At 36.8% G+C, this 144,179-nt stretch overlaps 1 protein-coding gene across 3 annotated transcripts; it reads left to right on the top strand.

Moving 5' to 3' along the window:
- Positions 1-38,815: 38,815 nt before the first annotated feature.
- Positions 38,816-112,737, top strand: YTHDC2 (YTH N6-methyladenosine RNA binding protein C2). Of its 3 annotated transcripts, XM_082837279.1 has the most exons (30): positions 38,816-39,148; positions 40,682-40,772; positions 47,434-47,630; positions 48,961-49,160; positions 54,223-54,389; positions 55,157-55,259; positions 56,487-56,643; positions 59,592-59,699; positions 60,818-60,966; positions 62,721-62,856; positions 66,638-66,764; positions 66,975-67,040; positions 72,047-72,225; positions 72,480-72,576; positions 72,655-72,742; positions 72,829-72,909; positions 81,528-81,610; positions 87,082-87,187; positions 88,647-88,766; positions 89,075-89,347; positions 91,838-91,964; positions 93,030-93,235; positions 93,590-93,785; positions 95,818-95,927; positions 97,295-97,587; positions 101,685-101,859; positions 107,579-107,782; positions 108,536-108,718; positions 109,941-110,028; positions 110,139-112,737. In XM_082837279.1, the coding sequence occupies exons 1-29, from the start codon at positions 38,962-38,964 to the stop codon at positions 110,019-110,021; spliced, it is 4,290 nt and encodes a 1,429-aa protein (XP_082693405.1). In that variant the 5' UTR covers positions 38,816-38,961; the 3' UTR covers positions 110,022-110,028; positions 110,139-112,737. The 3 variants fall into 3 exon arrangements, with proteins under 3 accessions (XP_082693405.1, XP_082693406.1, XP_082693404.1); XM_082837280.1 differs by having other exon boundaries at positions 95,821-95,927; positions 109,941-112,737; XM_082837278.1 differs by having other exon boundaries at positions 109,941-112,737.
- Positions 112,738-144,179: the final 31,442 nt, after the last annotated feature.

The raw sequence follows: 144,179 nt of genomic DNA, 5'->3' as shown, positions 1-144,179 counted from the left end.
CTATGTATAGTATCATGTCATCTGCAAACAGTGACAGTTTTACTTCTTCTTTTCCAATTTGTATTCCTTTTATTTCTTTTTCTTTTCTGATTGCCGTGGCTAGGACTTCCAAAACTTTGTTGAATGATAGTGGTGAGAGTGGACATCCTTGTCTTGTTCCTGATTTTAGAGGAAATGCTTTCAGGTTTTCACCATTGAGAATGATGTTTGCTGTGGGTTTGTTGTATATGGCCTTTATTATGTTGAGGTAGGTTCCCTCTATGCCCACTTTCTGGAGAGTTTTTATCATAAATGGGTGTTGAATTTTGTCCAAAGCTTTTTCTGCATCTATTGAGATGATCATATGTTTTTTTCTTCTTCAGTTTCTTAATATGGTGTATCACATTGATTGATTTGCATAAATTGAAGAATCCTTGCATCCCTGGGATAAATCCCAGTTGATCATGGTGTATGATCCTTTTACTGTGCTGTTGGATTCTGTTTGCTAGTATTTTGTTGAGGGTTTTTGCATCTATATTCATCAGTGATATTGGTCTGTAATTTTCTTTTTTTGTAGTATCTTTGTCTGCTTTTGGTATCAGGGTGATGGTGGCCTCATAGAATGAGTTTGGGAGTGTTCCTTCCTGTGCAATTTTTTGAAGAGTTTGAGAAGGATGGGTATTAGCTCTTCTCTAAATGTTTGATAGAATTCACCTGTGAAGCCTTTTGGTCCTGGAATTTTGCTTGTTGGAAGATTTTTAATCACAGTTTCAATCTCATCGCTTGTGATTGGTCTGTTTACATTTTCTACTTCTTGCTGGTTCAGTCTTGAAGGTTATACCTTTCTAAGAATTTGTCCATTTCTTCCAGGTTGTCCATTTTATTGGCATTGAGTTACTTGTCGTAGTCTCTTAGGATGTTTTGTATTTCTGTGGTGTCTGTTGTAACTTCTTCTTTTTCATTTCTAATTTTATTGATTTGAGTCTTCTTCCTTTTTTTCTTGATGAGTCTGGCTAACGGTTTATCAACTTTGTTTATCTTCTCAAAGAACCAGCTTTTAGTTTTATTGATCTTTGCTATCATTTCCTTCATGTCTTTTCATTTATTTCTGATCTGATCTTTATGATTTCTTTCCTTCTGCTAACTTTGGGGGTTTTTTTGGTTCTTCTTTCTCTAATTGCTTTAGGTGTGAGGTTAGGTTGTTTACTTCAGATTTTTCTTGTTTCTTGAGGTAGGATTGTATTGCTATAAACTTCCCTCTTAGAACTGCTTTTGCTGCATCCCATAGGTTTTGGATCGTCATGTTTTCATTGTCATTTGTCTCTAAGTATTTTTTGATTTCCTCTTTGATTTCTTCAGTCATCTCTTGGTTATTTAGTAATGTATTCTTTAACCTCCAATGTGTTTGTGTTTTTTTTCTTTTTCCCTGTAACTGATTTCTAATCTCATAGCATTGTGGTCAGAAGAGATGCTTGATATGATTTCAATTTTCTTAAATTTACTGAGGCTTGATTTGTGACCCAAGATGTGATCTATCCTGGAGAATATTCGATGTGCACTTGAGTAGAAAGTGTAATGTGCTGTTTTTGGTTGGAATGTCCTATAAATATCAATTAAATCTATCCGGTCTATTGTGTCATTTAAAGCTTGTGTTTTCTTATTAATTTTCTGTTTGGATGACCTGTCCATTGGTTTAAGTGAGGTGTTAATGTCCCCCACTATTATTGTGTTACTGTTGATTTCCTCTTTTATAGCTGTTACCTTATGTATTGAGGTGCTCCTATGTTGGGTGCATATATGTTTATAATTGTTATGTATTTTTCTTGGATTGATCCCTTGATTATTATGTAGTGTCCTTCCTTGTCTCTTGTAACATTCTTTATTTTAAAGTCTATTTTATCTGATATGAGTATTGCTACTCCAGCTTTCTTTTGATTTCTATTGACATGGGATATCTTTTTCCATCCCCTCACTTTCACTCTGTATGTGTCCCTAGGTCTGAATTGGGTCTCTTGTAGACAGCATATATATGGGTCTTGTCTTTTATCCATTCAGTGAGCCTGTATCTTTTGGCTGGAGCACTTAATCCATTCACGTTTAAGGTAATCATCGATATGTATGTTCCTATTACCATTTTCTTCATTGTTATGAGTTTGTTTTTGTAGGTCCTTTTCTTCTTTTGTGTTTCCCACTTAGAGAAAGTTCCTTTAGCTTTTGTTGTAGAGCTGGTTTGGTGGTGCTGAATTCTCTTAGCTTTTGCTTGTCTGTAAAGCTTTTGATTTCTCTGTCGAATCTGAATGAGATCTTTGCTGGGTAGAGTAATCTTGGTTGTAGGCTCTTCCTTTTCATTACTTTAAATATATCGTGCCACTCCATTCTGGCTTGTAGAGTTTCTGCTGAGAAATCAGCTGTTAACCTTATGGGAGTTCCCTTGTATGTTATTTGTCATTTTTCCCTTGTTGCTTTTAATAATTTTTCTTTGTCTTTAATTTTTGTCAATTTGATTACTATGTGTCTTGGCGTGTTTCTCCTTGGGTTTACCCTGTGTGGGACTCTCTGCACTTCCTGGACTTGGGTGGCTATTTCCTTTCCCATGTTAGGGAAGTTTTCGACTACAATCTCTTCAAATATTTTCTTGGGTCCTTTCTCTCTCTCTTCTCCTTCTGGGACCCCTATAATGCAAATGTTGTTGCGTTTAATGTTGTCCCAGAGGTCTCTTAGACTGTCTTCATTTCTTTTCATTCTTTTTTCTTCATTCTGTTCCATGGCAGTGAATTCCACCATTCTGTCTTCCAGGTCACTTATCCTTTCTTCTGCCTCAGTTATTGTGCTATTGATTCCTTCTAGTGTATTTTTCATTTCAGTTATTGTATTGTTCATCTCTGTTTTTTTGTTCTTTAATTCTTCTAGGTCTTTGTTAAACATTTGCTGCATCTTCTCGAACTTTGCCTCCATTCTTTTTCCGAGGTCCTGGATCATCTTCACTATCATTCTGAATTCTTTTTTTGGAAGGTTGCCTATCTTTATTTAGTTGTTTTTCTAGGGTTTAATCTTGTTCCTTCATCTGATACATAGCCCTCTGCCTTTTCATCTTGTCTATATTTCTGTGTATGTGACTTTTGTTCCACAGACTGCAGGATTGTGGTTCTTGCTTCTGCTGTCTTCCCTCTGGTGGATGAGGCTATCTAAGAGGCGTGTGCAAGTTCCTGATGGGAGGGACTGGTGGTGGGTAGACATGCATGTTACTCTGGTGTGCCGAGCTCAGTGAAACTTTAATCTGCTTGTCTGCTGGTGGTGGGGCGTGGTTCCCTCCCTCTTGGTTATTTGGCCTGAGGTAACCCAACACTGGAGCCTATCTGGCTCTTTGACGGGGCTAATGGCAGAATACAGGAGGGCTCACACCAAGGAGTACTTCCCAGAACTTCTGGTGCCAGTGTCCTTGTCCTCACAGTGAGCCACAGCCACCCCCTGCCTCTGCAGGAGACCCTCCAACACTAGAGGTAGGTCTGGTTCAGTCTTTTATGGGGTCACTGCTCCTTCCCCTGGGTCCCAATGTGCACAGTACTTTGTGTGTGCTCTCCAAGAGTGCAGTCTCTGTTTCCCCCAGTCCTGTCAAAGTCCTGCAACCAAATTGTGCTAGCCTTCAAAGTCTGATTCTCTAGGAATTCCTCCTGCCATTGCCAGATCCCCAGGTTGGGAAGCCTGACATAGGGCTCAGAACCTTCCCTCCAGTGAGTGGGCTTCTGTAGTATAAGTGTTCTTCAGTTTGTGAGTCACCCACCCAGGAGTTATGGGATTTGATTTGTGATTTCACCCCTCCTACCATCTCATTGTGGCGTCTCCTTTGTTTTTGGATGTGGGGTATCTTTTTTGGTGAGTTCCAGTGTCTTCTTGTCGATGATTGTTCAGCAGTTAGTTGTGACTCTGGTGCTCTCGCAAGAGGGAGTGAGTGCATGTCCTTCTACTCTGCCATCTTGAACCAATCTCTGCTTCTTATACTCTTTACTACTTATTCCCCGGGGTCCTTGGCAGTCAAATCAAGAAGGCAGTATTACTCATCCAGTCAGAACTCTACCCTATAGCATTCTCCCAAAGCCTTCTAATCTCTAAGCTACATCTCAGAAGGACACTCAGGGGTACACATGTCTCACTTTAGGGGTGCACTTGTTCTAGACCTTACATAGCACTTAATGCAATAGAACAGGATATACACTGATAGAATGTTTATATCTCACTCCCAGAATCGGGTCCAGCATTTAAAAATTTTACCCAGTGAACTTCATGTTCATTGATCACAGGATAATGCTGCTTCTTCTGTGAAAATAAGGGTACCAGAAATGTCCCAATAATTCAGCTGCTGTCACTTTTAGGAGTATTTGCTAACACAGCCAAGGGACAAATTATACCCAATGGGACTTGTCTTGCTTATGAGAGGCAAAACTGCTCACTTGTCGGCCACAATTTCTGGCTCTTGTACATCCTCCAAATCCTGCTCCACTGTGCACACTCTCTACAAATGAGTTCCAAACACCTTGCTATAAACCCTCCTCTGTTTTTGGAAACAGCCCCACTGGGCATGTTGAAGCTATAGCATCCTTATTAACATAATTCCTCTTTCTTTTCCCTGTGGCCATGACTGGATGTTAGCCTTCTAACATCCAAAGTTGTGTGAGATAAAGATTTGGTTGTAACTGGGAGCCATCTGGCACAGGTCAGAACATGTTTTATGGGTAGGCTGTCCAAGTGCAAAGGCTTGGGTGTATTCTCTGCAGGCCATCAACTTCCCTATGACTAACTGGGCCATCACTTGCAGTTCTGATTAAGCACATCACTACCCATATGAAGCATTCTCTGGTTCCAAATGTTCACATTGTTTCCATCATGGCTATCTTTTCTGGTACTTGTCTTCAACAGTGAAGTGACATCAACCCCTTGACAGTTCCCTGAGGGAGTCAACAGAACCAGCCTGTTTCTGGCCTCAGTGTCTCCTGAGGCTGCTGGTATACCTCCTTTGGATGTCAGTTATTGGCTGTTAATTGTTTCTTAGTTTGAAATAGAATAAATAATAGAAGGACATTGAGACTTTCTGAAACCCAAGATGGATATGAATTACATATTCATAAATATTTGTAAATATTGACAAATAGGAACTTATCTGACTTGACCATTCATAAGGCAAGAGAAGCAAATGTTATATGAAAGTGGTATGTCAAGGACTGCACGAAGCCTGGGGTGGAAATGGATCTGATCCCAAATAGACAATATTCAGCATAATAGCATAAAATTGTTGGCTGAAAGAAAATGATGATATTGAAGAAGCATATGGTGTTTTGGCCAAAGTTTATGAGAACTGGGAGTGTCATCCTTAAACCCAAAGGGCAGATGTAAGTAAATACCTAGGGATTATCTGAATCTGTATCAAATAGAAATCAAATTCCTTATCTTGCATCATATAAAAAGGTAATACAAGATAATGAGACAAAATGATAAATCAACCCAATCTGGTCTGTTGTCCTATGCTTTACTTAGTTCACTATTTCTATCTATCTGAATAAATTCAGATAATTTTTCTTGCATTAAAGCCTTTAGTATCCATCCACCATTCAATTTCTACCCATCCTACAAAGCCTACTATAAATCTATTTCTACTCGGAAGCATCCACTGCTCTCCCTTCAGGCTCCATCTTTACAGAACTTGTCTGCCACTCACGTGAATACCTTCATGACACACAGCCTTGTGTTACTCAGTGTTCCCTTTCATGAATTATTTTTATTATCTCACCTCTTGAGATCGGAAGCCTTCACCAAAGCAGTTAGCTTAGCACAGCTATGTGGCAGCTACTCACACTTTTTGATGGGTGGGGTTTTAAACATTGTAGAAGTGAAGAAAAACTAAAATAACAAACACTGTGACACAACGGACATGAACGACGTGAAAGCCAATTTGTATGGGAGCTGAGACCTCCCAAGGAGTTTCAGGGCTTCTTTCTCAAGAAGTTCCCAGATGCCAGGCCTGAGGCAGAGTTCCCAGGGCAGGAGCTCCCTGGCTGCTCCCTTCCCCGAATTCGGAAGTCCAGTATAAAGTCCTAGTCAAAGGCCCCAAACTTGCTGTCCAGAAAGAAAACTCAGGTTTGTACTGTTTGACAGGTCACCTTGCAGGACAGACCCCAGACTTCAGCAGTTGTCTGCAGTGACCCAAGCATGGGCAGGACATTCCGCAGGAGTTCTTGGATCCCAGCACGAGGCCATGTAGGGTGAGTCATGTGGGGCCTGAGAAAAACCAGATGCTTGGGAAAGAAGTAACAGGAGATACTGGAAATACTGTATGGTCTAGACTGAATGCTTCAGTGGTTTCAAGATAAATAAAGTAGGCCAAGGGTGAAATGTGTGAGCTCAGTCAGCTTTACCCAGGAGACTTCCAGCTCCTATCTTCAGGAAACAGCTAAGGCTCGCTTATGTGACCGCAGGCAAACTTGGCATGCACTTTCCTTGCTTTCTTTCAGCCTGATCTGTGTACTTGAATTTATAGGATGGCACATTCCCATTACAAGCATTTCTCCAGATTCTAGGGCCTGATCTTGGGGCATATGGAAAGGCAGTCTCTACAGTCGTTTCATTCCTGCAGGAGGTGCTAACTGAGGTACCTTCCCCTGCCGAGGAAGGATGGGTGTTCTGGGGCTCTGCTCCGGCTATTTGCTCTCCTCAGATGTTACCTTCAAGTGGATCAGTGCTGATGATTGGCATGTTCACCAGAGACAGATTTGCAAAGGCTGAGGGAGGACTGGCTGGTTGCAGGAGGGGCCTGAGCCTAACGGTGCTTTAGCCAGATGGCATCAGAGAACATTGTCATTCACAGGGACATGAGAGATGGTCAGTGCAAATCTTTCGTTCAACAGGCTAGGGAAACAATGCTCCAAAACTAGTGCTTGCAGAATTGTCTCTCAACATTGTTTTCTTCCCATCAGGTTCGGAGGTTCCATCCAGGCTCTGGTACTGTCATAACACAGGTCCTGTCCAGCTGGGCTCACCCATCTGTGCCTACGATATGCCAGAGCATTGTCTCAGCTTTCCCAGGGTGAGTTCCTGAATTGGCTTTGTTTCCAGTCATCCTGTTTCTGACCCTCACTTTGATCCTTTGGCTCATGTCCCACTCAGCTCCTCTAGCCTGATGACCTTTTTGATTTATTATTCTTTTGACTTGACTTAACTGGACTTTTAATCAGCTTTCTTCCTCCTGCTAGTCCTATGCAAGCCCCTGTTGGCACCCTTCCAGGCCCCCTCCCACCCTTGCAGACTTTTCTCCAGGATAGCCTGATTGGGGATGAACTAACTCCACCATCCCTCCCGCATATGACTTTGCCTGAGAAGGCTGTAGGAAGCAGCTCTGCAGAAACAGATGTGTAATCAAGTTATATGAGAAAGCCAGAGTCATTATACTTAACAGACCCAAATTCTCCATCAACAGATAGACTATCATAATATTTAGTCTATCGACTAATCAAATTAATGTTGAAACCACCAAGCCCTTAGAGGACCACAGGTGGCAAGTGTCAAAGAACTGACCTTGATGGGCAAGTAAACTTTTAAGTCTTTGAAGAAAATCCAGGCTTGAGATCCTAGGCTTCCAAATGGAATTCACAACCAGGCTTGTGATTACAGTGGCAGTATATAGTGGTAATAAAAAAATGAAGAGATACAAGTCTTCTGAAGAAAATTGAAATTGTATCCACACGAACATAATTTAAGTAAATACTCTGAGCACTAACGCAATGCCTTTCAGTTTGTCAGCTTTCCAGGCAGACACATTCAAATACCGGAGTCTGCATTCCCAAGATAAATTCAGTTTTTCACGCCTCTCAGACCTAATATGTGAAGTTAAGGACTGTAAGTGAGCAGTAATGTTTTTCTTCATTTTGTGTTACTATTTATTTAGCCCAGCATTGCCTCTGTGATGTTTCAGTCTGCACGATGGAGAATAAAGCATCTTATCATTTCTTCCTTTGGACTTGTGGTTCCACTGTGCCTTCTACCCAAGAAATTTCCCCTCTCATCTCTGTTTTTCCAAATCCAACCATCCTTGAAGGACAGTGAAAGTCCTGCCTCTTCCTTGAAGCCTTCTGTGATGTTACCAGCCAAGCATGATTTGTTTGGTCTTATCTTTTGAGCTTTTGTACTGATCATTGAACTTCCCATTCTTCTAGCATTGCTTGATTATACGAACCAAATACTAAAGCTCATGAATATTTACCCGGGGATACAGATCAACATACGACCTCATCTAGCGTGCTTTCTATCAAAATACAGTTACTTAGTTAGGAATTTGGATTTTTATTTTAATGATATCTTAGTTCTAGGATTAAGTGTGGCTTCCTTTTAAAATGGGTTGCAAACTGGCAGCTTGTGGACAATATTCAACACAAGAAATGGGTTTTTTTTGCCCTACACAGTGTTGGGTGGCCCAATGTTTTAATCAAGTCAAATTATTATATGCTCAATATTTTAAAATTTGGAACTATCCTCAAAAATATATATTTCTAACTTTGCTTCAGCTCTCTGAAGATTTGGCAGCACTGGGCCCTCCTGATTACCTGTAGGAGGGACGCTCACTCCGGATAGAGTCAGCACTCCGATCGCTCCAGTCCTTATGTCACTCGTGTTTCTACAGCACGGAAACTGAGGGCCCTTTGCCTTCCATCATCTTCCAAGCATCTCACTTCATCCATTTGCCTTATCTGTCTTGTCTCCATAAGCATCTGAGTTTGCAAGGTCCCTTTTCTCTAAATTGTTTTTACCTACAGTTTAGCCTAACTCTTTTTGCTTTCTTCAGATTTTAGTAGCAGTTTTAAACTTCCTCTTGTCTTCACTTTAGGTGTCAACATTCTCTGACCTAGCTCACTGGCTTGCTGAGAGTCTTCAGAACTTCAAAGCAACTTAATTTCAAAAGCTCTTAAGGACATACCTTGAAATAATCTGCCTTCTTAACTCTTAATTATTGAAACACTTCTCATTCACTCTCTGCTCCCTAACTCTTTTTTGAAGAGAAACTGACTTCTGATCAGTATTGCCTGCTCCATTCTGTTCGGTGAAAGTTAGAAAGAGCAAGATGGTAGCATCATCCCCCCTGCCCGTGTCCCTAGACAGTGGAGAGCAGCCTATTTTGCAATACAGGTGAGAGAAGTCTTCCACCAGCTTGAGGGTCATGCTGGCATCCACATTATTGTAAGTCACCTCCAGGAAGCAAGAACTGATACCTGCAAGGACCACACAATTGTGATGATCTTCCCTGTGGACGAGACCCAGGGAACCAACCTGGCACTTATGGAAACTAAGCCTGGAGAAGGGCTGTGCAGTTCAGCCTGTTCTCTTCCTGATCCAGTCTGTAAATATGCAGTCAAATCTCGTGACACTCTGAGCTAATGGCGTTCAGCAACTGGAAGGTCTTTGGAGGGCAATCAGGTGCTAATAAAAATATGCTAATGGCAGCTTGTGATCTAGCAGCAGGACCCCAGGATTTGGGGTTGGCATGGCAACTGCAAGCAGATAGTTCACGCAGAACAGGAACAACGGAAAGAATTAGAATGAGCTGCTTAAATGCAAGTGTTAATGAAAAATGTGAAACACAAGTGAGGATCAGAGAGAAGGTTTGGTGCCCTCAGCGGCAAAAACAAAACATACAAACACACAAACCAGAAAACCTGAAAGCAAAATGAAGCCCTTCCTTTCTGCTATGGCCATAGAAGGCAAGCCAGTCACTGGGAAGAATTTAGTATTTAGCCTGATGGTTTTATAGAAGACCTATGACCCTGTAGAAATCTGTGTCTCATATGTGGATGAGAGAAGTGTCATATGTGTATGTGTCTCCCTGCCAAGGCTGAAAGAAGAGGTCTGACAGGGAACAGCTTTTAGCAATCTACTGTATCAAAGGCAGTACAGATGGCCGTTTTTGCTTTTAGTTTAACTGAATGTCAAAGAAAGAAAAGGGGGGCTCCCTCACAAGAGCATATCCAATATGTAGAAAGAGCTTGAAACTGGGGCTTGTACCCATGTGCATATCGATCACTGTGAAAACCTAAGGCATGTTTCAATGTGTGTGCACATGTGGGCATTCCTATAGTTTACACGTGCCCTGCACTCTTTCCCCTCTTTGCCTGAAGCTGGAAGTTTCATAGTAAGTCAGCCTCTGCCACTGTGGGCTTGAGACCACAAAGAACAAGATTCTTTCCTGCTTTTCCACTGCAAAGAGTCAATGCCGTTGGAAATGATTTCCCATGGCGGGGATGGACAAGAAGGCTAAGTTCACTGTCTCCGTTAGCTTTGCTAGCTTATGTGGCTGAGGGGAATGACACAGAATAAAATCATTGGAAGGGAGCTGTCTGAGACAGGCAGGGATGGGAATGACTCCAGGAAAACAGAAGTAATTTATCTGCAGCCATCACAGACACTCTCACATGCCAAAGATGGAAATGAAGCCAGCTATGCAGAAAATGAGGCATGCGTATCTCTGGGGGCGCAGAGGAAAAAGGAAACAGAGAGGTAGATGGACCACGAATTCAGTGAGTTTGGGAATGTAGGGGATCCTGGGAAAAATCTGTAAAAGCTCAAAGGACAATCCATAGGCAGAAGAGTAGGAATTCAACTCCTAAGATTCGTGCTTCAGTTCATGCTGTCCTTAGCCTCACCTGAAACTTCTACTTTGGGAAAAGGTTGTGTCATTTGACAAATACACTTTTCCAATGACTTAGGCATAGCTTCCTTTTCTTAGTCACTTCCTTCCTTCTCTTTGATACAATAGGCCCTTAAAGAAAGACCAGGGGAGAAAAGCTGGTGGAAATGCGTGAGACTTGAAACAATTGCTATTGTCCTAGACATGGTCGATCTAGCAGTGACTGACAGGTGTTCTGCTGCTGAAAGGATGGTCCTAGGTATGGCTTCATGTAAATAATATCTGGGGAAATCAAGATTTTGTGGGGACAGCCTGAAGTTTATATAATTGGGGAAGCCCCATTTAAGAAAAAAAAAACAGAATTACAGTACAAAATTGCTAAGACCCTCCTAGAGCCTTGGAAAGGGTCTGGGCAAGCGAGGAGCATGTCAGATGATATTCACTACCTGCCGTATATTATTGTCAACACCTGCAGGGGCAGGGGAGTGCCTTTCCATTGAGGGGTCCTTAGGCAAGAAAAAATAGGGTCCATTTATTCTTTTTAATTTAAGCAGTCAGCCAAGATGTAGCCTGGGCTTAAAACACCCACACTGTTGTCTGCTCATTAGACTAAATGCTGCATCCTGTACTGTTAATAGCACTTCCTGAGGAAATGGGCTGAAATTCCAAGATAATATCATTAAGAAACCAAGAGACGTTAAGGTGACGGGCATATTTCTAGAGACATCTACATGACTATAGTATGTCACCTCAAATAAGACACAATCTCTTGGTCTTGTAGCAGAGCTGATGGTGATGTGTATGGTGTAAAACTGAAAGAAGCCAAAAGGTTCACTTTGAATCCTTCTAGACGCCAAAGGCAGGCAGCTCATTGCTTAGAGGATAAGTACAAATTTAACTGGAGCTATTGTAAATAGTATGAGACTCCTAAAGAGTGATGTGACTTAAGAAAATAGAGCCCTGAGGTGATAATAGGAGTCTTTTGTTTTGGACTCACAGGAACACCTTTGCTTCAGCTCCACAGGAATTTAAGGGAGCTACGGAATTTCTGTCTTCATCAGGGGATGTCTTCCTGCTGGGCTCCTCTGAGGGGCCGTTTCTTCTGAGGTTGCTGGCGTCAGGCACAAAGGATGTGAATGGATGAATGAGGACTTTCTTCTGCAAGGGCGCCCTCTTGTGGGAAACTCATTAATTATCTTGCAAGGGAAGGGGCCGTCCACCTACCCTGTCATCTTACACAAGGCACAGTTGTGAAGATTCCCAAAGTTTCCTATAAAGCCTCAAAGACCAAGTCTCATCCAGCACTGATCTCTCCTCTCTCTTCTCACTGTGGCTGAACTGGTGTATTTCTCAATTCTATGAGATCCTTCTAAACCGGTAACCCAGTTCCCTGTCAAAGTGAGCGTCCTGAACACAAACTGCTTGCACCCTCCTCATTCATTCTCCTAAATGCACAAAACCCTGGTTAATCTGTCCCTTACTTGCCTCTTCCCTGGCCTTCACCCTTCATTCCTGCAGTCTTTCAACTCGCTTTTGCCTCCAGGCTCCCTCACAGGCTATTTTCCTTATCTGAAACATGCTTCCTCTTAACCTTCTCCAAATCTTAGTGATCCTTCAGGTCTCAGCCTAAAAATCTGGGGAGACCTGTTCTCCTCCTCCAAGCCTGGAGTTGGGGCATGTCCTACAAGCACCCACAGTGCTCTTTGCTTCCCAGACATAGCTCTTATTGGGTTCAGTTTTCATTACCTTTTTATGTATCAGCATCTCCCACTAGACCAGGCTCCCCAAAGGCAAAAATTCTGTTTCTACCTATTTTGTTCCTGGTGGTGACACCAGTGCCCAGCCTGTTGTCTGTCACTCAATAGGTGTTAAATAGGTGTTGGGTGATGAATAAATGAGTGGCACACAACAAGACATCATTCTCTAACACTGCACACACTCCTTAAACGCTAATGCACACACATTCAGTACAACTCCTGGGCAGTATTTGATCACCACCAGTTTAGTAAACAACTACCCAGCACCTACTATGTGTCAAACACAGAAATTGATGCAGTGTAAAAGGAATCAACAGAGAAATTAAAGAGAAGTAGAATACAGCTGGGGCTACAGTGCCACAGGGGGAAAGGGGATCACGCAGGAGAGGTATGATCCGCTGAAACTTCACCTGCTGAGAAGGCAAAAATCTCAAAGGCTTTACCACTTAGGTGGTCTTTGTTAGAAACATCATCACGAGCAATTTCAGTTGAGTGGTGAAAATGACTGGCTTGTTACTTTTAATCACATTTGGAGGCTTCTAGGAAGAAGAAGGAAGGAGTAGGCACTTTTGTGTCTATTGCAAGAAAGATCCCTGAGCAGGTTTTAGTTTTGATTAATTCTTGGCCTTCATGTGGCTCCAGTAAAATGATCTGATTTGGCTGGCCCTCTAGTCAGGACCACCACCGTGGAACTTCACATCCCCCATATCTCCCTGCCTTCTTTGAATATTTAGCCTCCTTGTCTTCTCATAGGGCTCAAGGAACAATCTAAGATTGTGAGAGTAGGGTAATTGCTGTGACTCACTAAGGAAGGCCTCCCAGCACCAAAGTGTTACCATGAGCTCTAAAACCTGCAAATCATATGATAATTATTCCTGAAGTTCCTTGGCAGCCCTTAAGTATAATTATCATGTAATCTGCAAGGCATGTAATGTTTTCAAAACAAGCATGAATGGAAAAGAAAGCTAATGAGCCTCTCCCTTTTTTATTAGCACAGCCCTGCTCTGAGGTCAAAGGGACCAAGATGTAGGTAGCCACAGGTCATGTCCGAAAGCGCCTCCCCCTGGTGGGAGGTCTGTTACTTTGTAATCTATTGCGACAGCCTAGTTTGCCCATTGGCTCAGAACGGTGACTCTGTGCCATCGTGCTTTGTTTCCTCTCTCTGACACTGCGGGTGGCTCTAGCAGTTCCTATCTGAAATATTCAAGTGGGTCCTAAGGATTTTAAGAGGAACTCAGAACAAATTACCTTTGTCAGGCCTGGTGGATGGAGGCTTTTCAGTTTGCTTAGATTGCCATGTGGAAAGGGGGGGATTGGGATAAATAGGCCCAGAAAGCCTGTCAGTTCTACTCCTGATCCACGAGGATTGGGGATTTCCTCCTGGAGAAGAGTATGGTGATCACTTATCTCCTCTGGAGCCATCAATGCCCTGGTGTGAAATGGGGCAACTATGTTTAAGAAACAAAGTGCAGCACAATTTTACAGCTCAGGGCAGGACACCAAGAAAGGCGAATTGTGTGCCATCTTGAGGAGATGTTAAGTGAAAGGTAATTTTGAAAACTGCAGCCCATGTCCAGCAGAGGAGAGCTTATTTAGCTGCAGCAGTGACAAGGAGCTTGCCTGTGTAGCATGGCAGTTGGAATCACTGGATGCTGAGGTCCTACAGGGTGGAGGCTGTGCCTCCGTCCTCTTGGTGTTCCAGGACACAGGTTCTGACACACAGAGGGACCTCGATAGTGGCTGAATCGCTATGATCCACACAAAAATGGAGACTCTTTCCAGAGCCCTTGGAATGTAGTAAATTGAGACAGTGGACTGGAGAGAGAAAAGAGAATGGAGTTTGCTAGTGTGGAGGCTACAACCTCTGTCTCCATGTGTTATCAGGTGTACTCCTGCTCTTGCCCAACCCCCACGTTCCCTGCCCCAACTCTGGGGAAACTCTCCTCTAGCCAGGGCAGGAAGATCTTTCTTTTCAAACATCTATCCCTTGGCCAGCTGGTCAACCCTCAAGGACAGAGCAGTCAGATTCAATATAGGACAGTGCTTGGTCTCACAGCAGAGACAAAATGTCAAAAATGGATTTTTAAACATAAAATTTTATTTGATTTATTTCATAAACCTATTTTTAAAAAAAATAAGTAAATATAGAAAAGACCTGGAATCACTGTAGCCTTTGATAATATTTTGAGCAGTATTATCTCTTATCTCTTATCTCTTTTTCTTATCTCTTTTTCTAAGCAGTATTTAGTTTTTTCTGTAATTGTGGCATATGGCACAAAGCGTTTGTATCTTACTTTAACTTAAGCCATAATTGTTTCCCTGTGATGTTATTATATACTCTCTGTAAATATTTTTCATGGCCCTATGATGATAGGGGAATAGTTTATGTACCCATTGCTCTATGGTGGCAACATGATATTATTCCACTTTTTCACTGTTCACTAATAGTGCCATAAAGAATGTCCTTAGGCATATAACATTTTCTTTCTTTAAAATTATTTTCTTAGGGAAATCTTTTATGACCTAGGGTTAAGCAAAGAGTTCCTAAGAATGACACCAAAATAGGATCTGTAAAGAAAACAATTAATAATTTGAACCTCAGCAATTTAAAAACTTTTGCTCTGCTTAGGATATCACCAAGAGAATAAAGAGACAAGTTATAGATGGGGAGAAAATATTTGCAAATCACCTTTCTGACAAAGGCCATGTATTCAGAATGTATTTTTAAAAGGTCAAAACTCAACGATAAGATAGCAAACAACCCAATTAAAAAATGGGCAAAGGACTTGAACAGAATCTTTACCAAAGAGGATACAGGGATAGTGAACATAAACACACGAAAAATGCTCAACATCATTAGCCGTTAGATAAATGCAAATACAAAACCACAATTAGATATCACTACACCCCTATCAGAATGGCTAAAAGAAAAAATGCTGACAATACCAAGTGCTGACAAGGAACTGGAACTCTCATACATTGCTGGTAGGAATGCAAAATAGTACAGCCACTCTGGAAAACAGTTTTGTGGTTTTGTATGAAGTTAAACAGACTCTAACCACTGACCCCGCAACCCCACCCTGGGTATTTACCATAGAAAAATGAAAACTTATGTTCTCACAAAAGCCTGCACACAGATATTCATAATATTGATAGATTTGTTTGTAATAGCTAATAGCTAGAAATACCCCATGTCCTTCAATGAGTGAAGGCATAAACAAACTGGTATATCCATACAATGGAACACGACTAAGTAGTTAAAAGGAACAAACTATTGATGTACTAAACAACTTGGAAAAATTTTGAAAGCATTATGCTGATTAAGAGAAGCTGGTCTCTAAAAGTTACATACTGTTGTATGATTTTACTTATTTGACATTCTCAAAAAGACAAAGATAGAAACCAGATTAGTGGTTGTCAGGGGCTAGGGGATGAGGGTGTGACTATAAAGGGAGTTTTCTGGGTGATGGGACAGTACAGTTTCCTGATTGTGGTGGTACAAGAATCTATCCATGTGTTAAATCTCATAGAATTCTACTCCAAAACAAAAAAAGTCAAATTTACTGCATGATCATTTGGGGAAATTAAATTAAATTTTAAAATAGAGTTAGTTTTTAGGGAAAATCACCAGAGGTTGAATAAATGGGATAAACAGTCAGTCACAGGATGAAAGAGCTACGAGGAGCTTCATTAACTATTCAGCTCCGACTGTGGAAACTAAGATGAGACTTTCCCAAGGTCGGTGGCAAGCCTGGGACAGGAAGGAAAATCTACACCCACCTGCTTTGGTGCTGTTTCCTTAACTGCTCAAGTCTCTTCAAATGAAAGATGTGCTGTACCGTTATGGAATAATTTTCTTCTCACAAATCCAGTCCAGAGAGGGTATGGTGCAGATAGGGAGCAGAGGGGAATTGCATCACTGCACTTTGGAAAATCAGCCCCATTCTGTAGAAAATCTCGTTTTAATCGGTTTGTGACCATATGTTCTCCTGACCAGTAAGCAAATGGGTGTAACTACAGGATTTCAGGTCCCAGCGCTGTGTCAGAAGGAAAAGAAGTTCAGAAAGCTGGTTCTTGGTTGGCTGGTGAAAGCTCCCAGTTACAGAGGGAAAATCTGTTACAACTAACAAACTGTAACACAAGAGTAAGACCTGAAAACTGCAGAGAACTATATAATCATTCATCAAAATGATGATAACAGGAGCAATTCAGGGGCTTCCCTGGTGGCGCAGTTGTTAAGAATCTGGGGGACACGGGTTCGAGCCCTGGTCTGGGAAGATCCCACATGCCGTGGAGTAACTAAGCCCGTGAGCCACAACTAGTGAGCCCGTGTGCCACAACTACTGAAGCCCGTGCGCCTAGAGCCCATGCTCTGCAACAAGAGGAGCCACTGCAATGAGAAGCCTGTGCACCACAATGAAAAGTAGCCCCACTCACTGCAACTAGAGAAAGCCCGTGTGCAGCAACTAAGATACAACACAACCAAAAATAAATAAATAAAATAAATTTAAAAAAACCAGGAACAATTCAGTCTTTCCTATCAGTGAGTTATTTATTGGTTACATGAAAATCTATGCATTTAAATATGGATATTCTTAAGGGAAATATTTTTTTACTCATTGATATTCTATTTCATGATTGTTAAATGTTCCATTCAAAACTGAAGGGAGGGATTCCCTGGTGGCGCAGTGGTTGAGAGTCCGCCTGCCGATGCAGGGGACACGGGTTCGTGCCCCGGTCCGGGAAGATCCCACATGCCGCGGAGCGGCGGGGCCCGGGAGCCATGGCCGCTGAGCCTGCGCGTCTGGAGCCTGTGCTCCGCAACGCGAGAGGCTACAACAGTGAGAGGCCCGCGTACCGCAAAAACAAATAAACAAGGGAATGATTGAAGGGAATGATTCATATATTTTCCTATCTGTTTTTTTAGGATGCTATATAATATGATGGAAAGTTTTAATTCAACTATCATGTATATTCACAAATGTTTGTCTCATCTTCCCTTATTTTCTCTAGCTTTTCTTACAAGCTAAAAGTCACTGAAAACCTCAGGGTAATAAGACAGCATAGATCTGCTAATAAATAAAACAATCACAATTCCAACTAAATCAGTTGAGAAATAAATTTGTAAATGTGTTCTTGTATGTTGTAATAATGGATCATATGCATGATAAAAATCACATGCACGAAATCTTATTAAGAACAATGTTATATATCTATTGGTTTGTAAACTGGCCCCCATGCATGGAGGACAAGGAGAAACTGAAGAAAGAGGAAGACCACTCCAGATTGGCAGGCAGCAGTTTTCATAAGCAAGAAAACTTACGTAGGAGGCTTGTCTTGGGTGGCTGCAAGACCAGTAGATCTCTGAACCTGATAGCCAGAATATGAGCTTATATGGGGTCTTAACTGGGTTCAGTCACGTATACCATCCACATGGTCTCAACAACACATTACTGTCTCAAGGCTGCATCCCTGAAAATGGCTCCAGCTGTGGGAACCGTGGGCGGAATGTATATTCCAAGGAAGGGAAGAGCGTGGGGAGCCTCCAATTGCCTGGGTTCAGCTTACAGGTCACCAGGCAGTCACATCCACTCGATGACCTCCTCCAATAATATCTAGTTTGAATGTGTGTCAAGAAATCTGTTCTAAGATATTAACAAGCTGAAAAGTCCTTAATAAGCTTGCCATACGTCGGAATGTTGAAAACGCATTTTTTCCAAATTTCTTTGATTTTATTCAAATAAAAATTGAAATTGTAGATTTTTTAAACTGTAAGGTGCTTTAAAGATTCCTTATTACCACCCTTACAGATGAGGAGATTGAGGCAGGAAGAATCCCACAGCTAGTTTGTGCAGAACTGACGTCTGCTGTGAGTCCTGCCTCCTTCCTCTTCCCTCTGCTCTTGAGAAGTTCTCCTCCCTTGGCCCCTAAAAGTGTAGAATTTTTCCTGACTGGTTGTGTGAACTTCCGATTGGCCAGATAGCCTTCTGATAACATGGCCTGAGAACAAACAGAAGATATGCTTGCTGAAGTTTCAGAGCACTGTGTTCTGAGGAGCAAGTAAAATGATCACAGGTTTATCCATTTTACTCTTTATTTTACAAAGAGCTAGAGAAAATCTAGAAGGGAAAAGGATAGAAATTGTTTTGTTTGCCTGCTACACTCTGGATATCCCTATTTTACCTCAATATTTGGTTTGGGGAAGAACAGGAAAATGTGATAATGACTAAATTGCAAAATCAACTGAGAGAAGTATTTTAGGAGAGGCAATTAGATCTGTTGTAGGGAAAGAGATTTTCCAATGAGGCTGGGGTTTGGTGTTGGACAAAATCAATTACAATTGAGTTACACCTATCTCCAACTTGACTGCACCTTGGCTTGTGAGTGGGTCTACTTGTATGAATGCCAGCTGGTAACGGGCAGTTAATGTTCAATGAATGAATGAATGAATGATTTTCTTGCCCCATAAAATGTCGTCAGAAAGCTTTAAAAGTATTAAGATGATATCTCAGTTCAATATAAAGAAGAATTTTCTTAATTTTGTTTAAAAATGGAAGAGAAAAACTGTTAAAAAAAAAAAGAATGAGATACCTTGTAGAATATTTACTCTTTTATTCTCTGTGCAAGCAGAGGCCAGAAAACCACTGATAAGGAATTTAGTGGATGGTGTGTATATACAAAATCTAGGATTCCTTCCAACTCTAAGATTCAAAGATTCTGTGGTAAAAATGTTGCTTCATATTCAAAATTATTCAAAATGCTATTCTCTTGTTCACATCTTTATTTTTTCCTTCAATCTCTTAAAAGATTTGGTAAAAATGTTGATGAAAATTGAGGGAGTTATGCTATATGAATATAATATCTTATATCTATCATCTATTTCCAAGCCAGGATAAACATTCATATATAGATCACATATATTCATGTAATTCTACATATGAGATGATTTTAAAAATCCTAAGATCTCAGTTATGTAATTGATTTATTTAGGTATCAATTAATTTCTTATATCTGTCATGAATGTCAAGTGCCAAAGAGTGATATCTGGTCATTAAGATCAGCAAAATGCCCCAAGTGGCTATTTCTATCCCACTTACTACCAAAAGGGATTGGTTATTTGGTGATTCTCTCTACAACTTGGCAATGATTCTATACACCATTTAAACTTATGTAGTATGCATCTATAAGCCTCAAATGGGGGTTTATATTTGAACATTTTTTTCACATTAACCTTTCTCTCAAGGAAATGGTAATGATAATATGATAAATATTTGTATAGGAATTTATAGTTTGTAGAGCAGTTCTACACATTTATTTAATATAATGAATTTTACACCTTGTTATAGCCTCAATGCAATTCTACTGTGACTACCATTTTATAGATTAAAAACTCTCGGATTCAGTGCAGTTGGGTGTCTTGCCCAAAGTTACCCAAGTAGTAAGTGATTGAGTTGAGACTGAAAACCCAGTTTCCCAATTCCTGATTCCACATTCCTTCCCCTTTACATAATATTGATAAATGTTCTTGGCAGTTTCTTCAGAGGTAATTGAGTCAATAATGGGGCTCTTTGATTTCTGTTTGAATGCTCTTCAGTGTAAAATGTAGGAATGTGATAAATCTAAGTACTGGAGAAATAGGCCCTACAGAAACAGACTGTTTGACTTATAAAAATTTTTCAAAGTCCCTTAACAAAATTGTAATAACGACATATGACTTTTAAAAAATTTATTTATTTATTTATTTATTTATGGGTGTGTTGGGTCTTCGTTACTGTGCGAGGGCTTTCTCTAGTTGCGGCGAGCGGGCGCCACTCTTCATCGCGGTGCGCGGGCCTCTCACTGTCGTGGCCTCTTTTGTTCCAGAGCACAAGCTCCAGACGCGCAGGCTCAGTAGTTGTGGCTCAAGGGCCTAGTTGCTCCGTGGCATGTGGGATCTTCCCAGACCAGGGCTCGAACCCGTGTCCCCTGCATTGGCAGGCAGATTCTCAACCACTGCACCACCAGGGAAGCCCTGACATATGACTTTTTAATAAACGTAATTTGGAAGCATTTAAATGTTGGGAAGATCTGCTACTATATAATGAAATGACCAATCAAACTGTGGTATAATCCCAAATAGGAATATATCATGACTGTATCTATATGGCTCCAAACTAACTGCTTTTTTAAAGAAAATTGATAGTGCAGAGTCTAATTTTTAAATTAATCTTTCCATTCGTTGGTCATATTTTTGACATAACAGAGGCAAAGCCTTTATCTAAAAAATAAATACTCAAATGAAAATTGAAGAATTCAGTCCAATAGATCTGGTTTTTCTTACACGCAGTCATTTTTATATTTGACTTCAGGGTCTGCTCTTAGACCTTAAGCTTCTCGAGCACAAACTGTATCTAGATCATACTTTTCTCCAAGACACCGTTAGGCATAGGGGAGTGGTCTAATACATGTGTACTGAGTTGAATAAAACATCAAACAGATGGGCTTCCACAGTATTCTACTCTATGATCTGTGGTAATTTTCCACAGCTGTTTAAATTTCTCACCAAAATGAGAACCATTCCTTTCAACATGGACAGCCACACCTTCTTTCTTAAAATCATTTCATCCCACAGCTTGAGAACATTTCTCTCCTGGTTTCCAGCTCTCCTTCTTGCTTTGCCTTTCTCTTTAATGTTGGCACTTCCCAGGATCCTCTTTTCTACTTTTTCTGATGCGTTTACCCATTATCCCTGGGTATCTTCATATATTAATAACCCCCAAATATATATCAGCAACTCATAACTTTCAGTTGAGTTCTAGATCTGTATATCTAGGTTCCCACTGGGTAGGTTCACATCTTCACTTGAATATTGCACACATCAAACTAAACTTATTTGCTTTCTCCACAGCTGGTTCCTCTTATTATGTCCATCATCTACTCAGTCTTCCAAGCCAGAAACCCCAGAGTCCTTGCCTCCCTCTGCCCCTCACTTCCCACCTTCTATGAGCCCCCTTGCCATGCACATAACATATTCATAGGTTCTAGGGATTAGGATGTAGATATCTTGAGGGGCATCATTCTGCTTACCACATGGTCCATCAGATTGTCCTATACTAAAATGAAATGGCTGCACCTTTCTGCCTCTGCCTCTGCCTCAATTAGTTATTGGATGGAGAGCCACATCCCACTGGATCTAAACCCCAGGAAGGTTGTGACCTTGGTGAGGTCTACTGCGGCAGAGTTGGTTCCTGATGGGCTGACAGCTGAATGTTGTCTACTGACAGCGCTCTTAGAAGCTGGGACAGTAAGCTCCTTTCTTGAAGGAAGAACTGCGTGGTGCATCTCCATGTTCATCACAGTTAACTCTTTGAGCCATCTGGATCCACTTCTTCATAGCTATTTGGGGAACAGCTCCTCTTGGATTCTGGTGTGTCTCTTAATCTGGGGGAGTCTTAGAGGAAGTGATGGGAAAAAGTACAATTCTGACCACTGCTGCAGGTCTTGGGGTCCCAAGTTGTACTCATTGTCCCCCTCCCCCACTAGCAAGTCTAGATTCCCCTAACCCTCAGAGAGCTGGCCTCAGTGGCTTACCTCATGGCACAACCCAGATCCTCATCTCTGATTGTGACACTTGTTCATTTAATTATAACTGAATAAGGGAGTATGAAAGTGGTGCCCAAATGAATAACTGAACAAGGGAGTATGAAAGTGGTGCCCAAATGAATCACACAACATATTCCTCTTTGCCCCTATTGTATAACTATAGCCCTGCCTCTTCTTAACGACTGGGGTCAATGACCTCAGCAAAGATGTTGGCTTTTCTTCTTGTCTGCTGGTATTTGTATCCCTTGGTAGAAGAGTTCTTCCATTGAAGACCAAGATTTCTAACCCTGCAAAGGCAAGAGCTTTGTGGACAGGAGGCACACATTTCACAAAGGGGTCATGGGGAGTCAAGGTAAGTGTGCTCACTTCTGCTTCCACCCCTTGGCTTCTAGACCCATGTAGTCTTCCTAATGGGGATGCAGCACTATATGAAGCCTCATACCTATATGAAGGTATATCCTGTGTCCTGGAGGGGGGTTCACCATCCTCATAAAGTATCACCCTCAAGCTGGTGTTTTAGCTGTACTTCCAGGAAGCTGTTCTACTTCTCTTTCCAGAAGCTTCTTGGTGGTGCAGTATGTGATATGACCAGTGGATCCCAAGATCATGAGCCCCCTCCTGTGCTTCAAGTAATGTGAGTTAAGTGATTTGACATAGTGTTATGTGGGATCTCATGCCCGTAGAGCAAACACTCTGTAAGCCCTTGGATAGTAATGCTGGCTGAAGCCCTGCAGGTAGGAAAGGCGTACCCATACCAAGAATATGTGTCTAGCGTAAGCATGAATCTCAGGCCTTTTCAAACTAATAGTGGCCCAATGTAGTCAACTTGACCAACAGGTGAACTGATGGTCAGTTCATCTCCTCAAGGAATGGTGCCGTATTGGAACTCTAGTATTAGTCTCTGTTAATGCCAGGCTAGACATCTGGCAGCAGTAGCAGCAACATCAGCCTTTGTTAAGTGGGTGCCTATATTGCTGGGCCCAGGCATACCCTCCATTTCTGTCTCCATGGCTGCTTCATTCATATGCCCATTGTGCTGGCACTGGGGTGGCTGATGACAGGGCCTGGCTGGTGTCATCTGGCTGAGTTATTTTGTCTACTTTGTTGCTTAGTGCCTTTTCTGTGGTTGATCCTCTTTGGTGGACTATAAAACATGATAGAAAGGTTTTCACATCTTTTGCCCACTCCCATGTGTCCTTTCATATGTCTCTATCTAGTCCTTCTTGTCTCCCTGTTTTTCCAATTTTCCTGCTTTCATGCTCCTGACCAGCTGGCTTGACCATTTGCCACTACCTATGAGTTGTATATATTCTAACTTGGGCCATTTCTCTCTATACATAGTAGATGACCACTTGAAGCTCTGCCCATTGGGAAGATTTTTTTCCTTGCTACAGTTTTGGTTCTCAGGGAAGATACCTGGAGGTAGAATATGGTGTGCAAGATATCTATTAAGGACTGTCCTTGAAAGGACTGTGGGAAAAAGAGAAAGGAAGCAAGATTAGGTAAAGGGAGAAGTATAGCTTGGTGTGGGCCTAATGTCAATCTGATAGGAAGCTCTGGAGTTAAAGTGATCTTTTAGAGTTGTCCTATGTTGGTCTGTCATGGCTGGGCCTTCATATCCCCACCTCAATCATTCACTGGGTTTCGGCTGCTCTGAGAAAGTCGTGACTCTGGTCAAGGAGTTTCTTTGAGGCTGAGTCAACCCCTGAACAGTTTGACAGCTGCAGGCTGCCACTGATGACACTCCCAGCAGCTGGACAACAAGTCTTCTCTTGAAGGGGGATTAGGTGGCACATCTCTGTGTCCACACAGAATCAGATAGCCTGAGTTCAAGTCCTGTCTGTGCTGATTACTTCCTGGGTGATCTTGGACAAATTACTTAACTTGTTTTGCCTTTCGGTTTCCTCATCTGTAAAATGGGGGCCGTAGTGTTATTTATTTCCTAGGGATATTGTGAAATTCCAGGACGTAATTCATGTAAAGCATGTCATATGGATCACTAGGAAGAGCCCAGTGAAACTTAACTATGATTATTTTTTATTAGAAAACTGGATCAGGCTATGCATCATAGTATTACCAGGACCTTTATTGTTGGATAGCTATCATCAGACCTTCTCCTTTAAAATGTTTTCTATTTTTTTTTGTCTGCGTTTAGGTACAGGAAGTTAGCTATACAGTATTTAGATTCAAATCTCTGGAGAAGCAGTCTGGTATTTTCTTTGCACACAAAGCACCTCTTGTATGTAAGAGGCTTGCATTTCTTCTTGCAGCTAAAGGATATGGCAAACACAACATGGAATCTTGGAGCATGGCTGAGTGTGTGGATGGCTGTGCATCATCATCACTCTCTCCTGACCTCAGATGATGACTGGCTCTCCAGCCACCTCCACCCCAGCTATGGCGAGTCTGGCAGGCTGTGAAGGGGAGCCTTCTACCTGGCAGTTACTCAATGTTGGTTAGTTTTAAATAATTCCTAGCTAAATATCATCTCTTGTAAGGAACCTAGGTATCCTGGATTTAAGCTGAGCCATCAAACTGGCCCCCCGTGAAGGAAACAGTGAGACCAAGAGCCCCAGAGAGAAGCATCCCAACCCAACATCGTAGGCAAAGCCCCTAGGGCGATGGTTTTCAAACTTTAGATTGCAACCCATAAAATGCCAAATCATTTTAGTGGATGGTGATCAGCTTTTTTTTTTTAAATGAGCTAAAGAAATAGAAAACATCTGAATGTATTTAACCTAGTAGTCTTATATATTGTTTCAGAAAACCTTTTCTTTTGTGCATATATTGCTTTTTTGGGGATACAATGTAAAAAGAGTGTGTATCTGGTTGTATATCTGGCCAAAATACATAACCTTAGGGAGAAGATACTTGTAGCAAGAACAATTACCCTGACACTCTGAGCCAGGAAGCCTTACTTTTCTTTCCTTTCTTTTGATGAGGAAAGGCTTGAGACATTTCTCTTAATCCTGTCCATTTCATTCACCTTCTGTTCATCACACTTGGGTTAATCAAGGAAGAATGCTTTTTATTTCTGTTCCTCCTATGCCCCTTCTCAGTTCCAGGTGGTTTCCAGGTGGGTCTAGAAGGCCAGACTGCTCCATTTCTCTCTCCTCTGGGGCAAAGCAGTCAAGAGTGAGCTAGGCTGCTGGGTTCTGGGAGCGGGTTGGAGCAGCTGTCTTATCTGAGATAGGTGACGCCAATGAAGGAATTACAGAAAATCTCATTTAGGTCCTCAAACCTAGGCTGCTAGACAGAAATCTGGAGCCAACGTGCAGAGGCAAACAGTGTTCAAAACAAAAGTGGAGTTGGAAGGGTTGATCTTGCAATGTTGAAATAGGAGGAGGGGAGGCTAAAGGGAAGAATTCCCAAAATGAGGAACATCCACAGCAATGCTTCATGATCTGAAAATGAGAAAAGCTAAAAACCTGTAAGTTGTTTCCTTATCTATACATTTACATATTTTAAATGTGACCAGAAGGAGATAATAGGGGCGTGTGTTATATGGGCGTATCCATTTCCAAATTATATAGCTAATTGTGCATTTAAGTATGTATACATTTTACTTTAAAAAACAATAAGCCCCTCCCACAACGGGAGGATACAGTGAGACTGCTCCAGCTATAAAAACTGGGGAGAAGGTCCTCACCAGAGAAGGAGACCATGATGGTGCCTTGATCTTGAACTTCCAGCCTCCAGAACTGTGAGAAATAAATTTCTGTTGTTATATATAGATATAAAATTGAATAAGAGTGGGAAATGTATGGAGGAACAAATGGGTCAAGAATGGCTGATTTGGGGATTCATTATACTATTCTGTTTACTTTGTGTTTGAAAGTTTCCATAATACCTCAAATGCCTTCAATAGTCTTCCTTGTAATTAATCCATCCAAGGGCTGATATTGCCTTTTTCTCCATAACCTCAAACGAACATGGAAGCAATGAATGGGTTACACTTTTTCTACATTCTTAACTGCTCCCAATAGCAAAGTCCTGAAGTGAAGAGAGATCAAGCTCTCTAGGAGAGGCATATCAACAATAGTCACATTGGGTAATGAGAAGAGATCTAAGAGAGACAGTAGATTTGTGTCTGAAATATTTAGTAAATCCAGCATTTCTCCATGGGCTCCACAAATCTCTTTAATGTTATACCTGTCCAGAAGTCTATGTAGGTAAGAAGAGACTTGTGCTTATTATTTCAGTTGTGCATTGATAATTAAGGAGGCAATAAGACCTATGACTACCTAGAAAGTACCCAATGTTGTGAATTATGACTAGAGAAGGTGGGTGGCAACAGCTGGCAATTCAACACATGTGGTTTGCTCTAACAGGAAGTCACAAACTAATCTTTGAGGCCCAACACAGCATGAAACCTGCAGAATTGCTTGCTCAGGGCTAGGAATATAAAACCTTGCTGGTGAGGAAATGCTCCCCCTCAACTACCTCCTCATTAACAGGTCCTCTGTGCTGCCAGAGGCTGATCTTGATGTCTAATGATATGAGGCAGAACTGGAGCACTGATGTGAAATGATGTAGTAGAAAGGCATTCTAGTCTTGAGTCTTCAAGTAACCATACATATTGGACAGTCCATCCAGCTAAGCTATACTTTCCTTTCCTCATATGTAAAATGATTCGGTTGAATTCTAAAGGTCCCTTTTATTTCTAAAATTCCATGATTCATTTGCCATAGTTAAAGTTTCACTCACCCATACCCATTATATTGGCAAATTATCAATGAGACAGAATTGTTCTCTGCTCATGCATTACCCTAATTCTTTTTTTTTGAATTGAAGTATAGTTGATTTACAATACTGTATTAATTTCAGATAAGAATCAGTCTCACAAGGAGAGTAATAATTACTTCTATGTGATTATTTAGGGCATAATAAGATGGAATCCCAAATTTGCAAACTCTTCACTAGCTATAACATTTCCTGAATTACACAAAAGAGATTTATGTCTTTGCACTTTGGAGATTTCTATTTAAGACTCCCTTATTAAAATGGAAATGTCTCTGGAAGAATATTCAGTCCTTAACACTGATTTAAAACTTTATGGAAGTAGTCCATTAGGTAGATCTTGTGGGCAGGAGGAGAGGAAGGGGCTGAAGAAGAGTCCAAACACCAATGTGAATCTAGTGCACTTCTTGGGCTCCACTACCCTGAGTGATGGATTAGTTGTTATGGGAAAGGTAATATAGAGAGATTAAGGATAGACAATAGTTTGGGGAGGGTTGAATCAGTTGGCGTCAACATGAATTTTAGGCCATGACTCTGAAATTCCTTCCATCTCTGTTATGGACTGAATGTTTGCATCCCCTCAAATTCACATGTTGAAGCTCTAATCCCTAATGCTGTGATATCTGAGGATGGAGCATTTGCGAGGTAATTAGGGTTCAATGAGGCTATGTAGGGTGGGGCCCTCACGGTGGAATTAGTGCCTGCATAAGAGGAGACTTGAAAGAATTTGCTCTCTCTCCACACACACATAACAAGGAAAAGCCATGTAAGCATGTGGTGAGAAGGTGGCTGTCTGCAAGCTAGGAAGAGAGCTCTCACTAGAACAGGATCCTGCTGGATGTTGATTCTAGGTTTTCCAGCCTCCAGCACTATGAGAAAATTAATTTCTAGTTTGAGCCTCAGCCTGTGGTATTTTGTCTCGGCAGCCTGAGCTGACTAATACAATCTCCTTTTACTCATGTAGACCCCTTCCCTTCCGGTGTTAGCCATGAGCCAGTTTGCCAAAGTAAGCATGACAGAAAAATCCTCAAAACATTTGAAAGCATTATTCTTAAACATTATTCCTCAACCAGAGGTTACCAGGTTGGTCTTTCTTCTGGAGCTGTTGCTGAAGTTGACTACTTTTGGATGAAGTTGACTACTTTCAGATGATCTATTCAAACAAAGTGGTTGCATTTCTTAAAGCAATTTTTACTCTCTTAACCTGTCCTACATGTGATGTAGGTTTATTAACTTGATACCTGTTGGAGCTGGAAAGACTTTTTTAAAAATTAGCAGCATTTTCAAACATGTTCCAAAGTAAAGAGAATGGTACAAAGAGAACTCTTATACTCATTACCCAGATTCAGTGATTACCGGAATTTTGCTGGTGAAGATTTTAAAGAAAAATATCAGTGAGAGACAAAGTATTATATTTACAAAGTACTAAGTGTGCCATGGGGAAAATAAAGTCATTATTTTGTGGAGTGTAAATATACTGTTAAGGTAGAGAAAAATGTGTCTAATTCTTCTTTGACTACATGTAAAGGTAAATTTGGCCTAAGCTTTAAAAACTAGATTCTTTAATAAAATGGAAACAGTAAATATTTAGTGATAAATTTTTTTTTCTGTCAGTAGTTTTTTTGATGTTTTCTTCTCTTCAGAATGTCCCAGAAAGTGGTTTCCAGGAGAGGGCTCCACAAATAGACAGGTTCTCCCTCTTCATATCTGAGTTCTTTCGAACATTCTCCTGAGGGAGAAACTTAGGGACATTCATTCTCCTCACCCTACTGCATCTCCTCTCACAGATTCTTATCTGATACTTCTTACAATCACAGCTAAATCCTTGATTTTTACAGCCTACTCTTGACTGGCCTCCTAACAGCTTCATTTCCTTACAGTTCTACAAGGATGTATGCCGGTGGTCATATTTTTATCACTCCTGTCTTCAAGCCACATAGTGGTTCTGCTTCCCTGTAAAATCAATTTCCTCTTCTGCCAGACCATAGACTAGACTTACACGTCTCCCCTCAGGTCACTGCTTTCTTCCTTGCTTCCTTCAGCCTGCCTCGCCTTGTTCCCAGTGGGTAGTCTTCAGGGTTGTGACATGGTACTTTGTCTTCGACACCACCCCTTTGCTTAGAAAGTTCTTAACTGTGAGCTTTTCCATACCTCTTCTCTTTTATTTTTTTACTGTGCATCTCTTTAAAATTACATCTACTTAAAAAAAAAAACCTAGCAAGACTTCACCTGGAAGAGGTGACCTTCCTCCTCTCCTCGGTTATCCTCAGCATGAGATAGCAGGTGCTGTTTTAGTTACACAGTGCATTTGCTGGTCTATTGTGTTCTCATTTTGGCGCTGAGCTTTAGTATTTCGGAGAGGTTTAAGGGTGTCCCAGATATGTTTGAGGCACATCCTGTAAAAATATTCATTTAAAATTTACACTCTGGGATCTAAAACACCATGTGTATTTAAATTTTCCCCTAAGTGCTGAATATATAGTGTTCGATGTTTCAGGTAACAATTGGGATAGTCTATGATGACATGATAGTGGATAAGAAAAAGAGGAAGAATACAAAATAGTTAATAGAAACTTTCATAGAAAGGGTTTATTTTTATGGTTTTTAAATATGCACATTGCCTCACATGAACCCAGTCTCTGCCATCTCAACCTCTACTCTGATTACTGTGATTATAGTTGTTCACAGTTGTATATTAAAACCAGTGATGGTCAAGGAGGACCTAGAGCAAAAGATCATTTTCTAGTACCACCTTGTGGCCAACCTATTAATATACCTTTATGTAGATAGATATACAGAGTATTAGCAAAATATATATTTTTGATGTCTGTGTAATTATACATGTAATAAATGATTGAGCTGGAAGAAATTTCACAATTAACTCAGGTAGTGGGGACAAATTTCACTCCACAGATTCTGATATGTAGGACTTCATTTCTCTGTAATTAACTTAATCTCAGTCAGTTCAGTGGCCCCTAATACACCCCTAGGCTTGCTTCTAAACTCTGGAGGACTTAAGGGGTATCAAGTCATAAGGAAATGTGGGAAGGGTTTCTCTCTTTTGTTGTCAAACAACATTGGTCACTTCTAAGTCTTTCATTCCTTGTTCCCAGCTGCACAAAACCTTCAGGTCTGGTGTATGTCTCTGCCAATTCTGGGCCCCTTTTGGGCACCAGGAATCCCCTGCTGTTCTACACCACACTGAGCCCCACCTGCCTAGACAGACCACACCACCACTTTCCCAGGCTGCCTCCTTGGGGATCCACCTGGGAAAGCTGCACAGGTCAGGCTCTTAGAGGATCTCCCAGACCATCTGGAGTTTCTGTTTTGTTCTCCTCTAGGAGGGCAGGGCTCAGGATCCTTCTTAAAAATTAATTAATTAAAATAAAAAAAAATTTTTTGGCCATGCTGTGCAGCATGCGGGATCTTAGTTCCCCAACGAGGGATTGAATCTGTGTCCCCTGTAGTGGAAGCTTGGAGTCCTAACCACTGGACCGCCAGGGAACTCCCTCAGGATCCTTTTTAGTGACTCACAAGCATGTTAGTACATGACTTCTTCCTCCCCCCGAGTCTCCCCATTTCTTCCACCTCCCAGCCCCTGACAAGCACCTTTCTATTCTCTGTTTTGATGAGTTTGACATTTTTTTCTTTCTTAAAAAAAACAAATCCACATATAAGTGCTTATAATTCCGCATGCAGTGTTTGTCTTTCTCTGTCTGGCTTATTTCACTTAGCATCATGTCCTCCAGGTTCATCCATGTTGCTGCAAATGATAGAATTTCCTTATTTTTTAAAAAAGTATGAATAATATTTTATTGTGTGTGTGTGTGTATATGCCATATTTTCTTAATCCTTTCATCCATTGACAAACACTTTGTTTCCTATCGTGAAGGATGTTACAATGAACATGGGAATAAACATATCTCTTCCAGATAGTGGTTTTGTTTCCTTTGGATTTCTACCCAGAAGGAGGATTGCTGGATCATATGGTAGTTCTACTTTTAATTTCTTGAGAAGTAACAATTCTCTTTTCCACAGTGGCTGTACCAGTTTACATTTCCACCATTCGTGTACCTGTTGGCCATTTGTATGTTTTCATACAAATGAAGAAATACTTATTCAGGTCTTTTGCCCATTTTTACTTGGGTTATTTGTCGTTTTGCTATTGTGTGAGTTCCTTATATATTTTGATTATGAACTCCTTATGGGATATGTGGTTTGCAAATATTTTCTCCCATTTCATAGGTTGCCTTTTCATTTTGTTGATAGTTTCCTTTGCAGAATAGAAGATTTTTAGATTGATGTAGTTCCACTTGTTTATTTGAGCTTTTGTTGCCTAATCCAAAAAAGTCATTGCCAAGGCCAATGTCAAAAAGCTTACTCCCTATGTTTTATTCTAGGAGTTTTATGGTTTCAAGTCTTATGTGCGAATCTTTAGTCCATCTTTAGTTAATTTTTGTGCATGGTGTAAGATAGGGGTTCAGTTTCATTCTTCTGTTTGTGTATGTCCAGTTTTCCCATCACCATTTACAATTAGAATCCTTCTGTAAGGAAGAGCTGTCCTATCCCTCCTTTACTTATACATCCAGTTATGTATTAATATTACCGTGGGCTCATGGATGTTTATTTTATTTTATGGGTTATATTCCAATACTATCACTATTTTATTAGTCAGATTGTGCCAGCATTAGCCCCTAGGAAAGAGCTCCTTGAGGTTGGCTCCTGTGTTCTTTTGATAAGCCTGTATCCTGTTTTGAGCAATTCCTTACCTTCTGACACATAAAAATGTTTCAGGTTCATCTTGTTTCTGTCCTGTTCCAGCCCCGGAGTCAACCATTTCTTTAGGGAGCCTTGGTTCTTTTTATTGGAGAATGGAATTTGGAAACTAGGATCTCAGTGCTAGATGTACACAATAATATTGGGATGTCTGCTTCTAGGCCATCTCAGTGTTTACACTCACACATACATTCTTACATAGTTATTTTTATTTCTTTACCTATCCCTTTGTGTATATATATTAAAAGCCATAATTTCATACTGATACTGCTAATTCCAGTCCAACACCACAGGCCTCATTCTGGCTTTCCCCCTTTCCTTGTTTGTAATTCCTTCTTCCAAAATCTGGCTGCAGACTAGAGAAGAGGGAGGATCACAAGAGGGGTAGGATAAATCACTTCTGTCCACATTCCACTGGCCGGCACTTAGCTATTTAGTGTCACAATTTCACGGCAAAAATAGGGACAGAAACATGGGAGAATATGGAAGAAATGTGGTCTAGTGTGCTTAGAAAGAAGAGGAAAACATGAAAATTTATGAGCACTAGCATCTTTGCCATAGCTACAGTGCCATGAAAATATTGTAATTTTCTATGTGTGCCATGAAGTGAAAAATTTGAGAAGTACTAGAGAGACTCAATAACTTGTCAAAATTAAGGAGCAGCTAGATTTCTTCCAATTAAATCATATTATCTAACTAGGGCTGAGCACAACAATTTTATTATTATTTGGGAATATTTTTGATATGTAAATAATGAAGTCAGTGGGAAAACACCAAAACTTGGGTGTAATAAGGAAACTCAAGGTTTCAATTCAGAACACATTTTCTTCACCTTAATCTCTAAGACAAATAAAAATCTGAGTGTTTATGTATGTAAGTCTCTTTGTTGGGTTAGGTTTTTGGTTTTAGTTTCTAAATTATCATTATTTGTAACTCTGTGACATCCTGTGAGGTACTGTAGGAAAATGACTAACATGGTGGGACAATAATTATTCTTTGACTGATACTGAGTTGCTAATTCAAATTCTATATGGATATATTAGCAGTTGTGTGGTCTTTTCTACTTTAGTGAAGGAGATGGCTGTTCTCTGTGGCTTACTTTCTAATTTCTTATAAAGTCTTAATGTATCTTCTGGGAATTAAAATATTCTGCCTTCCAAGATAGCCGTTCTTCCCCTTTTAGCAAAACCATATCCGAGATATTTTTCTGTGGATAATTAGACATGTTTACTTTAGATAAATTAATTATCTGAGCTAAACAGACCTACAATTTCGTACCTTGTATAAGGGAATATTTAATTAATACAGAATATTTGATCATTCAATTTGGATTGAAATTATATGTCAGTTTAAAACACAAAAGATCACACAACAACTCTTTATCTGGAGGTCCAAGAATGACTTTTATAAAGGAGGGAATATGCCTTCTGATATTGTGTAGGAAAAAATAGTACTAGACTCAGAGTCTTGTAGGTTATTTTTTTTAAAAACAAATTTATTAAGGTATAATTGACATACAATAGCACATATTCACAGTGTATAATTTTAAAAGCTTTGATATATGTATACATAAGTGAAACCATCACCCAAATCAAGGTAATGAATATATCCATCACCCCAAAGAGTTTCCTCATGTCCCTTTGAAATTCCTTCCTCTCCATGTTATCCCTAGGCAACCACTGATCTGCTGTCACTATAGATTAGTTTGCACTTTCTAAGTGTGACATGAATGAAATTATATAGATGTACTCTTTTTGTCTGACTTCCTTCATTTGGCATACTTATTTTGAGCTTCATCCATGTTACTGTGTGTAACAATATATAGTTCATTCTTTTTATAGTTGAGCAGTATTGCATTGTATGCATGTATCACCATTTGTTTATCCATTCACCTGCTGATGAATATTTGGATTCTTTCCTGTGTTTGGGCTATTACAAACAAAGCTACTATGAACATTTGTGTTCTTGTCTATGTACAGATATATGCTTCCGTTTTTCTTGGATAAATACCTAGGAATGGAATGGCTGGATTTTATGGTAACTGTGTGTTTTACTTTTTAAAGAAGCTGCCATACTGTTTCCAAAGTGGTTTCTTTCCCATCACTAGTGTATGAGAATTTCAGTTCCTCAACTAGCTCTCTAATACTTTGTAAAATCAGTTAATTTTAGACATTCTGATAGTTATGTAGTGGCATCCCTTTGTGGATTTAAGTTACATTTTTCTAATGATGAATAATATTTAACATTTTTAATGTGTTTATTTGCCACCCATATATCTTCTTCGGTGAAGTGCCTGTTCAAACTTTGCCCAGTTTAAAACATTGGGTTGTTTGTTTTCTTATTATGATATTTGAGAGTTATTTATATATTCTGGACATGGCTTTTATCAGATATATGATTTGCAAATTCTTCCCCCCAGTCTGTGTTTTATCTTTTCATTCTTTTAACAATGTCTTTCAAAGAGCAAAATTCTTTTGGCCGTGTTGGGTCTTCATGGCTATGTGCAGTCTTTCTCTAGCTACGGCGAGCAGGGGCTACTCTTCGTTGCAGTGCACAGGCTTCCCATTGTCATGGGTTCTCTTGTTGCAGAACATGGGCTCTAGGTGTGTGGGCTTCAGTAGTTGTGGCACATGGGCTCAGTAGTTGTGGCTTGTGGGCTCTAGAGCACAGGCTCAGTAGTTGTGGCGCACAGGCTTAGTTGTTCCACAGCATATGGGATCTTCCTGGGCCAGGGATCGAACCCGTGTCCCCTGCATTGGCAGGCGGACCCTTAACCACTGCGCCACCAGGGAAGCCCCCAAAAAGCAAAATTCTTAACTTTGATGAAATCCAATTTATCAATTCTTTCCTTTAATGGTTTGTATTTTTGGTGTTATATCTAAAAAGATCTTTGTCTCACCTAAGGTCACAAAGATTTTCTCTTATGTTTTCTTCGAGAAGTTCTGTAGTTTTACCTCTTATATTTAGGTAATGCCTATAATCCATTTTGAGTTAACTTTTGTGTATGGGGTGAGGGAAGGTTTGGGATTATTTTTAAAATCTTATTTGCATTTGGCCATTCAGTTCCAGCACAACTTGTTGAAAAGGCCAGCCTTTCTCCAGTGAATTATCTTTTTACCTTTGTCAAAAGTCAGTTGTCCAAATATATGTGGGTCTATTTTTGGACACTCTATTCTGTACCAATGATCTATTTGTTCACCTTTATGTCTGTACCACACTATCTTGTTGAATGCAGCTTTATACTAAGTCTTTAAATCAGGTTGTGTTAGCCCTCAAACTTTTTTTCTGCTTCAAAGTTGTTTGGGCTATTTTAGTGCATTTCCATATAAAGCATCAGCTTGTTACTTTTTTAGAAAAAAATTGTGCTGGGATTTTGATTGGGATTATGTTGAATTCATAGACTAATGAGAGGAGAGTTGATATCTTAACACTACTGAGTCTTCTGATCCCTGAACACAGTATATGTTTTAATTTGTTTGTCTTTAAGTTTTTCTCAGCAATGTTCTTTTGTAGTTTTTAAATAATTTGTAATAAGATAAATTCACTTTTCTTTCTTAGACATGTTTTGTTAGTTGTTTGCAGCTAACTGCAGCGAAAAGTGAGCTCAACATGAAACATAGCACTTCAACTCACTCCTCCTTGCCCAGAACTAATCATATGTTCCCACCTAACTGAAACAGGGCCAGGAAGTATAGTTCTGGGACATCCCTGGGAAGGAAGAAAACCAGAAATATTTGACAAACATCACTGCTGACTACCATAATATCTTTGGTTGCCTACCCAGTAGTCATTCTCCATCCCTTTTTACTTGCTATGAGAAGCCCAATTTTCTCCATTCTCTTCTAGGTGACCACCTCGTTCAAAAAAGACCAGACCTTTCATGGTAATCTCATTTTTCTTTGCTGGTTATTGGGTTAGCCATGTTCTGGCTAGGAGACATAAGGATGTCTATGTCTGGGACTTCTAGGAAAGTTTTTCTTTACCTTAAAAAGAAACATCAGATGGGGGCACTTATCTTGCCTTTATCTGGTTCTGTGTGATGATGTGCTTACTTGGATCTGCAACCAAGAGGGGAGTGTCAAACACTCTTAGGAGGCAGAGTGCTAAGCTGAACAGATTCTGCATGACTGAGGGCATTGATGTACAATGTTGAACTAATCATTCCTGGAACCACCCTATCCTAAGACTTCTTGCTATGTAAGATGATAAATGTCCTTATTTTGGGCCTTTTTTTAATCTTTGGTTTCCTGTTACTTGAAGTCAAAAGCATCTAGTTAGTACTGAATGCTAAGGATGAGCCAGGAATTGTACTAAGTACTTCATCTGCATAAAGGTAATACAGTCTAACTTAATTCCCATAATAATGCTGTGATATAGGTGTTTTTATCACACACATTTTATGGATGGCTAAATTAAAGCATAGGGAGATTAAGTCCTTGCACAAGGCCATAACTATAAAGTGGCAAAAACAAAGATTAAAACTTTAGGTCTGGGGCTTCCCTAGTGGTGCAGTGGTTGAGAGTCCGCCTGCCGATGCAGGGGACACGGGTTCGTGCCCCGGTCGGGGAAGATCCCACACGCCGCGGAGCAGCTGGGCCCATGAGCCATGGCCGCTGAACCTGCAAGTCCGGAGCCTGTGCTCGGCAACGGGAGAGGCCACAACAGTGAGAGGCCCGCGTACAGCAAAAAACAAAAAACAAAAAACTTTAGGTCTATCTGACAGTAAGTTCAACTTGAAATCATTTGTAAATATTCCATATCTTCCTTATTTTTAATTTTTTTCTGAAGCACATGTAAAAAGTAGAATTGCAGTGTTCACCCTAAGCACCAGAAATTTCTAGGAGTATGCAAAAACATTAGATAATGTAGAATCTGATTGACTTTATAATTTACTGCTATGTAACTTAAGTAAATATTCTCTTTTATTTCAATGAACATATTCCATATGTTTACTAGGTACTAGGAATACAAATATTTTGGCATTTATTCCAAAATAAAGGAAAGAAGAAGCACACATTAGATCAATGCCTAATACTTACATATTATGTCAAATTCACAATACTATAAAATGAATATTAAATATATCCATTTTACAGATGGGAAACCAGAAGCTCAGAAGGCAAAGTAAGTAGTCAAGTCACAAAGCTAATAAATGATGGAGCCAATAAAGTGTGGAACAAAGAGGTTATCGAGTGAAATTGAAAGCAATATGTGTCTTACCCCACATAAAATGTTTTCAGTTTTATCACAATATATTTGATGCATCCAGGTATTATCTTCTATTTATGATTTGTCCTGGAATGAAGCTAGGCCTCATGATCAGCTGGGCTTTTTTTCTATTACCTCATTAATTATCACTAGCATGGCCTTGGACCAGTTTTTAACCTCATCCAGCCTGTTTACTCATTTGTATCATGAGGTAATATAACTACTTCATATGGTTTTGTGAGGATTGGAAAAATAAAGACAGTGCCCCTGGGCACTTAATAAATGGCAGGCATTATTACGAACAGCTAAGGAAATTAGGATCAACATAGTAGAAAATATTCACACAGTTCACTGGTAACCATGACAGGACCAGGACACAGGACTTATTTCTGCTTATCCAGAACTCTTTCTAGTAGCAAATCAAATTGATTAGGATCCCAAGGATTATGAAGAAAGTTTTCAGAGGATAGAGATGACAAATCTTAATTCCAGATTCTACAATATGGAAAACCAATAAATTTTTATTGTATGACCATACAGTTCTAGCTACTGTTGAAACAGTGACAAACAAGATAAGGTTCCTGCTCCTAAAAAGCTTATATTATAGTGAAAAGAGCAAATAATAAATATATAAATAAAAAAAATAATTTCAAACAGTGGTAAATGATAATGGGTTGATGTGGGAGAGCCTATCTAGGTAACGGATGGAATCCTGGCTTATATGAGGAGAAAGAGGCATCTATGTGAAGTACTGGGAGGAAGATTGTCATGTGCAGGAGAAAACTGTGCAAGTGGAAAGTTCCCCTGCTGTAATAAGCTTGTTGTGTTCAAGGGACAGAAAGAAATTAGTGCATTTGAGCACTGTGAGGATGAGAATGGTGGGAGGTAGACAGAGGCCAGATTAGGCAGGGTCTTCAGGGTCATGGTAAGGAATTGAGGGTGTTTTATAGTTGCAATGGGGAGCAATTGGAGTGCCTTGTGTAGGGGTGTTAACCTACTTGGCTTGTACAGTTGTCTCTCTATCTGTGGGGATTGGTTCCAGGACTCCTTGAGGATACCAAAATGCAAGGATGTTCAAGTCCCTTGTATAAAATGGCAGTAATATTTGTATATAACCTATACACATCCTCTTATGTACTTAAAATAATCTCTAAATTACTTATAATACCTAATGCGATGTAAATACTATGTAAATAGTTGCAGTGCACAGTAAATTCAAGTTTTGCTTTTTGGAACTTTCTGGAATTAAAAAATTTTTTTTTTGGTTTAGTGGTTGGTTGAAGCAGTGATAAGGAACCCAAAGATACTGAAAGCCAACTGTGTTTTTAAAAAGATCACTCTAGTTGCTTTCTGGAGAATGGATAATAGGAAGACTAGAGTGGAAGCAATTAGGGTGACTGGGTTGAGGTTTATGTTAGTGGAATTGTATACAAGCAAATGGACATTCTCATAATCTTCCTTGACATCCCAAACTAAAGGGTTGCATCTTCCTATTCCATTATCTCACATAGCACTTACAACTACCTTTAATCATTTTTTTGTCTACTGTCTGTTATTCCCATATAGGGTTGCCAGATAAAATAAGGCCACTCAGTTGAATTTGCATTTCAGGTACCGAATAATTCTTTACTCTGTGTGCTCCCAAATATTGCGTGGGAAATACCTATACTGAAATTGTGTTCCTTATCTGAAATTCCAATAAACTGGGCATCCTGTATTTTTGTTTACTAAATCTGGCAACTCTACCCCCACTAGAATGTAAAATCCACGAAGGCAGGAGCCCTTTCTGTCTGGTTCCCCAATGTATATCTAGGGCACATAGTAGAAGCCCACACATGCTTACTGAATGAATTAATGATTTAACCAAATAGCGAGCGACTGAATAAGTGGTTGAACGAGAGGCCCTCGGGACGGTGCGTGGGAACAGGAGACGACAGGGAGAACCAGCTCGACAGGGAGCTGGAGATTTGGACGCTGCGCGCAGGACGCCAGGGACAGTCGGCGTGCTGAGGTCACCGGCGCCGGCCCCGGTGACGTCATCACGCCCGCGCTCTCTGCCCGGCTGGCGCTCTAGCGCCGCCGGCGCCTCATCGGCTGTTGTGGACACCGGGAGCTTTCCGGTGAGCCCGATCCAGCGCAGGTAGCCTGTGGAGCCGTTTGAACCCGCCAAGGCCCCCGAGGCCCACTTTCCCTGTCGTTGGCCGTCAGCCAGCAGGCCTGGCCGCTGTACCGCGAGGAGAACACCTCCTCAGGGCCATGTCCAGGCCGAGTAGCGTCTCCCACCGGCCGTCGGCTCCTGGAGGGGGCGTCGGTAGCGGCCCGGCGCCGTGTGGCCCTGCGGGAGGCGGCCGGGCCAAGGGGCTGAAGGACATTCGTATAGACGAGGAGGTGAAGATCGCGGTCAATATCGCTCTGGAGCGTTTCCGATACGGGGACCAGAGAGGTGAGGTTCCCGACAGGGACCCCGCCGGCTGCCCCACCTCCCGGAAGCCCGGTCCCTCGTGGGAAGGGGTTGCCTCACCGGAGGGAGGGGAGACGGGGGCGGTCCACCGGGCCCGGGCGAAGCGGGCGCGGGGCTGGGGCCAGAGTTGTGAGCCTTGCCCGGAGATGTGAAGAGCCCCGTGGCGTCCAGCGGCTCAGCCGGGTTACGGGGCACTTGTCTGGCGTCCGAAGGCACGAAAATCAGGTTGCTCAACTGCAGGAGGCATTTCTTTCCCCAGGGAGAGGCCTTTCGGTAGCTTTGCCACAACTTTTAGGTATTGTTAAGCCTCTACCTTTTTTTTTTTTTTTTTTAAAAGGAGGTGGTGGTAGCCTTAATCGAGGTACGTTTAGTTTGAGTTTCGGAAGTAGAGGAACAGAAGGAAATTCGACGAATAAATGCAGTGGCAATATGTAGTGCTTTGTTTACATCCTGGAAGTATCACTCTAAACACTTAAAAAAAAAAAACTCGTTCTGTTAGACGAAACGTCTTCCATACCTCTTAAGGTTGGAAAGCTACTTGTCTTGGGTCACACAGTGCAGAACCAGCAGCTGACCTGTGATCAGTACAGTATATTGAGAGCTCATTCCGATTTGCTGCTCTAAGTAGAGGACCCCTTATTCTGGAAGCTTAGAGTCTTTCCCTCTCCCCCCAAAAAAGGACCTGGACAGAGTGATTCTGAACTTTCATTAAACAGGGGTGAAGCCCCAGAAATATACAGCATCATATCCAGTCTGAGACAGTGAAATAGGGATTCTCTGCAGTTTTTGAAGGCAAAGACACTGGAATCTGATACTGAGCATTCATAATACTTGAGCATACCTCATCCTTGAAGGAAATAAACATTTTGTTGGTTAAGCAAGTAAGTTAAGATAGTAAAATATGTTCATCAGGAGCTCAAGATTTCAGCAAAAGAGGACTAATCTTTGGTGAACATCAGGGTCCTTTATCACATTTAGGTTTAAATGTTATTAATATCAGAATTCTGGTAGACATTCAGTGGTTAATTAGTACAGGCATATCTCATTATTGCACTTCACTTTATTGTGCTTTGCAAATACTGTGTTTTTTTACAAATTGAAGGTTTGTGGCAACTCCATGTTGTTAGATGATGGTTAGCATTTTTTATCAATAAAGGATTTTTAAATTAATTGTGTATGTTGTTGTTTAAGACATAATGCTATTGCACACTTAATAGGCTACAGTGTAGTGTAAACATAACATAGGCCCTGGAAACCAACAAACCAACATAGGCCCTGGAAACCAAAAAAATTTGTATGACTTGCTTTATTACGATATTCACTTTATTACAAGGGTCTGGAATCAAACCCACAGTATCTCCTAGGAATGCTTATATCTATTTTTCACATAAAATATGATAATTTGATTATATGTTTATATGATTTTTCATATTTTATAAACATATATGTGTATTGAAGTACCTTGAAGGAAAATTGCCGATCCACAAATGATGCTTTGTGTTTTTTTCCATGTAGAAATGGAATTTCCTTCTTCTTTGACCAGTACGGAAAGAGCCTTTATTCATCGATTGAGTCAGTCTCTTGGTTTGGTTTCTAAAAGTAAAGGGTAAGCTGACAAGTTTTCTTAATTGAAAAAATTATTTACCGAAAAAGAGAAATGTTTTTGACTAAATAGTTATTACTGCTTTAGTTAGATTCACATCCTTAATTATATTGTGTGTAGATGATCTGATTCATGTCTGTACCAAACTCAGCTCTTTGCTTTTCTTACTGTCCCCCTTTTTTGTTTTCCCTGATTGGGGGAGAGTGGGAGAAGAAGGTAAATTTTAAGATGTAAAGAGAATGGTTTAAAAGTTCAAGTTGATTGCATTGAGAAAGGTATTCTCTTCTTGTATGGAAACCAAAACTTTTTTCTTGAAGAATGGATGGACTAAAAATAATAAGTACAATTATTTACAGAACTTATCTCTTTTAATGCTACTGTACTATAATGGTATGCTTTTAGAACACATGCTTGTTGTTTTTTTTCATACCAAGTCACGAATCTGATGATTAGAACTGATTAAATAAAACTGAACAAGAGGAAACTTAAATATTTTTTGAAGATCACTTATCCATAGTGGGGAAAAGTCATTTGAGCCATCCATATTGAAGAACTCTAAAATTCTGTGGAGTTATTTCATTTTGGGAATAAGAGTGATGGGATTGATATAGAGTTCTTAGTATTGGTGCTATTAATGTTTTGGACTGTATAATTCTTTATTGTGGAGGGCTATTTTGTGCATTGTAGGATGTTTAGTAGCATACCTAGCCTTTACCCACTACATGCCAGTAACACTTCCACCCCCAGTTGTGACAACCAAAAATGTCTTTAGACATTTCCAAAATCTTCCCTGGGAGCAATATTGCTCCTGGTTGAGAACCACTGAGATTGGGGGAAAAAAAGATGAAATTTCAGCTTCCAGCTTTTAGGTTAGGAAGAGGGAAAACAAAGCCTTAATTAAGTAAATATATTAATAACTAAATAGAAGGTCCTAAGGTGAAAGTAGCTGAGGTTGCAATGTCTTTCATATGAATGTCCACCATAGTGATGATACAGTTACTGACTGAGACAAGGGATGTAGCTTAGGTGCCTGTGCACTTTGAACATCACTAAAACCAGTGTTGGCATCCTGGGAAGGTTCCACCCATATTATAGTCATCTGGATAGGTAAAATATTGCACTTGAAAATAAAAATAAGGCGCAGGGCCACAATCCTTTGTCCAAAAGGGCCTGGGCCAAATATGTTTTGAGATGCAGATTTTCAGATTTCAGAAAGGCAATAGGGTATATTAGCAGTATGTTATATTTCTTGCTGAAAAATGTATGACTATTGACACTAAGGTGAATAAAGATCATAAATAGCTTCATGTTAATTTAACCAGGCTTTGCTGCCAAATGAAGTTGCTGCAGACTTTCAGAAGTCTGCCACTTTTCAGAGCTGTTTGGATTTAAGGGTAGTAGATAAGAGATTGTGGGCCTGCACTAGAAAATATCTGTTATAAACACACTGCTCTGCAGCTACATCATTTCTGTGGTTTTTAATGGGTTTTTGGGTTTTAATGGGTTTTAATGGGTTTTTAATTCTAAACAGTGAACTTGGAAATTACCTTTAGAAATTACTCTTAGAAAAGGAGTCCATTGGACTAGACTACCTCTACTTTTGTTCAGTAGCATGATCCTTTAAAGGATGGTCCAGAGACGAAGAAAAGTTTGGGGGGGAAGGGGAGAGCAAGTTATCAGGACAAAAAAAGGGGGATGAAGAAACATTGAAGAGACAGAAAGAGGAAACAGGAAAGAGATGCTAAGGGAATCAAGGCAACCCCACCTATTATCTCATCCCTACTCCCTATATCTAGTGCTCCATAAATCCTCTTCTTAGTAAATGTCCTAGCTCTTTCCCAATCCCTTTTTATCTTTGAGCAAACTTAGTACAATGTTTTTCTAGTGGTCCTTGTCATTTTCAAATGCCTTTCCTTCTTTTTACATATATAAAGAACTAAATCACTTTGAATATATTTCTTATATCCTTTCTTTTCATTTATATGAGAATTTGTACCTGACTTGTATGGGTTTTTCTGTTCACTCTTGAGTAAAGATCTTTTATTTTTAACCTCCTAGAATTAACTTTGTTAATTTAGGATAGTTAAGTTAGTTAATAATTGTTAAGTTAGTCTTTCTGTTGTGTGTTTGTTTTTTTTGTGTGTGCCTGGTATTATGATTCCATAATACCTTTTGAGAGGTGTGGAGGAAAGGACAAGAAACCTGGATTCTAATCCCAGTCTGTCACTGCTTTGTTCTTTAGCTTTGGTCATGTCCCTTAACTTCAAAGGCCTGTTTTCTTAAATGTAAAAAATGAAGGAGTTAATCTCTATGTGTTGGTTAAGATTCTGTGATCCCATAGTTTATTTTGAGTTTCTTACAAGGTTTTTAAAAAACAGATTCCAGACTTACTGTGTGATAATTTACAGGTTTTTTTTTCTGATCACTTTTTAATTTTTTTAAATCTCCTTTCTTTCAAAATGAAGGCCACATGTGTTGGATTTTGTTTTTCATCTCCTCTTAGAGAGTTGGGTTTACTTTGAATTGATTATTTTCTTTATAATTGCTCATCTTTTGGTAAAAATACTCTTGTTGGAGTAACACCCCCATTTTGTGTTCTTCACTATATCCTAACGTTTTCTTAGACATTCCAGTCAAGTTTTCCCATACCCAAAATTTCACCTCCTTGTAATTTGTTCTGTTTTTCCTCAACCTATGTCACTGTGTTTTGGTTCTAAGAGCACACTTTTTTGAGTCTTTAATTTGTTCATGAATAAAACAAAATTCTTTCCTATTCTTCTTAGTCCAAGTTAGACAAAAAGAAATTTACAAGATGAACTTTGTTAAAAACTTGTGGAAAGAGAAAATATAAAGTGTATGAAAGTAGGTTTTTCCAAGTACAGGTTTTTTATCCTGTGATTGCTGAAGGTGCTGCTTAATAGGTATCCAGTTATTCTACTCACCCTGACCAGGAGGCTCTACCGTACAACAAGACCCCCTTTCAGATCTGAGTTACTGCCTCCCTTACCTCCTGCCATGGAAGATTGCATACCGCACTCCACCTCTCTTCCCCTAGCTAAAACAGAAAATGGGTTAAAAGTGATGAACCCTGTTAGTGAAGTTTTGGATATCCATTAAATAAACCCCTACAGTGCGCAGTAATAATAGTAACAGTAGCTAACGTTTATTAAGTGCTCTTGTGCAACAGGCATTGTGCTAGGTGCTTTAAGTAGACTATTTGATCCTCACAACAGTCTTGTATGGTAGGTTCTATTTTTTCAATACCTGGTGCCTGTATAACAGATGAGGCAATTCGAGCTTAGAGAATTAAATAGTTTTCCCAAGATCACACAGCTAGCAGGTGGCAGAGCCAGCAATCAGACCTAGTTAATGTTTAGCTAATTAATTTTTGTTTTTCACAGTGAGTTCATAACAGTGTTTTAGGAACTGCGAGGAGTTAAGACAGAGATATTGGATAAAGCTCATCTCTAAGTTGCTTATTGTCCATTAAGTCACAAAAAGAAAAAAATTTACCACAAACATAGCATCACATGAAAATAATTGTGTTTAGTGACAAAAATAACTCGTTTGGTTTATTATTTTCTAGGTAATCGTAATAAAGCACAAATTTGTATGATTCAAACTTTAATAAATTTGTAATTTTGTATTACAGTATTGAGGAGAAAATGGTTTGGAGTTAGATCTTTGCATCTGTCTGCTTAGTGGAAGTATAAATTAAAGGGATATGAAATTAAGTATATACTAGACATCAAACAAATGTGTATTTTTTTAGAGGCATTAGCTCCTTGGCGGCTGTGAGCTTTTTAAGCAGTGATTTCAGATTTTGGCTCTTTAGCAGATTTTTAAACTGTTCTCAGGTTTGTAAAGTGGGGAATAGCAAGGTGTATGGTTGTATTTGAGGTAGATTACTCTGAAACATGCTGTGTAAATGAAACATTTATTAATATTAAAATTGCATCAAATTTGATTAGTTATATCATCATTTTTCTTTAAAAAGAAGAAGCTATTGAAATGTCATAACTTCATTATAACATGCATGATTACTTTTCCCTTTGAAAGTTAGAAGTTGTGATGTTCTTATCTGTATTTGTAGGCCATTTACTTTTATACTTAAATATGGCATATAGGGCTTACATGTTATTATTTAAAAAAATTCTTGTGAAGTTCATTTATCTAGCATCTTTTCCATGTTGTGCAGGTAGTTTCTAGTCAATTTTGCTGTGTAAAGGGAACTACTAGATATTCATCAAATTATAGTGTTGGTTACCTTGGAATGAAAGCATGATGATGAGATTTCAGTGTGTTAGTTTACATAGTAGGACAACTCTACTATATTGAATGTTTTCATCCACACAATAATGAGGTGAATATTTTGCCAAAATTTCACTAATTTTTAAATTATATATCAGTGTCACTGTGGTGCTGAATGGGGTAGGAGTGAGCCCTAATAGCACTAATAGAATTTTTTTACTAAAACATAAAAACTATCAAGTTGATATTCTCTTTCTGTCCCACCATCTGGGTTCAAACTGAATTTAGTAAATTGTAAATGGTAATGACTAAGTACTCACACTTGCTTAGTATGAGTTATTGTTATAGATTAATGCTGAATTATTATTAGGCAACCTATGTTAGGAAAGTTTCAATCTGACCTGTTATTTTAGTTGTGAACTTATTGAGGAAAGAGTATATTTTCCTCAACTTTGTAATCGTAGCTTCTAGCATAGTGCCTGGCATACAGTATGTAATCAATATATGATGAATGATTATGATTGAATGAATGAATAAAATAAAATTAAAGGTGAAATATAGCAAAACTTTCCTGAGATGATTTTTGAGAAAATTAAAGCATCTTGGAGCTGATAGAAATATTAGAGGTTTTAAAATTCTGTGTCAGAGAAGTAAAATGATTTATTTTTGATCACATAGCTAGTTAATTGAAAGATTATTACTAGCTGAACACAAGCCTCCTGACTGTTGCTCTAGTGCTCATTTCAGCACACTTCTGGCCTTCTATAGTTAAAATTTTATGAAGTACATGGAACAGAAGGGGAATGAGTGATTGAGTCTATCATGACTGTACTGAGGTTTCAGAAAAGTCCATGGGAAAAGAACCTACTACAGAGAACATCTCTAGAATCCAATAATTCTGATTTACCATGGAAATGACTAAAATTTCTAGATCAGTTAGATTTTAATATGCTCATCTTTATGCCATCATTTAAGCATCACTAAGCCCTTGTCCAGGAGTAGATGATGGCATAGAAAGGGTATAATTCATTGAGGAGTTTCCAGAAATTAAAAATCTTGGTAAATTGAAAGCCTCACTTAGAACACTTAGATAGCTAAGGCTGTATAGGTTAATCTTCAGTTTCATGTCACTCTATAGTGAAGATATTGTTGAAAATATTTAAATTAGATTTAGGAATTAGGAAAATTCTAAAATTTAATTTAGAATTAGTAAAATTATATATATAATTTTCATTGTATTTGTGGCTTTGTTGCTCATTTCTATAATATGATAGTGGCATTAACAAATGGCAAAACATTTTATGAAATGTTTTGTGTAACTCTTTTTGGTACAAGAAACGATATTTTTTCCTGGCTATAATTATAATAATAGCTTTCATTTATTTAATGTGTACTTTGTAGCAGATACTGCCCTTTACATGCATTATCTTATTTAATCATATGAAGAGTCTTTTGAGGCAGGTATTATTATTATTATTATTATTATTATTATTATCATCATCTTAGGCTCAGAGCTATTAAATAATTTGCTTGTGGTCCCACAGCTAGTAGGTGGTAGAGATAGGATTCAAATCCAAGTCTGTTTGCTTTCATAACCCAAGCTTTTTACAGTACTACATTGTACTAGATTATAGACATGTATTATTAAATCATTCAAAATACATTTGAGGACTTCCTGTGTGTATAACATTGTACTTAGTACTCCTAAAGCTACATAAGTCATCAAAGACATAATTAGGACCATTTAAAGAAGTAAATATACCTACATCAGGTAACTTGAGAACAGTTATAAATCATCATTACCTTATAATTGAAGGCTAGAGTCAGAAGCTTTGAAAAACTTTTTTTTTTTCCCCAGTATACATCTGAAAATACTTATCAGTAGTGCTGATTTATGTTTTTTTGGTCCAACCACTAAACTTGGCTTTCTTAACAGGTTTTCATGGGAGTGTGACATTACCAGCATACTGGAGAAACATTCAGTGGGATATATTAGTCTGGACCACTGTTATAATTGGACCACCATAATGTTTTCATTATCAATTTTAGATTCTATTGTTCAAATTGATTTTCTCCCTCTATATGTTTCCCAGCATGTATTAACTGGTGATGTTTCATCCACCATGAAGCCTGCTAAGACAAACTTTAACACTTAAGGGTAAGTAAGCCTTTTTTTTTTTGCTGATTTAAAATTGGATTTGCAGCATTTTGAAATTTTAATTGAAAATGGTCTTGTGGACAGTTTAGCATTAAATTCCTCTTTACTGAATTTTCTGGGATTTCCAGCATCTTATCCCAGAGCATTTTGATCTTTTTCAGTGTTTTGCTTGAGACATGTTTTCTAAGTAGCCATACATCATATGTGAACAAATTGACTATATATAGTAAATAAATGATTTTTATTAATATTCAGAAAGGGAGCAAGTAGATACCTAACTGTGAAGAAGAAAGATGGATCAGAAACAGCTCATGCAATGATGACCTGTAATTTGACTCATAATACAAAACATGCTGTTAGGAGCCTAATTCAAAGATTTCCTGTCACCAGTAAAGAGCGTACTGAACTTCTGCCTAAAACAGAAAGAGGAAATGTGTTTGCAGTTGAAGCTGGTATGTATTTTCTGGGGAGCTTCCTTGTTTATCCTATTATTTCTTGACTGTTCTTTTTCCACTTAAAATTTATTTTTAAAAACTAACATGAAATATGATTTCTCAATTTGAATAGTTGGTTAGAAATGATTAAGAGTTGTGAAGATTTTGGAATGAATTGCAGTGTTAAGGCATGTCATTAAGTTCGGGTTTTTTGTAAAGTGTTACAGTAATAGCTAAACATTTATTGAGCACTTATTGTGTGCTAGACAGTATACTAAACTCTACATAGAGCCTCATAGCAACCCTTGCAAGGTAAGAATTTCCCCTATTTCACAGGTGAAGAAACTGGGGCTCAGAGCAGTTAAATTTGTTCAAGGCCACTCAACCAGCCAGTAAACCACAAAGCTGGGATGTGACTCCAAAGTCTGAACTTTCCTATATTATGCTGCCGTGACTTACTAATGAGTGGGATTTTGAATTGGGACTTTAGCTTCTGGGAAGAGACAGGACAGAGTCTTCAGTACATTAACTTGCTCAAAGGTAGATAAATAAATATATTTAGGTTATAAAATGAAGTAATTTTACTATTTGGAAAAATAACTTTTCTAATGAGAAAGTTATTTCTTTTATTATCTCCAGTGAAAGAATCTGCATAATTTCTATTGGTGGAGTATGTTTGCAGAATGTAGAAATGGATGGTGCTAGCTATCAAGGAGTTTTAAAAATACATGCACATAAAAATATTTTGAGTTATGTGAAGAGTATAAAACACATCATGCCTTTTGTATTCCTATCTGCTTAAATGTAGATGTTGGCTAAAATGCACAATTAGGAGATTTGTTAAGCATTAGGACCTTATATTTACACATATTATTCTGTTTGATCACATGATCTTACATGCTAACTTTGAACATAGAGGGTTTTTTATTTTTCATATGTGTTTTCATACTGTATGTAACAGAATTTATAAGTATAATATACATTGTTTCCTACTCTAAAATTATAATTTTCTGTGTTATAATTGATAGAAACAGGCTGAAAATTATTTTAGGATATCAAAATTGGGTTTTATTTTTAATGATTTTTGAATGATTGATTTTTGTTCATTTTTAAACATTGTGCACCAGAAATACTTTTGGGAAATTTGCCTTCTGATTGATATAAAAATGTGTAACATTCTCTAAGAATATTGTGTGGCAGTATAACAGCTGAGGCATTGCTTTTTAGCTTTAGACTGAGTAGAGAAGAAGCACTTGAAAGGAATTACATTAGAAATTACTTATTTTTGTTTTTTAACTCTTTTTATTGTTGATCATAAATTTTTTTGTTCTCTTATTCATTTTCAAAGAAAACCGGGAAATGAGCAAGACAAGTGGGCGACTCAACAGTGGCATATCTCAGATTCCAGTGAAAAGAGGAGAATCTGAATTTGATTCTTTCAGGCAGTCTCTGCCAGTGTTTGAGAAACAAGAAGAAATTGTTAAAATAATTAAGGAAAATAAAGTAGTTTTGATTGTAGGAGAAACTGGGTCTGGAAAGACTACACAGGTTTGTTTCTTCTTTGTTGTTTATAGAAGAAAAAATTATTTTATCTCGTGATAGTTTTATATCAAATTTACACTACATGTATTTTAACAAAAAACAAACTTTTGTTTATTTTAATGGTTATTTCAGAAATAAATTATTACTGGAAGTACATTTTGAGAATTTGTAGAAAGGTAATATTTTAAAATATTTATTTTTAAATTAGTACATAAGGGCTTTATTTAAACAGAGGTGAGGTTGTGATTTGGTATCATGAAAGGAAAATGGACTTTGACCTTCAGTTCAGATTCCAGCTTCCACATTTATTGAATGTGAAATTTTAGGCTAGACTTGTAACTCTTGAAGCCAGAGTCCTCATTTATAAAATGGTACTAACAGTTGCTACCATTCGAGGTGGGGTTTAGAGGTAATGTCTGTGAAGTGCCTAGCATAGTGTTTTTACGTAGCTAAATTAAAAGTAATATCGATAACAACAAGAAGTGTTAATATAAAGTTAACATAAAGTGGGATTAATATGACATGTTTGACTTGGATGTTTAGAATCATAGTACTTCATTGTTATGAAGTTTCACTCATAGGCTGACAGGGTTGGAAGTAAGCATGGTACAATGATATGACCTTTTCTTGTTTATATTCTTTAACATGTTAGCACGTTGAAACAGTAAAATTACTTTGCTTTTGATTGAGGTGCAGATAGAATAGTCAGTATAATTTTACATTTTCTTCTTCTCTTTTATGGACAAATAAATTTGCTTTGCTTTTGACAGTTGCTTAAGATTTCCTATGCTTATATTGGTTGGTTTCATAAAGTTAGGTAAATAAGGCAAGGTGGTAGGAGAGGTTGACTATAAACTTCATCAGTTATTTACTTGTGGGACTTAATCATTTGCACAGAAGTGCAACTCGTTATACCTAAAACTTGAGCCTATAAAACTAATTACAAACGTGATGAAATTTTTATATGAAGACAATGTATAAGATTTTTCTTCAACATGATTATGATTAAGTGAAATTCCATGGAGTCATGCCAAAGAATCTGTTCAGATGTCTTAGATTGTTATAATTGTTTTAGTATTAGAAAGTTTTGCCAGTTGATGTTAATTGTAGCCATTTTAATTATATCAAATAGAGATAATGAAAGTTTTGATAAAATATAACAAATATGGTTTTATTTAAATTATTTGAGTGTTCTTCCTAAGGATATTTGTATACTGGAATTATGGATGTCTATTTTCACAATTGTGTGTATCATTTTACTAGGTATGAAAAGATCTGGAGAATTTAGTTAGGAATTAAATATTATTCTCTTTGCTTTTCAAAAGAAACTATTAATCTAAATGGGTTTAAACCTAAGAAATAATTGTATCTTGTTCAAGGAGTTCAAGTAAAATTACTAATGTTCCTGTCCTATGAAATACAAACATGACAGTTTGAAGTTAATATCATTAGCCATTTTCATCTTTCCTTTGGGAGCGTTAGGAAGTTATTTGCCTTTTTTTTTTTCGTTACGCGGGCCTCTACCGTTGCGGAGCACAGGCTCCGGACGCGCAGGCCCAGCGGCCATGGCTCACGGGCCCAGCGGATCTGCGGCATGTGGGATCTTCCTGGACCGGGGCACGAACCCGTGTCCTCTGCATCGGCAGGCGGACTCTCAACCACTGCGCCACCAGGGAAACCCCTATTTGCCTTTTGAATGTTCATTATATAAAATTCAAACATTATAGAAAATATAATGTTTTTATATTTCTCCCTGGTTTATTGTCAGAAACTTGGAGTATATGTTTCTGGGTTTTTCGGGGGATTGTTTGTTTTGTTTTTGTTCTCTTTACAGTATTGATATAGATTATTTTTAAAACAAACATGGGATAATATGTATACGCTTTGCATCTTGCTTTTTTCACTTAATAGATATTGGATATTTTTCTGTGTTAGTACCTAGCGATAGACCTCATTTTTTAAACAGTTGAGTAGCATTCCTGAGCATTTTTGTAATAACAGTGATAAAATAAATGACTGTTTACTGCGTGCTGAAGTTTTACAACAGTTATCTTAATTAAACCTCTTATTAACCCAAGATATGTAGGCTTGTTATTATCTCTTTTTACAGATGTGGAATAAAAACTAAAACTTACAGATGTTAATCTACCCAAATTCACATAACTAGGAAGTGGCAGAGCAGGAATCTTACTCTGTACTTACTTTATTATATTGCATCCTAATATTTCTTTTCTAATTTGTGGGAATGTTTTAATAGGATAAATTCCTAGAAGTGGAAATGCTGGATCAAAAATATTGCATTTAAAATTTTAGTAGCTAGATTAACAGTTACTGTCTGTTAATTCAAAAAAGACTTATCGTATTAAAATAGTATTGAATGTATTGAAAGTTCCCATTTCTCTAAAACTTAGGTAACAATGGATATAATTTATTTTTTACCTTTATCAATCTGATAAGCAAAAAATAATGTTTTAATTTGCATTTCTCTGATTCTTAGTTGAGTATCTTTTCGTTTGCTTATTATCTATTTATATTCTGTGAGTTACTTATTTATATCTTATTTTTCTTTAGGTTTAATCATTTTGGATTTATTTTTAATAATGCTTTGTACATTATGGATACATGGCTGTTATGTGTTATATATCTTAAAAACAATTTCTCACAATTTTTTGGTTGCTTTTTTAGCTTTGCTTATGGTATCTTGATTAGTAGTTTTACATTTTTATTTAGTCAAATCTGTCAGCCTTTTTTTAGGGCTTCATGCCATACTCAGAAAATCACTTTCTACCCCAAGATTAAAAAACATTTTCCTACAAATATTTTATTCTAATACTTTTATATTTGTAGTTTTAAAAATCCATCCGGAGTTTATTTTATTGTGTCATATCAGTTAGGAATCTAACTTTTTTCCTTATGTTAGTATCTAGTGTTCCAATATGTTAGTATCTAGTGTTCCAATATAATTTTCATTTAATAATCCCTTCCCCCGATTTTAAGATACTACTTTTTAAAAATTGAAGTATAGTTGATTTACAATATTGTGTTAGTTTCAGGTGTACAGCAAAGTGATTCAGTTATATATATATATATATATTTTCAGATTATTTTTCATAATAGGTTATTACAAGATATTGAATATTGTTCCCTGTGTTATATAGTAAATCTTTGTTGCTTATCTATTTTATGTAGTGTGTATCTATTGATCCCATACTCCTAACTTATCCCTTCTTCCCTTTTCCCTTTGGTAACCATATGCTTGTTTTCTCTGTCTTTGAGTCTGTTTCTGTTTTGTAAATAGACTCATTTGTATTATATTTTAGATTCCACATATGAGTGATATCATATAATATTTGTCTTTCTCTGTCTGACTTACTTAGTATGATATTCTCTAGGTCCATCCATATTGCTGCAAATGGCAACATTTCAGTCTTTTTTTATGGCTGAGTAATATTCCATTGTGTACCTGTGTGTGTGTGTGTGTGTGTGTATATGTATGTGTGTGTATATACGTATATATATATATATATATATATATATATATACACATATATACACATATATACCCACCGCATCTTTATCCATTCATCTGTTGATGGACACTTAGGTTGCTTTCATGTCTTGGCTATTGTAAATAGTGCTGCTGTGAACATTGGGGTGCATACTACTTTTGATCAAATACTAAATTTCTGTAGTACCTGGGTATATTTCTAGAATTTTTGTTATGTATTTTTAATTATCTGTTCCTCAACCAAGGTCTCACTTTTTGAATTTTGTAGTTTTACAGTATGTAGCATAATATTCCTCTTTATTATTAGCTTCTCTTTTTAGATATTTCTTAGCAGTTTGTTTGCATTTATGCTTCCGAATGAACTGGTCAAATTTTAAAAAATCCTGGAGGGTAAGACGTACATGAAAAGATGTCCTTTTCACTCATAGTTAAAGAAATGAAATCAAAACAATAATTATATTTTTCAACTATTAGATTGGCTGAAATTTAAAAATTGATGAAATCCAGCATTTGCATAGGTGTTGGGAAAACAGCATCTTCTGCTCTGTTGGTAAAAGTATAAATTGTTTTGAAGAGCAGATTGATAATTTTTCTATGAAAATTTAAATTTATATACTCTTTGACTCCACATATATTTGTCTTTGCGTAAGTATGTGAAGATAGATGTTCACTGCAGCATTCTTTTTAATAGTAAGCAACAGCATCAAAAGTAACAAGCCTAAACAAACTGGAAATTACTTAATGTATAGTCATATTTGTTAAGTTATAGCACATCCATAAGATGGAATGTGCAGCTATTAAAATGGATTAGGTAGATCTGATGTGTTATTAAGTGACATCTGCAAATTACAAACATTAAGTATAATAATGACTTTGTGTGAATAAAAACCTGTTTATATACACAAATAATTTAAGTTGTATAAACTTTTTTTTTCCCCAAAAGAGTTTATAAGAAAATTAACAGTAGTTACTTTCATGGAGAGGACTATTGGTAGTAGTATGGGTGGGGAAGACTTTTACTTTTTAAATCTTTCTGACCTGTTTAAATTTAATTATAGAAAAGTGTCTGCAATCCTGGTATTAGGCTATTTCTGGTTTCTTTATATTTTTCACTATTTAAAAAATTCCAATGGAATTTTGATTGTTGTTTCATTGACTTTATAGGATAACTTGGGGAGAATTGACATTTTTGCAATATTGATTATTCCTATCCAGTAATATGTTGTATTTTTCTAGTATATTCCCGTCTTTTATGTTTCTCAGTAGTGTTTTATAATCTTGGTTTTTCAGTAGTGTTTTATAATCTTTTTCATGTAAACCTTAACTATTTCTTTATAATTCTGTTTTTAAGTGTTTTAGTTTCTATTGTGAACAAGATCTTTTTAAATTACATTTTTTAGCTGATTATTAGCAGTTACATGAAAGTTGTTGGTTTTATGATTATTTTATGTTTGGACATGTTACATAACTTTTTTAGTTCTGATGGTTTTTCAGTTGATTGACATGGATTTTCTGAATATACAATTATGTTGTCTTATAGTACTTTAAAATTTGTTTCAGATTCCTCAGTTCCTTTTAGATGATTGCTTTAAAAATGGTATCCCCTGCCGTATATTTTGTACTCAACCAAGACGATTAGCAGCTATTGCTGTGGCTGAAAGAGTTGCTGCAGAGAGAAGAGAAAGGATTGGTCAGACAATTGGGTATCAGATCCGTTTAGAAAGCAGGTAAAGACAATTCACCTGTAGCTTTTTATCATTCTCAGAAAAGACTAAATATTTATATTTCACTAAATATAGAGCATGTGTTAGTTGAAAAGTTAGATGATCATTTTGCTCCAAGTAAGTTTATAATAGGCCATTGAGCTCATGTCTAAACTTAGTGAGGTTTTGAATAAATAAATAGCTTGAAAAAGAGTTTGGGCCGTAGATAGAAATCCTGTTTCATAGTTTCATGATAAAGTGCAAGTTATTTCACCTCTTTGAGTCTTAGTTTCCTCATCTATAAGATGGGGCTAATGAAAGCATCTAGAGCACAGGTTTGATGTGAAGTTTATAGTAAGCACTCAGTAAATGTTAGTGACTGAATTGATTATTATTATTAGTAGTAGTAATGCTAGTAGTACCTTCTTGAGAAGTAGTACCATTTCTTTGCTCACAGTTATTTGGATATAGTGATTCAAAAAGCTAATCTCATTTATGATACACTTTTTTCCCCCAAGTAAAAAATGTTTGAGATCTTTAAAAAAAATCTTTTTAAGTTCTTTAACAAAATAATTACTAAATTAATAAAAGGCTGTTAGTAATAATAAATTTGTGAGATTATCAGGCATAAAATACATATTTCACATAACTTTGCTAATAAAGCATATATACTAGTACACTGTTATATTAGTAACTTATTAAAGTACAAAGGACACTAGCATTTAATATATGACCTTGTTTTAATTACATAAAAGATTTGTAATTGTGAACTTTTTTGATTTTTTAAAAAGGGTTTCTCCAAAGACACTTCTGACATTTTGCACCAATGGGGTACTGCTTCGTACTCTGATGGCAGGAGATAGTTCATTGTCAACTGTGACACATGTTATTGTGGTAAGAATATTTAAATTTAAATATCTAATTAAATTTTTAGAGTAGGATATAAATGAGAACCAATTTTTTTAAAACAGGCTATTCTAATCAAGTTACTTTTTTTTAAACTTTTATTTTTTATTTTTAAAGATTTATTTATTTAATTTATTTTTGGCTGTGTCGGATCTTAGGGTCTTAGTTGCAGTATGCGGGATCTTCGTTGAGACATGCAGGATCTTTCGTTGTGGAGCAGGCTTCTCTCTAGTTGTGGCCTGCAGGTTTTCTCTTCTCTAGTTGTGGTGTGCAGGCTCCAGGGCATGTGGGCTCTGTAGTTGTGGCGTGCGGGTTCCAGAGCATGTGGGCTCTAGTTGAGGCTCAGGAGCTCAGTAGTTGTGGCGTGCGGGCTTAGTTGTCCTGCGGCATGTGGGATCTTAGTTCCCTGACCAGGGAACGAACCCATGTCCCTTGCATTGTAAGGTGGATTCTTTACCACTGGACCACCAGGGAAGTCCCTCAAGTTACTTTTTATTGTCCATAATTGTTAGAAATAAATATTTTATATTAAATAAAGATATTCTTACCATCAGGTTTGATGAGTGAGAATAAAATAAGTAGATAGTTTTTTAAAAAGTGCTTTTTATATATGAAAATGGCACACGTATTTTAAGAGTTCTCCAGAATGGTGAAAGTTTTCTTTTTTCTCTGTGTTTAGTCATCTGATTTCTCTTCCAAATCTTAGAGGCATACTTTAAAGTCATTTAACTTCATGGTTAAGCTGCTAAATTAACTAGCTCCTGATGAAATAAGTAGATGAATTACCACCTTGTTAAAGAATTCTAAGCTTTTATCCAGTTTGTGTCAGAAAACTTAGATTAAGTTTTATAAGCTTGTGATAGAGCAGCTTTTGGAAACTTATTAGTTCTGTGCATTCAAACCACAGGATGCACCTGGTCCTGATGCTAACAGAAGCATATTAAAATAGATTTTGTATTTATTAAAATTACATTAAATTAGACTCCACTAATTCAGCATTTGTTGTAGTTTTTGTGGGAAAAAGGGCAGTGTTTTGTTACCCACAGTAGGTCGTTAATGTCTGATTATTTCTAAATTGTCCATAATACAACATTTTCACTAATTGGCTGTGTCCACATTTAACTTGAATTAGTGTGAAACCCAGCAGCTCCATAATTTTAAAGACTTTATTTTTGTATTTTAACTGTTCCATGGTTTTGTTTTTGTTTATTGCAGGATGAAGTACATGAAAGGGATCGATTTAGTGATTTTCTACTTACAAAGTTAAGAGATTTGTTGCAGAAGTACCCAACTTTGAAACTAGTTCTTTCTAGTGCTGCCTTAGATGTAAATCTTTTTATGAGATATTTCGGGAGTTGTCCAGTGACATACAGTAAGTTAAACTGTCAGATTTCTTCTAGGATTTGTATGAAAGAATACGTTTTTGGCTTGATTTTATTTATTATAATAGAAATTGGGGAATGTTCTGATGTATAGAGCATCTGTTTATGTTTTCTCTGAAATATGCTTAATCAGTCATATCTATATATTTTCATCCTCTCCTTTTCCATCTACAACTCTTTGGTATTGTGTAGTGAGCCTGTTCTCTAGTCTTAAAAGGAGATATGCTTTATTTTGTATTCCCCTTTAAATTCTGTCCTATAGCTTTGCCTTTATTGCTAGACTCTTTCAAAGAGTAGTCTTAATGCCCGTGTTTACCTCCCATGTACTTCTAAATATGTTGCCACTTAAATTTTGTCCTTATCCTTTAATCAAATCTGGTTTTTCCACCAATCTTTAAAAAAATTATTGATTTCCTCCTCAAAAATTGGAAAAGTTGTATGTGTTTACCTCAGTGAAATAGTACAGACATTCAGGGAAAAAGTTCACAATCACCTGTCTTCCTTTCATTTCATATCTTTTCTTCCCTGAGATTACTTGATGTTGAAGCCTAGTGTATATCCTGTCTCACCTTGTCCATGCTCATACAACATATGTAAATATATACATATATATTGGGTTTATAGAAAATGGTTTTTACATAAATGGGCACATGCCATATACAATGTTTTGCAGTTTGCTTTATTCATATGACAGTATATCATGAACAGGTCTCCAGTTTAGAAGCTCTAGATGTAGTTCATTATATTGAAGAACTGCTTTTATATTTCCTAGTATGAATGTACCATGATTTATTTAACCATTTCTTAATATTTGGACATTAGATTGGTCCTGGATTCTCCCTTTCCCCTACTATAAACATCGTTGTTATGAGCATCCTTCTACATATATTCTTATATATTGGTGCTCTTATTTCTAAGGATAGATTCCTGAAAGTGAAATTGTTGAGTAAAAGAATGTATCTATTTTTAATTTTAACAGTAAGATGGTTTTGTCATTTTACTTTTTCAAAAGGCTGAAATGATTCACATTTCTGCAGCTTATGGGGCTATTCATTTGTGCATTCTTACCAGTATTGTTTTGAAATTGATTTAATTTTACATAAAAATCTTACTTATATTTTCCGTAGTATTTCTCATAATCGTTACCCTTTTTTTGTGAAATGCTCGTATCCCATAATTTATTTGCCAGAACTACATCCTAAGTCTCATTCTGTATTACAGCCTGTACTTTCTTGGTCTCCTCTGTGGGCTTCTCTTCTTTTGCATGGTGCTTAAATATTGATATTTTTGAGGATTTTTCCCATGACCCATTTTTTTCCTCTTCCTCCCTTCCCTCCCCTTCCCTTTCGTCCTTCCCCTCCCTTCCCTTCCCTGCCCTTCCCTGCCCTTCCCCGCCCTTCCCCATCCCCTTTCCCTACCTTTGATTTCTTTGCTTTTTCTCTCTTTCCTGCTCTATGCTGTTCTCTACTAGGTACTGGGGGTGCACAGTTAGTTTTCCTGGAAGATCTCATTCTTGACCTTGCCTTCTACTTTCTCTTGCACTGATGACTCCTGAATCTTTATTTCCCAGTTCAAACTGTTCTCCAGAGCTTTGGACTTGGTTGCTTATAAGCAGTTCCCCTCTAATATGCCCAAACTGAATACTTAATCCTTTCTAAAAAATCTGCTTCTCTTGTGTTGCCTGTTTTGGTTAATCATACCATTGACCTAATCACCTAAGTCATAAACCTGTAAGACTTTTTGCTCATAATATTACTGGGTGGTAAGGCACATAAAATTTATGCATCTGCTAATTGAAGGTCATTTTGGCACCTAACATTTGACCAAACCCCGGCTCCCACAAGCCAACCTGTTTTTCTTTTAGCTTTCCTTGTCAGCCTCAGAAAATGACAACATCATCCATTGAGTTTTGTAAGCCAGACTTTCAAGAACTGTGGTTGACACTTCCTTATCATTCTTCCATATCCAATCTAATGCTGAGTTCTGTGGATTTTACTTCCCATCTATCTAGTCTGTCTGTCTCCTTCCATTTTTACTATCACCAATCTTGTTCAGGTTATTGTCCTCTTCATCGTGAACTATTGTAATTGCTCCTACCTGGTCTGTTTCATCCACTCTGGTTTCTTTTAAATCCATTCCCCATGTTGCAGCCAACGTGGAATTTTCAGCCAGATTTCTGAAGTGGAATTTTGATGATGTTAAATACTCTCATGAGCTTGAAACTTTGAACAACCTTTACCTCAGAATAAAGACCTAAACCCTTAATAAGACTTATCTATTTCTTCTGCCTCATCTTGAACTACAATCCCTTCTTCACACCCCTCTTCACATCATGTTCCAACTAGCTTGGCCTTTTCGTTCCTTGAGAACATCATACTCTTTCCCACCATAGGGGCTTTGTACATACTGTTTTTTTCTTCATAGTATACTCTTTCCTCTCTGTGTAGCTTAGCTATTTTGTTTACTCCCTTCTCTTGGTTCTCATTTTTCTCAGTGAAGATGCTTTTCTTGATTCCTTCAAATTCCCCTATTATGTACTGTCATGGTATCTTGTACTTCTCTCTCACAGGACTTTTTACAACTTTATTTTTACATTGATGTTTTGGATTATTGGATTAATGTCAGATTCCCCTGCTAGATTACAAGCTTCAAGCTTCAAGAGAGCAGGAGGAATTCTGTTTCTGCTTACCATTTATATTCCTAGTGCCTAGCATGATGCCAAACAATCAAGTAAATAGTAAACACTGGAAAAAAACATGCAAATGAACAGTTGTCTAAAATATAGATCAGAGTTATATTTAAAGGACAATATGAGGATCACTTGACCTATGGAATTGCCTTTGGATTAATATTCAGATTTATTAATTTGAGAATCTCATGTTTTTATGTGAATTATCTCTAAGATGCAAATTGACTGTTTAAAAAAATTCCTATTTAGTACAGGGAAGACCATTTGAAGTAAAAGAAATGTTTCTGGAAGACATTTTAAGAACTACTGGATACACAAACAAAGAAATGTTAAAATACAAAAAGGAAAAACAACGAGGTAAGCTTTTTATCAAACAAATATAAAAGAAAATTACTATTGATATTGACTTTTTGGAGTACTCCAGTCTTATACTATGCAGATACAAGGACACTTGAAAGTATTTCTCTCTGTGTATAGTTGTAGAATATTATATTAGAATACTGTCCCATATGGAAGTTCTACATTCTGGTTTATGTCTAGAAGTTATAATCTATAGAGAGGAATTGAAAGGGGATGCCAGAGTTGAGGAGGCTGAGTGTGTCTGTATCCAAATATTCAACCACTATTTTAAGGAGGCAGAAGATTTGTGCTGGCTGTCCCCAGCATATGTTATAGAGTGGGAGTGGGGAGTGGGTGAGGAAGTGAAAAGAGTAGCATATGAGTAATAACAGGCTCATCTTTGGTATAATTGTTGAGTTTTTCAAATCTTGATATTGTTATGAATTGCATCAGTACTTTGAATTTAACATTACTTGCCTATTAATACAGCTCTTATGATTTATACTATATCTCAGCTTTTGAATTAAGGTTAAGTTCCTTTTGCTTACTTTTAATTACATTATTCATGATGGAAGACTTGGCTTCAAGCTTTGATTCCTTTGTTTAGTTAGTATAACCTTGGACAAATAATCTTAACTTCTTTGGATTCTTCACTTGAAAAAAGCAATTAGCAATGCCTGTGTCACAGTGCAGTGCTGAATCACTAATATGTAAATTATAAAACTTCTGGTTCTCAAAACTTTTGAAGATGAAAATTGAATATAACTTGTGTCTCAAACAGAATGGTGGTAGAAATTCAATAAATGATTTTCTACAAAGTGCTATATGAATATTAGTCATTGATCTAAACAGTATTTGTTATATGGCTAAAATACTGTTCATTAAATTATGTCCTGATTCAGAAGTAAACTTCTTACTAGTAGATGAATAGATGAGGTTTTATAAAGCAGTTTCATGTCTCCTTTTGGTTCAGCATAACACATTTTATTGAATGTTCCTAATTAATATATTTTTAAAAAGTAACTTTAAAATAAGGCCAACTTTTAGGTATTTTCAGATTCACTTAATTTTTTTAAACAAAGAAATATATTTCAAAAAGCAAAGTATTTACTTATTTTCTTTGGTAATTAATTTAGAAGAAAGACAACAAACCACACTTACAGAATGGTACTCAGCTCAAGAGAATACTTTCAAGCCTGAATCTCAGAGGCAGAGAGCTGTCCCAAATGTAACTGAAGAAAATGATTTATTGGATGATGGTGGTGACGCCGTCTTCAGTCAGTTGGTAAGACCTCAGTGGTTTCACACTGCTACTTTGAGTGAAAATTGTGTAATTTAAAGAACATTTTATGAGATTATATTTTTTACTTCATTATCAAGGCATAATTCCCTTAGTTTATCTTAGACTACAACACATTTTTCAGAATAATTTTCTGCACACTTTTTTTTCAAATAATGCAACATCTTTTATTGTTTCATTCTGAGTTAAAACTATTTCAATATTTTCTATAAATTTTGTGAAGAAAATAGTTGTAGATATTATGTATATATACATACATTATTATTGCTAGATATTTTATCATCTCAGAAGTTTAAGAACCTATGAGCTAAGCAATGCAAGATAAGCTAAGTTAGTAAAAAACTGAGAAAAGCCTCTTGGTATTAGGGCAAGTAATCAAGACTGATGTTTATGCCACAAAGCCATGTGAATCTGTAAAATCAATTACCCACTATAGACCTCAGTTTCTTTTTCTCTCTGCTTTTCTCCCTTCTATTTTGCCACAATATCTTTTACAAATGAAATATTTTGTAGAAATTCTGCCTGCTCATCCATCACTCTCCATCCCCACCCCTAAGCGGGGCTTCTGCTACTTTGGATTCCTTGGAGTCTGTTTGAAAACTGGAACCAGCGAATTTCCTAGGCCCCTTCTGGTCTTTGATTCTGGTTTAGAATTCTTAAAAAGGCATTGGTGATTAGTGAGATGGCTGGGACTATGCACTTTTTAGAAAAAGAATTTAACTCTTTTGAGCATGAGAAGCTACATAATGCAGATATGCTTGCAGTTTTCTCCCAGTGTTTAAAGTTCTGATGCATCCAAATGAACTATAGTTTTAAAGAATGTGTACTTTTAAAGAATGTTTAAAAATTGTTATTTAGTGCAGGGAACATCCATTTGGTTCAGTGAACAGCATTTTGACCATTTAAATTAGTGATTCTTTTTTTTTTAATTATTTGTTTATTTTTGGCTGCATTGGGTCTTCATTGCTGGGTGTGGGCTTTCTCTAGTTGCAACGAGTGGGGGCTACTCTTTGTTTTGTGGTGCGCGGGCTTCTCATTGTGGTGGCTTCTCTTTGTTGTGGAGCACGGGCTCTAGGCATGCGGGCTTCAGTAGTTGTGGCACATGGGCTCAGTTGTTGTGGCTCGCGGGCTCCAGAACACTGGCTCAGTAGTTGTGGTGCACGGGCTTAGTTGCTCCGTGGCATGTGGGATCTTCCCAGACCAGGGCTCGAACCTGTGTCCCCTGTGTTGGCAGGCTGATTCTTAACCACTGTGCCACCAGGGAAGTCCCTAAATTAGTGATTCTTAAGCCTGGCTGCACAGTAACAACCCCTAAGGAACTTTTAAAGTCCTATGGAATCTGTCCTCCATTCCACAGATTCTGAAGTACTTGCTCTGGGGTGGGACGTGGCTTCAGTGTTGAAAAGCTCCAGGTGATGTTTCCTCTGTTGTGCAGTTGGGACATAAGACCACTGATAGACAGGTACATTTAGCAACATTCTGTCAGAAGCACAGTTAATATTGTGACTGTATCATACTCCTTTGTTGACAGGCTCATTCTCAGATAAAAGATGAATGTGAAAACAAGGTACAATATTGTGAGTGATTATGTTTGTGATGAGATGAGAAATTTTTATGTCAAAGCCTTTGCTGTAATACCGAATGGTTAGTAGTTCTTGTGGCCGTTATGGCCATCTCATGTTCTTTGCAAGCAAAGGTTAAGCTGTTAAGTAATTTATAATCTTTGCTTCTTTTTAAAGACAGAAAAAGATGTGAATTGCCTTGAACCATGGTTAATAAAGGAAATGGATGCTTGTCTTTCTGACATATGGCTGCGTAAAGATGTTGATGCCTTTGCTCAGGTCTTTCACCTTATTTTAACTGAAAATGTTAGTGGTAAGTATAATTTATTTAAGTTTTTTGTATTACTCTTGAAGTTATTTATTATGATAGAAGTGTAGCTTAATTCATAAAATTCAAAATTCACTTTTTGTTCACAACCAATATTTTGTTCTTTTGGAGTACTATTTCAAATGTACAAATCAGGATCTTCTTATTAGCATAGTAGAATAGATAAGTATTGTATTAAATCAGGGACTCTTAACTTAATGTCTCCAGAATAGTTTCATGGGGTCTGTGAATATATGACAGTTATATGCAAAAGTATTTTTATGTGTATAAAATTTGTAACATAAATATACTCCCCCCTATGCATCACCTTTACCCCTGGAGTATCTTGGGTTTTCAAAGAGATTTGTTATTTCAAAACAGGGGAAAAATGTTAATAACTTTAACTCTAGATTATTCATTCAATAAATGGAAAATTTTAGTATACCTTTAGTTATATAGGTTCAAGTTCTGATTCACATGTACCTGCGTTATGTCACATGACATATTTTCACTAATGATTTATTCTGATTTCATTAGTTGGTTATAATGGATATTGGCAATCGGGTGAGTTTTAGGACCCTGAAGGCTTTTAGGCAAAAGGTAGAATGATGATAATAAAAGGTCATTACTGGAAGGGATTTAGATGTCAAGTAGTTTATCCCCTCACTTGAACTTCTCAGCATTATTATTACTATACTTGATCACTCCTTTCTTGAAACATGTTCTTCAGTTAACTTCTGATATTCCATACTTGATTTATTTTCTTCTCATCACCCTGGCTGGTATGTCTTGGTTTCCTTGGCAGGATTTTTTTCTTTTTCTTGACCTCTGAATATGGAATGTCCCAGGCCTCAATCCTCAGACCTTCCTTCTATTTACACTTACTCCTTAGATGGATCTCATCTAGTCGAAGCTTTAAATATTTATTTAAAATGACTCCTAATTTTACATCTCCAATCCTGAACTCCCCCCTCACTTCAATACACCTCACCACTTGACATCTCCGGTTGGAAGTCTGTTAGGGGAATAAAACTAGATATTCCCCAAACAACTTGATTCTCTGTTTCGCTACCTCTCTCTCAACCTGTTTTTTCCTTAGTGTTCCCTTAGTGATCATTATCAGTTGTAGACCTCTTTAAAAATGCATGTGCCTGGCCATCCCAGGCACACTGAATCTAACTCTAGGGTACTACCATTCACCTAGTTGCTAAGGCAACAAAATATAAAATCATCTTTGACTTTGCTTTCAGACCCCACATATAATCCATTAGCAAATCTTGTTAGTTTTACCTTCTAAATAAATCCCAAATCTCACATGTTTTACTTCCTCTACTGCTGCCATCCTAGTCAAAGCCAACATTTTTTCCTGGACTATTACAGTGGACTATTAACTGCTTCTATTCTTATGTTACTAGTCTGTTCTCCAGAGAACAATCAGATTGATCCTTTTGACAAGGAAATTGGATCATGCCACTTCTCTTCTCTTAGCTGTCCCATGGCTTTCAATTACACTTTGAATAAAAATCAAAGTTCTTTCCCTGATTTAGTCTCTGACAGTCTTTTTTATCTCATTTTCTACTACTCTTTTCCTTGTTCACTGTGCTTTAGCCACTCTTGTCTTCTTGCTCTTCATATATGCTCTTCATATGGCCCATTCCCGCCTTTGGGCCTTTGCTTTTGTTGTTTTCTGTGCTTGGAACGCGGTCCCCACAGATACTCATATGGCCCAATGCCTACTTCATTTAGGTTTCTATCCATAAGTTAGGAAATTTGAACTCTGAGACATGTTGCTTTAAAATATTTATAAAACATTTTAAAGTATTTTTGTATTATCTTTGACTCTCTTCCTAGATATTTCTTTAGAGAGTACTAGACTATTACTTTGATAATGGTCATCCATTATGACCATCCAGGTCCCTCTCCTTTATAGTTTTATTGGACATTTTCCGGAGCCCAGTATTCTAATGTCTTAGGCCATGTGTATGTAGTAAACTAAAATGTTATGGTATCTCTATGAACAGTAATTTACTTCCCATGTTTTTATTTCTCTTCTAAAATCTCAACTCTTAATTGGCACCAGAGTTGAGAATACTTCATGTGATCCAGGAAGCCTTGGGCTTGGTAGATTTTTTTTTAATCATATCAATTTCCCTCTGTGATCTTGTATAACCAGGTAGTAATTAGCTGGTTTTGTAAGACTAGGCATTCTATGGAACGCTGGATGCTAATCATCTATTGCTGCATAACAAATGATTCCCAAACTTAGCAACCTGAAACATCTATTATTTCACATAGTTTCTGAGAGTCAAGAATCTGGGAGTGGCTTAACTGAGTGGTTCTGGTTCCTAGTCACTCATGGAGTAATAGTTAAGCTGTTGGCAGGGGTTCAGTCATCTTAAGGTTTATTGGGGCTGGAGGATCTGCTTCCAAGAAGGCTCACTCATATGGCTGTTGGCTAGAGGCCTCAGTTTGTCTCTGGCTGTTGGTTGAAGGCCTCAGTTCTTCGCCATCTGGACCTCTCCATAGGATTGCCTTATTCTTCCCAGAATGTGGCAGCTGGCTTCTCCCAGAGTGTGTGATTCAGAAGAGAAGAAGAAAAGGCAAGCAGGAAGCTATAGGTACCTTTCGTGACCTAGTCTCCAAAGTTGCACACCATCTTTTCCACTTTATTCTATTTGCTAGAATGAGTCACTTAGTCCAGCTCACACTCAAGGAGAAGGGAATTAGGCTCCACCCCTTGAAGGGAAGAGTATTAAAGAATTTTTGGATGTTTTCAAACTCCCACACTTATCCATACCCCTAACTGAATATTCTGTTGAACAGTAATTCCCATATATTGAGTACAAATCATAATCTTTGCAGATCTCTGTAATAATGCATGTTCCTGGCCATCCCAGACCTACTGAATCTTAATCTAGGAGTAAGGCATAGCTATCTGTTTTCAGAAATAAAAAGCCTGAAGTAATTCTCTCCATAGGTTCCTCTCCCCACCTTAAGAACCGTTGGCTTATATTAATAACGGATACCATGTTTTAGAGGGTTGTTAAATTATGAGGATAATTGGGTATATATGGAAAATTAAATTTTTCCTTTTGTAATTATCTTAAATTTTACTACAGAGGTTTTTTTTCAGTGGTGATTTCTTTCTGAAATTTTTTAATTTTATAATTTATGAAAATTAGTTCTCAGTAATTATAGTATGTTGCATTGCTTGAAATATATTCTAAGAATGAATTTAAATTCAATAAAAGTTTAATTTTTTTCTCATGGAAGGGTTTTGTGGGAAGTAAACTTCCTGCCAGTGTTATTCTCATTAAGCATCTAAGATAATAAGAACCTGACATGATGGGGTAATAAAAGCAAAACAAAAGGACCTCAGAAAATCATTTTGAACTTTTCATTTGCCCTTTTAAGCATTCATTACCAGATACTGATGAAAATTAACTTTTTAATTCTTTAATTATATCTTGTCATTTGGTCAAGGCATATCTAGGAAGATTACTTAAGGATTCTACAAAGTTAGTAGCTTTCCTTTTCTGTTTTAATTAACAACTATCTTTCCTTCTCCTGCCTTCCAACTGATAGTACCTATTTCATCCTGCTTATACTAAGGACACATCAGTATCAGGTCTTCTTGGATCAACTGAGTTAAAGGTTATACAATGCTGTTATACACTTAGGTAAAGGAGCAAGTCCCAGGTTAATTCTCCTAACATTCAAGAAAATTAAAATGATTTTCCAAAGTAATTTGGAAATGTAACATTTATGTATCTTTTCCTTCTTTTAGTGGATTACAGACATAGTGAAACCAGTGCAACAGCTTTGATGGTTGCTGCAGGACGAGGTTTTTCAAGTCAAGTAGAACAGTTAATTAGTATGGGAGCCAATGTTCATATTAAAGCATCAAATGGCTGGTAATTTTAAATTGCATTCATTCTTTGTATATCTTTGTATAACTACACATCTCTTTTGATTTCTTATATGTCTTTATATTAAAAGCTATTTGTAATAATTGCTCATACATCTCTACTTTAATGGGTGAATGAATAAATATGAGTAACTGGTTTTATAATTTTGAGAATATTATTTCTCTTTCTTAATTCGATATCTTTGAATTTTGGCAGGATGGCTTTAGATTGGGCTAAACACTTTGGACAGACTGAAATTGTGGATCTTCTAGAATCTTACAGGTAACACTTTATACTATTTTTAATTAATCCTGACTCCTTTTTAAAAAACTTAGCCATATAAATCATAGAATGTGACAAATGAAGGCTATTTATAGTCTCTTATCCAGATTTTTTTGTGTGTGTTTCTAAGGAGTTTTTCTAATAACAGCTTTCAGTTATTTTGTAGGTTGTTAGTAAGATCCACTGTATTATAGTATTTACCTTATTTTTTATTTTATCTTAAAAAAGAAGAAGGGGAATCTCCAGTTAAACTTGGTATTTGTCTCTCTGCATTTCCCCAAAACCTCACTAAAATGGTAAGGAAGGAATATAAAATGTGTAAACTAACAAAGTCAAAGAGAATGGAAGAGGATATGCAACTGATGAAAGATGTTAGTAAATTTTTGGATGATATATGGCTAATGGATTACTGATGTTTGACTTAGCAAAGCTAAGAAAGCTGAAGCCTGAGTGCCTAAAGAGGGAAGTGCCAATGAGAAACAACCGCATTTTAGCTTTGAACTTCTTAGAGGCTCATTCAACTACTTCTGAATGAAGCAATGAAAGAAAGGGCTAAAAAAATAACAGAGTTAGTTGAAATTCTCTATGAGGAATATTTGGAATTTCAGATTCCCTTCTCCCCTGCCCTCAGGTGATATCTCTTTCCCACTTTAGCAGGATGTAGGAAGTTTATTGAAAAATTAAACCATTTAGAGTTTGGACTTGGGGTGACCAGGTACAGTGGGAGAGTGGGAGTAAGGTATCAAACAGAAAAGGGGTTTAAGTGAAAGTCTACTTAAAGACTAAAAGTTGAGATACCATCCACTCCCTTCCCCTGATGTCCCTATCTCCTTTTCCTGTTTGAAGCTTATGTTCTTTGGCAGAAAACTTGAGAATTCCTTCCTGGAAAAACAGACCAAGCCTAGAGAAAAGATGTAGAACTTTAAGAGGTTTGGTATTCCTTCAATGAAATGACCATCTTTAAACCAGATAACTCAATTTTCCCCACTTGTACACATGGAGGTTTTTGTGCTTTACTCTTTAAAAATAAACAAACTGCCAAGGATTGATCACCAGACATTTGAGTGGAAAAAGCACTCAAACATCAAACAAACAGTAACAACAAAAAACCCCAAGAAGTTGAATAAAACTGAGCATCAGTGACCAGAAGAAAACTTCAAAAATAGTAATCGAAAATAACATTCATGAACCAGAAAACAGTGTGCTTAAAAAAAAGAAAAAAAGGAACAGACCACAAATCTTTGTTCAAATTTCATCTTCATGAGGGCTACCCAAATTTACCTATCTATTGCAATCTGCCTCCCCCACAGCTGATCCTCTTTAATGTGTTCTACTTTTTCTTTTGTCCATAGGACCTACCATCCTCTAATAAACTATATAATTTACTTATTTACTGTATTTATTGGTTTATTGTCTGTCTCTTCTCTCCAGTGGAATTTAGTAAGCTTCTTGTCTCCTTTGTTCAGGGACAGTGTCTGGATATAGATGTTCAGTAATTATTTTTGAAAGAATGAATAAACAAGAAAGAGCCCTTGAAAATTAAAATATGATAGCAGAAAAATAATTCAGAAGGGTTGCAAGATAAAGTTGAAAAAAATTGCTGACAGAGTAGGAAAAAAAGACAAAAAAATAGAAAATAGTAGAAAAAGGATAGGAAAATTTATTTCCTATGTATTTTTTTATGAGGAAGCTGTTAGAGAATGTGTCCTACAAAAATGAGGAGGTGAAGTAAAACAGAGAAGAACACAGTAGATCCAGCACAGGAGATAGGTGAAAGAAATGCTTAGTATGTTGGTGCACAGGGCTATTCCTATGACAGCTGCCCAGTAGGCCTTGTCTCATAGAAACAGAAGATAGAGAGCTCCAGGAGGAAAGTCCCTCTGGGGTAAAAAGGATTACCTGATGGTTTTGATCATATTAAAAAGATTTTATGAATTTGTTGGACACTTTGGGAAGAATTAGTGCTAAGTACACAGAAAACTAAGCAAATAAAAATTAGACAGTAATTACTCAAGGAAAACCAAAAAGTTACAGAAGAAAGGGAGTGTAATCATAGTTTACTATTTAGCTCAGGGGTAAATAATGTTTATGTAGCAAAGTAAAGCTGAATGCAGATTTAACGAAAATTGTATGGGTTTATGTGTGTGGAAACTATATGAGGGTGGGGGTGGTGACCTCATTTTTCATTAATTGGAGATTCACAGATAATTACTAAATTGTTAAATCAGTAAATAGCAGAAGATGCATGTTGCTTAGAAATACGGCAGTAAATACCAAAAGTAATGGCTAAAAGAATTGAAAAAGGTCCTAGGCAGTGTGACTAGGAGTGGAGAGGGGTTTTTGTTAGAACTTCTATAAAACCCTTGTTTATTAACACTATGTACATGTATTACTTTGATTTAAAAAAAAAAAGGGCAATACTTCCAAAATCCTATGAAACTGTTATAATTCTTCTTTTAGATAATTATTTTAGATAAATTTTGATGTTTATACAGAGTTTAGATTAGACATTTAAAGAAAAAATATATTTAAAAGAAATTTAAAGGAAATGTATTTTATAGTACACTGATAGCTTTTATCTATTTTCAACCGATAAGACTGTCAAAAAAATAATAGAGTATGAAGTTAAAATATATTAAAACATCTATTATTCAAGAACATATAAAATGTTTTATTTGAGTTGGGTTTTTGTATTTAAGTCTGTAGATGAAGTCTCGGGTATTAGATGAAGTAAACATTTGAAATATGAAATTAGTTTTATCATTTTAATTTCATTAAATGATAATGTAGAGTCTCAAAGTCTTGGCAGATCCAAATGCTAATTCTGGTGTGGTGGGTTTTATTATCATTTCATTAATAGCACCAGAACTTGCACCAGAACTTCCTTTTAATGCTAACACTTCGAATGTTCCAGATATTGTTACGGTGTTAGGTGTAGCTCAATATGTACTACAGATTACCATGTAAAACAGTTATCTGGATAATATTTTAATTATCCCAGCTAAGTCAGCTTTCTTTTTATTCCACAGATCATGATGTTATCAACTATAAATTTCAAATATTTAAATTAAATTTATTATGTTTGCTGGATTATTGATACTTGATATCTAAAGTTTATAGCATTAAACAAAGAACATAATACCTCCTTAATTTACCTGGTAAAAATAAGAAAACAAAAAACTTGGAATGTTTTAAATTGCATTTAAAAATTTTAAATACTACAATTATAATGTTGCAGAAGTTTCATATTTTTCCTATTGAAAGCAGTCTTTTTTTAAAAAAAATATTTATTTTTGGCTGTGTTGGGTCTTTGTTGCTGCACATGGGCTTTCTCTAGTTGTGGCGAACGGGGGCTGTTCTTTGTTGCGGTGCACGGGCTTCTCATCGCTGTGGCTTATTTTTATTGCGGAGCACGGGCTATAGGCCTGTGGGCTTCAGTAGTTGTGGCTCGTGTGCTCAGTAGTTGTGGCTCATGGGGTCTAGAGCGCAGGCTCAGTAGTTGTGGCACACAGGCTTAGTTGCTCTGTGGCATGTGGGATCTTCCCGGATCAGGGCTTGAACCCGTGTCCCCTGCATTGGCAGGCGGATTCTTAACCACTGTGCCACCAGGGAAGTCCCTGAAAGCAGTCTTATGTTATTTTTCTGCTAAGCTCTTTAAGAAAGATTGGGCTGAACTGAACTTTCTAGAAATCATATTGATAATTACTAGTGATGGCAGTTTTATATTTTCACTTACAGGATGAAGAAGCAAGGGGGTTATTTCAGTAATTTCTACTGATTTTGGCTTTCGGGAAATAGCATAATCAACCTGCTTTTAGTATAGGATAACTGAATTAGTCATTTTAAGCTGATACCTATAGACTGTTTTTTTTTTATGTATGAACTATTCTCCAGAATATTGTTTATAATAATGAACAATTAGAAACAACCTATTAAGAAAAGGTAAATGACGAGCAAAAGTTTGTGTTTTTTTAAGTTTTATTGGGATAAAATTCACATACCATATAATTCACCTACTTAAGTGTATAATCCAGTGGTTTTTAGTACGTATGTTCAAAGAGTTATGCAGTCATCACCACAGCCAATTCTGAGAACATTTTCATCACCCCAGAAAGAAATCTGTGCTCATTAGAGGTCACTTCTAATTTTCCCCAACTTTAGCAGCCCTAGGCAACCACTCATCTACTTCCCATTTCTATAGATTTATCTGTTCTGGACATTTCCTATAAATGGAATCATATAATATGTGATCTTCTGTGATTGGTTCTTTCACTTAGCATAGTGTTTTCAAGGTTTGTACATGTTGTACCATCTTTCTAATGACTGAGTAATATTCCATTCTATGGATAGACCATAGTTTGTCTATCTGTTCATCAATTGATGAACATTTTGGTTGTTTACACTTTTGGGATGTTATGATAGTACTGGTATAAACATTTGTATACAGATTTTTATGTGGACATATATTTTCATTTCTTCTTGTCTATATACCTAGGAGTCTAACTGCTGGGCCATATGGTAACACTATGTTTAACAGTTTTGAAGATCTGCCACGTTGTTTTCCAAAGTGGTTGCACCATTTTACATTCCCACTAGCAGTGTATTAGGGTTCCAATTTCTTCACACCCTCTCTCACACTTATTATTATCTGTCTTTTTTATTATAGTCATCCTAGTGGGTGTGAAGTGGTATCTCATTGTGGTTTGAATTTCATTTCTCTCATGACTAATGATGTTGAATGTATTTTCATGTGCTTATTGGCTATTTGTATATTTCCTTTGGAGAAATGTCTTCAGATAGAGTTTTTTTAAAAACACATATTGCCCAATTTTACTTTGAGTAATATACTTGAAACCAAAATATGAATTACATTATAGAGTATTAATTGTCACTTACCTTCTTTAGAGTATATTGAAAATTTGAACATGGACATAATGGGAATCATTGGCCTTTAAGCGTTACTCTTTTTAATGAAATTTGACTTGGTCTGTGTTTTTCTTTTCTAGTGCTTCATTGGAATTTGGAAATTTAGATGAAAGTTCTTTGGTTCAAACAAATGGGAGTGATCTCAGTGCAGAAGACAGAGAGCTCCTGAAAGCTTATCATCATAGTTTTGATGATGAAAAAGTAGACTTGGATTTGATCATGCATCTTCTATACAATATCTGCCATAGTTGTGATTCTGGTAAATAAGTATTGTCTAAAAGAACTGAAGCAAAAATATATTCTTTGACTTAAATTTAGTATTTTGTGTGTGTACAAATTTTTATACAATTTTGTTGATAATAATGCACAAATAATCTCTTGTGTCATTTTATAAGTATTAGAATTTATCAGTACTTGAAAACACATGATGTAGTTCATTATAGCTAGTTGTTTTGATTGATTTTGGTTTTACAAAGAGATTTAATGTTTTAAAAAAAGTCATTCTTCTTCAAGGTGCAATATTGATTTTCCTGCCTGGATATGATGAAATTGTTGGTCTGAGGGATCGCATCCTGTTTGATGACAAGCGGTTCGCTGACAATACTCATAGGTAAAAGCTAAAGCTTTATATTTATTGCATTAAATAACAGTTAGGTACCACAGTATAATTTCTCTTAATTGTCGACAGGTACCAAGTCTTTATGCTTCATTCAAATATGCAAACATCCGATCAAAAGAAGATATTAAAAAACCCACCTGCAGGTGTTCGAAAAATAGTAAGCTTCATAAAATCTTCTTTTTTCCATTTTATTAGTCATTGGTTTTGCTTTCATATTAACGATAACATAATATCCAATTGCAGATCCTTTCCACCAATATTGCTGAAACCAGCATCACAGTCAATGACGTTGTCTTTGTTATTGATTCTGGTAAAGTGAAAGAGGTATGTATGGATAAGTTGTATTTTTACCTAAATGACAAAGGTTAAGTTCCATAACAATAAATGCTTTTTTTTTTTTTTTTAAATAAACTATCCTTTATTATATACTATTTGTTTGTATTTTTTTTTTAACATCTTTATTGGAGTATAATTGCTTTACAATGGTATGTTAGTTTCAGCTTCACAACAAAATGAATCAGTTATATATATACATATATTCCCATATCTCTTCCCGCTTGCGTCTCCCTCCCTTCCACCCTCCCTATCCCACCCCTCCAGGCGGTCACAAAGCACCGAGCTGATCTCCCTGTGCTATGCGGCTGCTTCCCACTAGCTATCTACCTTACGTTTGGTAGTGTATATATGTCCATGCCTCTTTATCGCTTTGTCACCGTTTACCTTTCCCCCTCCCCATAGCCTCAAGTCCATTCTCTAGTAAGTCTGTGTCTTTATTCCTGTTTCACCCCTAGGTTTTTCATGACATTTTTTTTTTTTAATTCCATATATATGTGTTAGCATACGGTATTTGTCTCTCTCTTTCTGACTTACTTCACTCTGTATGACAGACTCTAGGTCTATCCACCTCATTACAAATAGCTCAATTTCGTCTCTTTTTATGGCTGAGTAATATTCCATTGTATATATGTGCCACATCTTCTTTATCCATTCATCCGATGATGGACACTTAGGTTGTTTCCATCTCTGGGCTATTGTAAATAGAGCTGCAATGAACATTTTGGTACATGACTCTTTTTGAATTATGGTTTTCTCAGGGTATATGCCCAGTAGTGGGATTGCTGGGTCATATGGTAGTTCTATTTTTAGTTTTTTAAAGAACCTCCATACTGTTCTCCACAGTGGCTGTATCAATTTACATTCCCACCAACAGTGTAAGAGGGTTCCCTTTTCTCCACACCCTCTCCAGCATTTATTGTTTCTAGATTTTTTGATGATGGCCATTCTGACTGGTGTGAGATGATATCTCATTGTAGTTTTGATTTGCATTTCTCTCATGATTAGTGATGTTGAGCATTCTTTCATGTGTTTGTTGGCACTCTGTATATCTTCTTTGGAGAAATGTCTATTTAGGTCTTCTGCCCATTTTTGGATTGGGTTGTTTGTTTTTTTGTTATTAAGCTGCATGAGCTGCTTATAAATTTTGGAGATCAATCCTTTGTCAGTTGCTTCATTTGCAAATATTTTCTCCCATTCTGAGGGTTGTCTTTTGGTCTTCTTTATGGTTTCCTTTGCTGCGCAAAAGCTTTTAAGTTTCATTAGGTCCCATTTGTTTACTCTTGTTTTTATTTCCATTACTCTAGGAGGTGGGTCAAAAAGGACCTTGCTGTGATTTATGTCATAGAATGTTCTGCCTATGTTTTCCTCTAAGAGTTTGATAGTTTCTGGCCTTACATTTAGGTCTTTAATCCATTTTGAGCTTATTTTTGTGTATGGTGTTAGGGAGTGATCTAATTTCATACTTTGACATGTAGCTGTCCAGTTTTCCCAGCACCACTTATTGAATAGGCTGTCCTTTCTCCATTGTACATTTCTGCCTCCTTTGTCAAAGATAAGGTGACCATATGTGCGTGGGTTTATCTCTGGGCTTTCTATCCTGTTCCATTGATCTATCTTTCTGTTTTTGTGCCAGTACCATACCGTCTTGATAACTGTAGCTTTGTAGTATAGTCTGAAGTCTGGGAGCCTGATTCCTCCAGTTCCTTCTTTCGTTCTCAAGATTGCTTTGGCTATTCGGGGTCTTTTGTGTTTCCATACAAATTGCAAAATTTTTTGTTCTAGTTCTGTGAAAAATGCCAGTGGTAGTTTGATAAGGATTGCATTGAATCTATAGATTGCTTTCGGTAGTAGAGTCATTTTCACAATGTTGATTCTTCCAATCCAAGAACATGGTATATCTCTCCATCTATTTGTATCATCTTTAATTTCTTTCATCAGTGTCTTATAATTTTCTGCATACAGATCTTTTGTCTCCTTAGGTAGGTTTATTCCTAGATATTTTATTCTTTTTGTTGCAATGGTAAATGGGAGTGTTTTCTTGATTTCACTTTCAGATTTTTCATCATTAGTATATAGGAATGCCAGAGATTTCTGTGCATTAATTTTGTATCCTGCCACTTTACCAAATTCATTGATTAGCTCTAGTAGTTTTCTGGTAGCATCTTTAGGGTTCTCTATGTATAGTATCATGTCATCTGCAAACAGTGACAGCTTTACTTCTTCTTTTCCGATTTGGATTCCTTTTATTTCCTTTTCTTCTCTGATTGCTGTGGCTAAAACTTCCAAAACTATGTTGAATAAGAGTGGTGAGAGTGGGCAACCTTGTCTTGTTCCTGATCTTAGTGGAAATGCTTTCAGTTTTTCACCATTGAGGATGATGTTTGCTGTGGGCTTGTCATATATGGCCTTTATTATGTTGAGGAAAGTTCCCTCTATGCCTACTTTCTGCAGGGTTTTTATCATAAATGGGTGTTGAATTTTGTCAAAAGCTTTCTCTGCATCTATTGAGATGATCATATGGTTTTTCTCCTTCAATTTGTTAATATGGTTTATCACATTGATAGATTTGCGTATATTGAAGAATCCTTGCATTCCTGGAATAAACCCCACTTGATCATGGTGTATGATCCTTTTAATGTGCTGTTGGATTCTGTTTGCTAGTATTTTGTTGAGGATTTTTGCATCTATGTTCATCAGTGATATTGGCCTGTAGTTTTCTTTCTTTGTGACATCCTTGTCTGGTTTTGGTATCAAGGTGATGGTGGCCTCGTAGAAGGAGTTTGGGAGTGTTCCTCCCTCTGCTATATTTTGGAAGAGTTTGAGAAGGATAGGTGTTAGCTCTTCTCTAAATGTTTGATAGAATTCGCCTGTGAAGCCATCTGGTCCTGGGCTTTTCTTTGTTGGAAGATTTTTAATCACAGTTTCAATTTCAGTGCTTGTGATTGGTCTGTTCATATTTTCTATTTCTTCCTGATTCAGTCTTGGCAGGTTGTGCATTTCTAAGAATTTGTCCATTTCTTCCAGATTGTCCATTTTATTGGCATAGAGTTGCTTGTAGTAATCTCTCATGATCTCTTTTATTTCTGCAGTGTCAGTTGTTACCTCTCCTTTTTCATTTCTAATTCTATTGATTTGAGTCTTCTCCCTTTTTTTCTTGATGAGTCTGGCTAGTGGTTTATCTATTTTGTTTATCTTCTCAAAGAACCAGCTTTTAGTTTTATTGATCTTTGCTATTGTTTCCTTCATTTCTTTTTCATTTATTTCTGATCTGATTTTTATGATTTCTTTCCTTCTGCTAGCTTTGGGGTTTTTTTGTTCTTCTTTCTCCAATTGCTTGAGTTGCAAGGTTAGGTTGTTTATTCGAGATGTTTCCTGCTTCTTAAGGTGGGCTTGTATTGCTATAAACTTCCCCCTTAGAACTGCTTTTGCTGCATCCCACAGGTTTTGGGTCGTTGTGTCTCCATTGTCATTTGTTTCTAGGTATTTTTTGATTTCCTCTTTGATTTCTTCAGTGATCACTTCATTATTAAGTACTGTATTGTTTAGCCTCCATGTGTTTGTATTTTTTACAGATCTTTTCCTGTAATTGATATCTAGTCTCATGGCATTGTGGTCAGAAAAGATACTTGATACAATTTCAATTTTCTTAAATTTACCAAGGCTTGATTTGTGACCCAAGATATGATCTATCCTGGAGAATGTTCCATGAGCACTTGAGAAAAATGTGTATTCTGTTGTTTTTGGATGGAATGTCCTATAAATATCAATTAACTCCGTCTCGTTTAATGTATCATTTAAAGCTTGTGTTTCCTTATTTATTTTCATTTTGGATGATCTGTCCATTGGTGAAAGTGGGGTGTTAAAGTCCCCTACTATGAATGTGTTACTGTCGATTTCCCCTTTTATGGTTGTCAGTATTTGCCTTATGTATTGAGGTGCACCTATGTTGGGTGCATAAATATTTACAATTGTTATATCTTCCTCTTGGATTGATCCCTTGATCATTATGTAGTGTCCTTCTTTGTCTCTTCTAATAGTCTTTGTTTTAAAGTCTATTCTGTCTGATATGAGAATTGCTACTCCAGCTTTCTTTTGGTTTCCATTTGCATGAAATACCTTTTTCCATCCCCTTACTTTCAGTCTGTATGTGTCTCTAGGTCTGAAGTGGGTCTCTTGTAGACAGCAAATATATGGGTCTTGTTTTTGTATCCATTCAGCCAATCTGTGTCTTTTGGTGGGAGCATTTAGTCCATTTACATTTAAGGTAATTATCGATATGTGTGTTCCCATTCACATTTTCTTAATTGTTTTGGGTTCGTTATTGTAGGTCCTTTCCTTCTTTTGTGTTTCTTGCCTAGAGAAGTTCCTTTAGCAGTTGTTGTAGAGCTGGTTTGGTGGTGCTGAACTCTCTCAGCTTTTGCTTGTCTGTAAAGGTTTTAATTTCTCCATCAAATCTGAATGAGATCCTTGCTGGGTAGAGTAATCTTGGTTGCAGGTTTTTCTCCTTCAACACTTTCAATATGTCCTGCCACTCCCTTCTGGCTTGCAGAGTTTCTGCTGAAAGATCAGCTGTTAACCTTATGGGGATTCCCTTGTGTGTTATTTGTTGTTTTTCCCTTGCTGCTTTTAATATGTTTTCTTTGTATTTAATTTTTGACAGTTTGATTAATATGTGTCTTGGCGTATTTCTCCTTGGATTTATCCTGTATGGGACTCTCTGTGCTTCCTGGACTTGATTAACTATTTCCTTTCCCATATTAGGGAAGTTTTCAACTATAATCTCTTCAAATATTTTCTCAGTCCCTTTCTTTTTCTCTTCTTCTTCTGGAACCCCTATAATTCGAATGTTGGTGTGTTTAATGTTGTCCCAGAAGTCTCTGAGACTGTCCTCAGTTCTTTTCATTCTTTTTTCTTTATTCTGCTCTGCAGTAGTTATTTCCACTATTTTATCTTCCAGGTCACTTATCCGTTCTTCTGCCTCAGTTATTCTGCTATTGATCCCATCTAGAGTACTTTTAATTTCATTTATTGTGTTGTTCATCGTTGCTTGTTTCATCTTTAGTTCTTCTAGGTCCTTGTTAACTGATTCTTGCAATTTGTCCATTCTATTGTCCATTCTATCTCCAAGATTTCGGATCAACCTTACTATCATTATTCTGAATTCTTTTTCAGGTAGACTGCCTATTTCCTTTTCATTTGTTAGGTCTGGTGGGTTTTTATCTTGCTCCTTCATCTGCTGTGTGTTTTTCTGTCTTTTCATTTTGCTTATCTTACTGTGTTTGGGGTCTCCTTTTTTTTTTTTGCAGGCTGAAGGTTCGTAGCTCCTGTTGTTTTTTGTGTCTGTCCCCAGTGGCTAAGGTTGGTTCAGTGGGTTGTGTAGGCTTCCTGGTGGAGGGTACTAGTGCCTGTGTTCTGGTGTATGAGGCTGGATCTTGTCTTTCTGGTGGGCAGGTCCACGTCTGGTGGTGTGTTTTGGGGTGTCTGTAGACTTATTATGATTTTGGGCAGCCTCTCTGCTAATGGGTGGGGTTGTGTTCCTGTCTTGCTAGTTGTTTGGCATAGGTTTTCCAGCACTGTAGCTTGCTGGTCGTTGAGTGAAGCTGGGTGCTGGCGTTGAGATGGAGATCTCTGGGAGATTTTTGCCGTTTGATATTATGTGCAGCTGGGAGGCCTCTTGTGGACCAGTGTCCTGAAGTTGGCTCTCCCACCTCAGAGGCACAGCACTGACTCCTGGCTGCAGCACCAAGAGCCTTTCATCCACAGGGCTCCGTAATTTGGGATGATTCCTTGTCTATTCAGGTATTCCACAGATGCAGGGTATATCAAGTTGATTGTGGAGCTTTAATCCGCTGCTTCTGAGGCTTCTGGGAGAGATTTCCCTTTCTCTTCTTTGTTCTCACAGCTCCCAGGGGCTCAGCTTTGGATTTGGCCCCGCCTGTGCGTGTAGGTCACCGGAGGGCGTCTGTTCTTTGCTCAGACAGGACGGGGTTAAAGGAGCCGCTGATTCGGAGGCTCTGGCTCACCCAGGCCGGGGGGTAGGGAGGGTCACGGAGTGCGGGGCGGGCCTGCAGCGGCAGAGGCCGGCGTGACGCTGCAGCCTGAGGCGCGCCGTGCGCTCTCCCGGGGGAGCCGTCCCCGGTTCCCGGGACCCCGGCAGCGGCGGGCTGCACAGGCTCCCCGGAAGGGCGTGTGGCTAGTGACCTGCGCTCGCACACAGGCCTCCTGGCGGCGGCAGCAGCGGCCTTAGCGTCCCATGTCCGTCTCTGGGCTCCGCACTCTTAGCCGCGGCTCGCGCCCGTCCCCGGAGCTCTCCCAAGCAGCGTTCCCAATCCCCCCTCCTCGTGCACCAGGAAACAAAGAGGGACGTAAAAGTCTCTTGCCTCTTCGGCAGGTCCAGACCCCTCCCCAGACTCTCTCCCGGCTAGCCGCGGCGCACCAACGCCCTGCAGGCTGTGTTCACGCCGCCAACCTCAGTCCTCTCCCGGCGCTCCGACAAAAGCCGGAACCTCAGCTCCCCGTCCCGCCCGCCCCGGCGGGCGAGCAGACAAGCCTCTCGGCTGGTGAGTGCCGGTCGGCCCGATCCTCTGCGCTGGAATCTGTCCGCTTTGCCCTCCGCACCCCTGTTGCTGTGCTCTCCTCCGCGGCTCCCAAGCTCCCCCACTCCGCCTCCCGAAGTCTCCACCCGCGAAGGGGCTTCCTAGTGTGTGGACACTTTTCCTCCTTCACAGCTCTCTCCCGCTGGTACAGGACCCGTCCCTATCCTTTTGTCTCTGTTTAGTTTTTTCTTTTGCCCTAACCAGGTACGTGGGGGGTTCCTTGCCTTTTGGGAGGTCTGAGGTCTTCTGCCAGCGTTCAGTAGGTGCTCCGTAGGAGTTGTTCCACGCGTAGATGTATTTCTGGTGTATCTGTGGAGAGGAAGGTGATCTCCGCGTCTTACTCTTCCGCCATCTTCCCGGAAGTCCAATAAATGCTTTTATAAGCAGAATTCATTTTAATGGGAAAATTTCTGGTTCTAAGATGAATTTAACGTAGTAAATGTTGGTTTCACTAAAGTAAATATTCTGCCTTAAACAATTCAGTTTGTAGGATCTGTCTTATTTTAACAAATTATACAAAAAAATTTAGCCTCTGCTCACTAAATATTAGGAATAAAATAAAGGATTTGGCTAGTTACAGTGAAAATTTTGTCAATGTGGGAATTTGATTACATATTTTGTATGTTTTCTTTCTACTCATGGGCATGGACCGTGTCCCTCTTGTTCATTGTTATATCTCCAGTGCTCCACATATAGTAGGTATTCAAAAGATACTTAGTTCAAGAGAACCATGCTGATAGGAAACAAACAAACATAAAACCAGGCTTCAGCAAATGATGGCTAGCAGTAAAATTGGGCCCATCACCTGCTTTTGTAAAAATAAATTTTGTTGGAATACTGCCGTGTCTACTTTTTACCCATCGTCTGTGGCTGCTTTCACACTCCAGTGGCAAATTTGAGTAGTTGCAACAGACCCCCTCTGCAAAGGCTAAAATATTTACTGCCAATTCCTGATATAAATAAAAGGCAGCATTTATTTCCTTTTAGTGTTGGAATGCCCAGCAATTCTCAGCATCCTTAATTTTGGTCGATCCTTTCACTGAAATAATTGAAAGTGATAGAGGTAATTGATTTTTCAAGGAGAGCAATGCTATCCATGTTGGGAAAGCAAATTATATCTGTTCTAGTGGATATGAATGATCATTTTTAATGTGAAAAAATTAATTGCCTTTAGGTGTTATTTATCAAGTAAACTGTGATGGTAGTGCCAAAGTTATTTTATGTACAAAATTGTTAAATGTAACATTTTATTAAAAACAAAATAAGCAGCATCTTTTCTAAAAATCCCATAATTAAACAATTATGAGAACACATTTGTATTTGCTCTATGTAGTAATTTTATGAAAAGGAAGGTGTAAAGTCACTGAATGATTGATGTATATATTCTAGCAATGAATTCTTTTAAAATATTTTTCTACGTAAGTTTCCACTTTAGAAGTGAAAGTATGGGGATAGTAATGGTTCTTTTTTACCTTCTCTTTTGTAACATTCTGGATAGGCTAACTGCATTAGTAGTTCAGCAGGAGGTAAAATGGAAGGGGTTAAAAATTATTCAGTTGGGAATAGGATTACTTTAGTGATTATTGTTATTCTTCCAATCAACTTCCTGGAAAGTATTTCAGAAAACGTCTTTCCCTGGTCACTCCTATTACCCACGGTGATGTAAATCTGATAGAAAATGACCTCAAGGAATAGATCAGTTCTCGCCAATCTTGATGCCTTATGAGAACTGACTGCCATTATCCAAGTGTAGCAGAGAAAAACAGATAGCTTAGCAAGGCACAGAATGAGGAAGTTTTACAGCTCTTCTAAGTTTAGTTTTCATTCTTTTTCCTTAGAATGTTTGTGACCAGAAATCTGGATTTTTTTTTAAAATCAGTATCCTGTTTTAATTAATCAAAGGGGACTTTGAATTAAACTCGATGTGCTAAAATATGTTCATAATGTTTTCTGCTATTTCTTCTTAAATACCTTTTATGTATTAACATGAAGGTGATTTAAATATTACAGAAATCCTTCGATGCACTGAATTTTGTTACAATGTTAAAAATGGTGTGGATTTCCAAAGCTAGTGCCATACAGCGAAAAGGCAGGTAATGTATATTTAATGGACATTGATTCAATTGCCTATAAAATGGAAACATTTTCATATGTATTACATATTTAATATATATTCTACTTTCTCTAAAATGTTAAAACTTTCGTGTTAGTCTTAATTTTTATATTATTTTTGCAAAGCATACCATTTTAATACTTATTTTAAAAGTTGAATTTAGGTTATGTTAAAAATAAAAATTTTTGTCTAGTATGATCTACACTCAGAAGACATAAGAAACTTAAAAAACAAAAATAAAAGCAGTGTAAGATGTAGGACTAATTTCTGTACAATACATAAAAAGCTCCATGAAAATCAATTGAATAAAGACCACTACATTAACCTCACATATACCACATATATCTCATATATACCTAAAGAAATGCGAATTAATAAGGTACTATGTTTTACTTATCAGATGGGCATCAATGAAAATTTTTAACAGCACACACAACAAGAGTTGACAAAAGCATGGGCCAATAGGCTTTCACAGTTTGCTGATGGGAGTTTATATTGATGTGACTTCTTCAGAGGATGATTTGAAACTGTTTATCCAGATCTCCCCTTTAGCAGTGGATTCTACTTCTCATAATTTATCCTGAGCATACTTGTACTCAGGATAAATGTGTGCCAAGTATGTGGCACTCATAGTATGTGTGCCAAGATGTATGTTTAAGAATGTTTTTTGCAGTATTATTTGTAGTAGTGAAAAGTCTAGGAACACTGTAGTATCCATAACTAGTGAAGTGATTAAGCAAATTATATTATTGTCACACAATGTCATACTAAGTAACTGTTAAAAGGAAATATGTAGATGTATGTGTTTTATATGGAATGAGTTTTCAGAAACTCATATTAATTGAAAAAAGTAAGGTATAAAACATGTATCTAGTATTTTCTTGTTCTAAAAAATATCTATGCATGTGTATGTTTGCATGTATATTTAGACACATATGTTGTTGAGGCTGAGATAAACATTACAAAACAATGATTGTTGACTGAGAAGGAGGATTTGTGGGGCTCTTGGAGGAAGGAGACAATTTTTATTTTTGTATTTTTTGTATTTCAGTTATTTAGCACATACTTGCATTACTTTTTCATTTTTAAAAAGGCAAGATTAAAAAGAGTCATATTTTTCAGTAATTATTTGACTAATTTTTCTTGCATTTTAACTAACAAGAAAACATCAGATACTGACTTTAAGAGTGCTGCCTACTGCAGACGGTGGATACATTGATTTCTGTACTTTATAACTTCATAGAATGCTCTTTGTTGTTGTTATTTGTTGTTGTTATTGTGTCAGTTGTCTTCTTATGACAAGTGTGGCTTGGCACATTGAGCTGGACTTATACCGTGTTAATAGTATATTATCAGGGATAAAAATCAGAAATTATAGAAATTTTCTTTGTCATCTTTTTCAACAGATGTTTTTTGGCAGCCTTCACTGTGCAAGTGTTAGGGGTGCAATGATGAATAAACTATGGTCTGATGGGTAAAGTTTGAGATGGGGAAATGTTGCAGTCCATCTTGGAATCCAATAAATTAAGCAATTTTAATATTATGTGATCTGCACTGTAACTAGATAATGCTTCTAGAGGAGTTAAGATAGAATCTGAGACAAATATGATTAAATAGTTATTTTGGGAAGGCATTGCAGAGGGAAAACATTCACAGAGGCCTAAAGGCAAGAGTGACAAAGAAAGTTGTTTGGATGGAGTTTAGTTTAGAGGAGAATAATGAAAAATGAGTGGAAAGAGGTAAGTTGCAGACTGGTCCTTTAGGACCATTTTGTATTTTCTCTCTCTCCTTTTTCTTTTTAATAACATGGTTATAGTATTCTTTCATCTTTTTGAGGAATGAATAGGTAGAGACAAAAATGATGGTAGGAGGACCCCAGTAGGAGACTCTTTTCATTAATCCTGTCATTTACAATAAGGGAGAGATGAGAGTAGCCTGAATTATTATAGTGGTGGTTGAAATAAAGAGGAATATAGGCATACCTCCCCTTACTGCACTTCTCAGATACTGAATTTTTTACAAATTGAAGGTTTATGGCAATCTTGTGCACCCCGTGTTGAACAAGTCTATCAGCACTATTTTTCCAACGGCGTTGCTCAATTCTTGTCTCTGTGTCACATTTTGGTAATTCTTGAAATATTTCAAACTTTTTCATTATTACTATATTTGTTATGGTGATCTCTGATCAGTGATCTTTGATGTTATTATTGTAATTGTTTTGGGATACCACGAACTGTGCTCGTATAAGAAGGCAAACTTAATCCATAAATATTGTGTGTGTTCTGACTGCTCCACCGATCAGCCATTTCCCATCTCTCTCCTTGTTCTTGGGCTTCCCTATTCCCTGAGACACAATACTGAAATTAGGCCAATTAATAACCCTACAGTGGCACCTAAGCGTTCAAGTAAAAGGAAGAGTCGCACTTCTCTCACTTTAAATCAAAAGCTAGAAGTGAATAAGCTTAGTGAGGAGGGGATGTCAAAAGGTAAGACAGGCCGAAAGCTAGGCCTCTTAGCACCAGTTAGCCAGGTTGTGAATGTGGAGGAAAAGTTCTTGAATGAAATAAAAAGTGCTACTCCATTGAACACATGAATGATAAGAAATCGAAACAGCCTTATTGCTGATGTGGAGAAAGTTTTAGTGGTCTGGATAGAATATCAGATCAGCCACAACGTTCCCTTAAGCCAAAGCCTAATCCAGAGCAAGGTTCTAACTCTATTCAATTCTGTGAAGGCTGAGAGAGGTGAGGAAGCTGCAGAAGAAAAGTTTGAAGCTAGCAGAGGCTGTTTCATGGGGTTTAAGGACAGAAGCCATCTTCATAACATAAAAGTGGAGGTGAAGCAGCAAGTGCTGATATAGAAGCTGCAGCAAGTTATCCAGAAGATTTAGCTAAGATAATGAGGGTGGCTACACTAAACAGATTTTCCTTGGAAAGCAGCCATTTCTTGGAAGAAAATGCCACTAGGACAGGCTGACTCTCTTGTTAGGAGCTAATGCAAGTGGTGATTTGAAGTTGAAGCCAATGCTCATTGACCATTTTAAAAGTCCTAAGGTTCTTAAGAATTATGTTATATTTACTCTGCCTGTGCTTTATAAATGGAACAACAAAGCCTGGATGACAGCACATTTGTTTACAATATGGTTTACTGACTATTTTAAGCCCACTGTTGAGACCTGCTGCTCAGAAAAAGTGACTCCTTTCAAAATACTACTGCTCATTGACAATGCACCTGGTCACCCAAGAACTCTAATGGAGATGTGCAACGAGATTAATATTGTTTTCTTGCCTGCTAACACAACATTCATTCCTCAACCCATAGATCAAAGAGTAACTTCAGCTTTCAAGTCTTATTCGTTAAGAAATACATTTTGTAAGGTTATAATTGCCATAAATAGTAATTCCTCTGATGGATCTGGGCAAAGTAAATTGAAAACCTTCTAGAAAGGATTCACCACTCTAGATGCCATTAGGAACATTTGTGATTCATGGGGAGACGTCAAAATATCAACATAAACAGGAGTTTGGAAGAAGTTGACTCCAACCCTCATGGATAACTTTGAGGTAGGAAGTAACTGCAAATGTGGTGGAAAGAGCAGGAGAACTAGAATTAGAAGTAGAGCCTGAAGATGTGACTGAATTGCTGCAATCACATGATGAAACTTTAACAGATGAGGAGTTGCTTCTTATGGATGAGCAAAGAAAGTGGTTTCTTCAGATAGAATCTACTCCTGGTAGAGCTGCTGTAAAGATTGTTGAAATGACAACAAAGGATTATATTACGTAAACTTAGTTGATAAAGCAGCAGCAGGGTTTGAGAGAATTGACTCTGATTTTGAAAGAAGTTCTGTGGGTAAAATGCTATCCATCCAACAGCATGGAATGCTTCAGAGAAATAGTTTATGAAAGGAAGAGGCCGTTGATGTGGCAAACTTCATGATTGTCTTATTTTAACAAATTGCCACAGCCTTCAGCCTTCAGCTGATCAGTCAGCAGCCATCAACACTGAGGCATGACTCTCCACCAGCAAAGAGGCTATGACTTTGAAGTCTCAAATGATGGCTAATGTTTTTTAATAATAAAGTATTTTTTAAATTAAGGTATGCACGTTGTTTATTTAGACGTAATGCTATTGCATGCTTAATGTACTACAGTATAGTGTAAACATAACTTTTCTGTGTATTAGGAAACCAAAACATTCTTGTGATTCACTTTATTGCAATGTTTGCTTTATTGCCATGGTCTGGAACTGAACCTGAAATATCTCTGAGGTATGCCTGTAAGTAACTAATTCAAGAGATATCCAGGAGAGTAATATTGGTGATTGTATGTCCAGGGGGTGGGGGTTAAGGAATAGAGTGGAATGAAGGATGTCTTACAGGTTTCTGTGAAAATTTTGTGGATGGTGGTGCTATTGTCGGGGAAAATGTGAAGCGTGGTTATGTGGGGAGAATTAATTTTTGGTTGTGTTGTTTGAGTTGACTGTGGAAAATCCAAATGGAGCTAAGAGCCTTCTGAAATATAGGTCTAGAATTAGGATAAGGAGACCTAGGTGGACGGAACTTGAAATTAGGAGGATTATTAATATCACTTGGGAGAGAGCAGAATAAGGAGAGCAAAGGGCTAAGGTCTGACCTCAGAGGAACATCAACATTTAAGAACTGGGAAGGATAGAAATCTTTCAGAGGAGGCTGGATAGGTGGGAAAGCTAATGGGTATGTAGTGAGGGAAATATTTGATGAAGGAAGGAATGGTCCAACAATGTCAGATTTTCTAACTTGTATCACACTGTGTTATAGTTAGGTTTGTCTCTTTGGATTATGAGCTTTGTGAGGCTACGTAGGGATATTTCTGTATCTCTGTCACTTGGCATATTCAGCCTTGCTATTAGCTGATACAGGGACTTTGGATAAAATTAAAAGTGACTGCTTTTCCTCAAGATGTATTTCTAGTGCTTTCCAGAAAATTATGCAAGTCTCTATGATCGTGGGGTAAATGACACTCCCTTAGAGTTGTGTAATGCATAACTTCCACAACTCTGTGTTTAGTGGGCCTAAACACAGTGCTTAGTATCAGCTCTGTAAAATTGATTAAATTTAAATTACCATATATTTATTCACGCCTTATTTTTTACTCACTTTTATTTTTGTGTATATATATATATATATATATATATATAGTATATAAATTTTTACCATTGTCTTAGAAGTATTACTTGTCAGGTAGTATTACTTGTCATTCATGAATCTCACTTTATAAATGAAATAATTGAGTCCCACAAATGTGAAGTACCTTTTCAAAGGTTAGGGGATCAGTATCAGAGTAGAGGTTCAGACTCACATGTCCTGATACTGGTTCATTGTTCTGTCTCCTAAATCATATTGCTTTTACAGTTTCCTTATTATAGTCTTTATTCCTTGTTTGAGCCTTAATTTTGTGTTTCAATTTTAAGGGCAGGGCGATGCAGACCTGGAATTTGTTTCCGGCTGTTCAGTAGACTTCGATTCCAGAATATGTTGGAATTTCAGACTCCAGAACTTTTGAGAATGCCATTACAGGTGGAAATTTACTTAACTCTATCTAAAAGGCTATTTTTTGTGGGTGAGGGAGGAGAGGGACCATTTCAACTTATACTGATTGGGCTTTTAAAAAATCAATTTATAAAATAAAATTATAAAGTATATATTATGGAGGGTGGTTATCTATAACTAATATTTTTTTCTGTATAAGAAAATTTAACTCAAAAACCTCCAAAATTTAAAAGAATTACTTGAGTGCATTTGAATTTTAGTATGGTTTATAGATACATTGTTTTTTTAATGTAACATTCTAGGAGTCTGTCAACCACCTGAGTGTTCACCTTTTAAATTCTCAATGAGAAGTAGAAAACAAATCATTTAAAGTACAAAAGATAATACCAAAATCTCAGTTTAAGATGCTGATCTTACCTTGGTAGTTTTGGAATTGAGTTCACTGAGATTTCCTGGCCTGTATGAATTGTTTTCCTTTTGGTTTTCTGACTTCATGGAACAGCCAAACACTATGTACTTTCTAGGGAAAACTATCAGAAGTGCATTAATTTGATTCTCTGGTGTGCTGAGCTAGATGCTGGCTTCCAAACCTTAAAGAGACACTGGGTCATATTTTTGGCATCCAGGTACCTGGATGACTTCCCACTTCTCCATGCCTGTGTGCCATTTTCTGTTCTTCTTAGGATATGCAAAGTTCTTAACAAAAGCCTAAATTATCTCTCCTGCTTGTGTCTCCAGTTTTAATTTTTTAATTCTTGCCTTTCCTCTTCTCTCTGCTCATACCAGTAGTTTCAGTTTCTGAAGCACATTTTGTTTCCTTCTATCTTAGGGCCTTCATATGTGCTATCCCCTCTCCATTGAAACCACCCCCTTATTCCTTTTCTGTTTAATTCCTAATTAATCTGTACATCTTACTTTAAGTGTCATTTCCTCAGAGAAATTGTCTTTGACTTCCCATGGCTGCCTCCTCCTACTCTTTCTTGAACTTGTGTTTACGTCTTTAGTTCCCTGTATCCTTCATAGCACTTATCCCAGTTGTAATTAAGTAGTTAATTATATAATTATTCTGTTTTTCACACACAGTGAAAATCCATGGGGGCAGTGTCTGCCTATCCTCTTCTTTTTCTCCAACTTGATACATGGTGCCTGGCACCTAGCAAAAACTTAAATATTTGTTGAATGGATAAAAGATTCTAGAATGTAATATAAAGGGAAAAAAAAGATTTTTGGACAGTGACTGTTATTGTTATATATAAGAACTGTGTGAGGAGACATTGCCCGCTGTTGATGGAGGATGGTTATTAAGATTCTCGCACTAAAGTATGAGCCCATCTTTCATAGAAAGACATTGTTCCCTCTGCTGTTCATTTTAATCAGAGACTCTACTAGTCTGTGTTGGGAAACTATAGTTCCCAGGATTTTTAAAAAAATAAATATCAATTATAAGTGTCAGTATTTCAAAATTATTTGCTATTCTTATTTACAGGAACTTTGTTTACATACCAAGCTCTTAGCCCCAGTTAATTGTCCTATTGCTGATTTCCTTATGAAAGCTCCTGAACCTCCACCAACTTTAATTGTAAGAAATGCTGTGCACATGCTTAAGGTTGGTGTCTTAATAGTTTCATTTTACCTGAAATTTAAACCAATTGAGAATATGTCTTAACTAATTTTTTACCTAAAAAAATTATCTTTGTATTATGTATTTTGAATAATACTCTCGTGGTAATTATAGTAACACAGTAGGTATAGTTCATTTTTACGTAATATATTTGAAGCAAAATATATTTTTTATGAGGTACAGTAGCAAAAGAAAATTTATGTTCTTGTATCTTACTTATGGATTTTTAAGTATGTGGTTTGATTAAACAGTTTTTGGTCATGTCAAGTTCTATTTTATATCCTTTTATTTAGACAATAGATGCAATGGATGCATGGGAAGATCTCACTGAACTTGGATATCATTTGGCTGACTTGCCAGTAGAACCACATCTTGGTAAAATGGTCCTATGTGCTGTGGTGTTAAAGTGTCTGGATCCCATCCTTACAATTGCCTGCACACTAGCCTATCGAGATCCGTTTGTCCTGCCAACACAGGCCTCTCAAAAACGTGCAGCTATGCTTTGTAGGAAACGTTTCACTGCAGGGACTTTCAGTGACCACATGGCACTTCTCAGAGCATTCCAGGTACTATTATTGTCATTTTATTTTTGAAATGTTGCTGGTTAAACACATTTCTAGGGTAAGTGTAACAAATTAAAAAATAGATATGATTCTGTTCATTTTGTTTCATTATAAAGTCACATTTTATTAATTGCTCAGAAAAATACCTTCCTAAACTGTTAATATGTTAAAATTATCATGTTTTTCTCTACTTTTTTCTTTCATTTTCTCAGTTTTCTCCTTGTAAAACTATGTATATATTTATTTTTATTTATACTTATATATATATTTCTTTTTTATAAACCCAAATTCCTTATCTTTAATCATATCTTGTTTAGGAATGCTCTAAAATTTTAGTTAAGAAACACTGTATATTATTCAAAGTATATAGAACAAAACTTAGAAGAAAATTATCTTGAATTTAATATCCATTTATTGATTTTTTACAGTAGGTTCCTTTCTTGTGTGCTCAAGACACTATGTTAAGAATTTAATTTTATAAAGCAAAATCCAAAAATCACTTAAAAATTTTAAGATAATAATAGTGAGAAATTGAGGAAAGTGATAAATGGGAAAGAAAAGATAAGTATAGTGAACCTGAGTAAAGGAAATGATATATAATTTAGAAATTCAGCTATGTGGGGGAAGAATATGTTATTTCTTGAAAAGGTAGACATGTTATTTATCCTTCAATTCCCTTGAATGTAGGCTGTATCTATACATTAAAAAATTGTGTTTTTGCAGAAAGTACTCTTTTCCAGGCATACAGGATTTTTCCAATATGTACAATTAAAAAAGTAATTATAAGGTCTTTTGTGGGCATTATTGAATAGTGGTTGATGCATTGCTATTAATTTGGTCTATTAGATACCATATATTATAGTAGATCAGTTGAGTGATTATAACTGGGGGGAGATTTGGAGTAGAATTCCTATCTATTCTTTGTTTTTTCCCCAGCTCCTTCAAAAACAGAGAAGGTAAATTACTGCTTTTGTCTTTCTGTTATATTCCAAAGCAAGATAACTCATTTTCAAAGAGAGCTCCATTATGCTACATATAGGTGATTTCTAGGAATCCTACTTTCCATTCTCAGACAGATTAGGAGGGTGATATAAAGATTATTTTTAGAGGCCTGAAGTGGCAGGTTTCTTAGATATAAATGGTATTATGATGGCTTAATTGAAAATCTCCCATACTTCAGTGGAGGAAAGTTAGCAGGCACATTTGTAAAGGTAAATATTTTTACATAGCTAGGTATTTAGGTTGCCTGATACTTTGTTCTCATTGGGATTTTATAAACTCAATGGCTTTCATAGCATTTGAGTATAAATTGAAAATGATAAATTCTATTTGGTCATAAAGTCTTAGATTTTATTTTAAAATTATTCTAAAAAATTAGATGTTATTGACATATAACATTATGTTAGTTTTAGGTGTACAACCTAATGACAGTATTTATATATATTGTGAAATGATCACCACAATAAGTCTAGTTAACATCCATCACCACACATAGTTAAAAAATTTTTTCTTGTGATGAGAACTTTTAAGGTCTACTCTCTAGTCTGTTAATTAGAGTTGTGATGATTTCACAATACAAATCATTATGTTATGCACCTAAAACTAATGTTATATGTCAATTATGTCTCAATAAAATTATTTATTAAAAAAATTACTCTCAGGGACTTCCCTGGCGATCCAGTGGTTAAGACTTCACGCTTCCAGTGCAGGGGGTGCAGGTGCAATCCCTCACTGGAGAACTAAGATCCGACATGCCGCTCAGTGGAGGCAAAAAAAAAAATATTTCTCTCAAATGAACTTTTTACAAAACAGAAATAGAGTCACAGATGTAGAAAACAAACTTATGGTTACCAAGGGGGAAAGAGGGAGGGGAGGGATAAATTGGGAGATTGGGATTGACATATACTCACTACTATATATAAAATAGATAACTAATAAGAACCTACTGTATAGCACAGGGAACCCTACTCAGTACTCTGTAATGACCTGTAGGGGAAGAGAATCTAAAAAAGTGGATATGTGTATATGTATAAGTGATTCACTTTGCTCTGCAGCAGTAACTAACACAACATTGTAAACCAACTGTACTCCAATAAAAATTAATTAAAAAAATAAATGTTGATGTTGAAAAATGAAAAAAAATTACTCTCTTAGCAACTTTCCAGTATACAGTACAGTGTTATTAACCATAGTCACTATGCTATATATTATGTCTCCAGGACTTATTTATTTTTATAGCTCAAAGTTTGTACCTTCTGATCCCCTTCACTTATTTCATCCACCCTCCTCACTCCTCTAAGCCCCCGCCTCTTGCAACCATTAATCTGCTCTCTGTATCTATGAGTTTGTTTTTGTTTTTCATAGTCTTAGATTTTATAAAGTAATTAGAAAAAGGAGAATTGACCTTGAGTGGTTATTGTAGTGATTTTCAGTTACTTTGGTTCCTAAGAAGTGATTAGAAACGTGTCTTGTTATGTAATTATATTTTTATAGGCATGGCAGAAGGCTCGAAGTGATGGGTGGGAGCGAGCCTTTTGTGAAAAGAATTTTCTTTCACAAGCTACTCTGGAAATAATCATAGGCATGAGAACTCAGTTGCTTGGTCAACTTAGAGCATCAGGTAAAGTTTTCTTCCAAAGAACCTATTTAAACTACTGAGAGTTGCCTATACGTTATAGTATTTCTAGTGTTAACTAATGCCATCTTATATTATTTTTATGACATTATCATGTTGCATATCTTATGTTCATGAACTGCTTTGTAGACTTCTGCATGACCTCAACTTTTGTTTGTTGATTAAAAAAATGATATTGTAGAAGCTATAGTTGAGAAATATATGAATGCTTTTTGATACTGTTGGCAATAAGCCATTTATAATATATTTGTTGGCAAAAATCAATTTAGAGATTGTACTTGTTATATTTTATCATTGCAATATCATGGCAATATCATTAATAAATATTTAGCTCTATGAAAGAGAAATTACAAAAATTTAAGTAGATTGATATGAAAGCTGGCCTTTATATTTTTGGAACATAAAACAACTAGTAATCACTTGAAGGCACTTGATTTCTTTTTTTTAAAGAGAATGTCAGTTTTGCTATTTCATTTTAGAACTGCTCCTTTGAATTTCTTTTTGAGTGTCATAGTACATTGAGGAAACAGAAGAAAAGTACCTGAGCCTGGATTTATGGAATAGCTGAAGTGCCAAAGTAATATAAGGAATGAACCAGAGGATTCAGAGTTGTCTCAAATATGGGGAAATATGAAGGACTTTTGAAATTCAAGCAAGAGTACTTTATATTTACTTGACTTCACTTCCAGGATTAGTTTCTGTCACAACCAAGGTTTATTAATACCATTCAGCAGAATAGTTTAGGTTTTCAGCTATGATTTTAGTATGTTTCTGATAGCAGCTTATGAAGAACTTTATTGCAAGAATATGTATTTGTTTCTGAAGTCCCTAACTCCTCAATGAATCTTCTACTTACTTTAGCCTAAGCAAACTTAAACTTTCTTCGAACATTGACTATATTATAAACTTTTCAGAGGAGATTTTATGAATTATTGTGGCATTTGAATCATTAAACTTGTATGGATTATACAATTTTTTGTTAAAAACCCAAATTTAAAAGTATATTTTGTGCAATAGAAAAAGTTGGTGTGGTTTGTTTCCTCTTTCTAGGTTTTGTGAGAGCACGAGGTGGTGGTGACATTCGAGATGTTAACACAAATTCTGAGAACTGGGCTGTCGTTAAAGCTGCATTGGTTGCAGGCATGTATCCTCATTTAGTCCACGTGGACAGAGAGAATGTAGTATTGACAGGGCCAAAGGAGAAAAAAGTACGGTTTCATCCCACTTCAGTTCTCAGTCAGTCTCACTATAAAAAGGTAAAACTTTTTGAATGCTCTTAGGCCTTGAGGTAAAACTAATCTAATTTAGATAGTTGAAGATCAATAAAAAAATGCTCCCAATGCCAACCTGCTTTAAGAAATTAATTAGTTATGTATGTATAATTCAACATTGGAACAATATTTTGGTTGAGTCTTAAAGTTGGAAGAGGTAATGTGTTAAGTATTGAGGACTTTTGTACAAACTACATGACCAATGACTTGCTTTAATTTTTGTTTGGGTACTAATATACAACATCTATTTCGCTGAGGGACTTTGTACATTTTAAAAGTATTACCAGTAAATTAAGTGATAAATTTACTTAACAGTTTTAAAATTTATTTTCCTAATAGATTCCTCCAGCTAATGGTCAAGCTGCAGCAATTCAGGCACTGCCCACAGATTGGCTTATTTATGATGAAATGACCAGAGCTCATAGAATAGCTAATATTAGATGTTGTTCAGCAGTGACACCTGTCACTGTATTGATATTTTGTGGACCAGCTAGGTTGGCAAGTAATGCTCTTCAGGAACTTTCATCTTTTCGAGGTAAATATATTATTGAAGGAAATACAAATCTATTTGAAATAAAATTTTTTCTTCTTACTAAACCAAACAAATTTTGAAATTATAAAAATTTATGTGGTACTAGCTCCCTTTTGATGTATTAAGACTAATTAAAAATTACTAAAGTGTACCATTGTTCTTGAAATTGATTTCTAAGGTAACTTGATACTCATTTGTGCATTTTTGATTAAACTTGTTGATAGTCTGTTTTTTTCTTCCACTTGAATTTAAATGATAGTTTAACATAAAAAACAGGTAATTGTTTAACTACCAAATATAAAATAGATAGCTAGTGGGAAGCAGCCCCTTAGCACAGGGAGATCAGCTCCTTGCTTTATGACCACCTAAAGGGGTGGATAGGAAAGGTGGGAGGGAGCCGAAAGAGGGAGGGAATATGGGGATATATGTATATGTATAGCTGATTCACTCTGTTATACAGCAGAAACTAACACAACAATGTAAAGCAATTATACTCCAATAAAGATGTTAAAAAGAAAACAAAAAAGTAATTGTTTAAAGGAAATGTTACCCATAATCCCACTACCCTTACGCAAACACTTTTTAATATTATACATTTTTTTCTGTATGTTTACATATTTTAGGTTATTTTACCCATACTGTTTATATTCTGCTATTTTCATTTCACAAAATATAAAAAACATTTTTAATATTTCATATTAATGGCTGGAAAATATTCTATCACATTATAGTGACATAATGCATTTGAAATGTTCCTTTATAGTCGGACATCTAGATTGTTTCCAATTTTTTGCTATTTGGTGATTCAGCAAATATTTATTGGGCAACTATTACATGTCAGTTATTGTGCTAGGCATTGAGGATATAACAGAAAACAAGATATACAAAGTATTTCTGTCTTCAGGAGTTCACCTGTTAGTGGGTGTTGACATATAGCAAAAAAGTAAATAACATGCATGGTACTTTGAAGAAAATGAAGAGGGTCTCCTTAGGAGTGACCTACTTTAGAAAGGGACCTTAGACAAGTTTCTCTGAGGAGATGAGATTTAAGCTGAGCTCTAAAGTATGAGAAGAAATCAGCCATGTGAAGATGCAGAAATATGCTCTAGGTAGGAGAAGACGTCGAGGACCAAGATTCTGCACTAGGAAATGATATAGGAACAGACAGAAAGATTGTGTGATTGGGACCATAGTGATCAAGGTGAGAGTGGGATGATCTGAGGTTGAAAGAAAGACATGGACTTGTAAAGGAAAATGCAAGGGAAACCGTTGAAGGGTTTTAAGAAGGGAGTAACATGGTGTGATTTATGTTAAAAAAAATCATTTTGGCTGTGAGAATGGATTGCTTGAAGGAGCAAGGACGGAAGAGAAGAGGCAGGTAGGAGGCTTTTGCAGTGGTCTTATGATAGATAATGATGGCTCAGAACTACAGTGATGGCATCTGATATGAAAAGAAATAGATTTAAAATTATTTTGGATGTACTAGTAATGGCTGGATCGAATGTGGGTGGTGAGTGAAAGGGAGGAATCATTAATTCTTGGGTTTTTGGCTGTGATAGCTAGTTGAATAATTGGTGCCACTTATTTGAGATTCAGAAAACTGGGAGGAGCAGGTTGTGTAGGGAAGTCAGGGGTCCTCTTAGACATGTTAAGTTTGAGATGGCTAAGGAATCCTAAGTAAGATTTTTTTCTTTTTGAGTCAGTGGATTTATTATCCATATCTGGAGCTCAGGGAAAAAGTTTGGACTAGCAATACAAATTTGGAAATCATCAGCTAGTAAATGATATTAAAAAGAAGAGGGTTCTTGACAAAATTTGAAAAATTCTTTTATTTAGAATTTGAGTAGAGAAATAAACAATGGCCAGATACTGAGTTTTAATTTGTGACCTGTTGTGTTTGGAGAACTCCCTACACAAATTGTTAGTATATCAGGAGGATTTGTGTAAATGTAGAGTATCTATATTGACTTACTATTTTGTCTGTGATATAAGATAGTAAAAGTGAATTTTTTTTCCTTTCAATATGTGTGAACAGCAGATGGTATTCCTAATGACAGTAGTGATAGTGAAATGGAAGACAGAACTACTGCTAATTTGGCAGCTTTAAAACTTGATGAATGGCTCAATTTCAAACTAGAGCCAGAGGTAAGTTGCTTTTTAGTAGTGTGATAGATTTCTTTTATTCAGTTGTATGAATTGATACACAGTGTGATGAAAATTATATCTTTAAAATTGAGCCCTTAGTATGAGAGAATACAGCTTGTTTTTCAGTTTTCATACATTCTCTGCCATATTGGGGTTTATTCTCTAGAGGATTTGAAAAATCTAGGTGTGGCTCAGTATTTGAGCATGGTAATATTTGAATATTTTTGTGTATATAAGAAAATATTGAATATTGGGTACACAAGAAATCCTTTCATTTTATGTAACTGTTTATAAGGGAAAGGTGTGAGTTCATCCTGTTTTCTCTTTTCATATTTCTCTGGAGTAGGAAAGATGAATGTTTTTTTTCAAATTAAAATTTTTCTTGATAAAGCCTTCCCTTAATTCCATCTTTACTTTTAAAGATCATTCTATATCCTTTTTTGGGACAATATCAACTGTTAAAAGTCAATACTGGCTAGGTTTACTTTTTTGCCATACATTCATTTATCACTTCAACCTACTGCAGTCTCATTTCCATTCCCATCGATCTTTCACTTCACTGAAACTGTGCTTGCCAAGGTCAATATTGTCTCCTCCAGGTTATCAAAGCCAGCCTGCTGTCCTTGATAAATTTGACCTTTCTCTCATATTTAGCTATTGTCCATACCCTTGTTTTTATTGATTCTGCCCTTCCCCATTTTTCTTCCTCACCCCTGTCCTAACTTCTTTGTCACTAGTTTCTATGACATTACTATTTCCTGATTCTTCTATCTAGAGAGGTCATTCCATCTTAGGTTCTTTCACTAACTCTTCTGTATGTGTTTGTGCCTTAAATGTTAGATGTTCTCTAGTAGTCTGTTCTTTACTCTGTTCTTCTGTCTCTGCACAATCTCTAAGGACCTTACCTCTATGTGTAGATTTAGTAACCATTTATGCATTGATAACTTCCAGGTACATCTTATCTGTATCTCTAGCTTAAGCTTTTCTCTGGACCTATGAATTCAGCTGCCTTATGGACATCATCATTTGGCAGTAAAAATAAAGTATGAATGGAACTAAATGTATTTTTCTTTATTTACCCTGCTGTTACTTTTCCAGTATTAATCACACTCTACCACACATTGTTTACTTTCTCTCTCATTGGAGTGTTTCATTTGATTTTGGGTCTCTAGTGCCTCAAAATGGTAAATAAATTTTATTTCTTTCATGCAACGGAAAGACTGAAATTGATAGTAAATGATATGAAATGTAAAACATGTTCTTTGGAAACAGTTTTAGACCTTAACTAATAAACAAATAGTTGTCTTGCAAGTGTGATAGATATTTTGCTTGTATCTATTTGAACTGAAGAAACCATTTTATTATAGGCAGCCAGTTTATTGCTGCAGCTTAGACAGAAGTGGCATAGCTTATTTTTACGCCGAATGAGAGCTCCATCCAAACCTTGGTCCCAAGTTGATGATGCTACCATAAGAGCAATTATAGCTGTTTTAAGCACTGAAGAACAGTCTGCAGGTTTACAACAACCATCTGGGATTGGCCAAAGGCCAAGGCCTATGTCTTCAGAAGAACTTCCTTTGGCATCATCTTGGAGGTCAAATAATAGTAGGAAAATTTCAGCAGATATTGAATTTTCTGATGAGTCTACTACTGCAGAAAGGTAAATTCATAACATTTTATCAAAACGAGATATTTTCTCTAGGAAAATAGTTATTTATCATAGAATCACATGCTTTTATAATATTTTAAAATTACTTTCTTATAATCTAAGATACACAAAAAGGTCGCAATAAAATAGGAAGAGTTACTTTCAAAAGATAACTTTCAAGTGTTAGATAATATTAAGGATTTCAAGCTCCTGGGGTCTTGAGTTATTTAACAAGGAAATTTTTCTGTCAGGAAAAGCTTAAAACGTTTAATTTCCAGAATTTACAAATTTAGGGTCTGAGAAAAAGATAGCAACATTTTTTATTATGTATTTTAGTTGATATATGTCAAGCCATATCTTTCCTAGATACTTCACAACGAGAAGTGTTGGCTGTGGCCATTTAGAAGAACAGCCTCCCCACAAGCCTTACCTAGATATTAATAACACTGACTAGTATTCCTACAGAAAAATACTTTATTCATTCATTCATACAGGGACACATTGAATGCCTGTTGTTCTTAGTGTGAGGGATATGGCAATGTGTAAGACAGACAAAATCTCTTTCTTCAGAGAGTTTACATTTTATTGAGGGGAGGCATACATATATTAAAAAAGTAAATAAATTTACTGTCTTGGCAGAATTTTTTAGTTTAGCTAACTTCTTTTATCCTTTCTAGCATTTGGCAATTAGATGTGATTTTTTTGTTTATTATATGATTAGTAATAATAATGAGAGCTCTTATATTGAATTATTTATCCAAAAATGTATTTGGTGGTATAATAGTGGTTATAATGAATTGTTGGTCATGATGCAGAAATATTTCTGGTTGTAAAAATATTTGTTAGAATCAAATTTAAATTTCTTTATATCAGTTAATTTTTTTTTTTTTAAACCAGGTTAAAATTGATAACAGAGACAAAATTCTTGCTTGGAGTGCTAATTTTGGCAGTATGGTAGATAGTCTCTGTGATAAGAATATGATTTCATTGTTAAAAACCTGAAAATAGGAACAATGGAAACATAAAAGATTTGTAGTGCTTATTGTTTTTCAAGGATCAGATGGAGTATATAGTACCTGCCTTCTTTTGATCAGATTTTACTTATTTGAATGAAGCATAAAAGCCTGTTATCAGTTAAGACTTCAGTTGAAAAGGAATAATACATGGTGGTTTCCAAGTTCTTCATATATTACATTTTAGGAATAATTTAACCAATTGCTTAGAGAACCTTCTCGTAATATGCATCCCTGAACCTTTTTCTCTGATGTAGACACTGCCAAGTGAAAGGAAAATAGTAAAAAACACATTTTCTACTTAGACACGCTTCACTTTTTAAAAAGAGTGTTCTAAAAGTTTACTTGAACAATGATTGTTTAGAATGTGAGAATACATTTGCATAGAAATTATGTGGTAGAGTTATTTATAGACTAATGTGTAAAAAACCTGTTATATTCACAGAGACTTTTTACACACATATGTGTCTATATACATACACACATACTACACACATACAGTTTTAGGGAAAAAAACCCTTCATTTTTTTTTTCTTTATAAAAGTAAGACATACTCATTTAATAAAATTTGGAAATACAGAAGAAGAAAATCAGAATTAGAAAGTGTAATATTAGTTATGCTTTAGAAACTGATTATCTTATAAATTCATTTCTCCACCTGTGATACCAGTGTCTACCATTTTCCTTTCCTTACAAGTTGTAGCCTTGCATTCTTCATTCTCTTGTCTGTTGAACAGTGAGATACAGAATTTCATCCACTTTTAGACTTTTGGTAGCATTAATAGATAAGGCCTGGAATTGATGTAGCTTGTTGAGGAATAGAATGAGGGCTCTTAGGAAGATTTATTTTTGAGTGGAGAAGTTATAATCTTTCTAGGATTACTTCTTGGAGAAAAGGGAGTTATAGTTAGAGTTTTCATGCTAGCATGGCAAGATATAGATTAGATAATTTCTTTTAATAAAAGCATTTTATTGAAACTATTTTTTAAAAGTTTAAGAAGCTATTTAAAAATAGAAGTTACCCACATCCCACCTTAAAATTAAACCAATTTTTATTGTCATTTTCTAAATAATAACTTGCTCATTTACAGAGAATAAACATATCTTTTCTATAAGAAAAATGAGATATAAATGAGTTATCAGAACTCTTTGTTCCTCTTAAATAAAAATTTAGGTTGGAAGGGTTTACACGAATGTTTTGTTTCTACGTGCATGAAATTTTGGGGGGGAAGCCAAGTATGAGAGAAAAGCTTAGAATACAGCACAGAGTCAAAGATCAAATTGAAAACCACGAAAGTAGACATTTAGTTCTATTGAAAACATCATTTTTATTTTAATAAGGTATTACACTCAGTTAAGTTCTGTTACCTAATTTTTAGGTAAATAAAGTGCCAGGGAAAGAATGATGGAATTTTAGAGGTGTAACTTGATAATTCATTGAACGTCAATTCATGAGAGGGAAAAAAACCTGAAAAGTTGGTTCTTTACATTTATCAAGTTGTTATTAATTATTCAGATGTTTATTCATTATATATTTTCATTAATATTTTTAGGTTTTAGCTATTTTATTTCATTTTTGAACGAAATAGTATTGGATCTAAGATACTTACTGAAAGAGAAGCAAATTGTGGGGATAAGCTATTTTAACCTGTTTTGAAGGCAGAATAATTATAATTGCAAGACTCAGTGGAAGTTTATGTACTATTGATGACTTGGCCTTTTTTGTTTTGTTTGTTTATTATAAATATTGTTAAACATAGCAAAGTAAATGATATGTCATGGTGAATTCCATATTTCAGCTTCAGTAGTTTACCAAGATTTTCACCTATTTGCTTTATCTACCCCAATTATGTTTTTCTTGCTTCCTTTCTTTTTCTGTTTACATATTTCAAAAATCAGTCTCACACATCATGTCATTTTACCCTTCTGTATTTAAATATGCATCTCTTAAAAATAGAGGGATTTTTCCTACATAATCAAAATCCAATTATCAGTCCCAATAAAATAATCATTTCCCCAATTCTCAAACTATAGATTTATTTGAAACAACATCTAGGGAGGACTCATGCATTGTATTAGGGTGTCTTGTTTCTTGAATCTCTTGTGATCTAGAGCAGTTAGTTCCTCTGCTGACTTTTTTTAGGGAATGAGGTCAGTGGTATTAGATGTACCACATTCTGTATTGGTTTCTTTTTATTGCTATACCCTATATATTTCATGGAAAATGGTGGTTAGCTCTCAGGGCTTGATTAGATCCAGTGTTTTGGCCAGAATATTTTATAGGTAGTGCTATGAACTTTATATTGCACTACTTTAGGAAGTACTTAATGTCTTTTTTTTAATGTCTGGTTGTTCCACTAAGATGTATACTTTTTAAAAAATTATAAAATTCCTGACTGCCGTTTTTGCTGCATTTATTGATAGAATTTTAAAACAGAAGAATCTTAGCGTTTATCTAATTGACTCCCTTTATCTAACAGGTAAGGAAATTAAAACTCAGATAAATTAAGACTTGCCCAGGATCACCTGCCTCGTTAGTTGTAAATTTAGTACTGTCCCAAAAACCTTCTCTCCTGACTCTAGTCCTGTCTTATTTCCACTTTACCATACTGTAATTTTTAGTATGCTTTTGAAATCTATTGTATTTGGCTTTACGATATTATATGAAAGTGGAATGGAAGCGGAGTCAGTGATATTCTAGTAAAGGCCATTAGCACAGGTATATTTAATTAATTTTATAATGTTAAAAGACATTAAACATCAATATAAGACATTATAATTGTTAAGGACTTCTCCTGGACTGACATTAAAAGAGATTAGGAGTTTTGTAAGGGAATAATACTTGGGTATTTAATATTAAGTTAAAGATTTTTATAGGTTGTTTTAAATGTATTTTTGTATTATTTTAAATGTTGTTTTTGTAAGTATACTGTAATAATACAACTCTTTCATCTAAATGTAATTGAAGAATGAAATTGCCTTTTTAAATACTATTCCATAAATCAAAGTGTCATTGGAGCTTTGGTTTGAAATGGACTGTGCTTTGTATTATGAACTTATGTATAACTGATCTTTGCTTCCTCATTTTCACTCAAGAGTATTGATGAAATCTCCATCTCCAGCACTGCACCCACCTCAGAAGTACAAAGATAGAGGAATTTTACATCCTAAACGAAGCACTGATGACAGGTCAGATCAGTCTTCTGTGAATACAGACAGCAATAATTATCAAAGTCCTTGTGCTAGTCCTTCTCCTCCATCCTCAGGAAAGGTAGAGTATCAAGGATTTGTAGCAAATCTGATGTTACATATTTAAACAAAATTATAAAATAATTGTTTTTAAGTGACTAATCATGGCCTCTGTTCTAGATATAAATAGAAGCTGACAAACTGAGTAAATATTTTAGTTTTTTCCTGCTTGCCAGGTATTTTAGGTTATTATCATCTTGGGGTGTTTTAAACCTAATAGGTCATTCACAGATGGCATGTAGCTAGGCAGTTCATGATTTCCTTTCTGTATCTTTAGAACCTTTTTTTGTTCAAAACAAATGACAAGAAGATTTTCTTAAATTAATTTTGGTTCATACCTTCAGAATTGAAAACAATAGTTTCTTTCAATTCTTAATTGATTTCTCCAATTCAATGGTTATATTAAAAAAACAAAAGACTGGATGGGGTTAGGAAGATAGGAAATGTTGATAAAGAATTGAGAACTATGTATCTTTTAAAAAATTTGTAATACGAATGACTTCAAATGTCTAGAATATGTTTACATTTACTTTCCTGCATTGTTAGTACCTGAGTATTCGATTAGTGTTCGTTAGCTATATGATGTGGTTCTGGTGAAAATGTCTGCTGAACTACTCTTGTTAAATAAGAGGAAAAGCAGTGTTTTTGCAGATTTGCATTCTTAGGTTTTAAGATTTTTTTGTTTTTAATTTTAAAGTGCCTTTATTAAGGCATAATTTACACAATAAAATTCACGGATTTAAACTGTACAATTGAGTGAATTTTGACGAATGTATACAATCATGTAACTGTACTATAGTCATGTAGAGAACATGCCCATCACCCCTAGATTCTGGCAACCACTAAACTACTCTTTGTTCTGGGAATTTTGCTTCTTTTGGAACTTCCTGTAAATGGAATGTATATAGCTTTTTATGACTGGCTATTTCACTTTTGAAATTCATCTGTATTATTGAGTGTATTATTAGTTTATTACTTTTTATTGCTGAGTAGTATTCCATTGTATGGATATGCCACAGTATGTTTATCTATTTACCATTGATGGACATTTGGATCATTTCTACTTTTTGACTATTATGAATAATATTCAGGTACAAATCTTTACGTGTAGATATGTTTTCTAATCTTGGGTACATACCCAGGAGTAGGTTTGTTGGGTTGTATGGTAAGTGTAACTTTACAAGAAACTACTCAACTGTTTTCTGAAATAGCTGTACTATTTTCTATTCCCTTCAATAATCTATGAGAATTCCATTTGTTCAGTATTCATAACAATACTTAACATTACTAGTCTCTTAATTTTAGCCATTCTCATGGGTATATAGTGATACTCCACTGTAGTTTTACTTTGCATTTCCCCAGTGACTAAGGATGTTGAGCATCATTTCATGTGCTTTTTTGCCATTTCTGAATCTTCTTTGGTGAAATATCTGTGCAAATTTTTGTTAACCTCTTTACATTGTTTATTGGTTGTCTTTTTTTATTTAGTTGTAAGCGTTTCTTAGTATATTCTGGATACAAGTCTTAATTTTATGTTTTGAACATTTTTTCTAGTAGTCTGTGCTTGCATTTACATTTTCTTAATGGTGTCTTTTTTTTTTTTCTCATGTAACCCATCACTTTATTTATTTATGAGTGTTTTTAAAAATTTTTTATTGAGGTATGCTTGATTTACAATAGTATATTAGTTTTATGTGTACAACATAGTGATTCGATATTTTTATAGATCATACTCCACTTAAAGTTGTTACAAAATAATGGCTGTATTTCCCTGTGCTGTACAATGTATCCTTGTTGCTTATTTACTTTATTTTTTTTTATATTTTTAATTTAATTTTTATTATATGTTAGAGTATAGTTGATTTACAATATTGTATTAGGTTCAGGTGTACAGCAAAGCAATTCAGTTGTCTTTTAAAGAACAAATATTGATGGAAATCCATTTAATCTATTTTTTTCTATTTTGGTTTCATCTGTTTTTTGTATTAGGGTTCATATTTTTGGTGTCCTGAGAAGTCCTTGCCTAACCCAAGATTTTCTCCTGTGCTTTCTTCTAGAGATTTTACAGTTGGAACTTTTACATGTATTGATAGGTATATGATCTATTTCATATACCTTGAATTAATTAATTTCAAGTTAATTTTTGTTTATAGTATGGGTGGGTGAACGATAATTTTTTGGTGTTTGCCTATACAGTTGTTCCAGAGCCATCTGTTGAAAAGATCTTTTTTTCATTGAATTACCTTGGCACCTTTGTCAAGAATCAATTGACCATAAATATGTTTTCTACTTATTGGACTCTATTTCATTGATCTGCATACTTCTCCTTTGCCAGTGCTACAGTGACTTGATTATATAATAGCTTCCTAGTAAGTCTTGAAATCAGTTAATGATTTTTCTCCAACTGTGTTCTTCTTTTGCAAAATTGTTTTCGCTCTTCTGCAATCTTTGTGCTTTTGTATAAACTTAGAAGAAGCTTGTCAGTTTCTACAGAAAAACTTTTTGGTATTTTGAGTGGAATTGCACTAAATCTATAGATCAACTTGAAAATCTACAATTAACAATTTTTAGTCTTCCAATCCATAAGCATAGCTGCATTTATTTAGATAGTCTTTAATTTCTCTCAACAGTGTTTTGTGAATTTCAGAGTTCAAATATTACAGTTTTTTTGTTACATTTAGTCCTAAATAGTTTATATTTTTGATGCTGTTGTTCTTTTTAAATTTTAAGTTTCAGTTCATTGGTATCCTATAGAAATACATTTGATTTTTGTATATTTATCCTATATCCTATGACCTTACTTCACTTATTAATTCTATTAGCTTTTTATGTAGATTTCTCAGGATTTTCTACATGGACAATCATGCTGTTAATAAAGGTAGTTTTACTTCTTTCCTTTCCAAAGTGAACGCCGTTTATTTCTTTTCTTGCCTTATATCTATGGCTAGAACCTGCAATAAAATATTTAATAAAGATGCTGAGAGCCCTCCTCTTTGTCTTGACCTTAGAGGGTAAATCTTAAGTCTTCCACCATTTAGTGGGATGTTTTCTTTTGGATCTAGTTTGATAAGAAGGTTTGTTAGGAATAAGCATTGAATTATACTCAGTGTTTTGTTTTTTTTACATCTATTGAAATGATAATACAATTCTGTTTTTTTTTTTTTGATCTGTTAATATAATGGATTTCATTGATTTTCTAATGTTTATACCTCTCTTGGTCATAATCTATTATCCTTTTAAAATATTGCTAGATTTGATTTTGTTCAATCAAAAATTTTGTTAAATGAGGGATCTTTGTTTATGAGAGATATTATTCTCTAGTTATGTTTTCTTATGTTATCTTTGGATGGTTTTGGTATCAGAATAATGCTGTACTCTTAAAGATTAGTTGGGAAGTGTTCCTTCCACTTCAATTTTTTGGAAGAGATGTATAGATTTGGTATTGTTTCTTCCTTAAATGTTTGATAGAATTCACTAGTTAAGTCATTTTTACTTTACCCTAATGTATCCTGAATCAGTATTATGCCCTTTCTGTTACAGTTTGAGAACCTTGCAATAATGTACTTTTATTTTACCCTTCAATCCATTATGTTATTGGTTTCATACATTTTTTTTCAGCATATGTTATAAATGCCACAATGTATTGCTTTTTATTTAGTCAATTATCTTTTTATCAAAAGTTAGGAAAATGTCCTGTATATTTACTCAATATTTACAGTTTCCTGTGCTTTTTATTCTTTTGTATTGACACGAATTTCTGTCTTGGATCATATTCTTCTGGCTGAAAACCTTCTTTTAACATTTCTTTAAGTACAGATCTGCAGGAAATGAATTCTTTTAGCTTTTGTGTGAAAATTTTTTCACTTTTATTTTTGAAAGATATTTTACTGTGTATATAATTCTAGGTTGACAGTGATTTTCTTTCATTATTATAATACTATCATATTAGTAGTTTACATAGTTTCTCATGAGATGTCTACTATCATTCTTATCTTTCTTTCTCCATATATAATTTGTCTTTTTTTCCCTAGCTGCTTTTAAGATTTTCTTTTTCTACTGGTTTTCAGCAATTTGATTTTGATATGACTCGGTCTGGTTCTCTTTATATTTCCTGTTTAATCTGTATATTTATAGTTTCCATCAATTTTGGGAAATTTAACACCATTATTTTTCATATTTTTTTATATCTCATCTCTCCCCCTTCTTCTCTGGAACTCTAGGTATACAAATGTAAGACTACTTGATATTGTTCCACGGGTCACTGATATTCTCTTCATTTTTTTCAGTTGTTTTTGTCTCTTTCCTTCATTTGAGATCATTTCTATTGCTACATCTTTAAATTCACTGATATTTTTATTTGTAATGTTTAATCTGATGTGCATTCTTTTTAGTGTATTTTTACTTCATATATTATATTTTAATTTCCAGAACTTCCTTTGGGTCTTTAAAAAAATACCTTCTATTTCCCCACTCATCACATTTATGTTTCCTCCACCTTCTTGAACATAGCACATAGATTTAGGATAGCTGCTTTAAATTCTTATCTCCTAATATCATCATCTGTCAGATCTCACTCTGTTCCTGTTGATTAATCTTTTTCTGGTTGTGTGTCATAGTCTCCTGTTGTTTGCATTCCTTAAAATTTTGTTTGGCTGCTATATTTTTGTTGTATTTCTTTAAATAGTGTTAGACATTTTTCTGATACACAGTTAAGTTAGTTGCAGTCAGTGTAATCCTTCCGGGATTTGCTTTTAGGCAGTGTTAGGGTGGATCCAGGGCAGTTTTTATTCTGATACTAATTTAGTTCCAGTACTAAGGTATGATCCTTCTGTGGGCTAATGCACTATGTATTACAAGTTCTTTCTCTTCTGTCTGGAATAAGATGAAGTATTCCCAACCGTGTGTGAGCTCTAAGAACTCTTTTCCTTTGGATCTTTCCTGGCCTCAGGTCATTTTTTCTTACCTATGTGCAGGTCACTACTTAGCCAAAAACTTCTGGGAACCCCTTCTGCAGTTCCCTGGGAGTTCTCTTCCCATGAAGCTTCCTTCTATATAGTACACTGCCATGGAAAATCTAGTTACCTTGGCCTTTAAACTCTAAGGTCTATGTCTGCAATTCAGTAAGACCATTGGATTCTGTTTGTGTTTCCCTTCCCGCATTGCCTGGAAACTGTATCGAGGCGGTAAGCTGGAGCAATTTTTGTTTTGTTTTCAGACTTCGCAAGTTTATTAAAATATTTTCTGAAAGTACATTTGGAGTGTAAATCAAAGTTGGCAAACCAGGATCCTTTCTTTCTTTCTGTCTTTCTTTTTTTGTGGTGTGTGGGCCTCTCATTGTTGTGGCCTCTCCCGTTGTGGAGCACAGGCTCTGGATGCGCAGGCTCAGCGGCCATGGCTCACGGGCCCAGCCGCTCCGTGGCATGTGAGATCTTCTCGGACCAGGGCACAAACCCATGTCCCCTGCATCAGCAGGCGGACTCTCAACCACTGCGCCACCAGGGAAGCCCAGGATCCTTTCTTGATAAGGGATTTTGAATACTCTGACAATGAGTGCTTGGTTTTGGCTCTTTAACCTCATTTTGATTGAGCCTTGTGTAGGTTTTCAGGCATGATAGAGCTATTTGCATTTGTTGACTGTTTGGTAAAATATTTTGGTTTATATATTTATGAAGATGTTTAATGGAGCCTATTGATTTTGAAAGGTCAAATTACCTTTCAAGAATTTATACTTCCTTTTTTAGGGCTCAAAATCTCCTTCACCAAGACCAAACATGCCTATTCGATACTTCATAATGAAGAGTAGCAATCTGAGAAACCTTGAAATTTCTCAACAGAAGGGTATCTGGTCTACAACCTCTAGTAATGAGAGGAAGCTAAACCGAGCCTTTTGGGAAAGCAGCATGGTTTACTTGATATTTTCTGTTCAAGGATCTGGACATTTCCAGGTGAGCCATCCTGAAGCAGTAAAAGGGCATTGTTCTTCTGTTTGCAGATTAGATCATTTAAATCATAGAGGTTAAAAAGAAGCTGGCTTTTTATTGCATTGGAATGCAAGAATGCATTGTGCTTGGATGAGGAATATATTGCACCTCTTCAAAGGAATGATGTATAGGGATCCCTTTACTTTTGCCTTGTTTTACCAGAGCTTTTCCAGATAAACAATTTTTCCTTTTGAGACAACTTTAGATTTACTATTTCTCAGGTGGATTAAAAGTAATGAGAAGCGTGACTTTTTGATAAAATGTTTATTTTAAATAGGCCAAAGAAATTAGTTTTGACTGTCAGGAAACTGAGTGTGTTTCTTAACTCATCTTTATTTGATGTATATCTGAATTTATAAAATAATGAATTATTATTTGATATTATTATCATTTTTGGAATTAAAAACCCAGAAGTTAGATTGTATCCATTTGTAATGGATAAATGTGGGTTTAGAACTATGATATATTATTTAGAAAATATCTGTTTGTATTTGAAATTATATTAGAAGGCTGGAATTGGTCTCTCCTCTAAAATTTGCTAATTCATCTTTTTATAAAAAACAATGGGTGGCTTTCTGGATTTTTGTTATATATTATTTTTATATTACATTTTTACCTTAAAATAAAAAAAAAACAACTCAGAGTTTCTCAGATAAATTGAATCCAGAGTCTTAATGTCATCCTCACCTTCACCATTTCCCCTCATTTTACCCACAGGGATTTTCTAGAATGTCTTCTGAGATAGGAAGGGAGAAGAGTCAGGACTGGGGTTCAGCTGGACTAGGAGGAGTGTTTAAGGTGGAGTGGATACGAAAAGAAAGTCTTCCCTTTCAGTTTGCACACCATTTACTCAATCCTTGGAATGACAACAAGAAAGTCCAGATAAGCAGAGATGGGCAGGTATGCAATGGCATTTAATATTTTTCTTCCACTCTTCTTTTTGTTTTGTTTGGCTGTTATTCAGTGATTTGTTTGAGGAGCAAATGCAAGAATACAAATTGTATATTCTATGTGCACATGGGGAGATAATGGTTCAGATTTGTAAAAGTGCTAGTTAAAAGCCTACTTTCAAATGTGCCTGACAGAGCTCACTGTTTTTTTTTAACATTTTGTAAATTTGACTTTGCTCTGTCATTGCATATATAAAATCTTTCATAAGTCAATTCTTGGAGGTTCCTGTTTAACTAAAGATATGATCAAAACCTAGTGTAATTCTGAAGTAATTTCACTAAAGTCTAAGGATAACAACAGTATCTATGTTCTTTATGGCTTTAACTAATGATATAACATAAATAATAACCTTTTAATATTTTTGTGGCTTGTTTTATTTTTATTATGCTTTGCTTTGCCTTCATGATGCTGCTATGTATTTTAAACTAGTTAAGGTGATGGAAATTAACATATATTGATATATTGACTACTGGGCTAGCTTCTTTATATGAGGTAGTTCAATTCTTAGGCCTAAAATGAGTTATTAGCCAAATATTTTATAGGAGAAAATAGATTCAGAGAATCTATCTAGTCTTGCCTAAGGTCACATCTAATACTTTATTTGAACAAGTGTGACTCAGTTCAAATCACCATATGAAAAGTGTTAGGGTTCCTTTTAAGTGCACATGATGTCACAAGGGGACTATAAATGCTCTTTTCAAATATATAAAAATATTTTCATTTTTATTCTATAATAATGATTTTGAAATGTCACATTCCTTATAGTCATCCAAGATAGTTTCTTGAGAAAAATACCCCAAACATCTAATATGCTAAGTATCACCATAAACCTTTGGAAGTTTAAGCTGAGTGCTTTTGCTAAATCTCCATGAAAACAAAATTCATTATTTCCAGATAGAAAAAATTGCAGAAGAACTCCCTGGAAATTTCTCACCATTTTGTCACAGAGAGTTGCAATATTTGCAGGTTAACTACAATCTTGGAAATCTGGAAGTCAATTCTGAATCTTAACGAAAAGAATTAGAGCAATGCATAACATAGGAGTTTAGCATGTTCTTGTAGAAACATGGAATTTGATTTGATTTTCTTACATTTTTATCAGTATAGGTTTTGATGATAAAAAATTCAGTCTAGTCCTTTTTATGTTCATTCTGACTTTTGGTTTATCTAGGAACTAGAACCTCAGGTTGGTGAACAGTTGCTCCAGTTATGGGAACGCCTTTCATTGGGAGAAAAAACCACAACTGATTGACATTCAGGTTATACCATACTTGACTTTGAGTACTGGCAGTATTTGTGATCATTAAGGATATCTTTCAGATTATTTATCTTTTCTTTTTTTCTTCTTCTTTTTTTTAAACCCTTCCAGACTTCTTAGCTTCAGAAGAACATCATGCCTACTCATAACCACTGAATGCACTGACTTCCAAAAACTGAAATGGGGTTGTGTGTTATTCTGAATGGGCTTTTCTGGTTGAAAGTGTTGCTTTAGAACCACCATCTTCATATAAAAGAGAAAAGGATAATTTAATTTTTATAGTGATCATAGGGAATGATTATATGTTTGTTAATATGTTTATAATTGAATGAAATAGAGTTAGTTTCATTATTTAACACAATAGCAGTTAAACATACTTAATTTGAAGTTAAACATTTCATTTGTTTGAAACACTGACTTAGAACTCTTATTGGTGTTTTTTTTAACGTAGAGTAAACTGTTTACTTTTAAGAAAGGTCTGACTATATCTGTCCATCTGAGCAACATTTTAGAAGAGTCAACTCTAAAGATTTATCATTAAAAAACAAGCAAAGAAAAGCAAATGACCAAAATCTAAAAATGTCCCTTTCAAAAATAATGTGTGCTGATTAAGGACTATTCATTGTGCCATTTTTAACCTGAGGCACATTAAGGAAGAAAAAAAAAGAAAGGATGTTCTTTTTTTGCAACTATGAAATGCAGTAAAAATTGAAGAAAGGCAGAATTCCTCCCTGACTTTGATCAGATCAGATTAAGTGCTTAGTTTTATTCCTGGTGCTACCTCTTTTAACCTGATGTGTCCCAAACATTCTTTTCTCCTACATTACAGTCGTCACACATCTCTGATATAAAAACAGTGATTATGATCTCTTTGTTTTGGCTAGAGAAAGTTGATTTAGACAGGTTAAAAATTTAAGTAAATTATACAAGTTGAAAAGAAATGCTCTTAACAGTTACTGGTAGCTTGGTTTCTCTATGTCTTCCAAACTGAAGCCTCCAAACGCCACAATTCTAAATGCCTTCTATTTGTTTTCTAGTACTTTTTATTCTACTTATGTTTCCAGGTAAGATTTCTCTTTTTTTGCATTTGTGGTTTAATAAATGGTGGATAACTTTTTGTAAACCCATGTTAGTGCCAACTCTCATGTATTTCTTTGCCATCTCAGAATTATTTGGTTTGCTCTCTTTACCACAATTGTCTATGAAGTTTCCTTAGACGCTTTCTGAAGGGAAATAGAGGTACAGGGAGAAATCAAAGAAATGTCTTGGTTACTGAGTTCTAAATAGAACAGGTTTGATAGCACTTCTCATGATGCAGTTGGGTCATTGCCATGTAACAAAAAACCAACATGAATATGATTTAAAGACAAAAAGAAAACTCTAAGTCCTCTGCTTCTGTATTTGACAACAAAGAAGTGAAAAATCATGGGTCAACATAAAATCTTGGGAACTCTTCTACTTTCTCTGGGAGAGCATTATATGTTGGTGCATTAGTTTAAAATGTCGGCTGTGACTTTGCCTGTATTTGTAGGTACAGGATTTTTGTTTGTTTTATACTTTGAAACATAACTGTAAATTAAGCCTATGTGAATTATGTTCCACTATATGCGTATTACACTTCTTTTCCTATTAGAGCAAGTTGTGGTTTTCTGATAATGGATACATTTTGTTTAGGTACATATTTAGCAGTTCACAGTGTCCTAATTTGGAAGTAAGAACTTCTAAAAAATAGAAGTTGTTTTAATTTCCATCTGTTTTCTAATATATATCCCTGTATGTAAATGATGAGTTTGTTGATATTTAAGATGAACACAATTTGAATGTAATTAAAATGCTGTTTTTTGGAAGAGATGAACTTTAAACATACTTATTAAATGAAGTTCTGTTAAATCATTAAAATTTTGTTATTTCTGACACTATATAGTAGGACTAAGGTAACAATGATCAACAATACCCCTTGAGATATTAATGAATTTCATACACTTTGAAGAATACTAAATTGCAATAGAAGGTGATGGCCTCATATCAATACCTCCCCCTCAAAAAAAAATTGCCTTATTACGATAGGGGAATGGGGAAAATCCCGACGTGTTTTTATATAAAATCCTTTGCTTATTAATAGAATATGTAGCCGTGGACCTTTTGTTCTCAGGACACTGCATGATGGTACTGCATTATTGCATCCACTGAACAACCCAGCTTCACTCTACCAATTACAGCAAAGATAGACAATAAGGAAAGAATAATCTCAAATGAGTACTTCAAGAAAAGGCATGTTCATTTAAGAATTTATGCTCAGAGACTCATTCTTCACCATTTAAAACCTTATATCCTGAGACAGAGAAAGTGTTAAGGAATAAGTCAAATGAACTTAACCCCTGAATCAACACCAGGGTGAAAAACTGGACACATAATTCACAAGTGGCCACACCTCTCAGTCTGAATGAGCTTCCCACAGCACAGATCCTCACTATGCTCCTGAATTCTCCATGATTCCTCTCTACCCAGAGGACCATACAGTGCAGTCAGTATAGCCAGGGCCACTGGATGCATCATGGTCTTTCTAGCCAAAAATGAATTTCTACTTGGCTGTCTAATAAAATGTCAAATTCTGTATATTCAAAATTGAACTACAGTTCTTTCCCCACAATCTATTCCACTTAAAGCTGTCCTATTTTCAATTGATGCCAGTTTCATTCTTTTGGTTGTTCAGGCCAGAAAACTTGGAGTCATCCATGATTCCTTTATTTCTCTCAAACTAATCCATCAGAAAATTTTCTTGGCTTCACCTTCAAAATATATCTAGACTCCAGCTGTTTCTCACCACATGTGTCATAACTACTCTGGACTGAGCCACCATCATTCCTAAGATGTCTTCCCTTTTCTCCTGTTCCTCATGCCACCAATCTGTTTTCAACACAGAAATCAGTAGTCCTTTAAAAACATTAAATCAGTTCATATTACTCTGTTGCTCAAAACCCTTCAGCGGCTCCCCATTTCGCTCAAAGCCAAAGTCCTTATAATGGTATAAGCACCTTTTATGATCTGGTCCCCCATTACATCTCTGAACTTCTCTACTCTACTCTCCTCCTCTGCTCATTCCACTTTAGCCACATTGACCTCCTCACTATTCCTTGAATATACCAGGCACCTTGCAGCATCAGAGACTAGTTTTAGCTATTCACTCTGCCTACTCTTCTCAGAATATCTGTTTGGCCAATTAGTTGTGTCATCATTCAGTGTTAGGTTTACTGTAAATTTTTTTAAAAATTTATTTAACTTCTAGAATTAACAAACAGTAAAATCAAATTTTTCTTAGATGTATAGCTTTATGAATTTTAACACATGTACAGATTTATGTAACTTCCACCACAATCAAGATACAGTTCCATCACCTCCAAAACTCCCTCATGCTACCCCTTTGTAGTTATATACCCTTAACACCTGCCAGCCATTGGTCTGTTCTCTGACATTTCTAGCTTTCTCCTTTTGAGAATATCATTTAAATAAATCATACAGTATGTAACCTTTTGGGTCTGGTTTCTTTCACTCATCATAATGCCTTTAAGAGTGATCCAAGTTGTGTATATCGAAGTTCATTTCTTTTTATCGTGAGTAGTATTCCATTGTATAGAATGTGCCACATTTTGTTTTTAACCATTTACTTGTCAAATGGTATTTAGATTGTTTTCCATTTTGTGTGTGTGTGTGTGATTATAAGTAAAACAGCTAAACATTTGTGTACAGTATTTTGTGTGGAAATATGTTTCCATTTCTTGAGTAAATACCTAGGACTGGGATTGCTGGATCATATGGTAAGTGTATATTTTATTTTATAAGCAACTGCCAAACTCTTTTCCAGAGTGGCTATACCATTTTTCATTCCTACCAGCGATGTCTTAGAGTTCCTGGTTGCTCCACATACTTGACAGTACTTACTATTGCTAGTATATTTTATTTTCATCATTCTATTAGGTGTGTGATAGCATCTGATCATCGTTTTAAGTTGTATGTCTCTAATGGCTATTAATATTGACCATCTTTTCATGTGCTCTCTTAGTCTCTTTAGGATGCTATAACAAAATACTACAAATTGTGTGGCTTGTAAACAACCAAAATTTATTTCTCATAGTTCTGGAGCCTGGAAGGCCAAGATCAAGGTGCCAACATGGTTGAGTTTGGGTGCAAGCCCTCTTCCTGCTTGCAGATTGCTGACTTCTTACTGTGTCTTCACATGGTAGAAGGGGATTTTAAAGGCACTAATCTCATTCATAAGGGCTCAGCCCTCATTGTCTAATCACCTGCCAAAGGTCCCTGAAAGATTCCTAATATCATCACATTGGGCATTAGAATTTCAACATAAGAATTTTGAGGGCACACAAACATTCAGCCTCTAGCAGTCACCCTCCATCTTTGGTGAAGTGCCTGTCTAAGTGTTTTGACCATTTAAAAATTAAATCATTTGTTTTCTTACTGTTGAGTTTGGGGATTTCATTATATTTTTGGAATACAAGTTCTTTGTCAGATATGTGATTAAAAATTTATTTTTCTCTCTGTAGCTTTTAATTCTCATAACAGTATTTTTTGTATTTTTAAATTTTTTTTAAAAAATCAGTTTTTTTCTTTTATGAATCATGATTTAGGTGTCATCTAAGAAGTCTTTTGCCTAATCCTTAGTCATGAAGATTTTCTCCTATGTTTCCTTCTAAAAGTTCTGTAGTTATATGTCTTATATTTAGATTCATGATCCATTTTGGGTTAATATTTGTACAGGATGTGATATTAGGTTGAGGTTTATTTTTAATGCATATGAATGTCCAGTGGTTTCAACACCATTGTTGAAAACTTTACCTTTATTGAATTGTCTTTGCACCTTTGACAAAAATCAGTTTGCCTATTTCTTTGGCTCTATTTCTGGACTCTCTATTATGTCCCATTGATTTATATATTTGTCCTTCACCAATACTGAAGTCTTGATTATTGGTGTTTTAGAGTAATTTTTAAAAATTGGGTAGTGAGGACTTGCACTTCTAACCAAGATGGGGAGTAACATGGACCGTATTTACTTTCTTTCCTGAAACAACATTAAAAAAATGAGACAAAATACATGAAGCTACAGTTTTCAAGACACTGGACATCAGGTGAAGGACAGTAATTCCTGAGACATAGGAAACAAACAAGGTGAGTCCTACAATTGCCCAAGCTTACTGCCTCAGAGGGTTTCCAGACTGTGGCATAGGGAGGGGAACTGAAGCAGAACTTGAAAGTTTCTGAGTTGAGGAGACAGAGGTTAGAGTGGGGAAACCAGAGCAGCTAGAGTTCATAGAAGAGAAGACCAGAGAGGGTAGAACTGCATAGCAGGTGAACCCCAGAGATCTGTCGGTCTCCGTGGAATACTCATCAGAGTGCCGATCAGGTCATGCATGCACAGAAACTGCCTGAGGTCAGGAAAAGAACCATCTGAAAGGATTAAAGGGAATAGTGCCTGGTGCTTATAAAAGGCTAGTAATAGTAACTCTTCTCACTAGCCAGACTTGTAAAAATTCAAAAAAAGGCAGAAAAGAGGAAAAAAGAAAAAACAAATGGAAATAACAAATGGAAACAAAATAAATAGAAAACAAATAATGAGATGATAGACTCAAATATAACAAAAGCAATAATCATATTAACGTCTAAAAATCCCAGTTAAAAGGGAGAGCTTGTCAGACTGGATAAAAAAAAATCAAGACTCAATTACATGATGCCTACAAGAAATATACTTTAAATATGAAAACAAATAGGTTAAAAGTTTTAAAAAATGGGAGAAGTTATACCATGCTACTATTAGTAAACAAACAAACAAAAACCTAGAATGGCAGTAGAATTCAGAGCAATGACTATAAAGACAGGGTTGAAGACAGGCAGTTAGTAATAATACAAGGATCAATTGACATAATCCTAAATATGTAGGCACCTAATTAAAAGAGCTTCAAAATACTTAAGTGAAAGTTGATAGAACTGAAAGGATAAGTTCACAATATTGTCAGATTTCAATACCTCTCTCTCAATAGTTGATAGAAAAAGTAAGCAAAAAATCAGCAAATATATTGTAGACTTGAAGAACACTATCAACCAAATTGACCTAATTAACATTTATAGAACTTACCAACCAACAGCAGCAGGATATACACTCTTTTCAAGTACACACAGAATATCATGATAGACCACTTTGTGGACCATGACACAAATCTCAATACATTTATTTATTAATTTATTTTTTCTTGTGGTAAGAGCATTTAACATGAGGTCTACCCTCACCAAATTTTTAAGTGTGCAATACAATAATGTTAACTATAGGCATGGTGTTGTACAGCAGATTTCTAGAACTTATTCATCTCCATTTCCCACTCCCCCTGTTCCCTGGCAACCATTATTGTATTCTCTGTCTCTATGATTTTGACTACTTTAAATACCTCATAAAGTGAATGATGCAGTATTTGTCCTCCTGTAACTGGTTTATTTTAGTTAGCATAATGTTCTCCAGGTTCATTCATGGTGTTGTGTTTGGCAGGATTTCCTTCCTTTTCAAGGCTGGATAATATTTCATTGTAGGTATGTACCACATTTTCTTTATCCATTCATCTTTTGATAGACATTTAGGTTGTTTCTGTATCTTGGCTATTGTGAATAATAATACAGTAAACACAGAGTGCACATGTCTCTTTGAGATCCTGATTTCAGTTCTCTTGAATATATCCAGAAGTGGCATTGCTGGATCATATGATAATTCTATTTTTGAGAAATCTCAATAAATTTAAAAATGTTTCTGGTCATACAAAGTATGTTCTCTAACCACAATGGACTTAAATTAGAAATGAGTAACGTCCTACTTTAAACCAGCTAGAAAAAGCAACGTTTTCTCGCTAGTTTCCTCATAAGCTCCAGGATTGACTCTCATTGGATCAATTGGTCATGTGCTTATCTCTATACCAATCACTATGCTAATTGGCCAAATCTGTGTCAAATATTCACCCCAAACACATGGACCAAGAATAGAAGAGAAATGATCCTCTAAAGGGATATCAAAGTAATATTACCAGAATAAGCATTCTGGGGAAGGCAAAGTTATTAGCTATCCACTACCAAAAGCTACTAGAACTAATTAGTGTGTTTAACGAGGTTGCAGGATACAGGGTCAGTTTTTAAAAAGTGTATTTATATACAATTGTAGATTAAAAGAAATAACATTTATAGTAACATTAAAAATATCAAATACCTAGGAATAACTGACAAAAGATGTGGAAAAACTTGTGAAAGTTTTTGTACTTGTGAAAAGTACAAAATATTGCTGAGAGAAAGAAGACCTAAAAAGCAACTTGCGACTTAAACTTGTTCATGGGTTGGAAGACTCAGTATCGTTAAGATGTCAGATCTCTTCAAACTCTTTATTTAACAAAATCTCAATCAAAATCCCATAAGCCTTTTTTGTAGATATTGACAAAATTCATGTGGATTGCAAAGGATCTAGAGTAGCCAAAACAACTCTGAAAAGGAACAACTTCAGAGGACTCACAGTACCTGATTTCAAGATTCATAAAAAAACTATAGTACATAAAACAGCTTGATATTGGCATACGAATAGACAGGTAGATCAATTGAACATAATAGAGAGTCCAGAAGTAAACCCAACATCTAGGGATAACTGATTTTTTTGAAAAAAAACAAGGGCACAGAAATGCGCAGGGGAGGCTGAGGCTGAGGGTCTGGGGATCACACTTGGAGAACCACTATCCAGAGGAGACACATTGCAGCCCACCATCTCCAGCCTGCCTGACTTTAAACCAGGCCCAAATTTGAGAAGCTCAGGATCAAGCTACTTGCCTGGACTTCCCAAAGGATAAGAAGACCGAATATATTGAGGGACATCTATAATTCTACCATCTGGAAAGCCCTAATCTATAGAAATGAAGCCGTGGGACTGACAGGGTCTTGGTGCTTCAGCTGGGTGTCAGGCCTGTGCCTCTGAGGTGGGAGAGCTGAGTTCAGGACATTGGTCAACCAAAGACCTTCCGGCGCCACGTAATACCAAATGGCAAAAGCTCTCCCAGAGATCTCCACCTCAATGCTAAGACCCAGCTCCAATCAATGACCAGCAAGCTACAGTGCTGGACACCCTATGCCAAACAACTAGCAAGATGAGAACACAGCCCCACCCATTAACAGAGAGGCTGCCTAAAATCATAAGGTCACAGACACCCCAAAACACACCAGTGGACACAGTCCTGCCCACCAGAAAGACAAGATCCAGCTTCATCCACCAGAACACAGTCAAGAGTCCCCTCCACCAGGAAGCCTATGCAACCCACTGAATCAACCTAAGCCACTGGGGGCAGACACCAAAAACAACAGTAACTACAAATGTGCAGCCTGTGAAAAGGAGACCCCAAATACAGTAAGTTAGGTAAAATGACAAGACAGAGAAACACACAGCAGATGAAGGAGCAAGGCAAAAACTCACCAGACCAAAGAAATGAAGAGGAAATAAGCAGTCTACCTGAAAAACAATTCAGAGTAATGATAATAAAGAAGATCCAAAATCTTGGAAATAGAATGAAGAAAATACAAGAAACATTTAACAAGGACCTAGAAGAACTACAGAACAAACAGTGATGAACAACACAATAAATGAAATTAAAAATTCTCTAGAAGGAATCAATAGCAGAATAACTGAGGCAGAAGAACAGATAAGTGACCTAGAAGATAAAATAGTGGAAATAACTACTGCAGGGCAGAATAAAGAAAAAAGAATGAAAGGAACTGAGGACAGTCTCAGAGGCTTCTGGGACAACATTAAAGGCACCAACATTCGAATTATAGGGGTCCCAGAAAAGAAGAGAAAAAGAAAGGGACTGAGAAAATATTTGATGAGATTATAGTTGGAAACTTCCCTAATATGGGAAAGGAAATGATCAATCAAGTCCAGGAAGCACAGAGAGTCCCATACAGGATAAATCCAAGGAGAAACATGCCAAGACACATATTAATCAAACTATCAAAAATTAAACACAAAAAATATTAAAAGCAGCAAGGGAAAAAACCCAAATAACATACAAGGGAACCCCATAAGGTTAACAGCTGATCTTTCAGCAGAAACTCTGGAAGCCAGAAGGGAGTGGCAAGACATATTTAAAGTGATGAAAGGGAAAAACCTATAACCAAGATTACTCTACCCAGCAAGGATATCATTCAGATTTGACAGAGAAATTAAAACCTTTACAGACAAGCAAAACCTAAGAGAATTCATCAGCCCCAAACCAGCTTTACAACAAATGCTAAAGGAACTTCTCTAGGCGGGAAACACAAGAGAAGGAAAAGATCTACAATAACAAACTGAAAACAACTAAGAAAATGGTAATAGGAACATACATATCGATAATTATCTTAAAAGTAAATGGATTAAATGCTCCAACCAAAAGACACAGACTGGCTGAATGGATACAAAAACAAGAGATATATTTGCTGTCTACAAGAGACCCACTTCAGACCTAGGAACACATACAGACTGAAAGTGAGGGGGTGGAAAAAGATATTCCATGCAAATGGAAATCAAAAGAAAGCTGGAGTAGTAAATCTCATATCAAACAAAATAGACTTTAAAATAAAGACTATCACAAGAGACAAGAAAGGACACTACATAATGATCAAGGGGTCAATCTAAGAAGATATAACAATTGTAAATATTTATGCACCCAGCATAGGAGCACCTCAATACATAAGGCAAATGCTAACAGCCATAAAAGGGGAAATCAACAGTAACACCATCATAGTAGGGGACTTTAACACCCCACTTTCACCAATGGACAGATCATCCAAAATGAAAATAAGGAAACACAAGCTTTAAATGATACATTAAGCAAGATGGACTTAATTGATATTTACAGGACATTCCATCCAAAACAACAGAATACAGTTTCTTCTCAAGTGCTCATGGAACATTCTCCAGGATAGATCATATCTTGGGTCACAAATCAAGCCTGGTAAATTTAAGAAAATTGAAATCATATCAAGTATATTTTCTGACAATAATGCTATGAGACTAGATATCAATTACAGGAAAAAATCTGTGAAAAAATACAAACACATGGAGGCTAAACAATACACTACTTAATAACCAAGAGATCACTGAAGATGTCGAAGAGGAAATCAAAAAATACCTAGAAACAAATGACAATAAAAATATGACGCCCGAAAACCTATGGATGTAGCAAATGCAGTTCTAAGAGGGAAGTTTATAGCAATACAATCCTACCTCAAGAAACAAGAAACATCTCAAATAAACAACCTAACCCTACACCTAAAGCAATTAGAGAAAGATGAACAAAATCCCCAAAGTTAGCAGAAGAAACCATAAAGATCAGATCAGAAATAAATGAAGAAGAAATGAAGGAAACAATCGCAAAGATCAGTAAAACTAAAAGATGGTTCTTTGAGAAGATAAACAAAATTGATAAACCATTAGCCAGACTAATCAAGAATAAAAGGGAGAAGACAAATCAATAGAATTAGAAATGAAAAAGAAGTAACAATGGACACTGCAGAAATACAAAGGATCAGGAGAGATTACTACAAGCAACTCTATGCCAAAAATGGACAACTTGGAAGAAATAGACAAATTCTTAGAAAAGCACAACCTTCTGAGGCTGAACCAGGAAGAAATAGAAAATATAAACACACCAATCACAAGCACTGAAATTGAGACTGTGATTTAAAATCTTCCCAAAAACAAAAGCCCAGGACCAGGTGGTATCACAGGTGAATTCTATCAAACATTTAGAGAAGGGCTAACACCTATACTTCTCAAACTCTTCCAAAATATAGCAGAGGGAGGAACACTCCCAAACTCCTTCTATGAGACCACCATCACCCTGATACCAAAACCAGACAAAGATGTCACAAAGAAAGAAAACTACAGGCCGATATCACTGATGAACATAGATGCAAAATCCTCAACAAAATACTAGCAAACAGAATCCAACAGCACATTAAAAGGATCACATGCCATGATCAAGTGGGGTTTATCCCAGGAATGGAAGGATTTCTCAATATATGCAAATCAATCAATGTGATACACCATATTAACAAATTAAAGGAGAAAAACCATATGATCATCTCAATAGATGCAGGAAAAGCTTTCGACAAAATTCAACACCTGTTTATGATAAAAACCATCCAGAAAGTAGGCATACAGGAAACTTACATCAATATAATAAAGGCCATATATGACAAACCTACAGCTAACCTCGTTCTCAAGGGTGAAAAACTGAAACCATTTCCTCTAAGATCAGGAACAAAACAAGGTTGTCCACTCTTACCACTATTATTCAACATAGTTTTGGAAGTTTTAGCCACATCAATCACAAAAGAAAAAGAAATAAAAGGAATCCAAATCAGAAAAGAAGAAGTAAAGCTGTCACTGTTTGCAGATGACATGATACTATACATAGAGAATCCTAAAGACTCTACCAGAAAATTACTAGAACTAATCAATGAATTTGGTATAGTAGCAAGATACAAAATTAATGCACAGAAATCTGTTGTATTTCTATACACTAGTGATGAAAAATCTGAAACATAAATTAAGGAAACACTCTGATCTACCATTGCAACAAAAAGAATAAAATACCTAGGAATAAACCTACCTAAGGAGACAAAATACCTGTATGCAGAAAACTATAACACACTGATGAAAGAAATTAAAGATGATACAAACAGATGACAATATACCATGTCCTTGGACTGGAGGAATCAACATTGTGAAAATGACTATACTACACAAAGCAATCTACAAATTCAATGCAATCCCTATCAAACTACCAATGGCATTTCAAAGAACGAGAACAAAATATTTCACAATTTGTATGGAAACACAAAAGACCCTGAATAGCCAAAGCAGTCTTGAGAAAGAAAAACAGAGCTGGAGGAATCAGGCTCCCTGATTTCAGACTATACTACAAAGCTACAGTAATGAAGACAGTATGGTACTGGCACAAAAACAGAAATATAGATCAATGGAACAGGATACAAAGCCCAGAATTAAACCCATGCACATATGGTCACCTTATTTTTGATAAAGGAGGCAAGATTATACAATGGAGAAAAGACAGCCTCTTCAATAAGTGGTGCTGGGAAAACTGGACAGCTGCATGTCAAGAATGAACTTAGAACATTCCCTAACACCATACAGAAAAATAAACTCAAAATGGATTAAAGGCCTAAACGTAAGGCCAGACACTATAAAACTCTTAGAGGAAAACATAGGCAGAACATTCTCTGACATAAATCACAGCAAGATCCTTTCTGACCCACCTCCCAGAGAAATGGAAATTAAAAAAATAAACAAATGGGACCTAATGAAAGTTAAGAGCTTTTGCACAACAAAGGAAACCATAAACAAGACAAAAAGACAACCCTCAGAATGGGAGAAAATATTTGCAAATGAAGCAACTGACAAAGGATTAATCTCCAAAATTTACAGGCAGCTCAATATCGAAAAACCAAACAACCCAATCCAAAAATGGGCAGATGATCTAAACAGACATTTCTCCAAAGAAGATATACAGATTGCCCACAAACAGATGAAAGATGCTCAACATCACTAATCATTAGAGAAATGCAAATCCATACTACAATGAGATACCACCTCACACCAGTCAGAATAGCCATCATCAAAAAATCTACAAACAATAAATGCTGGAGAGGGTGTGGAGAAAAGGGGACTCTCTTGCACTGTTGGTGGGAATGTAAATTGATACAACCACTATGGAGAACAGTATGGAGGTTCCTTAAAAACTAAAAATAGAACTGCCATACAACCCAGCAATCCCACTACTGGGCATATACCCTGAAAAAACCATAATTCAGAAAGAGTCATGTACCACAATGTTCATTGCAGCTCTATTTACAATAGCCAGGACATAGAAGCAACCTAAGTGTCCATCGACAGATGAATGGATAAAGAAGATGTGGCACATATACACCATGGAATATTACTGAGCCATAAAAAGAAACGAAATTGAGTTATTTGTAATGAGGTGGATGGACCTAGAGTCCGTCATACAGAGTGAAGTAAGTCAGAAAGAGAGAAACAAATACTGTATGCTGACACATATATATGGAATGTAAAACAAAAAAATAATAAGTTTCTGAAGAACCTAGGGGCAGGACAGGAATAAATACACAGATGTAGAGAATGGACTTGAGGACGCCAGGAGGGGGAAAGGTAAGCTGGGACGAAGTGAGAGAGTGGCATGGACTTATATATACTACCAAATGTAAAATAGAGAGGTAGTGGGAAGCAGCTTCATAGCACAGGGAGATCAGCTCAGTGCTTTGTGACCACCTAGAGAGATGGGATAGGGCGCAAGATGGAAGAGATATGGAGATGTATGTATATGTATAGTTGAATCACTTTGTAATAAAGCAGAAATTAACACACCATTGTGAAGCAATTATACTCCAATAAAGATGTTAAAATAAATAAATAAAATCAAGGGCACAAAGGCAATATTGTGGAGAAAGTGTACCCCTTTCAATAAATGTGATGGAACAATTGGGTATCCATATACAAAATAATGAGCTTAGATCCATACTTCACATAATATATAAAAATTAACTCCTCATGGAACATAAGATTAAAATATAAGAGCTAAAACTATAGAACTTGTGGAAGAAAACAGGAGAAAATCTTCCTTCGTTTTCCAGAATTTTTAGATCCACTATCTCTAAAAGAACAAAAGGATAAATTTGGCTTCATCAAAATTTAAAACTTCTCTTCTTTAAAAGACACTATTAAGAGAATGAAAACACAAGCTGTAGACTGTGAGAAAACATTTGGAAGACATTTAATAAAGGACTGGTATCCAGAACACTTAAATTCTCCAAAATCTATAATAGGAAAAACAACCCAATTTAAAAATTGGGCCATTTCAACAGGTAGTTCACCAAAGAAGATACAGAGAAGACAAATAAGCACATGAAAAAGATGCACAATACCATTAGTCATTAGGAAGTTAAAGCTGCAATGAGATACGATTATGTATCTAGTAGAATAGCTAAAATGATAAAGACTGGCCATGCAAATGTTGGCAAGGACAGGGAGAAATTGGATTTCTCAGTCCAATGTAAAATGATGCAACCACTTTAGAAAATAGTTTGGCATTTTCTTAAAAATTTAAACATACACTTACCACATTCCAGTCCTAGGTATTGACATAATTTTTCCTCACTGTTTTGCATATTTTAATTATAGTTATTATCAGATACTTTAATTGCTTTATGATTCACTGTTTTCATGTCTGCCTTCTTCTCTGTCCACAGACATTCCTTGGAGGTGAGGAATCTTTCAATTTTATATGCTGAGTTTCTTGCCCAGTGTTTAGTAAGCATTTAATAAATATTTGCTAAGAAATTACTAAGAGCAATAATGAAAATAGCAATGAGAAAAAGTCATTATTGAATATGAATTTTACCTAGTCGTTTTTATAGTACAGTATAATATTTTATTTATTTTCACTTAAAATTATATGATGATGTTCCCCCATGGTATTGCAGACTTCTGATTCATTCATAGTAATGGCTATATAATATTGAATACATTTCATTTTTTTAGAATAAAATTATTTCATTTATTTTTCCCTATTATGAATAGTATTATTGCAAATATTTTCTTATTTTAAATAATTTCATTAGGACAGATACCCAGGAGTAGTATTACTAGATGAGAGGGTATGAACAATTCTACTATGTATTTCAAGGTATACTTAGCTACAAGTGGAGGATATAGTTCCTTAAACAGAATGATTTGGGTATGGAAATGGTCTTAGCTATACCTGGATAATTTTTTTTAAATTTCTTTATTTTTTGTTCTAGTTTTATTGAGATGTAATAGACATATAGCACTGTATAAGTTTAAGGCGTACAGCATAATGATTTGACTTACATACATCTTGAAGTGATTATCACAATAAGTTTAGTGAACAAAAAATTTTATTTTTAAATCAGGGAAATAATCTTTTTAAAAATTAGGCCTATTCTGTTTGGGTTTGAAAAACACACACAAACCTGTTGGTGGTTCTTTCCCTTTCGTGTGGCAGTTTCTTAAAAAATGATTCTATAGTTACAATTAATTTTTCTCAGAGCATGTTTCATCTACCCTTAATTCATCCTAGTTAACCATCAGAAACACTTATGTGAGTATGTAAATATATAGAATCCTTTATCTTGTTCCAAAGTGTATTTGAGATTGTACTAAACAAATTCTGGTGTGAAACATAGGGGAAAATAACAAAATAAGAAATGACTTATTGTATAAACAGCAAAACATAGGGTCATCAGTTAAGAGAAGTGTGCATATAAGACTGACTTATACTGCTGTAATGCACTGTCAATACTTGATCATCTTTAGAGATGTGACTTCTGGAAATTTTAGTTTTCAGTCTTTTGTTTTAAGTAGAAGTGCTGGTAAGTAAATGATAAAATATGTTGTATTGAATGAAAGTTAACTTTTGGGTCACCCCTAAGAATTTGGTGTGTGTATCAATCAAAACGTTTGGTGTAACTTAATTGTAAGCAACACATTCTGACTTAAGCCGTAAAGGAATTTATTCAAAGGATGTCAAAGCAGTTTAGAGAACTGATAGGATAAAATATGTGGAAATGGGCAGGGGAGTGTGTAGATGGAGTTAGAGCCAAGGAAAAGTCAGTCCAGGATCTTACCACTGGCTTTGCTGCCACTGGACACTGACAATGCTAGATTCCCACTTCTTTCTTCAATGACTTTCCCAGTCTCCCCTGTATCTTTTCCCCACCCTCTCAAGAATCAAAATTAGTGGGAGCGAATGACTGGCCAAGTGGGTAACCTTCCTGTCAAAGAGTAGGAAGCAGAAGCATCTGGCCTCTTCTGCCATGGACAGTGGGACCCTGCCTCCCAACCACCCAAATACAATGAAGTATCCCTCCCAAGAACAAGGAGGTTTGAATTATGATTAGATTTTTTTTTAAGGGAGACATAGATCTGTTATAGCATCTACTGATTCCTGATGATTATAGTATCATTTTTAATTTTCCCAATGGTTGAAATAATGTAAACAGTGGAGGTTCTTAACCTGTGGCCCATGCATGATTGGAGAGGCCTCGACAGGGCCATATGTTCCCTGAAATTGTATGCAGAATTTAGGTATATATGACTTTATCATTTTGGGGGGAATCTCCAAGAGGCCCACAATGTATAAAAAGTTAAGAAATACAGGCGCTTCCCTGGTAGCACAGTGGTTAAGAATCCGCCTACCCATGCAGGGGACACGGGTTAGAGCCCTTGGTCCAGGAAGATCCCACATGCCGCAGAGCAACTAAGCCCATGTGCCACAACTACTGAGCCTGCGCTCTAGAGCCTGTGCTCCGCAACAAGAGAAGCCACGGCAATGAGAAGCCCGCCCAACTGCATTGAAGAGTAGCCCCCGCTCTCTGCAACTAAAGCCCGCGCACAGCAACGAAGACCCAATTCAACCAAAAACAAATAAATAATAATAAAAAAAAACTGCCTGGAATGTTCTACATAATTACTTTCTCCTTGTGAAATTTCATTTTGTTTGTATTAATTATCCCTAGTATTATTTCCTTTTTTCCACTAGATGGTGGTATTGCATGGTGCTTTCATACTTCAATCGTAAGCTTTATAGACGTGAATGAAAAAGTGCAGTGATTTAAATGGCACGTTCTCAAGAACATTTTAGGGTTGGAAGGAATTTAAGAAATCACAAAGTGCATGATTTTTTTTTTAGCAGATGAAGAACCTAATGCCCAAAGGTTAAGGGAGAGCTTTGACGGAAAACAGGACTTTGGAAAAGTCAAAAGGATGCCCTGATGGGGAGGAACACTTGGAACTGGGGCTCTTCTTCAGTCGTAACATACTTTAAGGATATGCCTCTGGCTGCTGAGGGACCAGGGTGATACTGGTTGTGGACTTGGATTCTTTGGCTCTGAGACATGTCTATATTTCAGTTACAATCATGACTTAAAAGCTGGTCCTTCTCCCCTGAGGCAGAAGGTGTCCTAGTAATGCTGAGAGGCTTTGGTTAAGGAGGGAGCTTGCCCAGAGCCTTCCTTGTAACTAACCTTCCCTACCCTCTTCACATACCTTATAGTTATGTACTTTATGTTCTCTCCACAGCCAAAGGTAACACTATAAATGTGTGGATACGGAGGATTGATGACACATAAGGAACATATTGTAAATACTGGTGTTTGGAGTCCTCAGACATGAAGAGAGAGAAAACCCAAGTCAAATGGGGAGAGCACTTGGGCAAAGTGGCTATACAGATTCTCTGCAGCATCCCTTGTGTACAGACCACTAAACAAAGGCATGAAGAAGAGCCGTGGCGTGTGCTCAGGACCCACCTCTCTAGAGTATAACCCTTCCATATTTCTTTCCCCAAAATTCTTTTTTTTGCCAAGACTGCGTGGCTTGCAGGATCTAAATAATTCCCTGGCCAGGGATGGAACCTGGGCTCAGGGCAGTGAAAGCACCAAGTCCTAACCACTGGACAGCCAGGGAATTCCCCTTTCCCCCCCCCAAATTCTTGAAGTGCCTAAATCTCCAAAAGATGTGCTATTTTCCCCTCTACTTCCTTGTTCTCTTTTTCCTCCAGTCCTTTCTGACTTTGGTAATATCCTCAGCCACACTCCAGCCAAGACAGGAACTAAAGTGCTCACTGTTCACACCTCTTTCCACTGAAGCTAATAATATTGAGTCAATAAAGTGTCCTTTAAAAGAATAATCTTTTCATTTCCACTGATAAACATACCTAACTATATCTAAAACTCAATGTTGTGTCTTAAATTATAGTGAGCAATTGTGAAGGTTGCTATGATGGCTAGACCTTGACTCTACAGATCACTCTCCTTTGTGCCCAGGATACTGGCTTTTATGTCCTCTGACTTCTTGTTGGGCTTGGCCAATGGAAGGCAACAGTGAGAAATGGGAAGGTGAGAAGATAGAGAGCTGAGAATTTATTTCCCTACATCCGTCTGCTAGGTCATTGGGCAGGTTCTCTGTGTCCTTGATCTTCTACTAAAAGCCACAGCTCCTGTCAGATAGCTCTATCCTACAGCTGGGACTTTCTGGTTTCCAGCGACTTCTTGTTCCTTCCTTTGCTCCATCTGGTCTAGGGGTGGTAGTAGCCTCCTGCTCTTGCCAGTCATTGGGTACTTCATTCCCCCTTGTTGTTCTTCCTTAACCTTGAGTCCTTTGTAAATAGGCACTTCATAAAAATCTCTTCAATCTTTCCATGTGTTTTCAGTCAAAACCCTGACCTGTTCAATGAAACTTTATTGAATTTCTGTAGTATGAGATTCCTTATTAACATCTGTGATGATGGATTTATATGTGAATTTTCAAATTGGAGCATTAATGGTCAAGTTTTATTAGATTTAGTTTGAAAACATTTACTGAGTGCCAGGTATGGCATTGATGAGGCTTAGGCCATGCTGCCTCAAAATATGCCCTTTGGCATATTAATCATTTTGAATTAAAGTTATTTAAGACACAGCTGGTGCAGGAAGGACACTTTGATTTCCATTTGTCCCCCTGAAAGGAGGAAATAAATCTCCCATGTGAAAGGTACCATCACTGTACCAGGAGGGAGAGAGACATCCTGATCACTAGAGACAGGGAATTCAGGGCCAAGAAGGCTGTATAAACAAACCTTGTTACTTCTTTACTAATTTACTACTCCAAGCCCAAACCCCTTTGTCTTGTCATTTCTTCACGAATTTACTGTTTCTTTGTCTAAAAGGTGTAAAAGCTGCCTGCTTTTGTCACTTTTATGGATCCTATATCTATGGGACCACCCTAAATATAAAATTAAATTTGTTTTTTTTTTTTTCCTCCTGTTAATCTGCCTTGTGTCAGTTTAATTATTAGACCAGCCAAAAGAACCAAGAGGGGTAAGGGTTAAGTTTCCCCTCCCTGACAAAATGAGGCACTTCAGTTTCTCATTATGTATTATCCTCATCACAACCCTCTAGGTTGAACTGAGGGCTTTATAGCTGAATTTTTTAGACATTAACATAATAGTTGAACATTGACATTTTTTACTGTGTATGTATTTGTATGTGTGTTTTAAAACACTATCATAAAAATCCATTATTTACTGCTAGTCATAGTTTCTATGTAGGCACTCTGGTACGTTACCCAGATACCTGTTGAGGAAGGAAACAGGTCCCCTTTCTGCCTGGGCTGCTGGCAGAAAGCACTCAGATGTCAGCCCCTTGTGGGTACTGCCTCAGTTGAAGGGAACTGCCTTGCCCAAGCCATGCCTGCTTTCCAGGGTGGCCCATCTCCAGTGACTGATTGACGTTTGGGGTATAAATGTTTAGGCCTCTTGTCCCAACTTGAGACAACTCTGAAGGGTCATTCCAGCTTCAAGACTTTCTGTAGAGAGGGCTGAGACCTCCACTGAGATTGCATTGTGGCTCATCTTCTCCCTCTGCCCAACTCTGCTTCTTTGCTTCCCCTCTTCAGGTATTTATCACAAGAACACTCCTGCATGCCATAATCCTTCTCAGAGTTGGGTCCAACCTGTGACATTTGGTGCCAGGAGTGATCCAAAAATGTAGATGCTGGCAGAAGATGTTGGATCTGGATTATGCACCATTTGGTTGACAATAAGGACTCTCATCACTGGTGGTAAATGGAATGCAGATAGCCCCTGGCACAAGGTAGCAATGCAGTTGTTAAAACTTTGACCTTGCTTGAGTCACATGACCATCTACTCTCTGGGGACTGGATGGGAGGGGATAGTGCTGGACCTGACCTGGGTCATGTACTTTGCAGCAGGGGAACTGGCAAGGTGTTGTGATGGAGATTTAACAGAACCCTATGGGGGAGGGTGAGAGTTCACCAAAGAAAAGGATGATGAGATGTCTGGTGCAGTTGGAGATGCAGTCCTTGTTACTAAAGTACTTATTATTGCCGACAAGGCTGTACTTGACCTGGCCTCTATCTTTCTAAACTTCATCTCCTTCCACTGTCCCCCTCCCCAACATTCTAGGCCACGCTAGCCTTCCTGCTGTTCCTTAAGTATGCTAAGCATTTAATTCCTGCCGTGGGGCCTTTGCACCTGTTCTCTTTGCTTGGGAGGCTCTTCCCTCATTTTACCATGATCACTCCCTCACTACATGGGTCTCTGCTCAAATGTCACTTAGTCAGAGGGGTCTTCCCCAACCCTTTCCATAAGGTCATTCTATTCACCTAACTCTTTAACTAGTTTAATTTTTCTTTATAGCACCAAACTGTACTTGAAATTCAATTATTTTTGTTTGTTACTTTGTATCATCCACTTGAATACGAGCTAATAGAGCAATAATTGTACCCTTTAAAGTACTGTATCCGTAATCCTTAGAATAGTGCTTGGCATATAGTAGATGCTGAATAATAATTAATGAATGAGGACAAAGGGCAGATGGAAAAATAGAAATGCAAATTAGGGAAAGGTTAATTTTGACTGGAGAAAACAATGATAAAGGCTTCATGGAAGAGAAAGCATTTACATTGGACATTGCAATGGGTAAAACTGGCAGGCAGAATCAGAAATGTTCAGGTAGACTTTTGTGGGGAAAGGCACTTTTGTGCAACATATAAAGGAATGAGTAGTCCATTGTGACAAGAGTTATGGGGTACTCTGGTGACCCAGACCAAGTGGTCTTGGGGCTAATTCATATTGTGGTCCAGGCACTGTTAATAAGTAGTGCCTAACCATGGAATTCATACTCTTAAAAAGTATTGTTGGGCTTCCCTGGTGGCGCGGTGGTTGAGAGTCCACCTGCCGATGCAGGGGACATGGGTTCGTGCCCCGGTCCGGGAAGATCCCACATGCCGCGGAGCGGCTGGGCCCATGAGCCATGGCCGATAAGCCTGCGCATCCGGAGCCTGTGCTCCACAATGGGAGAGGCCACAACAGTGACAGGCCGGCGTACCACCAAAAAAAAAAAAAAAAAAAAGTATTGCTGCTGCTCTTTAAGTTATTTCTTCCTAAATCATGTGCAAACCATCATTTGTGGTTCCTGCTCATAGTTCAAACAAATTTACCTACCTACTCCCCATGCCAGTCGATATGTATAGCATGTACAGGTTAAGTAGTTACCCCCCTGTTATCTCTGTTCTTATAGGGTCCTAGTGTAATGTAGAGAAGACCAAGACTCCTATTAACCAGTGGTTAGTAAGGGAGTGAGTGATGTGATTTCTCATATCTGTGTCAAAGGTTCACATTTTGAACAAAGCTTGGGTAAGTACTATTAACAATGAATATCAGAAGAGGCTTTAGATGTTTGAATTTTTTTAATTCCATAGAATATACCTCTATCAATTTAAATATGCATTATTTAATCAATATTTTGATGAATATTTGATAAGATATTTAAATATTCAAATTAGATAAGTTTCTGGAAGGATAGTAAAATAAAAGTAGGTTTGCCTTATTCCTCTCCCTGAAGCCACAAAATGAACAAAAAGAATCAAATATAGAGGAAACTAGGAAACAGCTAAATTCCACATCACAGATGAAGGAATATCTTCTAGATATAACATCATTTGAACTAAATTGAAAAAGGATGCTCAGAGCTGACTCCTATATCCTCTGATATTGGGAAATTGGCAGATTTCAAAATGTAAATTAGTGGATTAAAAAGAGCCCCACTAGTAACCTTTAACTTGATGCAGTAAGGATTAATCCTATGGGTGGATCAAGGAGAAGTAGGGAGGACCTTGACTGCAGCATGTTTCTATTCCCCAAAACAAGGGAGATGATGTTAAAAGGGACCATGTACCTACACAGTCTTTATTGTTTAAGATCTGCTCCCAGACTAGGATAATTTTCAGAATGACCAGGATCCTAAGAGATTACCTTACAGAAACAATGTTTATACAATAGAGAGTTAATGAGTTTTATATTAAGTTTTATATATATTAAGCCTAGGTTTCTATGGAAAGGCAGAAAAATAAAACCCCAAAATTCCAAAAAGGGAAAATGGAGGTTGTGGCAGAGATATTCTAAAGCAAGTAGATTTGACAATAAAATGATCAAGAAATAAATTAATGGTGAAAATGTGGTACTAGTCAGTGCTATTACATCTTGAGGAAATGTCTGATTCCTGGTTTGGACGTGGAGAAAGAGGAAAAATGAAAAATTTCTGAAGTCATTTTCTAACACACATAGTTTAATTCTGTTTGATTATTGTTTCCCTATAATTAATGTTAGATCTTTGTGGCATTAGTTCTCTGCAACCTAAACACGTTTTTACACTAAGTAAGAAAAGGAACTGGTGAAGCAAATTTGAAACTTTTCCTATAATTCCCATCGTTTAGGTAATTTCTGTTTTCTGTATCCTGAGATGATCAAGAGTTGACTGGAGGTGAAAATCATATTGAAAATCTTTGTTATTGGGTGTTTTCTTTTTCTGCTTCTAGGATTTCTGGTGTACACAGGTTACCAGTTGTTCCTTACCATCGTTTCCTATAGAGATTCTGTAGTCCAAAGGCAAGGTATTAATTTATGGCTCTGCCTTTACTTATCTGTGTGACTTGGGGCAAGTTTCCCAATGTGTTCAGGTTTTGCCTTTGTAAAATGCAGATAATATATACCTCATAAGCTTGTTGTAAGGATTAAACAGTATTTCACGGAAAACAACTGGTTCAGAGTCTGGGACAGAGAGGGCATCCTAGTAATATACTATTGTTGCTAATTCAGTGGTAAGAGCTCATAAGTAATGAAATATGATAATGCCAAAAAGAAAGCTTCCTTCACTGAAGGATTTTGTCTCTCCTAGGTGGTAGCCCACCCATGACACCTGTTACATTACTCTATATTCTTAAAATTAGCATAGCATAGCATTCTGCTGGACATTTTATGGATGGAAATAATTAGAAATTTTATTTTTGTTTCAAATAATGGCCTCTGAGCATATAGAAGTCTCCTAATTCACTGAAAATGAGTTCATAAGCTCTGCTGGATCTACAGCTGTGAACCTACAGTACATATCCTCTGGGCATTTTTAACAAATTTTTACTTGGTGATAATTAATAAATTAATAATTGGTGCTAAGGAAGTTTAATGTATCATGAAAGGAGAATCAGAAGAATCAAGTCAGAAACACATGCGTCTATAAGGGACACACAATTAGAACAAAAGAAAAGTTTGAAGGGTGATTGGACCTTGGCTAACATACTGGCATATTAGATTGATTACCTCCCACCATTTGTGATGATAAAATAAGTCTTGTTCATTTAAACACTGATCACTGATGCTATGGAAGTTATCTTGCTTTATTAGAATAATGATATTATGGGAACTCCTGAATTATTGTTAATGATTAGTGCTTAAGTATTAAATTCATACAGAATACATCTGCAGCCTTTTAAGGAAAAGTGATGCTTATATTGTCTCTGAAAAATTGTTGCTGTACAAAGTCATATTCTTCTACATAATCCCTCTCCTTTAGTAAGGAATCATTCTCAATAAGTTACCCAATGTTCAGTACAATTGTAGGCACCCAGTAATAAGAGTTCAGAATGTATACAATGCTTTTCAAAGAGCTTCCTCAAGTTGTTTTGCATTAAATATTTTATTATAATAATTATTATTATTTAATGTCCAGGGATCAGGAATCTTTGTTTATCAGAGATTATAGGTTGTAGTGCTCTTCAGATAGAGTCATGGCTTGAGAATGAGGCTGTCCTAGTAAGAATCATACCTCTGGCTTCATTAATTTCCTTGGAAAATGGAGAAAGGTGTAAGATAGGTACATGAAAAGAATATTGTTTGGGTGCCTTTTTCTTTCTTTTTTTCTTTGGTGAACTTCCAAGTGTGATCAGAGGCCATATGAAAGGCTTAAGGTCCACACTGCCTCCTACTCACTATTTTCACTAGATGTCTCCAAGGAAACAAATCACCATGTCTAAAACTACCAAGTTCGCTATTTGGATGCCCCCTTCCCCCACTCCACAACCCCCTCCAGGAGTTCCTCATTTTTGATTTACTAACTCAGCAAATGGCACCCCAGTTCATTCGGATGCATGTGCCAGGAGCTAGCGGTTATTCTTAATCTGGATACATCCCTCTGCCTCACCTTCTACAGCCACAGCCGACAATTTTACTTCTTAATATCTTTCAAATCCATCTGTTTCTCTCCATCTCCATTGTCACTGCCCTGGACAAGCCATCCTCACATTTTACCTGGAGTACTTCAGTAGCCATCTAATTGGTCTCTTCATTTCCATTTTTCCATTCCAATCCACTTTCTGCAACTCAAGTGACCCTTTAAAACCAAGTTGGATTACATCCCTGACCTATTTCAAATCTTTGCTGTTGGCATAAAAGTCTGTTTGATCTGGCCCCTGCTTGCCTGTCCAGGTTTTTCTGACACCTGCTCTTCACTTGCTGCACACTGTCTTAAAATCCTTCATCTGAGATGTGCTCCTTCCCACAGCAGGGCTCACCTCAGTCCACATCTTCAGATTTCAGAGCAAAAGTTACTCCTGGAGCCTTCTCAGATTTTCAGGCTTGGTCAAATCCTCACTATGTGCTTTTATTGCACGAGGTATTTTTCTTTGAACATTTATCAGACGTATAGCTTGTGTGATCGTTTTTTCAGTGTTTGTGCAAGAACCCTATCTACTAGGTGCACTATTGCAGCATGCCACCTGGGACATTGTAGCCTTTTCCCCCCTTCTTTTTACATTAATGCCTTGGCTTCATTCACTGCTCTTTTCTATGTGTTATCTTCAGAGTTGAGTTGGAGGAGGAAGTAAGAGCCTATGATAATTAGCCATCTTGTCAGGAACAAGGAATTCCCTATTTCCATTCCCTGTGACTTTCATAATTAAATTTTAGTAGCTTCTGTATACTCCATCTTATTGATGAGCAACAACGTGAGACATTCATAAGGGAGGGAAACCTAAACTACAGTATTCAGGATCATATGTAGGTGATGAAACTATAAGAAAAGCAATGAAGTGGTTACCATAACACTCAGGATAGATATTATCTTTGTGGGGAGGGAAGGGATTGTAATTGGGAAGGGACAAGTTGGGGGCTTCTGAAGTGTGGCAGTCTTTTTGTTTCTTGACATGGATGGTGATCAGGATGGGCTACATAATTTGCAGAGCCATTGCAAAATGAAAACGTGGAGTCCCTTGTTTTAAAGATTATTAAAAATCTCAAGACAGTGACATTAGATCAACCATGGGGACCTTAGTATGGGTCTCTGTGTAACTGCACATGAGTCAGCCTTGGTGGTGATTGGATGAGTATTCACTCTATAATAATTTGTTAAGCTAGGTGTTTATGTTTTATGCACTTTCTTCTGTTTGCTATGTTTCATAATAAATAAAATAACTGAATAAAATGGGAACTCAAAAATAACAAAGAATGAATTAAAACTCAATATGATTACTTTGAGGAGCTCACACTGGTTAGGAAAAGATAAAAAGGTAAGAAATATAAACAGAAAGCCGAGAGATATGAATAGTAGAAGAAACTGTGTTAACATCTGTATAAAAATAGGAGGCCCCAAAGGAGAGAAAAAAATAAGCAGAGAAGTAAATATTTTAAGAAATAATGAGTGAGAATTTTCCAGAATGAGAGAAAGTGGAAAGAATTCACTGAGTATAAAAAAGGATAGATAAGAAGATACCTATACCTAGACATACTATCATAAACTTTAAGAACAAATAAGAACCAGAGAAAATTCTAAAAGCTTCTAGAAAGAAAGAACAGATGAGTCATAACAGTACAAGGGTAAGAGTAAATTTAATGCTGAACTTCTCTTCAATGACATGGAATGCAAGAACATAATGAAGTAGTGTCTTCAAAATGTTAAAGGAAAAATGCTTTAGACTTAGAATTTTATTTTTAGCTAAACTGTTTGTTCTAAAACTTTTTGATCTCAGAACTCCTTTGCATTCTTAAAAATCATTGAGGACTCTAAAGAGATACTGTTTTTGTGGATTATGTCTATCAATATTTAATGCAATTGATATTAAAACTGAAAAAAGATTAAAAAATAATTGTATTACTTCATTGAAAAATTACTAGTTACATTTTAACATAAATAGCATACTTACGTATATTTCAAACAAAATACAATTAGTGAGATGACTGGCATTGTTATGACTTGACCTGACTCAGGAACTTGATCTGTTGGGAAATGCTCTGTCCCCAAGGCATTTGTCAAAAACAATAAGCAGCAAGTCTTTAACATCTCAGCTGCCTGAAGCTACAATGCCAGTTGGGGCAAACAAGCTGGCCAGAAACTTTAGAGGAAAATCTGGGAAACAAAATATGTATAGGGGGTTTTGAAAAACTCTAATTTATTTCTGGTAATCTAGAATGCCATGTGCATGTGTGGGACTGTGAGCATATCCAGGAAAGGCCTGAGAGGGCCTCATTTTCTCCCCTCTGGCTGCCTTTGAGGCCATGTGCAAGCAGAAAGTGAAGGCTAAGGTAGAGTTGTAACTTCTTGAGTGAAGGTATGCTCCAACACAAACTCAGAGCCATTCCTCGAGGCTCCAATCTCTTCTTAAAAATGGTTCTTTCTTAAGGGTTTTATAAACAGCTTGTAAATTTCAAAAGAAGTTATGGGATGCAAACTTCTTACCTTCTCAAGAAGGTGAGAACACAGTTATGGGATAAAGAAAGATGTCTTACCCTAGAAAATAAGTGTGCTTCTGGTGATCAGGAGAGAAGTTCTGAACATATTCAGACATCTCTGTCTCCTCTGCAGATCCTGCACAAGTGATGACTTCATTGCAGTTTCTCTCTTCTCTGCTTGCACATTCTCTAGAGTAGTTCTAGAGGCTTCTGAAGTAAGAATGTGAATAATAAGAGGACACCAGCTTATCTCATCAGACATACCCTAACATGATGCTTTATTTCTACTAAACATAAAATCAGGAAACAGAAGCAAACAAATGAAATAAACCACCTAATCAGTTTTAAAACATAAAAATGGGCTCCAGGGTAGAGTAGAATCTTAGGACCACAGTGTCTTAGAAAGTAAAATTTAGAAAAACAAATAATGCCAAAAGCACACAGTAAATGAAGCCTGTTTCAAAGCAAAAAGACTAAATTAAAAATAAAAACTTTCAAGCAGTTCAGGGAACACAAGAAGCATGTCATAAAGCTGAGCAAGTTGTGAATAGGGAGGAATTCAACACCTGTTTGTGAATCTTTTTCCATTTAGGACTCATAAACCAAGCTCTGTCATTTAAGGTTTAATCTTCTGAAAAAACAAGCCTTTATCAATAAAGGTGCCTTGCTCTGTCAATTTTCTTTCACTTGGGATGGCACTCAGAGTGCAAATGATGTGAAAGGAGGCCGAAGCTCTCTCCCTAAGTCAGTAATACAAGTTGGTTGTGATTCCATGGGGTCTACAATACTTTTTAGCATTTTTAATTCTATTTTGGATCGGACTGGGGAGGAGGGAGAGTGGATTCATATTATTTTTTTCATCCTGTTGCCCAGACTTAGACTTGTCCCATTTCTGAAGCATTACCATTTTTGGAGTTGAGGAAAGAGAGTTGAATCGAATCCTCTAAATTTACTTTCTGCTGGTCGGGTGTAGGAGCCCTGCGCATGCCTTCCCTCCCACATCCAGGAGTCATATCTGTTTGAGACTGATCCACTCTTACAGGCTGAACACTTTGAAGCAGATGAAGCAACCAACAGACAAATGATCATCCCCATTCAACACTGCTATAAAGTATAGAAAAATGTTTTACAGCTGGTTTAATAAAAGAAGTTATTATTGTTTTTCAAATTCATCCAAGCACTGACATGTTACTAGGCACTGAGTTAGGTTCTTGCACATGTATTATTTCACTTTATTGTTAGCATCATTATTTCCCCCAAAGTTCCAATAGGAAATTAAGTGATACTGCAAGCCATTTGTGGGTGAAATTGCTGCCAAATGCTTAGAGGAAATTCAGAGCTTTAATTCAGAGGTTTAATTCAAGACTGAGCTGAATCAATCTCATATGCTTTCCTATTCCAGTTCAGATTGTGTTGTTTTTACCTCTTTCCTTGAATCTCCTACAACAGGTCTCAGGTGTGAGACCTTGTCACTGTGAGCACTCGAACAATGAAGACATATTTGAAATGTACAAACTCTACAAAGACACCACGACAGACCTACCCTTGTCAAGAAGTCCATTTGTTACATTGATTTAGCTAAGAAATTTGCATCCCGTAACTTCTTTTGAAATTTACAAGCTGCTTATAAAAACCCTTAAGAAAGAATAACCAGATATGAGGACGCATGCAATAATATTTTATGACAGTGGAGGAGTGCATAGAACCCTTAAGAAAGAATAATCAGATATGAGGATACATGTAATAATATTTTATGACAGTGGAGAAGTGCGTCTCTGAAACTTAACTCTGCGTCCTTCATTCAGATGATATGTTGACAGAGGGGCCAGAATGAAGATCAGGTATGTGGGGCTTTCTGGATGACTGGACCTCAACATATATTTCTGTTCTAATTCCAGATAGAAAGCCCTTTCTCAAGGCTGCAGGTAAGAGGACTTACTGCCTCAGTTTTTAACCCTTACTCCAACTCATATGGAAAGGCATTTGAGCCCAGAGGTGATATAATACTTCCAGGACAGGTCAGAGTCCAAGCCTGAAGGCATTCATGTGGTCTGGTGCAAGGACAGGTGTTGAAGGGAGACCTAGAGGAGTCTCTAACTTCATGATCAGGACCCTTTACTTCCCTTCCTCAGTCAGGAGCTGGGATGAGCATTGGGAGATCTTGGCTCTCCTCCCTCCCTGCTTCACACTGTAAAGTTTCAACTTGTTCAGAATCTTTTATGCATGTCCATGTGATACCATCTCACAGTCAGGATGTTTTCTGAGTGGGCAAGGAGTTCACCAAGTTCAGCTGGCACCAAGAATGGAATCCGTCATCTGGGGAAAACAGGGAGGTAGCACAAGTGGAATGAGATGCTTTAGCTGGACAAGCTGAGGTCCTGGGGTCCTCCTCTGCCTCCTCCAATCCAGGATGAAGATCAGGCTGCCAATGCGCATGGTCATAAAGCATGACCTCGAGACAGAGGAAGGGGGTTTGCAACTGGTGAAAGTATGCCTCAGTTTTTCTAAAAAGAAAATCAGTTCCTAAGTAGTACACAGCAAGTATAGGAGCATGGCTGAGGAACTTTTTATATTCAGAGCAAGGACACAGCTGTGTGTGTGTGTGTGTGTGTGCGCGCGCACATGCATGCACGGGCGTACACATGCATGCACACACGCATGTGTGTTTATGTTGTGGTAAAATGTATATCCCACATGAAATTTTCCATTTTAACAGTTTTTCAGTGTACAGTTCAGTGGCAATAGGTACATTCACAGTACTGTGCACCTATCACCACTATGCATCTCCAGAACTTTTCCTCATCCCAAATTGAAACTCTATACCCATTAAATAATGACTCCCCATTCTTTCTTTTCCTCAGTCCCTGGCAGCCACCGTTCTGCTTTCTGTCTCTATGAATTTGACTATTCTGGATGCTTCATAGAAGTGGAATCATACCAATAATTGCCTTTTTGTGGATGGCCTATTTCATGTCTTTAAGGTGCATCCATGTTGTAGCATGTCACAATTTCCTTCGTTTTTAAGGTTGAATAATATTTCGTTTTATATATATATACACACATACATACATACATACCATAATTTGTTCATCCATCCATCAGTGGATGCTTGGTTTGCTTCCAACTTTTGGCTATTGTGAATAATGCTGCTATGAATGTGAGAGCACAAATGTCTGTTTGGGAGCTTAGTGTTTTTACCGTGAAAAACTACACATCTACAATTTGTGGTTGGAGCATTGTGTATTCGTATTTGGGTTAACCTTTCCTTCCTTGAAGAGTGTCCCAACATGAGAGAAAGGAGGATATTCTCAAGTGTTTGAGTAGAAAAACTGGGCACAACCTGGTAGTCTGAAGCACAGAACCTGTAAATTAATGCTAGTTAAAATTTTTTTTCTGATGACAAAATCTTTCTCAGATTGGTGTGTTTCCAATCAGCTTTTGAAAGAGTTGCTTGGTTTGACTTTCCTAACTGATCTTCTTGACTTAGTTTTCAGTGTTTCAGGAGGTAGCTTAGGTTCAAGTGTCCAACAGTCCCTGACGTGGGCCTGCCTCCAGGCTTTGTTAGGAAGTGAGAGCTCCGTTTACTTCAGTATTTTTTTTCTTAAAACACTTGTTAAATTATATCGAGATGTGGCCTTATTTTTTTTTAATTTATTTATTTTTGGCTGCGTTGGGTCCTCGTTGCTGTGCACAGGCTTTCTCTAGTTGTGGCGAGCGGGGGCTACTCTTCATTGTGGTGCGCAGGCTTCTCATTGCGGTGGCTTCTCTTGTTGCGGAGCATGGGCTCTAGGCGTGCGGGCTTCAGTAGTTGTGGCTTGCGGGCTATAGAGCGCAGGCTCAGTAGTTGTGGCACACAGGCTTAGTTGCTCCATGGCATGTGGGATCTTCCCGGACCAGGGATCAAACCCGTGTCCCCTGCATTGGCAGGTGGATTCTTAACCACTGCACCACCAGGGAAGTCCTGAGAACTCTGTTTATTTTACTCCCCCACACTTTGCTGAGAGAATGAGGCAGCAGTGATGGAAGGGAACAATTATGGCGACTCCTCTGTGTGGTTAGGAGAGTGAAGCTGAAACATAGGAAAGTGCTAATTCTGAGTAAAAGCCCAGCAGGGAAGTGGAAGGGGAAAGGCTACATCTATCAATACTTCCCTACAGAGATTTTCTTTGGGCTATGGGCTAACATGTGACAGGGAACTTACATAAATTTAAGGATTTTTGTACATTTTCTACCTATAGTTGCAGGAGCACATCTTCTTTATCCATTCATCTATTGATGGGCACTTTGGTTTCTTCCCTACCTTGGCTTTTGTGAATAATGCCACAATGAATATAGGGGTGTGTGTATCTTTTTGAATTAGTGTTTTCATTTTCTTTGGATAAATACTCAGAAGTGGAATTGCTGCATCATAAGATAGTTCTGTTTTTAATTTTTTGAGGAATCTCCATACTGTTTTCCATAATGGTTGCACCAATTGCATTCCCAACAGCAGTGTACTATGGCTCCGTTTTCTCCACATCCTTGCCAACATTTGTTGTTTGTTGTCTTTTTGACACTAGCCATTCTGACAGCATGAGGTGATATCCCATTGTAGTTTTGGTTTGCATTTCCCTGATGGTTAGTGACTGTTGAGCATGCTGCTTCTCTTTGGTGCCTTGTATTCATTTTTCTGTCTTCAGAAGAGTTAAGATCTTAGGCATTTACTTCTGGCTTGCTATTGTTGTTGCTGATACTGGGAGAAACTGTGGAGATAACTTCTCATCCATGGATATGCACACCAACTGAATACACTGTAAAATATAGACAGTAACCATTGTAAAAATGCCTCGGAAATGAAATGATACCTAATGCAAACTGTTGCTAAATGATGAAAATAAGATGAAGAGCACTTTCTGGCATTAATGTAATTACTTCTTGTAATTTTATATCAGTAGTAAAGATTTATATATACCTATTATTAATCAAGAGAAAGATCAAATTAATAGCTCATAAGTGGCATATGTGATAAAAGGACGTCTCCAAGGTTGAATCAGAAAACATTTTAAAGAAAAAAAAGTAGTAGCAATATTTCCATACAAGAATCATGAAAATATGCACATACTTATAGATGTTAAATATGAGTGCAACTAGGATAATATTCTTAAAAATATGTTGTGTTTTTCTTTTTCATCTCCTTCCATGTGTTTTTCTTCCACAGCCTGAGGGATTCATATGGCTGAGCGTGGGGATGAGGTTATAGGATTATTACAGTAGGAATATAAAGAGAAAGAAAGAATTAACATTCAATTTCTGCCATATCAAACAGGATTTTGCATTAAGGCAATAGGCTTGCATGATAAACTTTATGAGGAAGAGGCAAGTTTCTGAAACTTAGCACATCAAGAACCAAATAGGGAGAACTTGAATCAGAGTATCAGGGTTTCTTTGATAAAGGTAAACAAAAGTAAATTCCCATCTATCTATGACAGTTATTCCATGAGGCATACTGCCCTAAGCATGAAATGAAATCCTCTTGTCATGAGGGATTGTGGGATAAAGAGGGAAGAGAGAGGCAGAGTAGGTAGGGGGTGAGAGGCATCCCAACCACTCCTCTCTGGGCTAAAATATGTTAAATAATCTGAAGGGAATGCCAAGGTCAGGGAGCTGTGTCCTTGACTGGCATTTTGGTGTTGGGGGTAGGGGGTTATTTTTGTAAGTTACACCCTAATTTGTGGGAGAAACCACATCAAATTAAACTCGTTGACAGTGGTTTTAGGCGTAAAAGGGGGCTAAGCTTAGTTTTCCCACTCACCTTTGGTTCATGGCCTAGACAAGTCCAGAAGCTTCTGATATTCTTTAGGAATGACACAACATTTGCCTAAGGATTTTTTTAATTAAAAAAATGTTTTTAGTTTAAAAAAGTATTTTTTATTTTTTGGCCACGCTGCACGGCATGCAGGATCTTAGTACCCTGACCAGGGATCGAACCCACGCCCCCTGCAGTGGAAGCGCAGGGTCCTAACCACTTGACAGCCAGGGAAGTCCCTGCTAAGGGTTTAGATGAGGAATTTGCTCTAGGTTGGAGTGGGGGAATGCGGGGGGAAGTTACCATGTGGCTGAAGGCTGCAAGGCAGAGCCTGTGGCTGGGATCATACAAGAGACACGCATACTTCCAAGTAAGCCAATGAGTAATGCTAGGCCCAGAACAAGCCAAAGAGACCAAACCACAAATTACACCAGGCACGGATTTATGCTGTAAACGCTGTCAGAGGGATAAGTGACCAGTCTGACTAGGGTGGTTGACGCAGAGGTCAGAGAAGCAAGAAGTTACCACTCAGATCATTAGATCCCTTTGTCCACTGCCATGAGCATGCACCCCATCTGAGGGCTGGGGTGGTAGAAGGGAGAATTTCTGAAAGCCTGGCCTTGGTCCCAGCCTGGGCGTCCCCAGTGGAAGTCTGGCTGTATCTCCTGTATGATCCCAGGAGGGATCGATGAGTTACTTCAAAGAATGTTCTCAGACAGACAGATTACTAGATTGGACTGAAATGTAAATGTCTTCCTCCTGCTACTAGCTGGTAGGTGCTTGTGAGCACTTATCAGAAGAGTTATAGGCAAGATTTTAAAAATGTACATTTCCTCTGCCCATCTGAGCAAAGGGTGAGAAATTTACAGTTCTAATAAATCAATAAAACTCTTAAAACAAACTACATAGTATGAAAAATGACAGCCACAACAAATTAAGATGAGAAAACCCTTTAAATTCTAGAAATGCATTGAGGAAATGCTATATACCTTGGGGGTTGATTCTGACTGCTATCCACTAAGTAGGGAAAACTAGCTACTGTTCCTAAGGCCAGTGGGTGTAGAGGCGAGAGCACAGGCTCTGGGCTCGAATCCAGGCTCCACCATTCCCTGCACTGGAGCTTGGCCAAGTTGCATCAGTGGCCTCATCTGAAGATGGGAAGAATCAAATGTCTTCAGAGAGTGGCTTTCAGACACATGGATTAATATGTGTAATATTTAATAAGTGCTCATAAACATTCACTTTCATTAAAAATGTGGACTATCTATTGCCTTGTGTGAAAACAAACTTGAGAGTAAATAAATCAAAGGGGTCTTATTAGGGATGCATTCTGAGTGTCCTGAGTCTATATATTTGGCAGCAGCTTTATTCTAAATCTACAGATTCTATTTTTTTTTTTTACATCTTTATTGGGGTATAATTGCTTTACAGTGGTGTGTTAGTTTCGCTTTATAACAAAGTGAATCAGTCATACATATACATATGTTCCCATATCTCCTCCCTCTTGCGTCTCCCTCCCTCCCACCCTCCCTATCCCACCCCTCTAGGTGGTCACAAAGCACCGAGCTGATCTCCCTGTGCTATGCGGCTGCTTCCCACTAGCTATCTACCTTACATTTGGTAGTGTATATATGTCCATGCCTCTCTCTCGCTTTGTCACAGCTTACCCTTCCCCCTCCCCATATC

This window comes from Leucopleurus acutus, assembly GCF_964270905.1.
Source record: "Leucopleurus acutus genome assembly, chromosome: 3".
NCBI lineage: Eukaryota > Metazoa > Chordata > Mammalia > Artiodactyla > Delphinidae > Leucopleurus > Leucopleurus acutus.
This window is presented reverse-complemented; position numbering and strand designations above follow the sequence as displayed.

Excerpts from the sequence above, each read along its gene's own strand:
- YTHDC2 (XM_082837279.1), top strand. The coding sequence starts at position 38,962 with ATGTCCAGGCCGAGTAGCGTCTCCCACCGGCCGTCGGCTCCTGGAGGG. Across the intron at positions 72,910-81,527 it reads ATTCTGGTAAAGTGAAAGAG|AAATCCTTCGATGCACTGAA; the intron begins GTATGTATGGAT and ends TAAATATTACAG. Across the intron at positions 87,188-88,646 it reads TTTTGAGAATGCCATTACAG|GAACTTTGTTTACATACCAA; the intron begins GTGGAAATTTAC and ends TCTTATTTACAG.